Source organism: Gambusia affinis, linkage group LG01, assembly GCF_019740435.1.
Source record: "Gambusia affinis linkage group LG01, SWU_Gaff_1.0, whole genome shotgun sequence".
In the NCBI taxonomy this organism is placed as follows: Eukaryota; Metazoa; Chordata; class Actinopteri; order Cyprinodontiformes; family Poeciliidae; genus Gambusia; species Gambusia affinis.
The window spans coordinates 23,646,244-23,788,366 of record NC_057868.1 but is presented as its reverse complement, the minus strand read 5'-3'; the positions used below and the strand labels follow the sequence as shown (position 1 = coordinate 23,788,366).

The 142,123-nt window shown below is 39.0% G+C and overlaps 9 protein-coding genes and 2 long non-coding RNA genes across 14 annotated transcripts; 7 read left to right on the top strand and 4 right to left on the bottom strand.

Annotated features, from left to right (window-relative positions):
• Positions 1-7,845: 7,845 nt before the first annotated feature.
• LOC122837243 lies at positions 7,846-17,723 on the bottom strand. The gene is made up of 3 exons (XR_006371735.1): positions 17,433-17,723; positions 8,461-8,621; positions 7,846-8,231 (listed from the first exon to the last, which is right to left on the bottom strand). It is a non-coding gene; the product is annotated as an uncharacterized LOC122837243 (long non-coding RNA).
• Positions 17,724-28,304: 10,581 nt separating this feature from the next.
• Positions 28,305-33,612, top strand: adora1b (adenosine A1 receptor b). 2 transcript variants are annotated; one of them, XM_044127432.1, is made up of 2 exons: positions 28,305-29,131; positions 32,368-33,612. In XM_044127432.1, exons 1-2 carry the CDS (start codon positions 28,791-28,793, stop codon positions 33,182-33,184), a joined length of 1,158 nt encoding a protein of 385 aa, XP_043983367.1. In that variant the 5' UTR covers positions 28,305-28,790; the 3' UTR covers positions 33,185-33,612. The 2 variants fall into 2 exon arrangements, with proteins under 2 accessions (XP_043983367.1, XP_043983375.1); XM_044127440.1 differs by lacking the exon at positions 28,305-29,131 and adding an exon at positions 29,273-30,469.
• Positions 33,613-47,417: 13,805 nt separating this feature from the next.
• mmp9 (matrix metallopeptidase 9) lies at positions 47,418-51,859 on the top strand. Its single transcript, XM_044127421.1, has 13 exons — positions 47,418-47,738; positions 47,973-48,211; positions 48,613-48,761; positions 48,871-48,999; positions 49,092-49,265; positions 49,372-49,545; positions 49,636-49,809; positions 49,890-50,045; positions 50,136-50,352; positions 50,431-50,570; positions 50,659-50,809; positions 50,924-51,027; positions 51,131-51,859. The coding sequence occupies exons 1-13, from the start codon at positions 47,601-47,603 to the stop codon at positions 51,253-51,255; spliced, it is 2,070 nt and encodes a 689-aa protein (XP_043983356.1). The 5' UTR covers positions 47,418-47,600; the 3' UTR covers positions 51,256-51,859.
• Positions 51,860-56,717: 4,858 nt separating this feature from the next.
• LOC122837207 (zinc finger protein 335-like) lies at positions 56,718-71,902 on the top strand. 2 transcript variants are annotated; one of them, XM_044127396.1, is made up of 28 exons: positions 56,718-57,170; positions 59,151-59,344; positions 59,439-59,715; positions 59,812-59,889; positions 60,120-61,244; positions 61,344-61,523; positions 62,400-62,567; positions 62,649-62,907; positions 62,999-63,176; positions 63,290-63,402; positions 63,485-63,503; positions 64,387-64,503; positions 64,595-64,668; positions 65,967-66,127; positions 66,216-66,439; positions 66,540-66,639; positions 66,719-66,807; positions 67,506-67,762; positions 67,879-67,987; positions 68,064-68,255; positions 68,381-68,523; positions 68,618-68,757; positions 69,572-69,669; positions 69,798-69,875; positions 70,163-70,246; positions 70,330-70,371; positions 70,522-70,627; positions 71,283-71,902. In XM_044127396.1, the coding sequence occupies exons 2-28, from the start codon at positions 59,153-59,155 to the stop codon at positions 71,402-71,404; spliced, it is 4,725 nt and encodes a 1,574-aa protein (XP_043983331.1). In that variant the 5' UTR covers positions 56,718-57,170; positions 59,151-59,152; the 3' UTR covers positions 71,405-71,902. The 2 variants fall into 2 exon arrangements, with proteins under 2 accessions (XP_043983331.1, XP_043983322.1); XM_044127387.1 differs by having other exon boundaries at positions 69,798-69,884.
• A 915-nt stretch (positions 71,903-72,817) lies between these two features.
• On the top strand, positions 72,818-74,214 carry LOC122837215. The gene is made up of 6 exons (XM_044127409.1): positions 72,818-72,919; positions 72,998-73,309; positions 73,427-73,556; positions 73,637-73,755; positions 73,898-73,944; positions 74,056-74,214. Exons 1-6 carry the CDS (start codon positions 72,883-72,885, stop codon positions 74,212-74,214), a joined length of 804 nt encoding a protein of 267 aa, XP_043983344.1. The 5' UTR covers positions 72,818-72,882.
• A 1,278-nt stretch (positions 74,215-75,492) lies between these two features.
• prok1 (prokineticin 1) lies at positions 75,493-79,618 on the bottom strand. The gene is made up of 3 exons (XM_044127360.1): positions 79,401-79,618; positions 78,457-78,582; positions 75,493-77,726 (listed from the first exon to the last, which is right to left on the bottom strand). Exons 1-3 carry the CDS (start codon positions 79,473-79,475, stop codon positions 77,619-77,621), a joined length of 309 nt encoding a protein of 102 aa, XP_043983295.1. The 5' UTR covers positions 79,476-79,618; the 3' UTR covers positions 75,493-77,618.
• A 1,094-nt stretch (positions 79,619-80,712) lies between these two features.
• On the top strand, positions 80,713-84,819 carry lamtor5 (late endosomal/lysosomal adaptor, MAPK and MTOR activator 5). Its single transcript, XM_044127372.1, has 4 exons — positions 80,713-80,860; positions 80,941-81,002; positions 82,378-82,495; positions 84,438-84,819. The coding sequence occupies exons 1-4, from the start codon at positions 80,826-80,828 to the stop codon at positions 84,496-84,498; spliced, it is 276 nt and encodes a 91-aa protein (XP_043983307.1). The 5' UTR covers positions 80,713-80,825; the 3' UTR covers positions 84,499-84,819.
• A 741-nt stretch (positions 84,820-85,560) lies between these two features.
• On the top strand, positions 85,561-112,627 carry slc16a4 (solute carrier family 16 member 4). Of its 2 annotated transcripts, XM_044127348.1 has the most exons (11): positions 85,561-85,872; positions 86,123-86,201; positions 87,671-87,801; positions 97,265-97,394; positions 97,884-98,016; positions 98,171-98,314; positions 98,445-98,606; positions 98,688-99,338; positions 103,760-103,971; positions 105,555-105,648; positions 109,149-112,627. In XM_044127348.1, exons 4-11 carry the CDS (start codon positions 97,281-97,283, stop codon positions 109,349-109,351), a joined length of 1,713 nt encoding a protein of 570 aa, XP_043983283.1. In that variant the 5' UTR covers positions 85,561-85,872; positions 86,123-86,201; positions 87,671-87,801; positions 97,265-97,280; the 3' UTR covers positions 109,352-112,627. The 2 variants fall into 2 exon arrangements, with proteins under 2 accessions (XP_043983283.1, XP_043983287.1); XM_044127352.1 differs by lacking the exons at positions 85,561-85,872; positions 86,123-86,201 and adding an exon at positions 87,509-87,577.
• A 4,946-nt stretch (positions 112,628-117,573) lies between these two features.
• Positions 117,574-124,157, bottom strand: rbm15 (RNA binding motif protein 15). The gene has a single exon (XM_044127336.1). It carries the CDS (start codon positions 123,964-123,966, stop codon positions 121,432-121,434), a length of 2,535 nt encoding a protein of 844 aa, XP_043983271.1. The 5' UTR covers positions 123,967-124,157; the 3' UTR covers positions 117,574-121,431.
• Positions 124,158-126,395: 2,238 nt separating this feature from the next.
• On the top strand, positions 126,396-128,823 carry LOC122837167. The gene is made up of 3 exons (XR_006371715.1): positions 126,396-126,499; positions 127,725-127,818; positions 128,296-128,823. It is a non-coding gene; the product is annotated as an uncharacterized LOC122837167 (long non-coding RNA).
• Positions 128,824-129,515: 692 nt separating this feature from the next.
• On the bottom strand, positions 129,516-134,814 carry alx3 (ALX homeobox 3). The gene is made up of 4 exons (XM_044127314.1): positions 134,384-134,814; positions 131,254-131,528; positions 130,056-130,181; positions 129,516-129,912 (listed from the first exon to the last, which is right to left on the bottom strand). Exons 1-4 carry the CDS (start codon positions 134,769-134,771, stop codon positions 129,559-129,561), a joined length of 1,143 nt encoding a protein of 380 aa, XP_043983249.1. The 5' UTR covers positions 134,772-134,814; the 3' UTR covers positions 129,516-129,558.
• Between the last annotated feature and the right edge of the window lie 7,309 nt (positions 134,815-142,123).

The following is a 142,123-nucleotide window of genomic DNA, read 5'->3' as shown; positions in this document are numbered from 1 at the left end:
TCTAGGTTTGATTGTTTTGTATTTTCTTGTTCTATAAACGGTTTTTGGCTACTCTCAGTAAAAAGAATGGCACCTTGCTTTTTGTGCTCTTAACGTGGTGCGCTCTTAGCTGCGTATTAAAAGAGCAAGAGTAAAAATTGTCACTGGGTTTATGTAGACAATCACAATCAGTATTTGGAAAAAAATCTTTTGTTTTGAGTTAAGGGAGATCAATTTTGGTGTGGATTTTATTTCAGGTAGAGTGAGAAAAAGGTTGACAGTTTTCAACTCTGGAAATCAGTTCACTTTATAAAGATAAGTGATTATTTCTATCTGCTTTACAATCAATAAAGATTGAATTCTCGTGGTGAAATAAGGGGTTGTGTGCTGGGAACCGTCTGCACTCACTAGAAAATTCCCACCTTTTCTCTCTGCATGCTCACACCGCCGTTGTACAGGGTCCGACCTTTGTCTGCAATCATCTAAAAGCAAATTCAGTAACTATCAAATACAAGATCAGATCCACTCACTGTGATAGCGGTTTAAGTCTTAACTCCTCCTGTGGGATTAGTTAGAAAACAACCCACAAAAAACTAAGGAAAAGATTTTTCTCAGTCAAATGCGAGAAGGTTTTATAGCACTGCAGCCCCTTTGAACAATACTATTTATTAAAAAATACTTATTTTGTGATGATGTTGTTGTTTTTACAGCCCAGTTGCATCAGGGTCTTGACTCTGGTCTGTGTGGGCTTCTCGGTGTTTCCTTTCTCCTGGTGCTTTGAATTCCTCCAACTGCTCAATATCTGTTCTCTAAATTATTATTATTTCTTTAATCTCAACCTTCTAATAGGCTGATGACTTCCCCCCTTGAGTCTGTAAACGTTTTTAAAAAGCAAGTAATCTAGAAAACTAAACAAATGTTTTCCATTTTCCTTTCTATGCATAAACCAACAGCAGGTTTCCAAACTCTGAGAAGTTACTGAAGGAATATTTATTCTGACGCTCAGTTTGTTTTTCTATTATTAATTTCCCTCTCATCTTCTGAAAACAACATCTGTAAAACCGAAGCTAGTAAGAAAAAATCAGCATACATTTTGAAACAGCCAGATGTGAACAGATTACAAAACAAATGAGACAAACAGCTGAATGTCTCCAGAGTCTGAATAAAATAATTTATTTTGTCTTATCTCACCCCTGTTTAATAGCTAATAACTAATTTTTACCAGTTGCCCACTCAGTTCCACCTTCAGGCAGTGGAAACAGTGGTGAACTGTAAACATCTTGTGTCTGCTGAGGACAGAAAGAGTTCACTGAGTGGGTTTGAAGGTCATACATTGGAAAATCTTCATCTGATACAGAAGCGACGGAGGACATAAAATTAAGAGTGACCTCTCCAGCAAGGACAAACAAGCAAATCAAACTAACAATGTTGTTTTTAATATTTATTCTTAACGATGATGATGCAGCTCTATGGTAATTTTAGAGCTCTTGTTAGTGGTGCAGATGGGGTGGGTTGTGCTCATTTGGAGGCTAGTTTTGTCTTGACCAACATTTAATAGCTCTGACCTCAGCATTTATATTGTGTCTTTACAATGGCCAGCTAAAAAAAACATTATTCACAGACATGGAATAATTAAAGAGTTTTTACTTAACAGTTGAATGCTGCAGCTTTGTAAAATGGACACTCCTCTCAAAAGCAATACCGGGACAATAGTAGTAGTTTCTTTATTTCTGTTGAACACGGGTTTAAAATCAAATGATTTATATGAAATCAAGTACTGGAGTCCAGGTGTTTACACTTGATCTAATACACAACTCAGAAAGTTACTGATAAGACTGTAATTCATCACATTGTTCATTAAATACATGTGTATGGAGTTTTCCTGTGTGTTTCCACCATGGGTTTGGTTTCAACTTTGACTTTTTTCTGTTCACATTGGCCATGTTAATTCACCTTCCCATTGTAGTTTGACCAAAAATCTCCTTCTTCCATTTAATTTTGATTCAGTCATGCAAAAAGAAAAAAAAAAACAATTAAATATTTAGTTCTTTTAAGAGGAAATGTTCACATGTGGATGTAAGATGTTTCAAAGGTTTCTTGCAGGTACATCCTGTTTCAAATCACCCCACAGCATCTCAATGAGATCAAGATCTCAGCTTTAACTCAAAGACTTTCCATTTCCTCACCCTAAGCAAGCTCTTGTGCACAGGTGTCAAACTCCAGTCCTCATGGCCGTGTCCTGCAGCTTTTAGATGTGCCTCTGCTGCACCACCTGAACAGAATAATTAGGTCATTAGCAAGGCTCTGGAGAACTGATCTACACAAGGAGGAGGTAATTAAGCCATTTAATTCCAGTGTTTTGTAGCTGTGGCACATCTAAAAACTGCAGGACAGCGGCCTGCAGTTTGATACCCCTAATTTAGTGGAACATTTTGGGACATTGCCTTTCTGATTTCAGATCTGCTTCATCTTCTTCTTGAAAGATGTGCTGCATAGCAGTCCTTTTTAAAATTTAAAAGAGCCATTATCTCACAGTTCATTTGTTAATGTCATGACATCATTTCATTTATCCAAGTCCCTTCATTTTTTATGTTTGTAATAAAGCTGTAATTCTTGCAGAGATTTTCTTTTTACTGTTGCAGGACTGTTGCATAGTACTACACTTTGTTTTTGACTTATAGCTGCAGTGTCAGTCTGTCATTCAAATGAACTACAGGCATCATCATGACTCCACTGTGTGATAATTGCTGTTCTTGTTCGTGAGCGAGATGACTGCTGACATTCCCTCTGAAGTCTCAACGGAGAGTTTAAACAACAGAATGTATCTGGTGACACATTATTTGAAGGGATGTGCATAAGACTGACATAATACTGCCATAAATATAACATTATACCTGTTATGAACATGAAGGAGTCTTCATGACTGTCTATGACTGTTGTCATGAAGTGTCATTCGGTAAATAAAGACACCTTTAGAGCAAAGTTGACAATTTTAGTGGACTTTCAATGCAAGTTTTAGTGCACCTTTAGTATAAAACATCACAAAGACTCCGTCATATTCAGGTGTTATGTCATATTTATGACAGTGTCATGCCAGTCTTATGCAGCCCCTTCAAATTAAGTGTTACCATGTAGCTTAGCAGCAGCGCTTCGGGAGTAGAGTTGCTGCTTTTCCACATTAAGAGGAGCCACTTGACGACTCGGGGGTTCTGATTAGGAAGTCTTCATTATGTCTCCCCAGTGAGGTGCTACGGGGACGTCCCACCTGGAAGAGACCCAAGACATGTTGGATGGACTGTGTCTCTCGGCTGAACGCCCAGCCACTTGGTGCCAGGATCTGGTACCAAGTGGCTGTGAAGAGGGAAATCTGGGCATCTCTGCTTAGGCTTCTGGCCCCAGATGAGTGCAACATAACAGATGGATGTTGAATAAACAACTTTAAGATGCATGTAATCTTTGAATATTTGAAAATTTTAAAGGAGCAAGATAAGACGACAATCAAAATATAGGTTCAATAAAAAATAAAGTTGTCAAAATTATTAAATTCTTCAATAAAAAATTACTTCAAACATTTTACAGCCCTGGAGTTCATACGAGGCTCATTTAGACACCAGCTGATGACCTGAGATCAAATGTTTCCTCACTGGGAGTCTTTGTAGTGCAGCACTTACTCCTGTGGTACTGCACAGGAGTAAGTGCTGCACTCCAGGACCAGGATGTCTGGTCCTGGAGCTTCTTCAACAGAAACACTTGCCTGCTGAAAAGAGCCGTGTAAGATCAGCGGGAATAAATAACAGGAAAACAACGAGACCACAAGCCTACAGACACCAGAGAAAGCCTGTTTTACAAACTACAGGTGTCACATGAGCTATTAGCATTGCCTTTTTCAACATAATGGGCTGAGGAGCTGGAACAGGCCTGCTTCATTAAACACACAATGAAGGCCATCAATAGTATCTGATCAGGTGTGGATTGAGTTGCATTATTGATCCAGTCCTATATTAGCTGAACTTAGATACACTCTGATGATAGATTATGCAAACAGATTAGCTCTTTTAGCATTTGTGAACATCACAGTTAGATATAATTCTTCCCAGAAGCTGCAATAAATCAGGCTGTATATTCAGCTCCTCTTGTGTTGACCTTTAAGATTGACTGTCAGCCTGCAGGTCTTAAATGTTGGTGTTGCTCTTAAACAGTAAAATATTAATACCTTCAGAGGCACACAGGGCTAAATGTGTTAGCAAAATTCTGTTTGTTCTATTCTCCCGGGTCTGCAGAAAAGACCTGCTGTCGATTATAAAAATAGCTGCATTTTCAAACCAGGAGGTAGTGGAGCGATTGTTCTTGAGCTTTTAAAGTGCAGTTCCCCTAAAACACTTTGATTTCGCTCTGTCAAACATAAAACATTCGCTTGAGTGATGACAGTAAAAACAGAGCATACATGTCTCTAATTTGCCAGCAAAGAGTCAGCAAAAACAACTGCCTCCGAAGGGTTTTTCTTTAGAACGTTGCTGATGAAATCAGGCGAAACGAAGGAAGCAGAAATGTATTTTTAAAGCTAGAAACTTAGCAGTCAGCCTCATTCTACTGCTAGGTGCAACGGATGTCAGCTGCGTCAATTTCATTGTCTGCAGCATCCTTATTACCATTTTACGTTGAGGCAGAGAGTCCTTTGGCAAAGATCTGTACACCTAAGAACTTGGACTGAGTGAATTAATTTAAAACAGCATTCAGACTCTGGCTCGAGATATTTTTAGTAGCTTCACTTGTCGAGGCTGCAGGGAGTGAATGTCCAGAGCTCAGACAGAAAGAGGTAAAAGAAAAAAAATAATCTCTACTGGGATCTTTCCTGCTGAGCCGATAAGAGCCTTGAATGAAGAAGCAGGAGCGTGTGAATTATTTTATTTCATTTTTATTTTTTTTTACTTCACTCCAGCAAACCCCCCTTGGGTATTTAAAAAGCAGCTCCTACTAAAACCAGAGGGTATAAAGCCTAAAATCATTCAAATGCATCAACCCAATGCCCCTCTCCTCTAATAACTAAATTACCAGAATAGTTATTTTTTTCTTAATTGGCTCATTATTGCAGCTTGGTCTGCTGTGAAGCTGCACCTCTTTATTGTTATATATAATAAGTCTTTTGTTATGGTGCTTACAAAGACAAATTACTCCCATCCCAGAGACTGTTCCAGCAGGTTATACTCTTTATAAATCAGCAGCCGCTCTCGGTGTATCACATCCTGGTTTATCTTCACAGAAAAAGATAAGCCCACTAAGGTCTGTAGGAAGGGGAGGCTGGAGAGAAAACACAAGAGACATCAGCACTTTCACATCCTTAACCTCAGCTCTGGGTCAAAAAACTGATGGTGAGTACATTTAACAAGGAATCATGGAGGGAATTTGTTTATTTTTTCTTAAAGAAAAAAAGAGAAAGAGTTCCCTCTGATCGGATTTTGTAGTTTGTCAAATAGATGCAGAGCAGAAAGATATTCAGTTCTTTCAATTTCTTCAGAGACCTACTTCCTTATTCTTTTTACAGCTCTTTTTACTATTATTTTGTTTTTTTACAATGCTGAACAAAAATATTTAAACCACGCGAACATTTGTCAACCCCGAGACCAGACCATCACAAAGTCGCATAAAACTGAAACCAAAATGTAGGTCCTTCTTGCTTTGCAAATTACAGTAGCTTAGACTGGACAAACTCATTCCACAAAGTCTCATATGAAATAAGGTCTTTAATTATATCAGTGTAGCTGCGGCTGTGTGTTTTCATGCAGAAAGGTGAGCCTCTGCTGCAGTTGCAAGACTTTTGTATCCTTTAACGGCTTGTCATTCAAGATGATTTTATTTTGCACCACCACCCATCTACACACCTCTGAGACATTCACAGAACAGCCCGATTTGTATCAAAGGATTTTATTTAGATTACAAATATTTACTGAGAGTAAATACAAACGCAAGCCAAACATTTGAAGACCATGTCAGTCGTCAGCTCCTTTTGTTGATTTATCACCTTAGATTTTCGCTCTTTCAGGTTTCCAGTTGCACTGTGACACATATGAAACTTTAAGAGGGCATGAATACTTTATAAAGGCACTAATGATGTCTCATATTTTTAAGTGAGCAGCATCTGACCAGCTAGCAGGTCCAAGTGGGTCCTGTAGAGTATTCCCCTTTCCCCATGTTTATCTTCACACAGCTTGACTTATTAAAGGCAGCAAGTGCGATTAATATCACAAAAATGTGAGCCTGTGGGGACTCCTGATGTTGTAATGAATGGGGAATCCTTGGTATCTTTTAATGTTTTGGAAATCTTGGGAGACGAAGGAGAAAATTACAGCAGGAGTCTTAAAAAAAGGTTGTTGTTACATTTGTTTTTACTCAGTAATCTATTAATCATGCCATTTTTTTTTTATTTTTTTTTACCTTTTAACCATATCAATCACTAATGGAAGTGAGCTTGCATTCTGTTGTTTGCTCAACCTTGAACATCCTCTTTATTTTTGATGTGTCAGGTTCTTGAAAAGATGCTGACCTCCCAAACAATTTCAGCAATGAGAGACGTAATCCAATATTCAATATCCTCCCATCGTCGTGCCGGGCCGCCATGTTGACACTGGACTATTTTCAGACCAACATTAGTGCCAATTAATTATTCATATCATTTTTCATGCTTGGAGACATTAAACATGTATTGGATTTCTAGCAGGGAAAAGCAAAAAATACAGTTGCTACATTGTCTGTCCAATGTTCTTCCCTCTTTCTTTTTCTTTTTCTTTTTTTGCAGAAACCTGTCATATAAGAGCAAAGTTTTCTAGCCAGTTCTCAAACTGCCATTTGTCACATTCAACACAAATCTTTGCAGGTGTTAAGAGCTGCAGAAAGCAGCGACGGCATGCTGCCAGGCCCCATTTATCCCACTGTACTTCTGTGTCATTGTAAGTCCTTTTATCAGAGACAAGACCTTCAAAACAAGATACCCAGGTGACTCTGAGATGCTGATGGGTGAAGCCAGATAGAGAGCACGGTGACTTTGTAGAAATTAGAAATTATGTGTGTTTGAGTGTGTGTGTATTTAAGGAGAGGTAAAATGCAACCTGGATGTTCGATCAGTGCGCATTCCTCTGTAAGTACTGAGATTCTCAAGAAATAATTGATTGAGATTAATCAAATTTTACATTTATGACATTTATATGTCTAGCACTCTTCGAGAGGCTTTTACTTTTCAGTTCTGATCATATCTAACATCAACATCATTCAGAGGAAAAGGAAAGGAAGTAGACTTGCTGTCTCTCTGAACAGTAGATTTTTGTTTTATTATGTTTTTGTGTTTCTTTTGCTTAAAGAAATCACATAAAAATTCCCCTTAAACTTAATTTGGAGAAATACACACAACCTATTTGCTTTAAATTTGTGGCAGACGTACAGACCCAACGCTGTGAAGGAAATAATTTATCCATCAGATCTGAGCAGACATTGGCTTAACACTCATTCGTGCATATGATCATTTAATTTTGTTTAGCTCTTGACCATTATTTTTCGAAATAATTTATTTCCCTACAATGCATGCAAAAAACTCATTCTTAACTACAATTGAGAATGAAATTTAATGAAGATAAATGAAAACTGTAAGCTTTGACACATTTTTTCCATAGTTAGCTGAAGGCACACCATATTTCTTTCCTGAAGTAATGAATTTTCGTGGTTCTAAATATTATGTAGTAGTGCCACTCCTTAAGTCACCCACTTAAAGATTTCTCTGCGGTCTGACTGCACATTTACAAGATCGCAGGCTAGGAACTCATGAGGAAGGAGGAGGTCACAGCAAACATAAAGAAGCAGCCAAGAGGAAAACTCCCAGAGTTTATTGTGCTGATTGACAGTGAAACTTACAGAGTGACATTTGCCATCAGCAAGTCACATAAAAAATGTTGCCAAATGTAACTGTAATGAAAGGACACATGCTCCAACATGTCAGCATCATCACACGCGAGAAACACAGCAATTTAAAATAGAAATCCGCCAAGGAGGCAGCAAATGATTTCCACTATGGTCATTAAATCAACATTTTTATGATGACATATTGGAGCTGAGTTATCGGAACCGCGGTAAACTGAGCGTCCCTCTTGATTGCGTTCTGATGGAAATGCATCTTGGCCTCCTGCTGGGAGCGACTCTGGGATTTTACACCACGGCCCACTTCTAGAGGACGTTGCCCGAGTGCTGACATGACTGTGTGGGAGCACCTGGTGAAATCACAAGCATGCAGCAAAAATGCAAAGACTTGTCTTTAAATCGTTTGAGTGGGATGTGAGGATGTGTATGGGAAAAAAGTGCAGAATTTTTAAAAAAGAGAAAAAGAGTGAAAAGAAAATGATAGGATGAACAGATGTTTAAGAAAATCTTTGATCTGGACTGGTGATCAAAATAAACACCAAGGATGTTGTGCATTGGTCAGAAAAATAATATACTTACCATTATTATATCCTAAAATTAAAAGTCGGGAGCATTGTTCTGAATCCATGTGTGAGTCTGATTCACCTCAGTGAGTGTGAGGAGAGATGATGTGAAGGATGTGGTCAGGGTTGTTAAGCAACAGAGCTGAGACAGACTGCTCCTGTCCGAAATGAGTAGTGCTAAAAGAACACAGACAAAAAGAATAAAATGTACATTTCAAACACTTCTTTCCTCAGAAACCTAATTTTTCTATTTTTTCTCTTCATTTTTGTTTCCACCCACTAACATTTCCATTAGACAAACACTTTTTGTTATTCAGTTACTCTATAATTTAGCAGGTTTGTTCTGAGGAGTTGGTTTCTCTGCCCTTTTATCTGTTTCTCTAATGGAGGCTTGCAGTGCTCTTGATTCAGGGTTTCAACCAGACGTTCTCACATGACATCTGTTCAGTGATATTGAATCATATCACTTGGCAGGTTGACCATTTGGACAGTATGGTGGAACATACAAATTTAGATTTCTTATTTCTATTGGCCAATTAACAAAGTATTTCCTTAAGGACCTGAATGTGAAGCTAACAGGATAAAGGACTTTTCTACTCTGGTGAACAGACATTGATATATCATGGCTTTCCAAGCTGGAAGTTTTATTTTGTTTTTGCTTCTGAATGCAGCAGAAAACTACATGTATTTTTTTGCTTCTTATCTCTGCTTTCCGTCGTTGTTTTCCATCTTGTCTGACTGAGACAACCCAATGTTTTGTCACAGCTTCCTTGAAAAATGTGCGGTTTTATGCTGATTGCTATTTTGTCAGAGGAAATATGATTCACCACTGCACTTCAAAACCACAAAATCAGTTTTGTTAACATGGGACATCATTGAAATCTGATTATGTTTGGGCAGAATACGGGTGTGGGATTGTTAAGTGCTCAGATCTTCAGCTTTGTTCGTTGTTGTTCCTCAGTATCACAACAAAATATGTTTGCAATCCAGGGTTTGTAAAAATAAATTTAAGTAAAATCTGTCTTTTTCGCTACTTTTCAGTAGCAAAGGTTAAGATGCAAAAAATAACCCCTGTTAACATAACATATGGTTATGTTAAGCCCATCATAATTATTTGCTGGTCTCAACATTGTTATAGTAATGAAATTATTTACACACAAAGCAGATTAAAGCAATAATTGTTTAATCTCACCCAGTTTTTTGTTTTTTTTCTTGACTGGTTGTAACTTTCATGTTTTGGACTGGTGCAGATGGAGTCCAGAATTGAATTCATTAGATAATCTGTAGTGGAAAGTAAAGATTATGGTGATGGCAAGGAGGCCTTCCAAACTCAAAGACTTGAAGCTCATTGAAGCAGGTGAACGGTGAAGATGCCAGTGGAAAGATGCACAACACTTGTCAGCGATTATGAGAACCTTTTGGATGCTGTAATAAGACTTGGAAGTTAATTATAGAGAATCATGTAAATTATTTTTGACACATTGCTTTTTTATTAGAATTAACCTGTTGCCAGATGAAAATTTTCGAAGAGATTTTGTGTTTAAAATCTCATCTATTTTCAGAATAAAACCATCGAAAATACATTTTCTTTCACCCTAGTTGTCCCAGCTTTGAAAGAAAAGCTCTTCTTCACATTATCTACTACGCTGCTACAAACACACTTAGGAGAGCCCTTTTTTAATTCAATAAATACAGTTGTGATCCCAGTTTTGATCAAATTAAACTGGAATCACAGTTTAATTTGATCCAACAAACTGGCTGCTCAGTGGGTTAGAACTGGAGGTTCTGCACTGAGAGAAATCAGTATGCAGAGGAAGAAGATTCCTGGCGTCCTGCTCTTGGGTAAGGACCCGGACATCTCTCTAGATACTTTAAAGGAAATTAATGAAAGACCTTGGACTGCATTATTCATGTATATTAATGATGAGGTAACAAAAAGTACTTCTAAAACTAAATGACTTTGCAACTTGTTAACCCTTGAATAAATATGACATGAACAAAAAGCAATATAGACAGTTACATGAGGTTTAAATTATGCTCGCCCAGTCATATGGTTTAAAGTAGGTGAAGGAGGAGGATATTAACTCTGAAGCGGCTTGAGCAAATCAATAAATCTCAGCAAATACCTCTGCAACACTGGGATTATCTGGATCCCAGCATCAGGCTTTCTGTGTGGGAGTTTCTGCTTTCCTCCTAATCTGCGCCCTCATTTGTTGTGAAAACTCTGTGACACGAATCCAGCCGAGACTATCTCACTTTTCCTCAGAGGGTTTTGCCCAGCATGCTACGCCACAGAGAGTTTTATGAATGATAATAACAAAACGTATGAGGGCAATATATAACACAGTGTGCACTGGTTTTTATTGTTCCCATGAGACGACTGAGAAGAAATAATAGAGAGATGGCCTTTATTTTGGATGGCCGTCTGGCAGAATTATGGCTCCAGAATATATATAATAATAATAAAACAAGCGAAGACAAAGAAACAGAGAGAAGATTTGTGTCTTCAGGCGCGGACAGAAAAAAACTAAGTTCATTCTGTGAACAAAATGCATGAAAACTTCAGATCTTAAAAGCTCTGCTAATATTAGACCCTATTTTTAAATGTTTGAAACAAAAAGAAAGAGAAACAAAGAAACAAAGTATTGTCATGTGAAGCAGTGATTTCTTTAGCTATTCTTGTACAATCTACAGCATAGTCCTTCAAAATATAGACTTTTTGGGCTAAAGACAAGAAACCCTTCATTTATGCACAACTATTTTGGATGAATCATGAGGCCGAAACATATTGAATGAATTAACAATTGCATCAAATTTTTATTTCGAACAAATAACCACAGAATGCAAAAAAGATAAAAAGAAACAAGATCCCAGGGCCGCAGTAGATAACCCCTGTAAGGGACAAGGGTGTTAGAAAATGGATGGATGGATGGATGGAATGTGTGTCTTTCAGCGATTCAGCCATTACGTTTATAGTCTTCTAAGTAGAAGAATGATTTTAGGCTTTATGTAATTATGTTGCAGCCTCCTGTTGAGAAGATTTATGTCATGAACTGAAATTATTCTGCAGATTCATCAATAGATTACAGTACCTAGAGAAACACTGCTATTTAGAATAACTGTACTTGATTGAAAGGCATTTCAGTACTGACTAATTCAAAACAAATTGTTGTATTTGCCTTTCCATGACATGTAAACCACAATACGTCATAAGATTTATGGATTAAACACCGGGATTTACCCGAATTTATAGTTTAGTGCCTTTGCTCTAATATAATAGAACAAAGTGTTCTGTTTTTACTGCTGCTGCCAAGCAAAAAACTATAATGTTATTTTGAAAACAGCCATAAACGCTTTTGGGCTAACATTCATGCATTGGTGTGGATTTCATTAAGTAATTATGATAAAATAACTGTTGCCTGTGGTTAATTTAAGATCTTTGCCAATGCTACAAATAATTAAAAAAAAACAGAATAAACCTTACCACAACAAATCTTGCTTCTGCTTTTTCCTAGTTGTAGGCTGAGGCAAACATGTCCTAAATCCTTCACAGCTTGGAGCTCAGAATTTATTAGACAGGTATGTTTTTGTTTTTAAGAAGCTTAAAATAAACCTTGTTATTGCCTGTGGTTTTTTTTTTTTTATTTGCTGTGAGTACATAGAGGAACCACATTTCCCCCTCTTGTGGTGAATACAAATCAATCCATCACTCAGGCCAAAACGTATAATTAATGCTTGGGAACTTGGTCATTGAAAGGATAAGAGTAAGCCAGCAGAATCTTTTGCATGGAGAAAATACTCCAGCAGATTAAATTTCAGCACCGCAAGTGGTTTTCAGAGTAAATACTTTCCATACTGGGTACAAAGAAACTGAAAAGATGACATCCTCATGTATTTAGGGTCCTTTTCTCTGATACTCTTAAATAAAATCCAGCGGTTCTAATTATCTTCAAAAGTTACCCAAATACAAATTAAAGTCGATGTGTTTGCAAACAGCATTATGAAGTCCAAGGGGTAAGGAGAAGCTTGGGATTAACGTTGTGGAGAAGTTTAAAGTGATTAAACGATTAATGTATTTTGAAGGTCAATTTTATTTACAGAAATATTATAATTAATTTTATTTATGGCTTTGGGTGTGCGCGGTTTTTATTTCTGTTTTATTTGTTGCTTTTACTTGTTGGTTTGTTTTTATTTTGGGATGTTAATTCAAATCTATTCCATTTCCAGTGTTACAGGTTTTTTTTTTTTTTTTTATTTAAAATATTCATGTTTACAAAATTAATGTTTATTGCCATTATCAATACATTACTTGAAAATAATCTCAAACAACAATATTATTGTTTATAACCATTTGAGAAAAGATAACTTGTGAAGTTTTATTTGTTTTACAGTTGAAGAACTGTAAAACAGTTGTATTTCTATTTTGGGGAGAAAACAGAGATATTGCACAGATACTGTCACACTTTGTCCTGCAGCCTCCGCTCCTCTGATGCCAACTTCCTGTCTCCACCATCAGAACCAAGAACTGGACCTGGGGTGACAGAACCTCCTCCATAGCTGCTGCCTCTGGAAGAAACTCCTCCAACCATCAATGACTGTATAAAACTATTCACATTCAAATCACATCTCAAAAACTTTTAGAGCTGCTTTAATCTGTGATTAATGTCCTGTTTTATGCCTGTCCTGTGTTTTCTAGTTTCCAGTATTTTGCATTTAATCGCTTTTATTTTATAATTTTGTTTGATGTTCTGTAGTGTCTTCGAATCTTTATGAACGCACTACACAAATAAAATGATTTATTACTATCTTAAAGAAAAATACTTTGTTCTTTGAGAAAACGTTGCATTCCATGTATTGAAAAGTTAAAATACATGTTTTCACTTCACAATTATGATAATCTGTTTCAGTTCTTTACATAAAATCCAATTAAAATTCCATTATCTTTGTGGTTGTAACATTAAAATATAGGAGAAAGTGTGAATACTTCATAAGGCACCAAATAGTCTGTTTGCAGCCATTATGTGAAAAATTTCATAGCTTCAAACAAAGACTCAGTAGTTCTGTCATCCTCAAATTTAACACTTACATCTGTTTAATCACTTTCTGACAAGGTACTAAAGCCTCTGGTTGTAGCTGCAGCAGCGTGTGTGTTTGGTTGTGTCACACTGAATCAGCTCCATGAATAAATATGCAAATAGGAGAGGAGAGAGCCACTGGGTGTTTCACAGCCTCGTTACACCCCAACATTTGGACCTCTGAGTCTGTCAGCAGTTTGTCTGCTGCAGCTTTGGCAGCAATTCCTCTGAGGCCATTTCAGACAGTTGTTGTGGTGTCTGCGAGACTTCTTTCCATCTCTGTTGAGTCAGGGGTGGTTACTACATTAACTACCTAAACCGGGGGTTGTCAAGTGAAGAAAATTCCAGTGTAATTAGCTTAAGGGACTTTATTTTCCGGGAAAAATCAGAGCTAAAAGGGAGAAGCCATTTATTCTGCCTCACTTCATATTTACTCATGTGTTCTCCAGTGATTTTATCCCCTAACTTAGCCCTCATGTGACCTCTCCACTCTGGTTCCCTGTTAAAACATTGACAGTGTAAGAGTCTCTTTTAATAATCTTCATGTCTCTGCAAACAGGAGCTCCTTCCTCCTCCAGGAGCACCTCTTCATTTTTGAGTCACAAGCTTTAACTTCTCCATGGCTGTGCAAATTTACATAGCTCGCCTACGTGTAAAACATTTATGTTGCTTGCAATCAAGGGTCAGAGGCCTGGGTTAAAAGGATTTGAGGCAAATGAGGGGGAAACGCTCACTGGGTGGTTTTGGAAACCAGCCACCTCATTTCGCTTTGCACGCACCTGAAAACAACCCGGTTCAACCTGACTTCACTCCTGTGCTGAGAGCTTTGCATAAATGTCTGAGTTGCCTCCAGCATTATTGCTATCACCAAATCTTCCCTACCTGATGCAAGTTTCAAAATGCATTAGTTCCTGCACCAGTATGTGTGGCCATAGGAACAAACATAAATTACCGTCTGAGCGCAGGCAGGTGACGGAGGAAGCATGCATAAGAGGACAGGTAATGGGTTTTGCATCGAAACAAACACCTGAGAGGATTTTTCTGAGGCTGTTACATACTCCATTTGGGTCAACAGGTCACAAAATTATCCAACCGCCTTACAAGCAAAACACCCAACATCATGACACAATCTGTGTATCAATGCTAAAGTATTATGTGACACAACTTCCAATATGTGGGCTAAACCTTAGCCGAGTTTCTATAACACAACAAATGCTGATGGTAAGAAAAGGAATGTAAACGATGGAAAAATTGGTATGATGGTTGAGAGATGAGACTGATGGTTCATCGTCTTCCTGAATTGATGGATGCTACCTTGACATGGAAGTTTTATTTTATTTTTTTGATGGACGAATGGATGGATGGGAAGTGGATTCATGTCATAAATATCAGGGGAGTGGGTTGAATTGATCCATAAGTCAATAAACCCAAAAATGAGTGGATTGTGAGGTGAATTGAATCAATAATAAATGCTCAAATGGACAGGCGATACAAGAGAGAACGATTGTGATCAGTCAGGATTTCAAAAATATAATCAAAATAAACCAAAACTTAGACTTATGAGGAATGGGAACCAAGTTTTATGATTTGTTAACCGGCAGCCAGAGATATAATTACACATCTAGATCATATGGGGAGGTGACTGCCTCCCAGCAGTGGGACACATGGATGAATGCAGATGATTTATCTTACCTTAACTAAAAACCTCACATTTCTTAATGCAGATGGAAAAAATATTTGGCTGTAAGTTTTCTTTCTCATCTTCTACTTGAATTTTGTCTCTTTGAGGCCACAGAGACCCATTCACACTGCAGAGTAAAAAACAGGATGTAGCCACTTTTCACCAAAGTGAGACTAATTTAGCGTTTGCTGCTGTAATTACTGACTGTCTTTTTTATTTATTTTCTCCCATTTCTATGTTAACACACATCGATGTCCTAAGGGCATTGTACTTCTACATCTGCAGAATTGTTCTTAATAGAAAAAGGAAAAACAAGAGTCTGGAAAGTGTAAGGATTTCCCATTAATAAAATATTGCACCTGCTGTCAAGTCTTGCATGGCTGGAAAGGATTTGGGGTGACATGGGCCTACAGGGGCTTTAAAATTTATTTTTTGCTTTTCAGGGAGTGAATAGTGACCAACAATGTAATAAACATGGCAGGAAAAAAATTATTTCTCCGCAATAAAATAGTTACCACACTCCTCCTTCACCGTAGTTCATTTTCTGAACCCAGGGGGTTATTTGATGAAACTGTTTTCCCTAAAGTAAGCTGTGCTACCAAACTGAATATTGATTTGAAGATATAAGGATTTGTCTTTGCTGGAGGGAGTAAAAAAGGTTTCCCCTGCATTCTTCACACTAGGTGTTGAATGTTTCCATCCATACATCCATTTTCTGTTCGCCCTTGTCCCTGAGTGGGGTCTGGAGGGTTGCTGGTTGTTGAATGTTTCTTCAACACAAAAGCCCCTTACATGCACTCAATTAAATTCAGGGCATGGAAACAACGCTGCAGGGTGCCACACTGGCAGTGTACCTCCAGAGACAAGCACCCCGCCATCTTTCCACAGACACTGATCTTTTAATTGTTGCACAAAATTAAATCTCAACAGATTATTTGTTGTTATCTTTGTTTTATAGCAGAGATAGGCCTGTCATGAGAACAAATTTTGCTAGACAATAAATTGTCCCGATCATTATTGAGATAAACAATAATGTTATTGTTTTGGGAGTATTTGTAAGTAATTTACTGATAATGACATAATAAAGCGAGTTCACTCTCTCAAATGACCGATAAACATTCATTTTGAAACTAACACAGGAGCCGGAAGAAGGTCTTAATATCCAAAATACAAACAAACAATGACTGGAAACAATAAATAAAACAGAAACAAAAAAAACGCACACAGCTGAAGCCATAAATAAAATGGGATATCAGTAAATAAAATCATCTGAATGAAAATTATTATTGAGGTCATTTCAATTTACAATGTGATTGATTGATTAATCGTTTATTTTGACAGGCATAAGCAGTGATGCTAATTCTGATCCCCAAGCAAAGGGCCCTTCTTATTTTTGGTTATCAATATTCATCTGGTTTAAAAGATCTGGTTACAGACTGAAAGGATAATTTGGGAACTTTAATCAGGGGTGTTGGATCAGGTGCAAATCTGTCTCAAGCAGGACGTCTTTAACAATCAAACCCACCTCGGGTTTATAGAGGCTGTTCCTGCAAATGGTGAATCGCCGTTGCTAGGCAGCATATGACTGAACCAAAAGCTGCTGGTGTCTGTTATGTCTCAGGTGGCACCACGTTTCTGTTTATGATGCCACAGACACACTGACTCCATTGACCAGATCAACCTTTTTTGTCCCAGTCGTCAGCATCACTGCCTCTCTGGATGCTAAATCTTATTACAAGCTGACCTTGAGGGTCGTCCAATCAATGGATTTCTGGGCTGGATGTGTTAGGAATAAGCTGGCAAGCTGCTTTGAAAAATGTATTCGCCAAGAAAGAGTTGCCATAATTAAGGCACTAAGCGAAGGTCACAATGGGGTCTAAATCACGGGGTACTTTTTCATTATCTTGAAAGGAAGTTGCATGATGAGTGTGTGGCATCACCGAAGGTAAGTTTCAAAAATAAGAGAATGTTTTCTTTGCAGGAAAGTAAATGCCTGAACCAAGGCAACTACATGGTCTCTTCACTAAAACTCATCTATGCTGCCTGACATGGGCGAACCGGCAGTTTTGGAAATCAATGAAAACCAATAATAAGGTGTGTACTTTTGCTGCAAAGAGAGAATTAATGACAAAGCTTATAAGAATTAGAGAACGTTAGAAGAATCAATATGTTAGAAATATAGCAGTCCACTTAGAAAACACTAGCATGACTTTAGAAATTGATTATTCATACCTGATAGATGAGGATCAGCCCATAAACCCAGGACAGCTTGATTGAGTTTTGCTGCTTAGCTGAGTGAATCCATCCATCCATCCATCCATCCATTATCTGAACACCCTTCTTCCCTAATGGGGTGGGGAGGGTTTGCTGGTGCCTATCAGAGGCGGGGTTCACCCTGGACAGGTCGCCAGTCTGTCGCATAGCTGAGTGAATGACAGATCGAAATGAGCTTGTATTTTACATGCCAGCTGAGTGCTTCCAGATGGATCGTCCTCTTTAAATAAGTCTGACTACTGGTCCCAGGTCTTGCAACACCAGATAGTAGACAGGCTCCAAAATAACTGAGCAGACATCAAAGGAGGCAACGCCTGTGCATGACGTTTCCTCCCTCAGAGAGCAAAGACTCCATGTTTGACCCAGTTTTTATATTTTCTCATCTGGACCTGCTCTTCAAAAAAGGAGCACCACAGCAAAATGGACTGGCCACTTAAAAGAAGCACACAAAGCAGCTGGATGCAAACTAGGCTACATCAGACACTTTGATTCAGGCCCGATGACACCTCATAGGCAAATAAGCATTCATAGTTCTGCCATTATTCATTTAATTTGCTGTCTTTCTTTTCTTTTTCTTTCAACCCCATGCTCATCTCTCCATTGGTGGCACAAAGCTTGAACTGATGAATCCGTCCTTATTCTGTGTCTCATTATGTCCTCTCTGAGCTCCCCGCGTTGATTTTATATTCTGAGGTCACTGTGGCCGAGGAAAACAAGAACAGACGGCTGATTTCAAAGAGACGGGAATGATCTTTTGTGTTTTGCTATACTGTCCTCACTCTGACTCAGAGTGATTTAGTTGTATACAAAAGTTCACAATGCCATGGGAAGAATTATCATTCATGCTGTGGTTCCCTGATTCTCACCTTGTTTACTATTGAAATTTCACAGAACATCTAACAATAGTTTTTTAAAAAACAGCTGTTTTTCATATTTGCTTTAAGCTTTGAACATGCAATTGATGTTGATTCATGCTTCTTTCATAGTAACTCTGATATATTGTTCCAGTAACAAATATGATCTTCATCTCCTTCCCAGAAGCCACTGAATCAAAAAAAATAAAATTTAATAAATCATCAGTGTAACTGTTTGAACAGGCTGAAAGCTTCTTTGGTTTGTGACTAATTCAAAGCCAATACTTCAACTTTCACACAAACAAGACATGCAATTATGCATAATAGCTCAGCAGGAAATGTCCAGATAATGTTATCTGAAGGAGCAGCTGCAACGTTTCTCCACAATAAGCAGGACTAAAGAACAATTTTACCCTCCATGTACAGCGAGTATCAGAGAACTTCACTCCTGGCTGTATTTTCTTTCAGACAACTGGAGTGGTGAAAAGGTCTAAAGCCAAGCGTTTAGAGAGGCTTGGTATTTTCTGCACAGTAATCTTATTTGGAACCGGTGTTAGATGACAGAGGAATACTCTCCACTCAGGGTTGCATTAGGGAGCCATTGGTTTGGACTATTTTGCCGCAGCGATTGTTACTTTTAATGTGCAAGAAAATGACACACTATCATGTGTAAGGGAATGAAAACACTCTGGGAATAACCAGGTAAAAACACTCAAAGACATGAGACTCAAGACTGAAGTCTGAAGAGTCACTCAATTATTTTACTGACTTGGTTTTGGATGACTGTGGAAACTTTCAAAGCAGTCTGCAGGTGAGAGACAGGATGGAAAATGGATAGCTTAGTCGTACTTTGTGGAACAAAAATTATAATTTCAAATGAATATTTCTTTAGAAAAGACAATGCAATAGGATTAACAAAAAGGGGCCTAGTTTTGTTAATCATTAAAGACCCTGCTGCTGCCCAAATGTAAAAACAATTCACATGGACAAGATTTAGTCATTAGCACTTATTCAAAGCATTTTTGAATGCTTTGAATAAGAAGAAGTTCCCAATCCTTGATACAGTTTTCTAAAGTGAGTTTCAGAGTGTTTTTATCTTCACTGTGCTAAGTAACGTGCAGCTGTGTTTGTCAAGGTTCCATTTAATTACAACTTTAAATTAGCATTTTTCTTGTGCCATTTTTTAATTTATGAAGATTTATGGAGACTAAAGCACAACCTCTACACCTGTCATGTTCTCTTATCTTTCCCCTTTAGGAAACATCAGTCTTTTGTCACATGATGTCTGTCAGACTGCATCTCAAGTGAATAAATCTAATACAGCATTGCTGCTCTCACTGCTGTCCTGTATAGCTTTCCTTTCATTTTTGCTAATAGCCTTTTATTGCACATCACACCTGACACTTTTCTCCAACCTTTTCCTCCTGTTTGAACACGCTTCTTCATCTCTTTTCCACACTCTCCATCGCTCTGGACCGCTGACCCCAAGTATTTGAAGTCCTCTGTTTTCTTTACTTCTACTCCCCGTTGCATCACCGTTCATCTTTTGCTCACATGTATTCTGTCTTGTAGCCAGTAAACTAATATTCCTGAACATCTGGATGAATTTGTACAACTGAAAAAAAGAGGTTACTCTAATTACATCTTTATGCAGGCTGCCAGAAAGCCTTTCCAGATGATAAAGTGTCAGAAGAATAACTGGAGGAGTTGTTCTTTTAGATGGTCAGAAATGCTCAGCTTCTCTAGAAAAATGTGCTTCCCATTTGAGACATTTCCATAGCCTCTGAAGATATTGCGCTGAGGGAGAGCAGGGCACATCACTGCTTAAGATAGCTGGTCAGAGAGCAGTTTTTATGCCAACACCAAGGAGAAAATTTGTGCTTTGCTGCTTGTTTTCTCAGCTTCCTTTGTGCTCTTCCACCATGAAAAGATCCAACATGAGCTTTATATGTTGCACAGTGCTCAAGCTATGGAGCCGTTCTGAAATGTTTAATGTATTTTCTTAATTTGGTATTTTTGTTGCCTTGCTATTTACTTTCTGTTGCTCTGCAGGAGAGAGCGACTTCTTCTTATCACTTCTAAGTAGAGGCTTCATTCATAAAGCTTTCGTTTCCACTGTTTAGGAACCCTGTTAGCATTTCTTTTGCTTTGCTTTCAAATATTGCTTCTTGCTGAACACATCCCTCTGAAATATGCTGAGACAATATGCCTGTAAGGAATATCTTTTGCTCTTTCAGACTCCTTGTTAAACACTGAACAAAAGGAGACCTAGATTTTTGTATTCTTATTTTCATTTGCATCCCAATCCACTAAAGTAGCTTTCTTAAATTCTACAGTTTTAGTTTCAGGTTCAGATTTTATCTCTACCTGTTCTGTTTCCATAGAACAGGTATAAAGGCTCTTCTAAGAAGAGCCACAAATCTCCCAGTATTATCTTTGACCCGATTGAGGTGCAGATTGTGCTGCATGCATACTCTGAAACGACTTGTCAGGGCAGCGTGAACAGCTCGTCCCCAAAGCAGTGGCACTTTATTGCTGATTTGGGCCATCCTGTGGTAGAAAAGGCAGCATTATTTTAACAGCTATTCACAGGAAGTCTTGACGTGAATTCAGCAGGTGGCACGCAGCAGCTGCTGTGGGAAGCTTTTCTGCCGATGGAGTGCTTGCTGAGTGTCTTTGTGGTCTGTGATGAAGTCTGAGGCTTTCAGGTTTACTGCTCTCAGGGAGCTGGATGCATCCCCACTAATCCCCTTACACTCCACCCAGGCCTCATTGTAGGTGTCAAATTTGAGACAGGCATGTAAAGCTTTAAAATAGAACTGCAGTCTGAGGTATTGCATTTACTGCCTCACCATGTTCTTTTGTGGTTTTTATTTCCAAGTGTCTCATTATTTTTGATGCATTTTCTTACGAATTATAGAGGTCCTTGTTAAAATCCAACATATTCTGCAAATACCCAAATTCTCAAGGGAACATGTGGCAATTAGCTGTGTTGGCACCTAGCACCGTGCCAGATATAAATCTGTGAGAGCATCGTTTTTCTCTGTCTCCTCAAGAAGACTGAAACATTCAGCACCTTGGCCGTGCTTTTGCGGAGCATTACGTTTACTTCTTTTTCCTTTAGCCTGTGCATGAGACAGGCTGAAGTGATGTCAAGTGGCAGGGGAGGAGTGGCTGTCCTAAATGTTTGCCGTTGGGAAGAGGTGTCAGCTTAAAACAAAAGGGACGTGTCAGAGTTGTCAGAGTTTAGCATGTTATTAATTGTTGACAAAATAACTGTGCACTAGAGAAAGAAAAAACCAGCAATCACCTGGTGGGCAATAAATAAAACATGAAATTCAACTTAATTAGTACATATTTAAGCAAAATGGGGGAAGAAAACTTACAAATTACTGTGAATAAACATGAATTAGCTTAAGCCAACAAACATAGGCACAAAACAAAGTTCAAATTGAAAAATGTGGTCATATCAAAGTTTCCTATCATTTAAATTTCCAGATCTTTGGTAGTTTTTTCCAAAATCGCACTGCTTTCATCCTACTGATGGCTTCTTCCACTTACTGTTGTTGCGTCAGTTCTTTACAAATAAAATAAAAATAAACACTGAGAAATTGCTGGAAATCTCAATTGGATCTCTCAATAAAATATGTAAAAATACACCTAAATATCACCAAACATTTTAAAAAAACGCCAACAGTTGTTAAACTTGTAAAACTGCGGATAGGCTTTTCTAAATGTTTTTGCTGCCAGCACCTCAACAACACGCATCACTGCATGTCTTATCATGCACAAGCATGAACCTTATCAGCCAGAATAAAGGTTTCCATTCAGAGGTGGAAAAGTGGCTCCAGAATAGGAAAATAGCATAACATACCTACAAAACTGAGTGTTGACTCGTATAGTTTTTGTTTTCACTACAAAGGTTGTCTGTACTTGTTTATATGTTTTTCATTCTCAATATATTGTAATCACCCACTAAAATGGACCTGTGACGGGAATATAAATGTAAGTATAAACAAATCTATGGAAAACTGTGTTCTAACACTGGGATTTGCAAATCAAATGTTGGCTTTGGGAACTTTGGGTATTTCTCAGAAAATGTCACCATGTTCCAAAAACAAGGGACATTGGAAACTTTTCTCTGAAAATTGTAACAACCTGTGACGCTACTTTACTTTGACAAGTTTAAGATACATGTTGCAGAGATTTTAACAGGTGTTGAAGTAGAGTTTTCTACATCAGCTAGGGTTTTGATTCACAATTTGCTAACACATTAGAACGTTCTGCAAGATTCAAATGCTTTTCTCAGCCAACACAAAACACATCTTCCCTTGCATTGGTTGTCCTTTTGAACATATTTCATATCGGAAGATATTCCTCCTAATGTAAGTCTGATTAATTTTCAAATAAATAAGAATAAATTTAGTTTTTGGTCTTCCCTTGACTTTACTGCCAACGAATGGCAGATTTTCTCGTTTGATTCTTATGGAAAGATACACATTGTTGTGATCTTTAGCATAAAATGTTGTACAAAAAGAAGAAAGCTGAGATTTTGGAGAGAAGAAACATCGCTGTTGTTATGCTTCACAGTGGCAGTTTGGATTGTAATTTTCTTTTCATCTCCTCAGTTTTCTCTACTACTTGCAGCCCTGCAGGAGCAGCTTTTTGATCCCTTGCAGGCTGTCACACCTGTTCCTCGTCACACCCATCACCAAGCTGTGTCTTCCTTGGATTTTCTGTCTTACCTGATTCCATGTTTGCCAGCTGGATTATATTCAGATCAATCCCTATTTTCACTGAAAAGGTAACTGATTGTCTTTTATTATATGTCACACATCCAACTGTTGATCTGTTAGTCTGCTCTTAACTTTGTCTACAATAATATAGATTTTTTGTACATATCAGGGTTAATAATTATTTCTTGGATAGGAAAAAAGTACCGTGCGGAAAGTATTAAATAAATCCTCTTCACTCAACAAAATTGCTCCAGTCACTGAAAGCTGAGTTTAATGTGTTATGTTTATTTATCAGATGGTTTGCTGTTAAAGGAAACAATGCATGAGGTCAGATACTTTTGAAATTAATGAAAATTATTGTGTAGGAAAATTTGTGGCGTTTTGTATGTGTAAAGAGAGAAGGAATGAGAGAAAGAGAGAGAGAGAGAATATATTTACAATTCAAATCTTTGTATTAATGGGAACACATGAACTTTTTGCAACTTCAGTAAAGTAACGCAAAATAATTTTCTTGATTTCTGTCTGATACTACTATACAAGGAGTGATTAAAAAAACAAAAGAAAGAAAGAGCAAAGCACCATAGCACACGGCTAAAGATACCATAGTGTGAGGACATTAAGCACGAATCACTGATTCATAAAACAGTGGCCATCAAGACTGAAGTAGTGACAGAAAATCAAAGAGGTTTTAGTTCATAAAGTAAAGATGTATGTGGAAATGGGTCCACAAGCATGAGGAAGTCAGGAGAGCGCTAGTAAACCAGCACCCTACCCACGAGTTTAAAAACATGCTGTGGTAAGATGAGTCCAGCTGTAGTTCAACACAGTGAAGAACGACTGCTTGTTACAAAAAAATACAGTTCAGAAAACAAAAATGTCTACTGTGGTTCTCAGCATGTGTGCTAGAACATGTCATCTGAACAGATTGCTTCTTTGTACTTTTATTCTAGCTATAAAGAAGCTGTACAATAAATGTTATGAAAGTATTGTTATTCAACATGATTTATGCCAAACTGTACCAAATAAACAAGCTTCCAGTTGATTTTCTTGGCTTGTTCAGTCAAAACACTTAGAGGGAGAGTGACTTCACCGTTTCTGGGCTATCAGTAATCCTTGACATCAGCAGGGTGTTTGGAGAGATTCTCTCACCAAACATCCCTGTTTAGACCTACAGAAACCTTTTGTGTGACGACGGCTGCTTGTTGTTGATGTGTTTCATTTTCACTATCAGCTCGAGCTTGAAGTGGGCTGTTGTGGTAAATTTCTCTGACAGGTTGTGGGTCAGGAAGCTAACAGCCCTGAGAAAACTGAAACTATGATGGCCACATGTATGTTTTTTTTTATTTATTTATTTTTTGTTGGGTTTTTTTGCAAACAGGAAATCAATAGATAGCCTCTCCAGGACAGAGACTCAGCAGTCACAACACTGGCCACCTAATCTGAAATCTGGGTCACATGGATAATGTGGAGTTTAATACTGTAAATGCATTTTGCAGAATTCAGTAATATGCAATATCCCACGATTAACATTACAGTTTTAATGCTATTAATTTTTTTTTGCAAAGGGAAAGTCTCTGCCTTAGTGAATGTAAATTTTTATAGACTCAAGTTGTTCAAAATTACTTCCAGAAATGAAACTAATTGTATTACATTTGCATCTTCACTTTTCAGGAAACCTGCGTTTACATAAAAATGAAGAAATTAAAAGGGTAATTACTGTTATATGCCGCTCTTTTCCAGATGGTTTCAAATTAATCAGAAAATCCACCTCTTCCCACCGAGTGATTCAACTCTTCCTTAGAGTTACAGTTTTCTTTTTTTGGAATGATGATAACATTTTTGGTTTTACATAATAAAACTTATCCTCTGAGGAAAAGATTTTGATTAATGTGTTGCGATCCGAAGTTTTTATTCTGTCCGGTTGAGTAGTCCTCCGAGAAGACGTCAGCAGTTCATCACTGGGGCTTTTTAATGACCAAGTAATAATAGTTTTGAGCTTAGTTCAGCAGACAAGAGGCTGAGGAGAGAGACTCTGTCTTTCCTCATTAAATTGTGATCATGGTTCACTGCGTTGTTCTTCATCCAAGCCGATGAAATAGCCATATAAATTTTCTTGTACATCAAAACTAAAAGCTGTATTTGCTTTATAAAGCTCATCCAGTCTTCATCACTCACCACCTATTCACCCATAAAAAGCATAAGCCTCCCATTTCTACAGAATATCTGAGGTGTGCACCTGTTTGGCACCCAGCAAACGTGGCTTTTTGAACAGTTCAGCAGATAAGACTCAAAACATCACCAAAAGACACAAAACACTATTTTCAGAATTTAACAAGATTAATATTATTTGTTGTTTTTTGTGTGTGTGTATGTTAGCACTAATTTGGCAATATTTCAAGAAATTGTGACTGAACTGCGATGGACTGGCGACCTGTCCAGGATGTACCCTGCTTCTCACCTGTTGGCAGCTAGAGGTGGGCACCAGCACCCCTCCCGATCCCAGTGAGACAAGGCTGCAAGATGTTAGATGGATGAATGGATGGATGGATGTGACTCTGAAACAAATAAGACCTGTGTTTCTTTAAAAACTCCTGCACTTGAGCTCAGCAGAAGTGCAGTTCCACCAGGCATTTGCTAACTGTTGCTGGCTAGTCTGAAGGAGCTGAGATGGGGTGAGAAGTTCTTAAAGTCTTAAGCTCTGCATCGTGAACACTGCATCTTGAAGGAGGCGTTTGGTCCTCCCAGACGTTTTGGGCAGCTGAATGGTTGCCATGGGAGATTAGGGGATTTCTCAAGCATGCATGAAAGAATCATGGTAACATTCCCAGTATGTTTTTTGATGAGGAAATAATTATGTAAAGTTCAAAAAGGTTTACTTTACATGATACTGTAATAAAATGAACACTTAAGTTGTTAAACATGTGGAAGATCCATCAGACTTTAGCTCAAATGGAAGCTAATGGCAGAAATATCGAGGTATTTAAAAAAAACTTAAATGAAGCTACAGACAAAAAGGCTAAACTGATTTGTACATCTTTATTTTATTTTATCAGAAAAGTGTTGTGTCTGTTTGGCTGGGCTGGTAATTATTATTTTAACATGTATCTCAAAGTGATGTAGGAAATCTTGTCCGTGAATTTTTTCTTTTAAAGCTGGATTATTTTAATGCTGAAGAGGCTTGTGTAAAAACAGAGTGTGTTCTACAATCATATAATTGTCTCAAACAATTAAACTGCGGCGATACAGATTATCTGCAAGCACGGGGTGACATTGTTGTTCTAAGAATTCACAAATAAATTAAACAAACAATATATACATAGAAATTGATATAATGTATTTATGTAAAACAAATATGTTGTAATGGTGCCCAGGCAATTGCAAACAGGCGTTTGTACCTGGATCCAATTACATCTGTGATATCACTTTTATAGATCGCATTGTTTTGATTCTAGACTCAACAGAAAATGTTCACTGAACAGCAGAATCTGGTTCACACAGCTGAAGCATTCTGCACTTCACTGGTCATTCAGCCTCAAATGGCAAAATCTGACAAATGTTTACTGAAGCGTTTCTTTATGTTCACATTCTGTGGGCATTAAAGTAAGTCTCACTGAACCTCCTGTCACAGAGGTGCTGCAGAAATACATCCCAGGAAACCTGAAAAGTATTGTGTGAAGACTGTACAGTAAAGGCCAAAATTACTCAAAACTTACTTTCTGGCAGGTGTAGCTTTAAAATAACCTTGATTTGGACACTTGGGTGGTAACTTCAACTTGATGTGGAATTGTTTTAGTTTCAAAACCGATACTACTATCACAGATTTTTGTTCTTTTTTTATAGTTTGATAGAAACTTTTCTCATTTGTTGTTGCAATGAAATAAAAATCTTGAATTTAAGAATGCCAGGGGTATGAGTAATTTCAGGGTTAAATGTAAGTACATCAAGCCACTGCAGGGACGTCTGAAACACTTTATTTCAATTGTGCACTAATGTCCTCAGCGTGTGTTGACAGAATTCAGAAATAAACTATGTTTAGACGTCTGGAAACAAAGTTAGGCGAGCGTGCCCCGCTCCGGTTCACCGCACTATAACAACATTTGCTCAGACTGTTTTGTAACTTAAACTTAAAAAAACTTGGAAGGGGGGTGAACTTACAGTATCTGATGTTTACAGCATGTGCTCTACGATGATTGATTTTTCCATCCATGGCCTGGATCATGTTCATTATGATTTCCCAGGTGAGTAGGAGTTAGCGTGGGGCGGCCATATGGCTGCTACCTTCCCCTGTCTGTATTGGCTGACCTCTATAGCTAATTCAAGCTGACAATTTTCACAGCTCAAGTGTTTTCAGTTCTCCTGCCACAACCGCCTCTCTGTATAAATGTTTACCCCAATGTTGCCACGTCACGTCGTTTTCTACAATAATTAACTTACTGAGTGTAAATGCTGCCTTCCCGCTTCCATAAAACATCTGAGTGAGTAAAGTGCACCATCTGTGACACCTTTCAGTATGAATGATCATCCCTGCCTTTGCTCAAAGCTCCCGCCTCTCACTTTGATCCCTAAACAACAAGATAAGATACTGTGCCTATCTGATCGTACATAGGATCGGATCAAAGAGTTATCCTTATTTGTTGCATAAGTGTCTTAGAGTGATAAAGAAAAATATTTGGCCTTGACCTTAAAATAAGTTCAAAATTCATTGCATCTCAATGCAAAATATAGAAAGCCACAAGACCATTGCATATCTTTGTGTCACAAATGCAAATGAAATTGAGGTCTTGTCAAGACCAAAAGGACTCTAAACACTTCAAAATTGATCAGTGTGAACTTTCAGCCATCCTTTATATGTATTGTGAAACAACAACAGTTCTGTGGAAATTGTGCAGCACTTGCACTTGTCGAGGCAGAGAAATGTCCTCGGGGAGGACAGCGAGACTGCTTTTGGAAATATCCCACAGAAAGTTCCACAGAATTTCTTGAAAGATTAGATACAGAGCAAACCCTCTCTCCAAGTTCCCATTAATCCACTCCACTATTGGAAATAAACCGGTTGAACAGGCTCTGTTACACAAAAACATAGGGAAAAAATGAAACCATTTTCTAGAGCTTCACGTTTCACGGTCACTCCTAATAAAAAAAGAGAAAGAAAAACAGAGATATAAAGAAAGAGAGGGAGGAGAGAGAAAGAGAGAGAGAGAGAGAGAGAACGAAAGAAAAGGAGAGAGAGAGAGAGCGACAGAGAGATGGGGGACAGAGCACACTGCCGCCTGCACAGGAACTGAGTCTGTGCGCGCTTTCCTGCCAAAAATACGCAGGCAGCGGCGCTGTTAAAACGTGCTCTGTCAACCTGACAGACGTAGGCTGTCAAAACGTCCAGCGCCCTCTCGAAGAAACTGGAGCCAGTGGGAAGGATGCTGTGCTTACCAGAAGCAGGTGTATCCAGCCAAGTGGAGGGGAAGCAGGGAACGGAGCGGGAGCGACCCGCTGGAGCCGCTGGACAAAAGCACCTGCTTCAGAGGAACAGCCCGCAGTCTTTGCTGCTTCTTTCCTTTTTTTAATAGCTGGATTTTGTCTCTCGAGATGTACATCTGGCATCCAGAGTGGGGAATGAGGGCGCCATGAGACTGAAGGACTCACAACTTAATTTGGAAAACACATTAGAAGACAAGAGAAAAAAACAAAGATAGTGTGTACGTTTTTGTTGATCACAGATATCTGCTGAAATGTCCGGGACGGTCTCCTCGGCGCCGCTGCTCTACATAGGCATGGAGGTCCTGATAGCTGTCGCCTCCGTGATCGGGAATGTGATGGTGGTTTGGGCGGTGAAAATTAATAAGTCCCTGCGAGACACCACGTTTTGCTTCATCGTCTCCCTGGCGGTGGCGGATATTGCGGTGGGAGCGCTGGTCATCCCCCTGGCCATCACGATCAGCATCGGACTTAAGACTTACTTTTACAGCTGCCTGCTCGGGACGTGCACCATGCTGGTGCTGACGCAAAGTTCAATCCTGGCCCTGCTGGCCATCGCAATTGACCGCTATCTCAGGGTCAAGATCCCGACCAGGTAACGTAGGTCTTTCCTCTCAACGAGCACGGGAAGGACGGGAGGAGGTCGGGTCAAGGTTCAAGTCTGATTATTGTTTGCTCCATGTGGGAAGGGATGATGGTGGTCGTTTCTTCACACAGAGGTCAGAGCTACTACAGTTCTCTTCTTGGGAATCGATTTGCACGGGGATCGAGTTTCTCTTCAGACTGCCGTGTTTAGCTCCACATTTAGGTAGATTTGGCTCGCCAGAGGATTCATGAAAACAACAGGGGCATGCTGGTCACGCAGTAGCCTGTGATTTTCTGTTTGTCCTGTCTGAACAAGGCCTTACGGAAATACAGACCTGACACCACTGAACTCAGCAAGCATTACCCTCAACGGGCTTAAGTTGTTTTTTATATGATAAACCAACACAAAACCGCACATTAATGTGAACAGGAAGAAAAAGGAAAGCTGACTCATTATTTTACTAAAAATGATCTGAGAAATGGGTCATGCTTGGGTTCTAACTCCCTGATTGGTTTGATACTTTGCAAACCAATCTTTTGTTACAATGCATCTACAAGTCTACATATCTACACTGCTGTTGCATATCAAGTTGTTTTGTTTTTGGTTTTTTTGTTTTTTGGTGGGGATGCGGGGACTTTGGCCTATTCTTCCTTGCCAAAAAGTTTTGAAGTTTTGGTGCAGACAATTGAATCCATGTCTGGACTTTGACTGGGCCATTGTAACACATGGAGTACAATGCATCTCTGGCTTTGTGTTTGAGGCTGTTTATCCCGCTAGATGGATCCTTGAAAGCTGCTGCCTTTAAATTCATTCCTTCCGCAGCTGAATCCAATGAATGCTTCGCTACCAGGCCTCTGCAGAGCTGAATGACTGCTGATGAGAGAATTCAGGCATTTGATTCACGTGTGTTGGAAAAAGAAAGGTATCTAAAAGCTGCAGGATGGTTGGTCGTAAAGACTGGACTTTGCCACTCCTGTGCTGGAAGATTAGCCTCAGGTTTTTAAAACCACTTTTACGTTTTCCTGATTGCCCACTGTTAGCTTCTCATATCTCCCTAATAAACCTGGCCAGCTGCCATGATGCTGCCACAATTGTGTGGACAATATGACCAGCGTGAAGTGAAATATTACTCTTTTTTTTCTCAAATATTTTTTCCGATGTGGTCCAAAAACGTACAGTTTCACTTTATCTGACCACAGTTTTTTTTTCTTCCACAGGTTTGCTGTTTTTTCTACTTAGTTTTTGATAAACTGCAAAATGGAACTTCTTCTCCAGAGTTACCATTGGCCTCTTGGCTGCTTCTATGGTTAAAGTTTTCCTTTTCCAGCCAGACAATGTTAATTTCAGGTATTTACCAGAACAGAAACATGTTTTCTTCTGCAGAGCCATCCATCATCCCATCAACCCTTACTGGTTTCCCTGCTACAGAAAAGCATCTTGATGCTGCAGTCACTGTGTATGGTAGGGATAATGTGTTCAAGATGGACATTCATCTCTGCGTAGGTTTAGAGTTTCGCCAATTGCTTTATAGCCAAATTCTGCTTTAAACATCTTCACAGCTTTATCCTTGACCTGACTGCTGTGTTCCTTCATCTTTATGTCGCTGCTGTTTTCTAACAACACAGAACAGATTTACACTGACAAACACACATACTCTGATTATTGTATTTACCAGGTGACTTCCTTAAGAAATTGAAAACTGAACTTGAAATTGGATTTTATTCAAGTGTATCAGAATGAAAGGGCTATATACTTGTTGATGTGCAGTAAGGTATGTAATGTCACAAACTGTAGAAAAGTTCAAGGATGTGAATTTTTTTTTGTAAGGTCTGAATGCATGTGATTTTATTGGCTGAACTAGAGCAGTCCAGGATAATGACTAGGAGCTGATCTGACAGTACAGTATCAACTAAACGTTGTAATTTATTATTCCTTGTCCACAGATAATTGCTTGTAGCTTATTACGATATTCTTGGAAAACCTTTAACTGTTGGCATCTTATTGCTTTCAGCAATCCAATTGTGGATTGCTGAAATTGTGGTTTTTTAATTGTGGTTCAAGTGAAATAAATCAGCAATTTTCAGGGATGTTCAGCATCTTCCATACTTTCTAACAAAAGCAAAAACGCTAATTCACAGATATACCACAATTAATGGACATATGTCACAGTTTTCGCAACATTTCCTTTTTAGTTGTGGTGACGTTTGTAGCTTGTGACGGAAAAGCCAGTTTCCATTTCCAAACTCTAGAAATATGTTTTAAAAAAAGCTTGAAAGAAAAAAAAGTGAACTGGGCAGCCAAGCTTTCACCAATAACATACTAAAATCTTCAAACCATTTAAGTCTTTTGCTCCATCAGAATGATAAAACAAATGGTGCTTTTTGATGCTCTTTTCCTTCTCTAAGGAGCGAACAGACTGGTTCATGTGTCTCTGTACCGCTGCATCTCAACACATATGCCCCCTAATCAATACTAGACACAGCACATGGCACCAGTGACAGTCAGGCTAAAATGCAAGGTCCGGTTTAGCTCCAGGCTCCCTTTTTAGCAAAGGTCAGCTTGTGATGATGCAAACATTTTTCTATCATACTGCGTAAATATCAACCAATGGTAATCTGGACACAATCCAATTATTTCGCTGCATGCTTTCTAGCATCGAGGTGTATCAGATAAATGTTTACATGTTTGCCTTTAGGCTGCACCTGTATCATTTCTTTCTCTGTAGACAAGAGAGGAATAATAACATTTCAGAGACCCTGAATCTTTTACCTCCATCAGTCTCTCGTCATTAATCCTTTACGGTAGATTTTTTAGAAGATATAAATCTGAACCAGAAATGTGAACTCTGGTGGGCCAAATAACGCATCTGCAAAATTAAATTCCATAGTTAAGAATCATATGAAAAACAATATGGCTGCGGAGTATAAAGTGTGCTGATGGTACTTTCAGGGACGCGTGTCTAATTTGCACGGCAATGAGCTGCAACCCATCAGCTTAGAGTCTAAAGTATTCAACTCAAGGACAATGAAATAAAACTTAGTTTGGTTGTACATAAAAAATAAAAAAGATAGCAAAATAAAAAAGCATTTCAACAAATGTCAAATATGATGTTCAACCAACACAAGAAGATAATATTAGTTTGCTAAGTTAAACAAATATATACATCAGCTGTTACAGTATGTGAAAGAAAACATGCATGTTCCAACAGTGAAGACGTTTTGACGTGTTCCTGGTTTTTCCTGCAGGTACAAGCGGGTGGTGACGTCCTGGCGGGCGGGCATGGCTGTGGTGATATGCTGGACGTTGGCGTTCATCGTGGGACTGACGCCCATGTTAGGGTGGAACAATCTGAAGCGCCTGCAGGAGAACGGCACGATCGGCCCGGACCTCATCGTCACCTGCCAGTTTGAGACCGTCATCAGTATGAAGTACATGGTTTACTTCAACTTCTTCGGCTGCGTCCTGCCGCCTCTGCTGTTCATGCTGGTCATATACGTGGAGATTTTTTACATGATCCACAAGCAGCTGAACAACAAGAAAATCACCTCCAGCTTCTCAGACCCCAACAAGTACTATAACAAAGAGTTGAATCTTGCCAAATCTCTTGTTCTGGTGTTCGTTCTGTTCGCCATCAGCTGGCTCCCTCTTCATATCATCAACTGCATCACGTTCTTCTGTCCCCAGTGTGACAAGCCGATGGTTCTGCTCTACATTGCCATCCTGCTCACTCACGGCAACTCCGCTGTCAACCCAATCGTCTACGCTTTCCGCATCAAAAAGTTTCGCACTGCATTTCAGAAAATATGGCAGCAGTACTTCTGCTGCAAGGAGACGCTGGCGTTGGACTTCCAGCATAGTGACAGAAAAGACACGCCCAATCTGGAGCCAAAACCGGCTGCGTCGCTTCAGCCTACTCAATTGGGGGTCTTTAAATCGTATCCTTCAATGGAGGTGCAGCTGCAGCTCCAGCCGTCTCCGCTGGAACTGCAGGATGAGCAGAAGATTAAAACACCTCAGCATACTTACAAACTTCCCCCTTTTGTCGAGCAGAGTGTAGCCTGAGCGAAGGAGAGAAATGGATGGTTAAAGAAATAACCTCTTGTCCAAAAGCGGTGGCTCTCTCCTCATCTGAATGTAGTATGAAGAGAACAGATCACAGCAAGGCACCACAAAGCTCTTGCAATTAGTAACGTGGTTCTGTGGAAGATTGTTCGTCCTCAGGAAGAGCATACATGCACAAAACAGTGCCGGAAGCGTACTGAGAAGCCTGCAGTGTCTATTTATGTGCTTATCTTAGTAAGATACTGAACACATGAAGCTTTGACTGTTCTATTACTTATGATGAAGCAGTTTGTGTGAACATTAGAAAATGTGCAATGTAAATAATTGTGGTTTGTCAAGTATCAGCATCTCGCCTGAACATTTATACATCAGATAAAGCAGGGTAATCTTACTACTTTAATACTGTGTATGTTCCAACTGACTCTGGCTAAAAATATATATATATATATATATATATATATATATAAATATATATATATATATATACATATATATATATATATATATATATATATATATGAATGTTATCGTGTAAATATGAGACGGCATTCACTTGTGAATGCTCGACTAATCTTCAGGGTCTAAATCGCACAGTGACATGTGCAGGAAGCAGTGTTAAGGGACAGAATAATGTAATGAGAGTTAGTGTCTCTCCTCTGGAGCTCAGTCAGGCCTCAGGTGATCCAGCTGCAGTTTTCCATTGCAGACGAGACGGACGGGGACATAAATAAGCACACGGAGGCTTTAAAATTTTAAAAGCTACATGCAGGACACTTGTAGCAGCTCACAGGGGAAAAACACAAGAGGCTCTTAGATCTCAAGTTTGTTCAATCTCCATGTCAGTAAGCTGCGAGTGAAGATTTCTTTAGCTCCTTGTCATCGCCTCATCATGACAGTTTACCATCACCAACTGTGGCTTTCATGGCCTTGTTCAAATATTCAACCGAACACTGACTAAATTCTGAAATGTCAACCTGAAGATTGTGAGTTTAACCTGTAAGCTTATTATTTTGCATCTTGCCAAACTGAAGCTTCTTCAGATTCATAATTAAACTATGTTCAATGCCTCTTAAACACAGAATGTAAAGCTGTTTTTGTCTACCCATTATTATTCTTCAATAATTTTGCTTGAAGGGACAGCTTAGAGAGGTTCTGTTGAAATTTTATAACTATTTAGCATCTTACCTGGTGTTGCTAAAGCTCTTGACATCCTCATTTTGTTTAAATCCAGATTAGCTGCAACCTAACAGCCACTCCAAGGTGGCCAAAATGAACTTTTATCCCTTAAAAATAACTCCAGTTTAAAAAATGTTAAAACAGTTGATGGGATGAATCTTGAAACTGTTGCTACATTTGTTATTGGGTGGTTATTTACAGAAGACAGATTATTATTAGTCCTGCTAGTGATCTTTCACATCATTCTCAGTATGTAAAACATACTGAGAATGGAAAATAAAAAATCGCTACCAACAACAAAAAAAATCAAGCTAATGTAAAAATGACTAATACAGCATTCAATTAAATAACTAATGTTTTTCACTTTTTACATGTTTTTCATCAGCCAATTGATTCGACTACACCATCTTGAGAAATCATTTTCAATGTGTACATATACTGATCAGTTTGTGGGTAAATAACCACTTAACTAAAATGTCCCAAAAACACTATTTATGCAAACTACCATGACATTTTCAAAAGTGGAGTTGTTTTAAGAATATTTCTCTCTTTCAAGGTCAGGAATTGTATCCATTTGTTGTAAACACTTCTGTTTTAAGAAGGAGGACATTTTGATTGCTTCTCACCCTTTTGAGAAGAAAAGCATCAGTGCAGTCCTCGCAAATGAGTATTGATAACACAGTTTGAGCTTGGCTTTGTAGAAACCCTGGTTGTACACTAAAGCTGATTAGCAACAGGAAATATGATTTGATGGAAAGGTCGTGCAGACCAGGCTGTTTTCTATTCATTTACAGGGTAAATTATGTTAAACAGCAGCCTTGGAAGGCTGCAAATTGCTGTTGCTGGACACATTCATGAAAACACAAATTGTCTGGTTTTGCAGTTCATTACGCGCTCACAGGATCTACAGCATTATGAGGCATTTCAGCGACTGGTTCAGCTGTTTTCCTCAAAATTTAAACCTGGGCTAGAAAACAAGAAGCATTTTTAGAAAAACAACATTTCAATTCTCATTGAAAGTCTAAGAAAAGTACATTTATTAAGTAGCCTAGACTTTCTTCTACAAAATAACTACAGTCACATCTGCACACATTTCTACTTAAACAAAGGGCAGCTTCTGACCTCCCCAGAAAATAGAACAGAAAAAAATTAAATTGTCGATACTAATAGGGTTGTTAAAGAAAATGAGCGAAACCCAAGTAAAATGCATCATTTTAAATTATCAACATTTTCCATCACTAAAAACTACCCACAACTGCACAAGCACATTCAATATCAGCCACATCTGTGCTTCCCCTTATCTTTAGGAAGTGATAAAACATAAAAAAGTTGCTAAACATAAATTAACGCTCCTCTCACCTATTTTAAAAATGGAAAGTTAAGTTTATTAAGAGCATTTAGGACTCTGGGCAGAAGGCCATAGTAAGATGTTGAATTCAATAAATCATGCTCAATCATTCAGGCAGAGCCATTTTATTAGGGATCTGAAAGAAGCCATGTCTTAATTGTCCTAAAGGGCAGAAGCACATACATAAGCACATCCACAGAAACACAAATTTCTGTGGATTTTAAAAGCACACACTTTACTAATTGATTCTACTGATTTTAATACACCAGGGTTTTATTACGTATTATTATTTTAATACATGCTGCTGTAAAATGCCCCAAAACATTCAGTATATTCTGGCATAAATGTGCTTTCCTATCTGGCTTTTCAAAAACGTACTGTCGGTACAGTTTATGTTGCAGTAACTGAGAATGCTGTAAAATTTTAATTTACATGACAGACAATGCAGTTAGTTTGAATGTATGGGGTACATCTATTTAGTTCCTTTTCTTAAAAAAAACAAACAAAAAAAAACATGTTTCCTTTCAATCACGAGTCATCACTTGAGTTGCAGTCATCAACTCCAAGCCGCTAATATCCCACTTTACGCTGCATGTTGGTGCAGCAGATGGCTGTCAGGATCCTCATCAACACAGCATAATAATCCAAAGAGTTCCTGTTATGTAACGCTGGAGTGGCGGCTCATTTTCCCCCATCAAAGACTAAGTGAATTCCTCTGATCGGTGAAGATGTGAAGCTCCAGGTAGATCACATACTCGAAGTAAACAGTGTTCGCTCAGTGCTGTGTTTCTGCTGGATTTTCTTCTCACAAGCTGCCATCAGATTTGCTTCAGTCTCTTCACTCAGATATAACACAGGAATACCCACAGAGGAAGATGTGGCGCTTTTTTTAATGCAACATTTGCTAACAAAAATCGATATACAAATCTAATGCTTCACAAAGAGCGGAGAACAGATATTGCATTCTGAGGCTATTCTTATTCTGGTAACAAAATGAGTGATCGAATATCAAGTATGGAAGGATTCCTGAGAAGAACAACAGGAAGAGTGGGAATATTAGAACTGAGGTGACCTTTCCATGTCTGTGGGGTTAATGTGGATTTTACCTGCAGGAATTAGCCCTAATTCATTCATAACCCACTTTTAAACCAGCAGACATAATCAGACTCACAAGTTCATGTCAGTAAATTAAACAAATCATCAATCAAAAATAATTTCAACATTGTTGTTTAGATTGATACGACATTATGTGGTACCTGAGTCCAGTTTGAAATTTTCTTTTGTACAACTTTTGACACTATTCTAGTTCATGGGGATGAATCTTTAAAAACCAACTTGACTACACATGTAAGAAAAATGTTCAGAAAATGTGGACAGGTTAGTGATATGCCTTAATGTTACCAGAAAGAGCACCAGTGTCCTTCGCCATTCTCAACCTTCCCTTTGGTTGGCCAGCATGTGTGTTGATCAATATATTCCTCTGGTCAGTTTGTTTCTATCATGTTTCATGGGAATAACAACATGCACATAGTTTCAGGCCTCTAAAGACTTCCTGCGGCTTCGACGCTGCTGGAAGCTGAGGAGGAAATTCATGGCATAATATTTATGTCACAGTGGAGAGTTTTTCTTTTTTCTTTTGCATTAAAAATGGAGGAGCAGTGTGAGCTACCTGGGCTCTCATCATGCAGCCATAATGAATGAGCAAACATTGTGTGCTTGTGTGTTTCTGTTGGTGCTGCACAGCAGCAATCACAGCTCCTTGTAAGAGCTGCAAACAAATGCAGCTGAGACCAAAAGACGTTTCAACTGCACCTTACAGTTGATCCTGAAAAGCGCAGGATCGTCTGCCACATGAAGTTAATTGCTAACATTGTTCTCCATGACTTCAAACTGAAGCAATCAGTCATAAAAAATATAAAAAACAACAAAATAAACACGATGTAGAATCGGGTCACCAGTTCTGCATCTGTGTCAAACTTATCTGCAGAGTGAAGAAGAATCAGAGCAGGAAACTCAACGCCAAGTTGGCATTACAGCTAACAAGAGGCTGCAACCAAACTGATATCAAAAAATAAAAAACAGATCATCTGAATCAGCAGCAGATGGAAAATTTGCACTCAGTAACAGCTGAACTCAGCTAGTTAAACTGAAATGATGCCCATAATTTATCTGAATGTCTGCAGTAATGATAAAAAATGTTAACTGAACCTAATAGCTATCAGTGATTGCTCTTCACTTCCTTAATGTGCAACATGATATGATTCTATGCAAAATGCTTCAATAAAAAAGCACCACAATCAAACTAATTCAAAAAATGATGTCTGTGCGATCAGTAATTCAAATAAAGCCTTGCAAAAAGGAAACAAGCATTAATCTTTAAACTTCTCTAAATCGGGGCCTGTGGATTTATTACATATAATTAGATGCTGACGGATAGTTGTAAGTTAGATGGAATTGTCTTGTTATGTGAAGGATAAATAAATATGGTAGCACAATGATCATTTTGCAGATCAGACTAAGCTGGAAATATTTTTGGTTGCATAATTGTCTTCTTGAAGTGAAGGAGAGATTTTCCAGAGGCAGTGTGAGGCGTCCTCCGGCTCACTGATGCATCATCTGCCAAAACATGAATTCCCACGACCTCAGCTCCATTTTATAGCCACCTCGGTCTGTGCGGCTCCTGGGGGCAGAGGGCCACCTGCTGGTGGAGCTTGGTAACGCCAAAAGGTTTCATTACTGCTAAGTGGGGGAAGTCATTATTGAGCTGGCTCATTTCCAGTGCACAATCTTTTATTAAAAATATCTTTATGGGAGCTCCAAGATGAGCCTGGCTCTCATTCACAAACTAATTAACATCACGAGGGGATGTGCAGCGCAAGAATAATGAAGCTGAAAAAAAAGATAAAAAAAAAACAAAAAACGATTAATGATAATGACAAAGGTAGAAAAAGACAATCCTGTAGAGATATTCCAGCAACTTCTGGTCATCACGCTGTGCTGTGGGTCCTCAGAAGAGATGAATAGGAAACTACCCGACGTTCTGCAAAAACCCCACAGCTGGCTCTTGCTTTTTTCCTCTTAGTTATTATAATTCAAATAACAACAAATCTACAATAACAGACCATGTAAAAAAAAAATCTACTAAGAATATGATAGTTTTTGGAGTTGTTGTTTTTTTTGCGAAAACCACTAACTCCACAGTGATTTGCTGTAAATTGCTTTTTTCAGAAAACAAGCTGAATGTACTAATTAATTGTTAAAGCAACAAGAAATGTTTACAATGCAATATTTCTAAAATTCCTTTAAAACAAAATGTGCAGACACATCCACACAGTCTAGTGTTCTCATTTAAGTGATTTATTCCTCACAATGTCCAAAATCAGCCAGTTAAGCTGCATCTTGTAAGAATTTTGTGTGGCTCAAAACCAAAATTCATAAACGATCAAAAAAAAAAAAAACCCGCCAGGCCCAGCAGCAGGCGGTTGATCCAGACAGACACATTTTAACATTTTGAGGAAAAACTTTTACTAATGGGAGACAAAAAACGATGTAATATAAAACGTAACACACTATTAGCTCTTTAACTTCACAGTTAACAGGACCGGAAAATTCAGCAACTTTTACTTAAAAGCAGTCTTGCTCACACCCAATGATTAAAATTGGCTGCACAAAGCAAGTGTTTTCAAAGAAAGAGTGAATCACAAGCCGTTCTTAATCATTTTTGTAGACCAATAAAAACAGAAGTCAGACCCACAATATTTATGACATCAGATTCTTTGTTGTTGTTTTTTTATTGATAGCGGTTCATTACCGATCAATTGCAGGGTTTGGATATATATATATATATAAAAACAAAAATTCTGCTACTTTTTAATTTTATTTAAAAAAATAAATGTTTAGTTTATTTTCGAGCAATAAAAATCACAAGAAACTGCTTTAAACTGCTTTGGCGTATAGGTAAATATCAATGATCTCTAATCTTTGATGGGCTTTTCTGCTCTCAAATGAAATTCTGCTTAGAGCCTCATAGACTACTGGAAAAAGCAAATATTTTATCGAAAGCTCTCTGAACAGTGCCAGGAATATTCAAGAATTTGGATTCCTCAGGAATTCACGGAGGAAGTTGCACGATGTGATCTGGAGTATCATCAGTTTTCATCAGAAAAATCTGTTTGGTTGATCTTATTAGATCTCTGAGCAGGTGTTTGAAGTTTCCCTCTAGCTTGCTGAAAATCTTTTGGGCACAGTGCAAAAAAGGTTTTACCACATACCAAGATTAGAGCACTCACACTCCATCAGATATTATTGTGGTCAAAGTCGACTTAATTAAGTGCTCCATGTTTTGGAAAATGAAATGTTGTTCTTGCTCCGGTCGCGTTCTGGAAGTGGGGGGAGAGTTCTGCTCTCGTCTGCTTCCAGTGGTACTGACTCAGTCACTGGCAGATGTGCAACCACAGCAGTAACTCCGCATTTCGGGCTTCGTTACTGGAAGCCGACAACAGCATGAACAAGCAAGGCATGTTTGTCATGGCAAGAGATGCTGCTGCTTACACATAGGGTCGTGTGAGTTCAAACCACGACGGCTTGCACATCTTGCAACAAAAAGGCCCCCAGAGAGCAGCAAACGCACAGAAGGAGGAACAATCGCCTGCCTCAACAAGTCTGCACCAAAGCTGTGGCTGCAGAGGCAGCCGAACTGCTGAGCCTGACTCACTTCCAACCTGCTATCAGCTCTTCCTACTCTATCGAGGAGGGGAAATTCCCAAAGTTTTTCCCGTTTCTTTCCCCACACCGTGTATTTAAAAATGTGCTGAGGAGTGATGGATGAGAAATGACTTTTAAACTGGGGGGGAAGTGTGGGTTACAGCCCCTATTTTCTTGGCGGCAGATGCTGAAAACAACTTAAAAATATTATAAGGGCGTTAACAAGCAATAATAATATTCTGTGCAATCAGAGTGCCCATCGTGGGCCTGGCTTCCCTCCTTGTGGTTGTGCTTTGAATGGCATCCACCCATGATAACCGCAGCTTAAAACTGGCAGCAAATTGTTTTTAGTGATGGCAGAGCAAAAGCTTGCTCATCCATAATCCCCCGTCTGCCTCCACTTGTTCTGTGCTGGCAGCGAGCTCAGTCCGTTCTTATAAAAGCACGACAAGCACAACAGTCTCTTGTTTTCTGCTGTGGATGCTCACAAGCTCGTACAAATTGAAAAAAAAAAAAAAAAAAAAGTAGCTTAGAGTTACAGTTCCCTTGGGGTGGACTAGTGGTGTCGGTATTAAGGCGCCAACCATGAACCACAACAATGCGTTTCACATCCTGCCGGGTTACTCTTCCCTGAAAAGCTTCTTCTTCTGTAGCTTCACGCTTTATTTCTATCTCTACTCCGAAGCATTTCTGACACATTTACAGTCTCTGAATATTTTTGACCAGTAGCACAGGTACACATTGAAAACCGCAAACCCCAAATTACCCAACCAGGATCTGAGAATGTGATCATCAACATCATAATCAAGCAGTTGTTGCAGAAACTGTGCGGACGTACATTTAAAAACATTCCATCATATCCTGTCTCACTCATCAGTATGTGCCAATACTGTGGATTACCTAAGTAGAAACACAAGCAAAGGATGTGTTCTGCTGTTCATATGAGAGAAACATGTAAAAACAAAAAAGAAAAAAGGGCTTCATGACGCACACTGTCTAAAAGCCTTGATCAGTGGACGTGTGGAGTGGATTTTCCCAAAGGCTGTCTGAGGCTTGCAATCTATTTATGGAGCAAATTGAACTTTTAAAAGGATAGTTCAGTTTATAAGAAATAGTTTTGGTTTTTAGAAGTTATTCATCTTTCAGATCCTAAAGACAATAAAATAGAGGTTATTTTTAATGCTAATGAATCATTAGAGTATGGTAACTAGCAGAACAGACCGACTTAGTATATATCTTGATTTTTCAAACTTTCCTATCTCATTTGTGTTTAAAATTGTAGTTTATGTTGTTCATTCTCATATCCAGAACCAAAACATCTGACATAAGAAAGTTTAAAATAAACAAAGCAAGGGGACACAATATCTAAGAAGATGATGGATGATATCAAAACAAGAGAAAGTTTTGATGAGACGTTTTTGTATTTAAAACTCCAAACGTGGACATCAACACATAAAACAGTGGTTACCCAAAGAGAAAGAAGAGAACGTGAGTCCATATGGAAGAGATTTGCATGGAAATGTGTCCAGTGTAGAAAATTAAATCTGGAGAAGTGCTGTCTGAAAGTCGATAGCTTGAAGACCTAAGCGACCAACATCCTATGGCGGGGGGATTTGAAACTCTCTGTGGTGAGCCCTGTCTGCCTGTAATGAGCTATAATGATGAACAACACTGAAATTTAAAAGCAGCTTAATTCTGTCAGGATTCAGGGAGACGCAACTGTTGCTTCAGTTTTGACCAACATGGTGACTCTGATGCAAACATCACTTCCTTTACTCCATCCAACTCTGTCTCCAGAATGAATCCTTTCTTTCTCATGGTGAATCAAATTGCTTTTAGAGTAAACAGACTGAATGTTCATGTTACCGTTGCAGTTATTTTGCAGTTTATTTCCGTATAGGCCCAGAAACACATCAACATTTAACAGGAGGAAGCTCAATCAATCAATCAATCAGTCAGCTTTATTGTCAATTCCTCTTACATGTTCAGACATACAAGGGAATCGAAATGACGTTTCTCACTATCCCACAGTGATACAAGAAAGGGCGTTGCTAACATTGAGTAACAATAAAAAGGCACAGTCTAACTAAAATTATCCTAAGCAATTAATAAATAGTGATCAAACCTACAACCTTCTGATTGAAAGACAACTACTGACATGCAAACACACTCGCACTTAAACAATTTAGGTTTAACAGGGACGCGTTCACATTTTACAGGGAGGTAGAATCAAAACAATAACTTTATGATGACTGGTCTGTCAAACCAGTATTTGAATGACTGTCGCCACTGTCATACAGCCATAGTTATTCTTTTTATGTTTGTTTCATAAAGTTCTTGACAGCTGAGAAGGATTCCGACTTTAACACAATAAAATTATTGGGGAAAAGTAACAGTGCTTAATCGATTTTTATGTTCTACCAATAAACGCTAACAGATTCACTCAACAGATTTCTGTTTATTTCTTTGAAAAAATTTACTTATTTTCTGTAGATGGCATCATGTAGGACCATGTGGCACTTGGTGACACATCATCATCCATACATGGAAATGCATTTCCTTTCAAAGAATCAACCTGGCTTTGCTGCTTTTAGAATAAAATCCCACAAAAGAGTTTACCATAATATAGTAAGGCTTTATACCGGCAATAATTTAAAAGACAATGGATGTATGAATGGCATTTCAAGTTTCTTTTAATTCCAAATTTCATTCTGATCCAAGTTGAGATACGGCACAACTTCACTGTCCTTTGATTTTGTCTTTTATTCTAAGTAAATTAGGTCAGGTGAGCAAGTTTAGACCAGTAAGCCATAAATATTCCTAGAGGTGACTAATAGCCTGGATTTCGTAGATATATGAATGAAACAGAGGCGACTTTCCTGTTTGTTGCCTCAGTAAAACATGAGTCAAACCACAATCGCTTCTGTGCTTCCAATCAGGTGACTGAATGCAACACTGCAGATTTCTATCTTGTAATTATTTCTCTCTGCCTTCTTGTCCTCCCTTTTTCCACTCCCTACAGACAAAGTGACAACAAAATGCTTTCTGGTCTGTCCGCTGCTCGTTCAGATCAGTTTGTGCTAATATTCTCTGATTTGTTTTAACCTTTATACTGAAGGGACACTGACGTACCAACAACAAACATAATGTTCCATCAAATAAAATAAAAAATATGCATATAAATATATATCTGAGACAATGCTCTGAACATTGTTATTGCCATGATGACGCGAGAAGAAACAACAACAAAGGAATCAAAATGAAACTCAGACTCTCTTGAGAATATTAACATAAACAGTTTGACAGGGTTAGAAAAGCAAAACCTTTCCCAGAATAACTGCAGGGCACAGCAGAGTCAGCTTGGTAAAGTACCTGGAGTTTGGTGATGGGGCAATGTTTCCTCCACATCAGATGAGGTGACGGCCCTCTTTGTTGACAAGTCTCCGAGTCCCACCGCAAAGTCAACAAATCAAACAAGCCCGCCGTCGTAAAACGCAACACAGCTGAACAGGAAGTGGGCCGAAAACCACATCAGTGGCAGCAGACGTAAAGTGATTTTTTTCTTTTCTTTTGCATTTATAACAGCCTGCTAGAAACGTACCATAAGGAATATAAATTAATCTAAACCGAAGCATGTCACAGTTAGGGACAAAGTTAGACCAAGCTTGTTATGCAATGCTGAACTGTAAACACTAAATCTGGGCTGCCTGGAGGAAAGTGAGAGCATTTGTGAAATACTCTCCACACGTAAACTGGGCTTTGCATGTAAGCAACTCTTTAACTTAAACTGTAAACACTGAATCTGGGCTGCTGGAAAGAAAATGGGGGCAGTGTGCGAGGTGGTTTCTTGTGAAACATGCTCGGTTTTGAGATTCCACAGAAAAAAAGAGTTTTCTCTTTGAGCAAAAAGTGACCTTAAAATGTTGAGATCTAGAATATGTCTCAGATATGAGGCAGCGCTTCTGCATCTGTATTTCTTGGGTCTTTTTACAGCCTTAGAGACATACATGGAGAAGTCAGAAAGAATAACATTTTGGCATTTCATGTCTTTTACGCTAACAAAATTAACATAATTATAAAACTCCCACCCACATGAACAGTGACGGTCTTGCTGCTGCACTCTGATATTATCCAGCTCTCTAATGACGCAGTTTGACCTCATATGGGTCTACTGTGTGTGCCAACAGGCTGTGGCATGAAAAACTTGGGAAGATTGCCATACAAGAAAAGTTTATTCATGGGCAAGTGCCAGATTTCAATTTGAGAACCAAGTGGCAAAACCAAATGAAATGAAGCATTCGTAAAAGTCAGTGGAGCCGTGCTCATTAAATCTTTGACGCCAAGGGAAATTAGTGGCAGATGTTCTTAAAGGAGAGCTGCATATACTCTAAAGACGTATATACGAGCAGAAACAACCTTTAGGCTTTTGTCCAAAGTTCTAAAAAGAAAACAAATAAAATTATTATTTTTTTAATTATATTTGTGGCAAAGTAGGACAGTTGAAAAGTGAAAACGTTATTGTTCAATAACGAGGATGTGATGCAGCTTCAGTGCTGCTGGCAAACTTTCAGGTGAAAACCAATGTCTGCCACAGTAAAGTGTCTACAAGTATGATGTCAAGGAACAACATGTATCAATTTTTGCAGTTTTTTTTTTTTTTTTTACTTTTTGTGACATTCTTTTGCCTGTAATTAAAAAAAATGTAAGAAACCATTAAAGAGGGCAAGCACAATGCGGGTAAGAACACAATTAAATTTTCCCAAAGCACTGGCAACACATACAAACTCAGACATTGATTCATATAAACATCTATATGCCTTTTTGTCCAGTGAGGGGGAGGAAGTGAGAAGGAATGTGCTCTGAAAGCAGGAGCTTGAAAGCAGAGTCTGCCTGTCATTTGCCACAATAATGACTGACTTCTTGTGGCCAACACTGAAATCTAAAAAATAAATAAATAAATTCAGACACATACAGCATCAGGTAGATGTTCCCATTTCTGTCCCAGGACTAAGAAGCACTTTTACTCGCGCATCAGCTCTGCCATTTCACTAAACAACTGAGTCAGAAAATGTATAAAGCTGTTCATCCATTGTCTATGGATAGACATCCAAGCTATCCATCCATTGTTAGTGAAGTTGCATCAGCATGCTAGCTCATCCTCACAGCTCACTGGGGGTGGTGAGGCAGTGACCAACAAGCTAAAACCATAAGAAGCCAAAACAAACATTGTGAGATGAGGTTAGATTGCACTTCAAACCCACGAGAAGTATTTTGATTTGATCAGTTTTATTTTTTATTTACACTGGAAGCAATCATGACCACTGCTGCTGATCCTACCTGGTATTTCTTAATATATATTTCTTAAAAGAGGAACCGGGAGATATGACAACATTCATGAGTAATGTCTACTGTAACGCGGCAGAAGGATATGTGTCAAACCGAGTGAGCCACTGACCACTTCCTCCTCTATCTTAGGTGCTTCACTTCACACCTCCTTTTCCTCCTCAAAAGGTGAAAAACTTCCATAAAAGGCAAAACATCTGCGAGGCAGAGGCTGCTGCTTTGCAGATTGAATTGGGTCAATGAAGCTTAACAATAGGGTTTACTTTTTTGCATCGGATTATAGTTATTGATAATGGGATCTTTAGTCAAGAGGGGCTTGTATGGGACTTTCCTTCTCTGGTTTAAGACTTTGCAGATGTGTGCCAGCATGAAAAAGTGCAGAGCAGCAAACTAACAAAAAAAAAAGCATGTTTGCACAGCAAGACACGATGTCAGCAATTTTAAAAGATTTAAAAGAAAAATCCCTGATTCTCCACTCCGACCAACCATGTGGGATAACGAGTCATGGCATGCGATCTGAGGAACATGTACCACCATGCATCTTACATATCCTAAAACGTGAATGAAAAAAATTTTTTACCCACCGTAGCGATGCTCTTATCTTTCTCTGTCAAGTTTGTAGTTGAACACACAAGTGGTTTTTTTTAATAAGAAGAGAAATGTTATTGAAATAAATGGGAAGAAACATGCGTGAGAAGGACAGTTTGACTGAAATCACATCACCAAAATATGTGAGGTAATATATGCTATGAAATAACACGTGTGTGTTATTACTAATGATCTGGGTAATTTATGAGTGAAGTTAGTTGTGTTGCATCAGCAGAGATAGCAGACAGTTCCCAAAAATCAGACCAAACACACCGATGTAGGAAAACTGAGAGAAACTTTTAATAAGCATGTTTGATTCATTTGGTAAATGTTTTATTCCCTTTTTTATGTCTTACTTATTTTCTATTCAATGAATAGAAAAAACACAGTTTTCTTAGTCTGCTGTATCCTTGACCTAATTTTGCATTTCAGTTAGCATCCAGTTTCTAACAAGGAGGAAGCATAACTCTATATTTGTAAAAAGAAAAAAAAAATGTGGAAGAAGATATTTTTATATTGACAGTTTAAGCAGTGAAATAGCAGAAGTGTCTGGCTTGGTCTCATGATGATTTTTGCCTTTTCATAAACACACTCATAAACAGATGAGTAGTTTCCTTGAAATTAATGATGAAAACAAACCAGCTCCTTTATCTGCAATCGATGCTCTTCAATCTTTAATTAACAATTATGTAAACAATCTATGCAAGTAGATTTTATCATCTAATCAACAATAAATGGTTTACTTTGTTTTTTTACAGATTCATTTCAGTGTAAGAAGCAAAAGCTTAATAAGGAGCTTTTTCTTAGTAGTGCTATATAAAAAAGCAAAGTTTTTTTTGACGTTTTTTAAGAGACGAATAGTCACACTTTACATGGAAAAAGTTTTAAAAGAAAAAAAAACATCAACTTATTATCCACTCATTAGTTAGAAATGTTATGAAATAAATGTGGATGTTTTGGAAATTCCCCCAGCCTGTAAATATTTGCACGGAACTGATGTTACAGTAGGAGGGAACAAGGGTTTGATGACTAAGACTCTACTCTGTATAAATACAACATCTACAACCCCAACCAGCAGCACAGTTCAGACAGGCAACAGGGACCAACTTCCAAAACACAGAAGACGTCACTGAAGCGGAAACTTTGTCGATCTTCTGAGATTTCTGTCTTCTTTTGACTTTGGTTCACACTTAATTATTTGTCTTTGAAGTTAGTTTTTGCATTTTTGTTGCATTTTGTGCCGCAGCAGAGCTCATCATGAGGTGCTGTGCGTTAGTGGTGTGTTTACTTTTGGGAATAGGCGTGCAGAACGGATGGAGCCTTCCTGTCAAGTCGGTCTTTGTCACTTTCCCAGGGGACGTCGTCAAAAATGTGACGGATGTGGAGCTGGCAGAAGTGAGTAGCAGATGGTTTATCCTTCTTTTCACAGTCTGAGACTCCCAGAGCGGAGTTTTAATAAAGCTGTTCGGGGGAAACAAATTACCTGAACAGAGACTAATATCACAATGTCAATGGAAATATTTACTCTCTAAATGAAAGCTACAGCTGTCTTTTATGAAAGCAATTTATAAATGTCGCAAAAGACAAATTGAGAATGGGAGCTCTGATGTGCTTTGTCTTGTTTGACAGAGTTATCTGAAAAGGTTTGGTTACATGGAGACGGAGCAACGCAGTGGCTTCCAGTCCATGGTGTCCACAGCAAAGGCTCTGAAGAGGATGCAGAGACAGATGGGTCTGGAGGAGACTGGAGAACTGGACAAGCCGACACTGGAGGCCATGAAGCATCCTCGCTGTGGTGTTCCTGATGTGGCCAATTATAAAACCTTTGAAGGGGACCTCAAATGGGACCATAATGATGTTACATACAGGTGAGTGGAAGGAAGAAATACTATGTGTCATTACATTAACGATTACATAGTGAGATATTTTTTATTCTATCAAACATGCAGTGGCTATAAAAAGCTTTGCTTGTTAATAAAGCATTGATTTTCAAGGCAGGATTTCAGAAAACAACATTTTTGAAAAATAGCACTTTATACAAAAACCAAATAATAGATGTTCATGCATGGAAAGTTTAAATAATATTAACTTAAAATGCTTTAAAAACATGCAAGTAAAGAGAAAAGTAAAAACTGACACACTACCCAGTGCTTTGTGTGATTTCACCGGAGATATTTTTGCTATGGTAGATTATATCTTTAATAAAAACCATTCCACAGTTTCCATTGGACTGGATCAGCTAGTCATTTTGAGTTCACTGTGTCCTCAGGATCCTGAACTATTCTCCTGACATGGACAGCAAACTGATTGATGATGCCTTTGCAAGAGCCTTCAAGGTGTGGAGTGATGTCACTCCTCTGACATTTACCCGCCTTTTTCAAGGCACTGCAGACATCATGATCTCCTTTGGAAAAGCTGGTATGTGGTCTTTTTTTTACATTTTTAAGTCAAACCTTTGCACCCTAACAAATTAAGAAGCTGAATTCTAAAAATCAAACATTGATGAGCTGCTTCATGTTCTTTTTAGACCACGGGGATCCATACCCCTTTGACGGTAAGGATGGCCTTCTAGCTCACGCCTATCCTCCTGGTGAGGGCATGCAGGGGGATGCCCACTTTGACGATGACGAACACTGGACTCTGGGAAAAGGAGCAGGTAACTACACCTCAGAAATCACATGCTGCTGCCTTCCTCTGGTGTTCTTTGCACAGATTTCCTTTAACACACAATCCAATCTGTCTTCTCAGTGGTGAAGACTTACTATGGCAATGCAGATGGCGCCACGTGTCACTTCCCCTTCACTTTTGAGGGGAAATCGTACACCAGCTGCACCACTGAAGGCCGTACCGACAATCTGCCCTGGTGTGCAACCACAGCTGACTACAACAAAGACAAGAAATACGGCTTCTGCCCAAGTGAACGTAAGCATGACAAAAACAACAAGCCTGAAGTTACCCATTATGTTTATGAGCTTGTGAAGAAAAACTGGAACTCATCTAACTACTCTTTCTACTGTAATTCTCACAGTCTTGTACACATTTGACGGAAACGCGGATGGAGCCCCCTGTGTCTTTCCCTTCACCTTCCTGGGTAAGGAGTATGAGAGCTGTACCACCGAGGGCCGCAGCGACGGATACCGCTGGTGTGCCACCACTAGCAACTTTGACACAGACAAGACATATGGCTTCTGTCCCAACCGTGGTGGGTAACAGGAAACACAAGGCGTGAAAGTCTTGCCACAGTGGCTTGTTGCTTTGTTTAACCACAGTTATTTTGTCTCTGTTTGTCCAGACACTGCTGTAATTGGAGGAAACTCAGAGGGAGATCCCTGCCACTTTCCTTTTGTGTTTCTGGGTAAGGAATACCACTCATGTACAAGTGAGGGGAGAGGAGACGGGAAATTGTGGTGTGGCACCACTGACAGCTATGATGAAGACAAGAAATGGGGTTTCTGTCCTGACCAGGGTGAGCAACATGAATGCAAGATTTTGTTCTGCGTTTCTCATTTTATGCGATGGTAAAATTTCTAACCGGCTATCTTCCAGGTTATAGCCTGTTCCTGGTGGCTGCCCACGAGTTCGGACACGCCCTTGGTTTGGATCACTCCAACATTAGAGATGCTCTGATGTTCCCCATGTACAAATATATAGAGGATTTCTCCCTGCATGAGGACGACATTGAAGGCATTCAGTATCTCTATGGTGAGCTGACAACTCAGCACTCTTTTACGATGAATCTCGTCAAGCACATAAAAACTTTGCCTTAACCAAGAACATTCCCATATTTCACAGGAAGTAAAACAGGCCCTGATCCTACTCCCCCTCAACCTAATACTCCTACCACAACTCCTTACCCCGACGAGAGCGACGCCACAGAAGAACCTGAACCCACTGATTCATCTGTCATGACAACACCATCCACTGTGGATCCAACCAACGACCCCTGCAAGATGCTCAAGTTTGATACCATCACTGTGATTCAGGGACATCTGCATTTCTTCAAAGATGGGTGAGTAAATACCTAGTTCTACTTATTTTCTAGAAACATAACCTGAAGAGATGATCATCTTGCATTTCTGGTTAACAGGCAATTCTGGAAGGTACCAAGCAATAAAGACGGAGGTCGAAAGGGACCATTTTCCATTTCTCAGAGTTGGCCAGCTCTACCAGCTGTCATTGACTCTGCCTTTGAGGATGTTCAGACCAAAAAAATATACTTCTTTTCAGGTAAGGAGTGTTCTTTCAAGAGCTCATCACAGCACTGAAATGTTAGACAAAGAGTTTTAATCATATCATTATTGTTACATTTCAACAGGAAGCAGGTTCTGGGTGTACACAGAGAGCAGTGTGCTTGGTCCCCGCAGTATTGAGAAGCTTGGTTTGCCCCCAAGTGTGCAGAAGGTGGAGGGAGCTCTGCAGAGAGGGAAGAGCAAAGTGCTTCTTTTCAGTGGAGAGAATTTCTGGAGGTGAGTAGAAATTGCCCCCGTTTTTTAGACAAAATCTGTAATTTAATCCATCCTTAAACACGTTTTGTGTTAAAGGACCAACAGCAGATCTCACTCTGTCTTTCATCTCTACAGGTTTGATCTCAAGACCCAAAGAATTGACAAAGGATACCCCAAATATACCGATGCCATCTTTGGAGGTGTCCCTAATGATGCTCATGATGTGTTCCAGCACAAAGGTAAACATACCTTCTACCACTAAGCTCAGGAACCCAAATGCACAAACATCAACAAAACATGGCACACATTGTGGTTGTTGTGACATCAACGTTTCTCTTTCAGGCAACATTTACTTCTGCAGAGATCGTTTCTACTGGCGCATGAATTCTCGCCGGCAGGTGGACCGAGTCGGCTACGTGAAATACGATCTTCTGAAATGCCCAGATGCCTCAAGAAATCACTACTGAGATTTGCACAGATGGGCTGTGAGGCTGTAGCAACCAAATGTTTCTTTGTGCAGGTGTCTGGAAGAATGTGATGCAGTGTTTGCGCATCATGCCTTTTGTATGATGTATGTGCTTTATGCAATGTGAACGACTGGCCTCTTTTGAATTTGGCTGATTATTACTCATACAGCATTGGACTGAATACGAGTCAAAGGCCCAGAACAAGAAGGCAAACGACCATCGTTTGCACTCAGTCTGATATGCTGTGAACTGATTATCATAGTGGCCTATAATTTGAGACCCATACAAGTAACTTCAACACATGCTTTCTGGATAAAAATCCAAATTTGCAGATGAAATTTCATGTCTGACTGGTTCAGACCCTTGTCAGTATTCAAATATTATTTTTTTTTTTGGTATTTATAGCAACATCTAATATTATTATTTTATGTCATAAGCCTATTTGTTTTGTGTGGTTTTATGTGTTTTTCTGAAAATGGTTTCAAAGCCATAAACTTGCACTGGAAGACATTCTGTGTCTCCTTAATTGAAATTATTTATAAAACTAATAATTTTGTACAAATATTCCAGCTTTCAATGCAATAAAAATTCTGTGAGAACATTATTTCTTTGTCAGCGTCTTTATCATTTGCAAATACTTTTGGATTGATATGTTTCTTTATTTCTGATTTACACAACCAAGAAAAAACATTTCTTGGAATATAATTACTTTTCCAGTTTAAATCAGATAACCAGAGACATTTCTAAACTACTTGCTGATTGCCTGAACAATAAAAATCTCAGATTTGTGTTAAACTTTCATGAAGTTCTAAAGTTTTTATAATCTAAAATTACTACAAAATCCCAGATAATAATTTTGTAGATTTAAGATTCACAAACTGACAACCTACCTATCCATCATCAGGTAGGTTGATGGTAGGTTGTAGGGTGACATTGTGGAGAAGCACAGTGGACCTCAATGTCCCTGGTTGCCTGGAAGTGCCACATTCATCTGTTAAAACAATTGTTCCCAAATATAAACACCACAGGAATGTCCAGTCGTCACACTACTCAGGGGTGACCTTGTGTCGCAACCCCCTCAAAACAGCAAAGGTTATTTCTGGCACAAGAAATGACACAAGAAAAAGTATCCACTCAAAAGCTTGTGTCAGTAGAAACAAAAGTTAATTTACACCCTAAGCGAGCCGAGGTCACATGGCAGCTGGACCCACCGGTGGGTCCGTCGGGTTCTAGAGGTTAACCTCTAGAACCAAAACAAAAACAAAACAAAACACATGAGAAATTAAAAGAACCAACACAAGGAAGACCTAGATTTCAGGGTTTCCAAGGCCAAAACAATTAAAGCAAAACACCTCCTAACTATGAAATAAAATACCACTATAAATAAACAAAATTCTACCGAGGCTGCACTTTATTTGGCTATCCACAAAATAGAAGATGAAAATGGCAGAGAACCCCAACCAGCTTCTCCATAGTTACAATTATTCTCACAATAATATTCACAATAGGCTCTGCAAGCACATAGATAAGATCAATTCCCACTCAAAAGGGAGGTGACACATTGAGAGTGACCTTTTTATGAAGAGGTTGACGAGCCGCAACACGTCTCACCCAAGCCGATGTTAAAAAAGAGGAGAAAGCTGTCATGAAGAGAGTCCCCAGAGGTCAGGGACCGCAACATGTTCCAGTGCAAAATGAACATAAAAGGAATGATGGTGGCTGACGTTGGTAACAGAGCCCCATTATTCACTGTGAAACAAGTTTTCTTTTGACCTGGGATGAAAAATTATTCAGAAAAATGGAAAAGATTTCTCCAAAAGTGACAAAAAAGAAGCCAAAATGCAGTTTGTTTATGGATATCCTGAGGTTGATTATAAAATTCACATTGAAGTGTTACCCATCGTTGGTAAATTTAGAGAAAAAAGGGGGGAAAATGTTAAGCCTGCGTACATTGTCTTCACTGTGAAGTATGGTGGTGGCAGCATCATGTTGTGGAAATTGGTGGAGTTCAGAAAAACTCCACCATAAAAACATTGAAGGAAGACATTATTTAGAAAAACTTAGAAAGAAATTAGACAAAATTAAGATATTCAGTGAGAAGCAGATGGATGTCTATGAATATACACTGGTGATTTTAGAGGAGAATGGCAGACGAGTTACATTTGTAAACACACAACACACTGAATCTTGAAGTAGATTGGCTACAGCAAACTGTCACACCAAGCACTCTTGTCAAGTAGGAACAGGAAAGTGAGACAACAATTCACACAGACTCACCAAAATTGGACAGCGACAAATTGAAAATATGTTGCCTTGTCGAATGAGTCTCAATTTCAGCTGCATCACTCAGACAATAGACTCAGAATATTAAAATAGCATGAATCCATACTGACTTGTGTGGATTGTGTGAAAGGAAAAAGCTATATTTTCCACCCACAAACATACGTTTTGTCTGTTTCTTACTGGTTCAAATACTACGCTTTCCTGTGTCTTATTATAAGATTCTGTCCTTTCTAACTTAATTTGGGTGAATGTGTATTTGGCATTTTGCTTTTCCCTCTTTGTGGTGACATCAAAACTATGATTGATATTGAGCTGGCAGGGGAGAGTAAACAGATGGCTCATTTTGTCTTCATAGACACAGACTCCCAAAACAAGATTCAGTCCAGCTGCACAGGAAACTAATTACCTGTTACAGAAATGTCGCAATGTTAATGAATGTTTATTTTTTACATTTAGACCATGAGAGAATTTCACTTCAGATTATAAATGCCCCTCAAAGGCAAAGATGGAATGCTAATATTACAAAGAACCAAAACTGGCTTCATGAGCACTTGGTAATAACACACCAAGTTTGTATTTTGATACTGTTTATCATGTTTTCTTCTTGATTTAACTCTGAGTACTGCTGAGATGTGAACCTCCAAAGCCCTGAGAAGGCAGTGGAGGCATTTGATGACTGGAAGAAAGATGAGAGATTATGGTAATTAAATATTTTTTACCATGTAGGATTTTTGTTTCAGAGGTTTTTGTGGGATTGGATGAGAAAGTCTGCCTAGAAATGAAAAACTTGTGCAAATTTATCCTAATAAATTATCATCACAGTGTTTGTTTATTTATTTCATTCTAAAATGTTTGTCCCTTATAAGGTGGCATATTCCTGATATTTATTTGAGTTTAGTGTGAAAGATAATGGGTTGTGGCAAAAGAAAACATGAAAAAGTTTAAGAAAATCTAAATATTGCATAGGTCCATTAACCTTTTATTTCTATTGCAAAAGTATTGATTTAGTGCAAAATATTTCTATGTGCTGCACAATATATTTTCTCTGTTCTTGCTTGGAGCTCCTTCTGCAATTAAGGTATGTAAGGCAATACAATCTTTATTTTCAGGTTAAAAAAAACGGACAATTTTTAAGACGATAATAAACTGCTGGTTCCATACACCAGCCCTCTTTTTTGCCCAGGCAATATTTTTCTGAAGTTGTCTCTGTTTCAGGAGTGGTTAAGTTTCCACATTTTTCTACACTGGGGACTTCAACTCTTTGAATCAGTTAAAAATGGGGAACAATGACAACATAAACATCAACAACAGCTAATACACGGGTCAATGTTATGCTTTTATCTATTCTAAAGTTATGCCAAACTATAAGAATGTTAACAGTAACAATATGTTTTACTTTAGTCATGTTTATTATTTAGGTTGATCTTTGCATCTTGGCACTCCATAATTACAAAATTGTGACCCAAACTGGGGTCTCCACCCAGACTTTGGGTTCCACTGGCTTAACTCAAGTAACGTGCTAGTTGTTGCCCATTCCTGGATATGTCTGGTAGCTCTTGAAGCACTAACTCCACGCCTTGCGAGTCTTCTTCCATCCCACCCTTTTTCTTCCAATAAACTTCACATTATTATGCTTTGGGACAGCACGCTCTGTGCAGCCAGCTTCTTTAACAATGACTGAGTATGTCAAGGACGGCCGACTGGATAGACTGGATAGGTAATTTGCAAAGCTATGTGCATTGCAAATTACCTCACGCTATAAATGTTACAGTTCTTGGTATTATGTGTACTTAACAATTGTCCCCATTCAAATAAACAATAACCAAACAAAGCAGTCTGTACTCAAAATAAGTTTTTACCCGTCTTATACAACATTGTACTTTTTCAAGAAACTGACAAACGTTTGCCTTAATTAAATAAACCATCCATCTATCCATTTTCAAACACCCTTGTCCATAGAGTGATCGGGAGGGTTGCTGGTGTCCATCTCCAGCTGACGTTCCGGGCGAGAGGCGGGGCTCACCCTGGACAGGTCGCCAGTCTGTCCAGGTATTAAATAAACCAGTAAATAAATTTACTTAGCAATGATATTCTGATGTATTGAGAATCTTTAAACTTTTCTCCAGAAAATGATCTGTGATTGACAACATATTCAAGAGAAACTTCTAAGTTGCAAGTGACAGCGCTGAAATGACATCTGAAAAAATATATCTGTATATGGTAAGTCAATTTCTTTTTTTCCTACTTTTTCCTCCTTGTACTGCTTTGTTAGACAGATACTGCATTTAACAAAGATGTTCGTTTGTAGGGTAACTAACGAAAGCCTGTTCATCATCATCAAATGTGCGCACGTCTCCCCCTAGTGTTTAAACATCACAATTTCTGAGTCTTAATGAAAATGCAGCTTAATTACATCTGCCTGTGTATTTTCTTGATACAGACTGAGAAAATTTTAAATCAGGGTTTTTTTGAAGCAGGTGAAAAGTGCATAAGAAACCTGGAGCGACTGCTATTCATTCTTTACAGAATATAACAGAGTTCCACCCACCAATTATAGAAAAAGGTATAGTGAGGATTACGGTGTCAAATCAATAATAATAATAAAAAAGATCTCTTGATTTTCGAGACAGGAATGGAAGTTAGGGTTCGTAGTACTAAAACCATTTACCAGAAGACTTTTTAACATACTGGGTTTCCAGAAACGGTAACAAAATAATAGCTGTGTAAAACATTTTAAATTTTATTGTAGGAAGAAATAATAGAAGTGAATCTCGAAAAACTGCCAATAAAAAAAAAGCATACTTTAAATAAACATCAGAAGTATACAATCGTGTAGGTTACATGAAGTAACTTAAGAAAACTCCTGACTATATATATATTTTTTACTGCAAACCGACAGACCTTACAATTTTCTATATCAGGCTTCTTTAGAATGAAGTCTGAAATTCTCTGATCCCATTTTGATTCTGATCAGAGAAATGCACCAAAGAAATTTGATGAACATGTATTTGTATTTTATTTAATAAATTGTACAAGCCACGAGGCATTTTTAGAAATAAGAATTCAAATGCAAACGTGAAATTGCAATGAAGAACAGAAAATTGACAGAAGACGAGAAAATTTTTATTAGTCTGTTGAAAGGTTTCTTAGCATTAGGAAACACCACTAATTTACGGGTTTTATTAGATAGAAATTCGTTACGAAAAGCAATTTTAGAATACTTTTTTTACATCTGAATTTGTGTAAAAATGTTTAAAAAATGAATTAGAGAAAAACTAACATCGTACAGAAGGGCAGTTAAGCCTAATATTCCTCCGCACTTCTGTGTAATACGTCCTCCTCTAAAAACAATAGTCCACTAAATGATAAAGATATCAGATTATTACTGGGGTCTAATTCGGGACAACTACACGGTAAAAGTTGATGCTTGATTCTGATGGCTTTGTTAAATTTGCAAATCTCAAAAAGTGCTATTTGAAACAAAAACAATAAATAAGATCCGGTTGCAAAGACAGGAAGCGAGGAGAAACTCATGGCGCCCGACTAGAAAGAATCGACAATTATCGGTTGCTATGTTGTGATCTACTCGGTGCCTCTACGCGACAGGATACTCGTCTCCTCAAAAATACAAGGTAAGAAAAAAGAGCAACAATTCTGATGTCGGGAAAGGAAAATGTTTTCATTTTCTTCAGGGAGGGTATTTGGGCGGTCTGTCGCCGCTCAGGCCCTCGAGGTCCCCGGGCCAGTAGAGCTCACAGAATGCCTGAATGTAAAACACTTGAAGTGGTGTATAATGGCGACGCGCAGCAGGCAGGGTGAAGGGCAGCTAGGCCTGCTTAAAGCTGCTAACCTTCGCCGCTATCTGAGTCAAATTAGCTTTGTGCTGGGATAATGTTGTCGTTTTATGTTTGGGACGGCTTTATTTTTGACTAGCATCAGCCTTACAACATTAGAAAGAGGGCCTGTTTTTGTTGTGTCATATTAAAACGCATTCCAATAGTATCACTGATCCAACACAATGCTAACCCGTTAGCTTCTATGTTCACTTGTTAGCTTATGTCTCTGGATAAGCAAATGAACAGTAAGCAAGAAGACTTATTCTGAATCATGATCAATGCAAATCACGTTTATCTTCCCAAATGCATGTTCATTAAAAACACTGGAATCTATAAGGGCAAAGGTGCTAGGTATGACGTTTGATTAAGGAGAAACGCAGGTTTATTAGTCGACACTTTTAAGTACCAAAGTAATTACCCCAAAATATAAGATTGACGCTGAAAACAAAAAGAAGCCGCATCTGTCTTTCCCTTCCTTGTTAAAATAAATGTGCCGAAGGCAAACCTATTTATATCTCCTTTAATTGGGTCACTATTGAGTTTGTTATGCCCATTAAAAAAACTTAGGAAATCATATCTACAAACAAACAGCTTTCGGTGGAGGCAGAATGATAGTATTGGACTGTATTTCCCTCGCAGGAAACAAGAAGGCTTTAAATAATTGGAGTCAATCTCATTGAGAAGGATAAAGATGAAATGCTGCAACCAGAGGCAGTCCCGTATCCTATGCTTATTGCAAAGTAGGCTACCCAACTGGCAAAATTTTGAATTATTGCTATGCACAATCACAGTGATGCACACTAATATTTTTACTATATTATATTAATATTTTTACAATTGAGTCATCATATATTTTGTTGGTAATCAAAGTTAAGAAGTCAAGACATCAAAGTTACCATGAAGTAAGTCTATGTGACACTGTCGGAGATAAATTTATAACTTAAGCTTGGAGGAAATTATGTTGACATGGCCTGGCAAGGCAACACTCAAAATCATTTGTTGCTTTTAATAGATACACTTGAGACCAATACGATCTTAAAATGTATTATGACTGAGATCATGAAACAGAAAGACATGAGTCAATGTTTTCTTTACCATTTGTATTTGGTTTAAATGTCTTAAACTGATGAAATACTGAAATAAACACCAATCATTTTTGTTTTAAAAATCAGTAAAAAAAAAATCTATTAGGTCTAAAAAGATCTTTTAGGGGTATCTTACCCTCCACTATTTAACTGCCAGTTACGTTTTTATATTTGTGCAAGATCTTTTAACATTTAAGACTTAATTGCTTGATGGCAACTAAATACCACTTAGATGTGTGCACCTTGAAACTGTACACTTATCCATCCATCCATTTTCTGTTCACCTTTGTCCCTAATGGGGTCGGGAGAGTTGCTGGTGCCTATATCCAGCTAACGTTCCGGGTGAGAGGCGGGGTTCACCCTGGACAGGTCGCCAGTCTGTTGCAGGGCAACACAGAGACATACAGGACAAACAACCATTCACACACACACTCACACCTAGGGAGAATTTAGACAGACCAATTAACCTGACAGCCATGTTTTTGGAGGAAGCCAGAGAACCTGGAGAGAACCCACGCATGCACAGGAAGAACATGCAAACTCCATGCAGAAAGACCCTGGGCTGGGAATCGAACCCAGGACCTTCTTGCTGCAAGGCAACAGTCCCACCAACTGCGCCACATATATGAATGTTTTAAACATGTTTTATAGATGAAACTTTGACCAAATTTATTTTATTCTTCTTTTGTAGTTATGGATTCGGAGCAGAATGAGGTGGAAAGCAGCAGCGATGCAGGCCCATCGGGGATGGAGGAGCCGTCTGAAAGCGGCATGGGCATGGAATCATCAGAGGCGATGTCCGCGGACAGTAGTGATGCTGCTGCCTCCCACGCGCAGGCCCCAGAATCAGACTGTCATGTGGGACAGAGCTCAGAAGGACTTGTGGTGAGGTTTTCTGAATGTCCTCTTTTGGAAGACAACTTGAATTTAATTAAGCCATCGGAAGACAACATGCTGCTTCCTTCCACTTGTTTTCCAGGTGTTCATCCCAGAGACCAGCTCCAGCACAGATGTCAGAGTTTCTTCAGTTCATCTTCCAGACTCGTCTTCCGTGGCTCAGTCCACCAGCGTGTCTAGTGTCTCCACGGTGACCCAGTCAGTGCTGGTGTCTGAATCGGCTCAAGTTCTGGTCCACTCCAGTGCTGTGTCAGACGGAGCTATGATGGTTTCTGACTCCACTGCCTCTACCTCATCAGATCTGGGTTCTGCAATCGACAAGATTATAGAGTCCACCATCGGCCCTGATGTCATGAACGGTAATCCCAGTAATGCACACAAATGTGTAAAAGTTTGAGGAATTGTACTTATTTTTCATAGTACAGTGAGTGACGTCTGCAGTGTTTTTAATTAAGGTTGTATAGCTGTCACCAGCGCAGAAGATGGAGGTGCAGAAACTACTCAGTATCTCGTTTTACAAGGACCAGATGACGGTAAGTGTGTTTCATCCATTAACCCACTTTAAATGTTATCATCACTTTCATGAAATGTCTATTTTCAGAACAGGTATATTATCTTCACCATCATGTGTTGTTGTGCCACGTGAATGTAAAAGCATGAATTTCAGTAAAGCAATAAGATCATCCACACTTTTGTTTCTTTATGCACTCTACACAACTAAGTGAACGTTTTCAAATCCATCTCTGTTTCTTGCATGTTGCAGGGGCTCCTATGGTAGCCCACATGTCATCTTCAGCCATGTCCAACCGTGTGGCCATTGAGGCTCATGCTGAAGGCCCCACGTCCACCTGCCAGGATCAGGGAGACCTGCAGGGCGGCCTTGAACCGGACCAGCCCGATGATCATCCGGGACATTCCGGTTACAGAGAAGAGAGCAGCAGCCAGCCTGACCAGCCCCAGCATTCCCATCCTTCCCAGTATATGGACTGCAGCGCGGACGGCCCCGACCAGACCGAGGAGTCTTCATTGTCGTTTCTGGAGTGTTCGGGCGAGGAACCCGACCAGACTCGCTCCCAGACCGGCTTCCATGACTACAGCGGTAACAACAGTGACCAGGACCTTCCTGGATACGTGGAATGCAGTGGGGCCGACTCAAACCCCACCAGCAGAAGCCACTACGTGGTGGATTGCAGCTCCGGGTATCTCCAGCGTGTAGCAGATGATAGAGAGCAGCCGCATCATTCACGCAGCTACATCGACAGCAGCGCTGACCACCGGACCCAGACCAGTCGACAGTATGCTGGAAAGTCTGGAGGGGAATGCGTTGCGGCTGCAGACTCTGAGCAGCCTGGCTGTTCGCGATATCAGACAAGACATGATGACGACGACGATGATGAGCAGAACCAGGATCCAGATCAGCCACAGCACTCTCAGCAGCAGCCACAGCACTCCTGCTACACGGAGAACAGCAACGGCCCTGAGGCATCCCTCTATCACGACGACAGCTCCTCGTCAGACCACCCGCTTGCAGACACGGCGGGCACGGGCAGACTTCCTGAGGCGCTGGAATGCAACGAGAGTCAACCTGGTCTGTACATCAGCAGCAGTGGCACATATGCATCTAATCAAGAACCTGAACCGGCCCAACAGAGCTCCTTGTGCCTGGAGGAGCCTCGGGGCTCCCAGGACGAAGTGGGGTTCTCCAGAGACATGGACACGTCAGCTGCACCTCGGGGTTCAGGAGACCACCAGCCGAACCTGGCTGAGTTAGAGGAGATGATGGAGGTGGTGATTGTCCATCAATTCAAGTGCAAGATGTGTCCATACAAAAGTGTTTCCAAAGACACGCTCATTAACCACATGAGGGACAAACACTTTAAACCCGCTGGTAAGGATTCCGATGATGTCTATAAACGAGAAAGCTGAATGGATAGTTGCAATCATATTTTTTATTCATATTTACTGGTTTGTTTGTTTTTTTGTTAAGGTGAATTACCAATGAAAAGGAAACGTGGTCGACCTCCTAAAAGCGAGACGTTAGCTCGTCAAAAAGCAGAGCGAGAAGAGGCAGAAAGGAGGAAAGCGGAAGAGGTGAAGGATGCTGTGAAGCCACCAGAAGAAGAAGAGGACGATATTGTGGACGCTGGCGCCATCGACGATCCAGAAGGTGAGTGGTGGGAAACATTTTTTTTAAACACTCAAACAGATTTCCTCCCGCCATTGTTTAAGTTATAAAACCAACATCTACAGCACTATGCAAAAGTATTGCATTTTGACTTGTTGCAGTGACACAATTTGTTGCATTTTAATGGGATTTTAGGTATTATGTAACACAAAATAGCACATGATTGTGAAAAGGAAAGAAAAACATGATTTTCAAAGTCTTTCAAACTAATTCCTAGATGTTGTGGTGTGTGTTTGTATTTAGCTCAGTTGTTCCTCTGCTTGTTTGAGTTTATTCTCCTGCTGGAAGGTAAAGTAGCTCCTTCAGAGCTACCATAATGCTGCTGCTTTAATAAATGCTTTTCTTTACCAACCTGTGACTTTAGGGGTTTTGTATTTAAACTAAGATTATATTACACACAGGTGGACTTGGCTTAACTCAGTAAAGCCATCTTTATTTACCATTAAAAACAGAAAGCAAAAAACATTGCTGAACATAAAAAGCATTTGAAATAAAATACTTTTAAAATATCCACCCAGAAATAACAGTATCAGTAAAAGACAAACTTAGGAAAACAATAAACTCATAATCTGTAGTGGGCCAAAATTCAAGTTAAAAGAGTTATGTCTTAAGCACATATTTAAATGTATTACTAATTTAAAACCTACAGTTTTTAAATTTGTAAAGCATATTAAACGCAACATATCAAATTCATTTAACCTTACAATAATGTTACATTTTGTTTCTTGTCATGTAAAATCTCTATAAAATATATTAAAGTTTGTGATTATAATGTGACAAAGTACGAAAGATTTGAAGCACGAAGGCTAATTTTGCAGAGCATTACGACCTTAACGTTGCTCTTCTGTTTGTCTCCAGAGGACAGCGACTACAACCCAGTAGATCAGGAGATTAAAGGAAGACCTCCAGCTTTCCCGAAGAAACCACCCACTCCCATCTCCTCCTCCTCATCTCAAGGGCGTCCCCGGCGAAAGGTCGGTCGCCCGAGGAAGTACAACGTTTCTGGTGAAGGAAACAGCAGCAAAGGTGAAACGTTGCTTGCATAAACCAAAATCAAACTTTTAGCTTGCAGTCGATTCGTCCCCTAACCTCGGTTGTTTGTCGCAGAAGCGGAAAGCATCTCTAAGTGGTCCAGGCTCAGTGCGGATCCCTCTGCAGCTGAAGAGGCAAGCTCTTCTGGTTTGGGCCAAGGTCTGGGTAGAGAGATTAACGAGGACACAGCTGAGGCAGCGATCAGCCAATCTGACTCCGAGAACAAAGACCCTTCATCAAACTCTCAGCCAGAGGAGGAGTTCCTCCCTAGGAAACGGGGCCGACCTTCTAAACGCTTCCTTCGCAAGAAATATAGGAAGTATATGAATCGCAAGTAAGCTCCAAAGTATTTAAATGTTGCCATGAGTTGGCATGAAAAGATTTTATGATATATAAATGACTTATTCGACTTCAATGTGTTCTAGCCGGTACTATAAATCACTCAAACCTCTGCTGCGGCCCCACAACTGCTGGATCTGCGGTTCGCGCTTCCTCACCCAGGAGGATCTGCGCTTTCACATCGACTCTCATGAGGGCAATGACCCAGAGCTGTTTAAGTGCCTCCAGTGCAGCTACCGCTGCAAGCGCTGGTCTTCACTGAAGGTCAGTGGAAACAAAGCAACTCGCAGCTTTCAGGCTCCACATCACTTTGTTATTTGTAGGGTTTTTCTTTCTGAAATGTGTCACAAGAAGACTTTTTTTTTTCTTTTATGCAGGAGCACATGTTCAATCATGAAGGCACAAAGCCATTTAAATGTGAGGAGTGTGACTACTCAAGTGTTTACAAGAAAGATGTAATTCGACACTCTGCAGTTCACAGTAAAGAGAAGTGAGCAACTTATTTAACAAATACTTAAGATTTCCCCATTATTTCTGAAATTTCAACTAATAATATCTTCATGATCTTGCAGGAGAAGAAAAAAAGAGTTGGTGAGTAATATATAGCATCCTGTTTAGTAGCTTGTCTCAGATCTTAGGTTGAAATGAATGCAGGCCTTCTGTGTTAGATGTAAAGCCAAATGTTAGGGTTTTTAAAGTGCCACAAAGATCTTCCATAGAAGATTTCCTGACATCTTAGAAAGTATCTTACTAAGGCAATATATATTTTCCCTGATTCAGCATAATAGTTGTCGATTACTTAAAAAAAAAAAGGCTAAATGTTGAATTTCTTATACTACTGTCCAGTGAAAGAATAATGTACAAAACACTTTTCACAAAGTTCAGGCCTAAAGCTAAGGATTACGAGCATAATAAGACATGCATCATCAAAATGTCATTAAACGTAAAAGAAAAAAAAAAGTAAAACATACATCGTAAGATAAATTGAAAGAACTATTAAAAAAACTACCTGGCTAAATAGATCTTTAAATAAATTTAATGTTGTTGCTCATCAGTACATACTATAAAGCAGCCCTTCATGAAACTGATTAATAGATGGATGGAGAAATCTCAAATGAGAAAGAGTCTCTGTTCATTGCAATTAAAAATTGTCAAAAGCCACCAAGTCTCTTTAAAAACACAGAATTACAGTGTTTGGTGATAAATCATAATCTGTGAACCAACTAGGAACTTTAAGGCCATCAGATCCGTCCACCAAGTACAGCAACGTATTCTTAGAGTTTCTGCTGTGGACAGCACTTGAAGTGATAAAATAAGCAACAGAAATATCATTTAAGCCTTTCGACGCCCTGCAGGATATACCACCCTGGGCAGAAAGTCTCATCGCATATTTTCTGATTTGATGGGTGGATCTTTTCTTTCTGTAGCCCTGTGTTATCGCTCACCAGCATGTTTGTTGTTTTCATTCTCGCAGGTTCCCAAGGTGCTGGAGTTCCCGTGTCCGGTTTGTGACAAGGTGTACCCGATGCAAAAGAGACTCACCCAGCACATGAAAACTCACAGTTCTGAGAAGCCACACATGTGTGACAAGGTGTGGAGCCTTTTCCTGTCAAATTCTGGTTTTACCTCACAGTCTTCCGTGTATAAAGAGAATTTCTTGAACCTTTTTTGTTTTTTCGTAGTGTGGAAAATCCTTTAAGAAGAGGTACACATTCAAAATGCACTTATTGACCCACATCCAGAGTCTTGGAGACAAGTCAGTACCCAAAGCTTTCTGTTCTTGTTCATTCTTCGGCACCTTTTCACAAGCAATGTTGCAACGACTAAACATATTTATGTCAGTTATTCTTGAGATGAGGGACAAAACAGGTCCTATGGATAAAGCACAAAATCTGAATTAAATATATACAAAATATATGTTTTTTAAATATCTGACTAAACTAACCTGGGCCATGTGAGCACAATAATGTATGTTTTCCTGTTGTTTGCTGAATTTTTTTTTTTTTTAAACATTGTAGCAGGTGGATGATGTCTTTAAAATCCCTTATCTTGGAGCAGAACTCAATACATTATAACAGTTTAAAATAATTAAATTAATACTAAGGTGATATATTATGACAATTAAGTATAAGTATTCAAATAAATAATTCTAAAAGTATCAATAGATTTAATTAAAAATCATTTTTATATATTTTCCAGCTCAATTGAAATTTGTCCCAAGTTTTTGTCAACACTGTCAGGCGTAAAAAGAATGGAAAAAAAAAATCAGGCATTATTGGGGGCATCAGAACATCTGAGGACCCCATGACTTCTTCCTTTCTCTTCCTTTGCTAAGAGAGCCAGGCAGCTCTAGTTATTTTATGTTATTCTTTAGTTTTTTTTCTTCCGTTTTATTCCTAAGGTGCTCATCACAACCATGATGTGTCAACACCATAACTGACAATTTACAAAACTTTGATGACATTTTGTGAAATAAATCCTTAAATTTAGAAAACTGTAACGATTTCATGGACCTGATGAGCTACAATATGGCCTCCTTCAGAATAACATCATATAAATTGAGGTAGTTTGGCATTTTGTCAACTCCGTCAGAGTTTTTGACTGACAGTGTGACTCTTTCAGTGATAGTGTTGATAAACCTCACTTAAGTGTGCAGTTAATTAATTTTAATGTATTTTACATAAATGCCATTACTTCACATGTATCAAGTTTTTCTTTTTACTCAATAGTTTGTCAGTTCTGTGTCAACTCCGTCAGATGGACTTCATGTTGTTTTTTGTTTGAAATAATATTTCTTTTGTTTCTTGAGAAGCATTTGTCTGTAAAACTGAGTAAAAATATCACTAATAGGGTCATTAAAAAAATGATTTTATATTTATTTTTGTCAGATGGTGTTGACAGAATTGACAGGTCCATTAAAAATATAATTTTCCAAAACAAATGTTGCAGCTGGGAGCCTGCACCTTAGCATCTTTACATTTCTAAACCATTATTTGTCATATTTGTATAAATGATTATACATATTGTAAATTTACGTCTATGTACATTTTCAAGGTTCAAGTGCGAGTTTTGCGACTATTCCTGTGAAAACAAGAAGCTGCTGCTCAACCATCAACTCTCCCACACCAACGACAGGCCCTTCAGGTGTGACTACTGTAAATATTCCACGTGCAAGGAGGAGTTTCTGGTCTCACACATGGCCATCAAACACACAGGTTGGTGTTTGAGTGGAGATTTCATTGTGTCTCCACGTTTCATGTTCTTATACTGAGTCTGTACTCATGGTGTTGCGTCTCTCTGCAGGGGAGAAGCCTTTCTCTTGTGATATGTGTCACTTCACCACCAAGCACAGGAAGAACCTGCGTCTCCATGTGCAATGTCGCCACCCAGAGGCCTTTGAGGAGTGGTCTCTGGCTCACCCTGAGGAGCCTGTCAGAAGACGGAGGAAACCCTTCTTCACCCTGCAGCAGATAGAGGAGCTCAAACAACAACATGACGACAACAATCCGACATTACAGAACACCATAGTGAGTCCATTTAAACTGTTTTATTAAACAGCACACATCGCTTTGCTGTTGGTTATATTTTGCTTTATTTTATTTAATTTTTTTCATCATCATTCTTTAGATTACTGTGGATCCTGAAACACTACAGGCTATGCAGGGGATAGAAAATGCTTCAGTGACCCAGGATGCATTGGGAAATACAACTATAATCTATGAACATGGTCAGTTAATTATTTAGCAAGACATTTCTTCGATATTTTTTTAACATGTTAACAAACTTTTTCTAAATCTGTTCCTTAGCTGAGTCTAGTGGTCTGTCTGCTCAAAATGCCCTGGATTTGTTGCTGAACATGAGCAACGCTCGGGAAATTGTTGGAAACTCTTTACAGGTTTGTTAAAAATAGTCTTTTTAAGATATATTTATAGCAATTCTTACGGACGCTGTGCATGCCTTTTTAGAACTTTACAAATTTTGTCAACATTTTTCTTTAAACAATGGTTTTCTACCTACCTTTCTTTCAGTAAGACCAAAATTCCTGTGTCAAGACATTTTTTTCAGTGGGAACAGTTTTACACAACTGAGCTGTGAATCTCTTTTGGTTCTTAACAGCTCCTATCCAGTCAGTGGTGATGTTTTGGTAGGCGACTAGTTGTTCTGTACCCAGAAACTTGACATCATAAAGCGAACGGTTTGTAAGCCGTTCGCTTGCAAACTTGGAACTCGCTTGGAAGTTGTTTGCCTTAAACCTCTCCACAACTCTGTCCCTGAGCTGTGGACTCTGTCCCTTAGTCCTCATGATGAAGTTTGTTCTCTAACAAACTTCTGGCATCTTCACAGAACAACCATAAACTCTCTAAGTAAATACAAGCTGAAATCCAATGCACCCTTTACCTTTATCATTCTTATTTGCATTTTTTTTTATCAAATCCCTTTTTCTGTCCACTTACTTTATGTTGGTTAATCACATAAGATACGTTAAAATTTGTGGCTGTAATGTGACAAAATGTGAAAGGGTGAATGGGTTAGTCATAGTTTTACAAAAATTTCTTAATATTTAGGGTACATTTAACTCTTCATGCTTCACAGGTGGCAGTGCTGAAATCAGAAGGAAGTGAGGGGGAAGGCGGAGCAGTCGGTGCCCTGACCGTTGCACCTGGCCAGGGTCAAAAGATCATGACCTTCCATGTGTCTGAGAATGGTGAGGCAGTGCTGCAGGAGGCCTACGAGGCAGCTGCCTCTGAAGCTGGGGAGCTCACCCACATTGCCATAGAAAGCTACGAGGATGGAGGCGAGTTCAGGGTTGTAGAAGAGCCTGCTGGAGAAGTGCACAGCCCTGCATACAGGTGTCTAAAGACTGAGTGGAACACAGAGGAAAATATATGTTTTTGGGTTTTTTTAAGTTTGCATTTTTCTGATAAGTGTTTTTAGGTTTTAATCCTACTAAAATGCTGTGTTTCAGTGTTGATGAGAGCAGTCAGTGTTTAGACGTCTCTGCATCAGAGAACCTGAAAAATGACAAGTACTATCTAACTTCAACCCTGGCTGATGGTGTATTGCAGCAAGTAGAGGTAATGACCGGTATTTTTATTTGTGTATAAACGTCGTTTCTAGTTTCTCACATCCGTGCTTCGTCTCCCCTGTCAGCTGAGCAGCGAAGCTCCAGCCTCGCCTACAGCGACGAGCTCTCCCAACACCAAGAGATTTTGCTGCCGCATCTGCATGGAGTCGTTCAACGGTCGCTCCGACATGGAGAACCACAAGAGGGCGCACTTGGATCCCAACACTTTTAAATGTCCTGACTGTGATTTCACCTCGACCTCATGGCCTGAAGTGAAGGCAAGTCTCTCAGCAGCAGCTTCATAAATTCATTGCATATTTAATATAATTTTAATTGTTAATTTAAGCACCATTTAGCATCAAAGAGGGAAAAAATATTTGTCTCTTCTACACAACGTCCTTAGTCTCACATGGGGATGCACTCCTACCTGCGCCCGCATAAGTGTCCAAGTTGCAGCTTTGCCTCAAAGAATAAGAAAGACTTGCGTCGTCACATGATGACCCACACCAACGAGAAGCCGTTCGCTTGCAAATATTGTGGACAAAGGTAGGAAGCGAACATTTATTTTTTAAATAAGATTTGAAGTGCCGAGCAGCTGTACATGTGACTGGTTCTTTGTTTTGTTTTGTTTTTCTTTAAGGTTTAACCGTAATGGTCATCTGAAGTTCCACATGGAGCGTCTCCACAGTCAGGATCATCCCACTCGCAAAAGCCGCAGCAACGCGTCTCAGCAAACAATCATTGTGAACAGTGACGAAGAGGCCTTAGCCACCCTGCAGTGTAAGCCACACTCGCAAAAAACAACACAAAAAAAAACGTGGGTGACCTTTTCTTTGAAGGGGTGTGCATAAGACTCGCTTAATACTGTCATAAATATACATTACACCTTTTATGAACATGAAGGAGTCTTCATGAATGTCTATGAATGTTGTCATGAAGTGTCATTCTGTATATAAAGACACTTTAGTGCAAAGTTGACACTTTTAATGGAAGTTTTAGTACAAGTTCGCATTGAAAGAGTTATTATTTACTGAATAATGCAAAGTTGACAATTTTAATAAACTTTTCTTGCAGCTTTGCAATAAAAAGTGTCATTATTTACCAAATGACACTTCATGACAACAGTCTTAATCATGAAAACTCCTTCATGTTCATAACAGATGTTTTGTCATGTTTATGACAGTCTTATGCACACCCCTTCAAATAAAGTGTTACCATAACTTGTATATTATATTGCACTGGTGTTGGTCAGTGCAATAAATATGTCATCTGGTCAAGATGAGGTTCTGCCAACAGTAAAACTCTCTTAAGGTAGAGAAATCCCAGACAGTGAACCGAAGGGAGATGAGAACTGTGTAGGAAAGCAACGGCTATCTGTGAGCCATTGGTGGAGAGGATTTAGGAAGTTTTCATTGGGTCAAAGTGGCGTACTGGCATTTTCCTTCCCAATGTCACATAATTTAAAAGGAACTAAAAAGCCAAGAAGCATTGTTAAAATCAAGAACTAATTGACCAGCATAATTGACTGTCTTTTTTTTGCTGTGATTTGATATAAAACGTAGTACTATAATCTGTTTATTTGTTTTTGCAACAGCCTTGCAGGCTCATCAGACAACAATCACTCCAGAGCGGCTGCAGGCGCTCGGTCAGGATCACATCATTGTGTCTCAAGAGCAGCAGCTATCCGACCAGGTAACATCATCAGCAGTTCTAGTGTTAACGTTACAAAAATGACCATTTGCTTCTTTGAAAATTAAGTGAATGACTTTTGCTTGTTGTTAGAATATATAAAAACATCCGATTCTATGTGCCTTCGTCAGGAGGAAGGGCCGTACATCCAGCAGATAACCACCATTGATGGTCAGACTGTTCAGCACCTGATGACTGGAGAGAACCAGGTGACAGAAGTAGGAGACACTTTGCTGATTCATTGGGCTAATTTATTTGGAGTCGTATGACAAACTATGGGAAAAAGTCTTTATAAGTAACCAAAGATATGTATTTTGTTTGAAAATGTTCTTTATGTAGTTCCTAAAATCACATGACAAAGTTTTGAGAACAGTTTTCTTGATTTGATGTCTGGTCGTTTTAATAAGAAACTAAACGTCGCCTGCTCACGTATAAATCATTATTACATTTATAAAGCCTAAGCTGCAGTATTTGTGTTTTTTTTTTTCTTTTTCAGGTTCAGTACATCATCTCACAGGATGGAGTTGAGCACTTAATTCCTCAGGAGTATGTTGTAGTTTCTGATGGTAACCAAATTCAGGTGAGTAATATTCAGTTTCGCTCAGTTAGCCACTTTTCCCAATGAAAGCCTTCAATGTCTGAAGCTGTTTTTCTGCTGGGCAGATGTCTGATGGACACATTATCCAATATGAGCAGGAACAGCCGGTAAGGCAGACTTGATTTATTTTAAATTTAATGTCGGTAAATTAAACTGATTAAAGGGAGGTGGTTGATGCTGGATAATCTGCAGTGAGACGTTTTTTTGTTTGTTTTTGTTTTTTTGTTGTTTTATTTTTGCTATATATGTTTGTGCAGATTGCTGTAAGTCATGATGGGCAGATCCAGTACGTACCTGTCAGCTCTCAAGCTCAGGTGGTGAACACGGAGGACCTGGAAGCTGCAGCACATTCTGCTGTCACAGGTCAGCTTTGTGAAAAAACTTTTAAAGACTGCATTGATTTATATACATGTCTCACATTTAAAAATAATAATAAAAAGATTCTGATCATAGTCACAGCAGCTCAAGACTTTCCTAAGATCTCCATGTGAATGATGGTAAATATAGAAAACCTAACAGCAATGTGAAGGCTTTCAGGAACCTCTGACGCAATTTAAGTACTGAGGACGCTGTATTTTCTATTGCACTTATCCTGATATTCCGTCACGTTGGTACCGCTGCATATATTACATAATGTTTCCTCAGATTGTGCTGAATTTTGATATAAATATGGGAGGTTTGTGGACCTTCACTTTCAGCTTAAATTTTACTCAGGAGAAGAAAATGCCATTTATATTTGTAAGGCTTATTTTCTTTAGAGTCTTGCTCACTGCTCAATATGCAAATGCTACTTTCAAATGAAGTCTAAAAAAATCATGCACACAAAATCTGACTGTTTTGTTTTTATTTATTTATTGTTGCTTTTAGTTGGACAAAATTACTTTAAAATATTCAATACATTCTGAGCTTCTGTCACGTTTCTCTCCCTCCTTCCTCAACAACCTCAAGTGGGATGCCAGCTTATTAATAATAATAATAACAATAATAACAATGATAAACATAACTTTTCTTCTTGCAGCTGTAGCAGATGCAGCCGTGGGGCAGACCCAAACACTTTACACTGAGGCTACACCGGAGCAGCTGGAGCAGCTGCAGCAGCAGGGCATCCCCTATGATGTCATTACCTTCACCAACGAGTAGAGAGACGTACATGCCAGCTCAGAAAACCGCGACCTCAACTCTTATATGCATCCATGCATTCACAAGGCTGCGAACCGAAGCCTCGTCTGCGAAAGATTAACAGCTTGTGGAAAATAAATGCACATTTTCAGACTTGTTGCTTCTAAATTATTAATAGGGGCTGCACGTTTCAGAGTACATTTGAACAAGGTTTGTTTGTTTTGTGAGTTTAAGAACTGTGTTTGTGTGCCTGAGCTGCTTCAACTCGCAAGACAATGTTATCTTACATGTTTTAGAAAATTTTCTTTTGTTCTTTTTTTTTTTTTTCGTTTTGTAAGTGAAATGAAGGACAAAAGGGAGTGTTTATTTTATATTCTCATTAAGTTAATTGTTTAGTATTTTACAACTGAGTTATGGAATATTTATGTAAATACGTTTTTCATTAGTCTTTTGCTTTATTATGTATGATGTGTTTTGAGTTGGTTAGACATGTATCATAAGTTTAAAGCTAACACCAAATAAAACGCTTTGTGTATACATGTCTAGAGCTTTTTGGATGTGTCTACAAAACAGTTTTTTGTTGTTGCTGTTGGGAAATCGTGGAAGCAGCAGAGATGCAGGACCTTGCTATTTAGAGGACGTGAAATATTTCTGGTTTGCAATACTAGAATTATTTTAAAAAATTCAACATGTTGAAAAAAAAAAAACGTGTTTAAAGAAACTCGTGTAATGATATGCAGTCGTGTAAGACATAAAGAAAATATCACACGAGGTGCTGATCAACCAATCAGAAGCAAAGTCTTCGTCTGAGCCAGAAGTCCATGATGGTCCGACTGGGTCCAACTTTTTTTGTTGTTGACATTTTCTCCTTTCCTCTATTCTTTTTTCTCTTTGTGTTTATTTGTTCATTGTATTTCACATTTGATTGAAAGCATTTCCTATTTAATTGCAGCACATTTGGCCTAGAATGATATTTTGCTGGCCATTAGAAGAAACGCGGAAGTGGAAAAACTGCATATGAGAACTAGAAAAGTGAATGTTACCCTAATGCTAAACGCCAAATGTATGTTCTGGAAGAACATTTGCTGTTTTAGGGGATGTTTTTGCTTTTTTCATAATTCCATTCAAATTTTCACATATGAGTCATTACAGCAAGAGACTGCAAAAAAATATGCTTATCTTTATGTAAAATGTTTGACACATTTGGGTGAAAAGGACACAAGCTACGAGTGATGCTTCAATCAGAAAATCATTTCTGCTGCTTTCAAACAAAAAACAGAAGCTTAAGTTAAAGTTGCAAAAGTCTTTTGTTTAAAAAAAAGAAAAAATCTGCATTACTTGAGAGCGTGCTGGAAATCTTCTCAGAAGCTCTCCAGTCATATGTTTCAGTTTTTTCTGCTGATGAAAATATAACTTCCCTTTTCTTTCCTGTGAGGAGCTGCCTATAATTGTCTTACAAGAGGGAAAAAACTCTTTACAGGCACTGAGACTCAGTGAAGATGAAGATTCTCTTTATGTTGTTCTGCCTTTTGCAAGGTACGGCAAAGCAACAGTTTGGGATTTTCTCCTAATTAGATTTTACTGAAACATGAAAATTGACTTCTTGTTTTCCAGAGAACTGCCTCCTGAAAGCACAGCCGAGGACTGAGGAGGTTCAGCACATTGTGCTGAGACTCGTGTTTCCTCCGTTTTACAACGGCTACAACAAGTCCTGCTGTAAACTGTATCCTGGCCAATGCTACAAAGTGCTGGACAGTGCAGGGTACACCTGTGATTCACTGAGGGGAAGAGTCACCACAACGGAGGAAGACGGATGGATCGAGTTCAGGATATCAAACGTGCAGGTCGGAGATGCGGGTTATTACAGATGTGCTGTTCTGGGAACCCAGTACCAAATTTATTCTGACTACTATGTGGAGGTGATTGGTAAGTAAGCCTACATGGAAAATATTTATCCTGTAATATAATTTCTTGATGTGCAAAGGAAACCTTTTCCTTTAGGTCTTGCTCTAAACTCAGATGTCTGAACTGATGATTTTCCAGAAACCTCTGATCACTACAGCAAGACACAGTTTCCACTGACAACCACAGCAATCAGGGTCCCAAGCAGCTTCACAACTCTCCTGGCCTCTACTGTTCTGGTCCCAGTACAGGACTTCAGAGACAGTGACGGGTCTGCAGCCTTTTCTTTGTGTTGCTGTTGTTTGTGATTTGCAAGGTATGACTGAATTTCATACCCCGTCTCTCTTTCAGAGCCTCCTGGAATTTTCGCATGCTGCTCTTTGTCACTGTGTCCATCGCAGCCATGATCTCTGTTGTATCTGTTGTTGTTGCTGTTTGCTGTAAAGTCAAAGCAAAACGCAAAAAGTCAAGTAAGCATTTTCCTGAAACTCATTACACGTCTCCAATGTGACTGTCTGCCAGTCTGTCTGGTTTTTTTTTTTTTTTTTTTTTTTTTTTATATAGAGGGGTCAGTCAGTGTAATGACGTGTCGTTTTTATTTCTGTTTTGTAGACGTACATGGAGAAGCTCTGTGTGAGTCACAGAAACGAGACGCCCCGGTAGGTGCAGAACCAGCTGTGACTTTGACTCACTGCCCGGCTTACAAGGAGATATTGTTGTTTTGAACTTCCTCTACTCCACAATCGCTGAATACACTTCGTCTCTTTCAGGAAATTAGTGGAATCGTCTATGTAACAGTGGACTTTAAGCCTCGTCAGAAACCTGAGGGGGTGTATGCAAACCTGGAACAGCAGACAACCGGAGAAAGCATCTCTCAAGCGGACAATGCTGGGAAAGTGGAGTACTCCACATTGGCAGTCCAGCTGTGATCCGAACCGTCTGAGGGTATTTATACCCACAAACCAGGGGACCCAAAGTCCAGTCCTCTAGAGCTGCAGTCCTGCAGCTTTTATGTGCATCTGCTCCAACACACCAGAATCAAATGATTGGCTCGTTATCAGGTCTCTGCAGAGCTGAATAAAACTTGATGTGGGCATTCAGCTGTCTGATTCTCTGAAAGTGGTAGGATGGTCGGTGTGCAGGACTGGACTTTACCTTGAATACCTTGAAAAGTTTCATATTTTTTCACAAACTTCTATGTGTTTTATTAGGATTGTGATAGACCAACAGAAAGCAGTGTATAATTGTGAAGTGGAAGGTAAACAATAACAATTTTTTAAGACATTTTTTAAATTCACAATCTGAGTCCTGGTTTACATTGATATTCCACCTCCCCAACTTAACACTTTTCACAGCCAGCTTTTGCTGCAGTTATCTCTGCAAATCTTGGGGTACCTCTTTGTTTATTTGATTTTTAGTTAAGATTGCAGTAAGTAACCATTCATTTTCATTTTGCAGTCATGGTCTACGTTGTGCTGGTGTATCAAATAAAATCCCAATGAAGTGTCTTGAAATTTACAGTTTACAGTGTCTTGAAATTTACAATTTATAGACGAAATGTGAAAAAGTACAAGTGGTAAAATTAAAGCATTTTAGAGGCAAATGGCAGCTTATTCTAGTTCCAGTTATTAAACAGAAAAGAAAGGTTCTTCTGTGAGTTTCCAATTGAACTGCAGCATTTGATTTCTAAACTTTCCCTTTAAAAGGTTTGCTTATGTTGACGCATTTGCGTGTAAATCTACAGCACAACATTAAAGTATTGAACTTTTTTGTTACTAAGACAATTAAAAAACTGTTTCCTGTGACTTTCCAGCTCTGTTTGTGTTCACTTGCTGTGGTGTCAGCAGCCTTACCAGATCAGGCTGACATGTTATCTAATTTTGTATCAATGTTTGGTTTTATCTGCGTCTACTACATTACATCAGCGGCAGCCTACCCCTCTACTAATCTGAGAGCCAATCAATATCAACCTCTTGGCCAGAGTTATTTAAGACAAAAGCTGTTGGGGTTTCTTTTAATGTCTCAAGAGGAAGGTCAAAATACCAAAAATATGAGGAACACACTAAAACGATTTCCATGTCTTTGGCCTTTTAACACAGAAACAAAACCTTTTTTCTGTTGAAGAGAAGAAATGGATCAACAGCCAACATGTCAAACTCACATCGGCACAATGTTTTATTGTGTATCAAGGTAGCACAAATTATCACCAAACTTTAGACCAACAGGTCCAATCTTACAGTCAGATTCAGACCAGATTCCATAAAGTTCAACACAGTAAAATTCAGTTAATCCTATGATGCCACTTGGAAAAAAGGCATCAAAGCCAAGCTGACTGCATTGACCTCGTAGAAATTTCTCTTCCTGAGCAACAATGTCTCAACAAGGGAGAGGAATCCTTAGGAGGGAGAAAACTTCAAGAGAGGCAGACTCAGTTCCCTTGAGGACTGTGGTGACAGTAAAAAGACAGAAAAATTATCATAGAATCACTGGATTAGGATTACTTTGCGTGGGAGAGTTAATCCAAGAAGTCATTGAAGAGTGGAAGCCAGGAATACTTTTTAATGGAAACTATAAATAAAAATTCAGCAAAGTTGATAGCTCCATCAATGATTTAGCCGTTGACCAAGGCCAAAGAGGTGCACAAAGGAAAAGACCACGACGAAGCAAAAGCTGTTTGCAAAAGTTTATTGATATTTTACAGTAAAAGCCCAAATCTTTTTCTTTTAAATGTTTTCTAGTTTACTAGAAACTAGTAAACTAGAAAACATTTAAAAGAAAAAGAATACGTTTAAAAGAACAGAACATCAGCTGAGGCATCTGCTCTTGCTTTGTCATGTTGTCCAATTCAAACAGTCAGTGGTAAAAGACGATCCCAGCTGTCGTCAGGCTGCATGTGAGCCGTGTGGGGGAGGGGAGGCTCTGTCTGCCTAATTTCAACTTCTTGGCTCAGCAGAAAAATGTTGCCCACCTGCACTCTGTCAGTCAAAGTTCAACAGACCACAGGCTCACGCCAGCTGGAAGTGTAAATACACTTTGCATTTTATCCCAGGGGGGTTTGATGGCCTAAATCTTCCTCCTGGCTAGATATTCAGCTATGCTGTCAGCACCTTAGTGGATGGAGAGAGCTGTTCTCCATCTTTACATGTGGTGAGTTCAATCTGTTGTGGTTCTCTGTAGGTGGATGGTGTTCACTGTGTATTTTACGACAATCGTAGCTCCTCAGTGTTAGTTGGGTACAGTAATCTTTTCTCCTGTAAGGATGATTTCTCCTCCAGTCGTTTCTCCTTCAAGTCCCTAGTTCCAATATTTGCTTTCATCTTGGCATCAGAAAACTCAATATTTGAAATCTATTGTACAATTCAACAACTATGAAGAAGAAACCTTAGCTGTCAGTTGTGTGCCAGTTTAATTGTATAACAAAGGATAACTTTTAGATTCTTGGTAAGTTATTTTCTAAATTCCATTCCTTAAAGGGACAGTACATATTATGTGTTTCCCAGCCACATAGTAACACAATCAAATTAACTATTTACTTTTAGTAAAATAAAAATGCTAGATATATCAAGTGTGACTTGAAAGACATTTGACTTTGTAATTTAATGCCTTGAAACTGGGTCTCTGTCTCTTTAAGAAACTCCTACTCTTGTCATCACAACATTGCGCCTCCGTTTTCCGCTTAACAATTTATTTATTTTTTTTTTACCAGCGTTTCACTGAGAAGTAGCTCATATAGTGAGCTAAGGAAATGTGCAGTGGCACCAGGTCTTTGCTAACAGCTGCTGGCTAGTCTGAAGGAGACATGGGTGAGTCAGTGGGGTAGGGGTGGCAGATGCTGCGAAGATTGAAAACTGTAACCGCAAGGAGGAGCTGCACTTCAAAGGCGGTGCTCAGTCCCACCAAGAGTTTTGCACAGCTGAATGGTTGCCAAGGGAGATTAAGGGACTTCACAAACATGCATTAAAGATTCAATGCAACACTCAGGTATCTTATTGATGAGTGAATAATGTCATAGAATAATACAAAGCTCAAAAAGATAAATTTTACATAGTACTTCCCCTTCAAAAACTAGACATGGTAAACTTTAAGCTTCAGATTTTCTCATGGAAACACTCAACAAGCATTAAGCAAACTTGAATATGGTATAGATTACCTTTCAAAAGTAGGAAGAAATTGCATAATTTTCTCTGTTGTTTAGTGAAGAGTCTGAGCATCTGTACTCAGACATGCTCATCACTGCATCAATCATCAAATCAGTACTGATGATTTTAGTGGAATTTTATTGTGATTATCTTTTGATTCCTTTCTAAGATAACAGAATGTGTTATTTTGTTATTTACTTTTTTAGATCTTCAATACATTTGAACAGGTCGAAAGAAAACTTGCACGTCAGGTTTGGGAGACAGGGACAGGTGTGCTCTTGCCTTATCCCACTGGACGGCACCTGAAAGTGGGGAAAAAGAGAAAAATTGAAAGGAGGAGATGGACTAATCTGACATTTTAATTTTTTATCAGTTGACATGTGGAGATGCTTCGAATCGTCTTTTACTGAACCGCAGAGGTGGATTCAGTCCTTGCTGAGCAAACTGTTCACTTGTCTAGATTATCAGAGATAGATGACTCTAATCGCCTCATTCGGTGTGGACAAGATCAATTGCCTCTGCAGTTATCAGCAGCTTTTTCAACGCTCCGGCCATCACTGCCAACACTTGACATCTAAATTATCTAAACAATCTAAACCTCTCACTGCAAGTGTGGGATGCATGTGTGACAGGTTCGGTGTGAGAGGCTGATGCTGGAAGACATCTGAAACAATAAAGTATTCACGCATCTTGAATTTTTGTTTCGTGACAATGCTGCCACCACAAATAATTACATCTTTAGATGAAATTTTAAAAAATAATCATCATCTTGAAGTGGTGCAAGACCTTAGTTTTTCAAGACAAAATAAAAATCCAAAATACTTGAACAACCTTTTGTTGTCATTACAGCTACAAGTCTGACAGGATAAGCATGCTTAACAGCTGCATACATGCAGGGATGAAATCCCACACTAGCAGACTTTTGCTTTACTTCCACCTGGACTAGTCTTTGTTGGTCTGTTATGTAACATCCCAGTGAAACACACTGAACTTTATATTTGCTGTAGTTGTGGTTGCTGTATTTGGATCCACCTTGAAGCTGAGCGGGCGGCATTCATCCCCTTCCACTCCTAGTGAGATGCACATCCTCTGATTGCTCTTCCACAGACTAACGGCACAGCATTCGAGATGACCACACTGATCATCTTTTTCACAGGTCTGCAGGACAAGCAGAGGGACAAAGAGGCAGCAATTCAAACAGCAACTTAGTCTAAAAAGCTTTCTTATTGAAACATTAACAGTAGATGAAAGAACAAATGCAAAGTGATTATAAATTCATTTCATTATTGTAATGGAAGCACGCTACAATAACTTCAAATACTGTGATATTTTTATTTCAATTATGTGTCATCTTCATAGTTGAATTATAAATGACATGCTTGGGAAATTGAGATGATTTCCTTTTGGATTTTTTTCAAAAGACTCGAGCAGAGGAGGATGTGATCTGCTGTCAGTCATGTGTAATTCAATTAAACATAATTATCCAGAAACGCAAACTGTTCAATTAGGCTTTAACACCTGGTACAAAGTTCTTTATATTTATATCACAGAGAAATCAATGTAGTGCATTAATTATTTCTTTTTTTTTTTATAAGTTTCAAACAAAAGACACATAACTGGTGGGACGCTTCATGTTATCAGCTACTTACATTTTAAATGTCAAACAACAAATGCATCAGTAACTATGTATAATTACTGACGAGGTTTCTATTGGCAGCAGTTACATTCCTTAAAAGTAGCTTATTTTCAACCTGGTAAAAACAAACTGTTTTAAAATTAAGCTATTTCAATATCACCAAAGAATAAAAGTAAAACTATTACAGAGACACTTTGCTACTGAAAATTTCTTTGACAGAACCAAAAAAAACACACAAAAAACTATTGCAAATATGTAATAACATCTCATTTATATTTGTATTCAAAGTCCAAAAAGGTTTTGTCACTAACTAACAACAGCCTCCTGGTTTCCCACTCACCGAAGGGGCCACAGCTCCTCTGGACAACCTCATAGTCACCAGCAGGAAGGACAGAAAAACGGTGCGACTGTCCATGTCAGCAACAGGGATTCTCTGAAATGTTGACAGTGAGTCTGCAGCGCTTTACACTGGCAGGTTCAGACCCTTCAGGCAGTAATGAAGGGTTGCAGAAGTCCTCAGAAACAGAGAGGATGCTCGCTCCACCCCACCCAACACCCAACTCACTACATCTGACATTTCCCCACACCCTCCCTTTGTCGTCTCCGTCATCTGGAAGATGAAGGTTCTCCTCACTCCTCCTGTGCTTGTAGATTTCTGCCTCCTGCATGAGATGGCTAACGCTCAAATAAACTCCAAACATCATCGCTGCAAATTTAAGAAAATGTATACAGATTACATAAAGGTCAGAGTATTTTCTCAGACTAAAAAACAGACAAAACAAGTTAGGATTGAAAGAGAGCAACAATGGACTGGACAAAGGACGAAACAAAGGACTGAATGTCACATGAACATATTTTCAAACTAGTATCTAAAAATGTAGCAAGTATATGTGTTCAGTCCTTGTGAGTAGATACTTTACAGAGGAACTGTTGCAAGTCTTTTAGGCCTCCATCTACAGACCATGAGTTTGGATTGTAATAGTGTAATAAATAATGTTCAGTAACTGAGAACATCTGTTTTCTCATTTCATGGGAGAGGTGAAACAGTTTGTGCTCTCAGCTGAAACAGTTTGTATCTGTTTTTGATCATTTTAACTTGCTCGTATGCGCACGGCCATCTCTTCACCTCCATGAGTAAGGAAATCAGCTAAAGCTGGTTTAGTCACATATAATCATAAACAAAAGTATAGAAAACATTTAACTTAGCAGTCATTAAATACACAGAAGCGTCTCTGTTTCCTTGCTTCTCTTGGCCCCATCCTTAAGATAACCTAAGATGAAGACTTGTGCTGTGAACCGAAGACTGTTTCTCTGATTTTCACTCATTTAATGGTCAACTTTATCTCCTGATACAAGTCTCATCATTGGGGGTAAATCATGTTATGTCCTGTGAAATTAAAGTTAATTGGTAATTTTATTTATTTATTTATTTATTAACCTAAGAGTGATGACAGTTCAAAATGACTAAATATAAATAAATAAATAAATAAATAAATAAATAAATAAATAAATAAATAAATAAATAAATAAATAAATAAATAATAGAATTTCTATTTTATTTTATTTCTTTGTTTTTCTTAATTTTTTTTTTCAACTTCTTGTATCTTCACGCAATCGCGCTTCGAACCTTTTGGTCCTTATAAGGACTCGTAGCGCAAGTGGCAGTCAGCTGACTCTATCCGGAAACGTTTCACGAAGAGGACAACAACAAAAAGAGGTTTTCATCCAGGAAACTGACTTTTCAGTCATCTACGGAAGTTTATCGATGGAGTCTACGCTTGAACAACATCTTGATGATACGTGAGTTTCGGTAACTTCGTTTGTATTTCACAGTTTTTGAGAACGATGTTGACTTTTCTCTTTGTGTTTTTGTGTTTTAGCATGAAGAATCCAGCTGTGGTCGGAGTCCTCTGCACAGACCAGCAGGGACACAGTCTGGGCTGTAAGAGTCTGTTCACGGTTTATTTTTAATGCAGTTTATGGAATAATTGAAAGCTTTATGTGGGATTAATAAATCCCTTCTGGATTTATTAATAAGTCACTGAATTTTTGTGGTCATAAGTGATAAACTCACAAGTTGGAAAGTTTTAAATCCAAAACGTTTTTTGGTACTAAATTTATAGTTATGGTATTACGAATGGATTATGTGAGTAAGGACCAAGTGTTGATTATTGTACCTGATTTGTATAAGTGCCTTTATGTTATGAATCAGTATTCTAAACATAAGCAGGAATTTCATTCATTTCTAGAACTATTAAAAACTGTCAACTGAGAACTTGAAGTAGCAACGACCTTCAGAGGTCTGGTCTATTTATAGTTTGTGTCTTTATTGATCAGGGCTGTTTTAGAGACCAAAAGAGAATCATTATTAAGTGCATCATCAAAACTTTAAAGATTATGCAATTATTTTACAATAACGGTTTTGTTGCTGCAATTATAGCATGAAACTCTCAGTCGGATTCAGCTGGTTAGTCTCTTTTTCTATGGTTGTGGTTTAACTTTAACATTTAAAATCTTCAAATTAGATTTGTTTTAGCTTTTTTGATAACTAATTGATATGTTGCTGCACCAAACTTGGACTGCAGGGAGAAAGAAGGAGTACATTTGGTATTGTTTGTCCAAGATGGTGGAGTGGTGCATGTCTGTTAGACAGAGGACTTGCAGGTGATTCATCACCATTGTTCTAGTCGGCCTGCCACTTTTTCCCAAAGAGCAATGACACTTTTTTCTGTAAATGTAAGTAAAGCATACATAAATAATGTAGAATTTTTCTCACTGTGGCATTTGGGTTGTTTGCAAACATCTCTGAACTAATCTAAACAACATTAGTATATGCTTAATAAACCACTGATATATCCTTTTCCTTTTTCAGGGTTTGGCACCAACACATCACAATTAAAACAGAAAAACTTTTATTAAAATACATTCAGCGGGCACTAAGGTGGCATCTGCAATCCTAGAGAATCAAGCATCAAATACGTTTTCATCAAGATAATAAAAATTGATTTACAGCACTGGAAAATTCAGAAATGTGATAGTAAACAATGGTGTAATCCTATTAGCATTTCTTTTTTTCCATTTAAAATTGTCTCCAACTTCCTGACAGCCGATTTGATCATTGGAATATCGGACGATTTTGATTTACACGTGATTAGTGCATCTGTAGTCAGAAGTTGTGCATCCGTTTCTTGCTGATAATTACAAATGAAAAAGAGCTAAGACGGAGAAAAGCTAACTTTACTGAGACTAAATACTCAGCAATGCTCATGAGCTTCACCAACGTTTCTTTATTCAACTAGTCCTGTTTTTATTTCCAGGTCGTGGGTCGTTGTCCGACGAACACGGTGGTGTTGTTTCGGTTTTGGCCAAACAAGCTGCAGCTCTCCCCAAAGACCCGACAGACTCCCCGACCGTCTGCCTGGAGTCTGACTCGGGGTGAGCACGGACACTGTTTCGGCTTGATTTATATTTTCTGTACATTTTATGTCTAGAATCTGTCTTGGGGAAGCCTGTGTTGGCTTTGGTTAATGCTTGAGGAGATCAATAAGTCAAGAAGAAGCTGCTAAAAGAAAGTTTCCTGGTTTGTGAGGGGTGAGAGTCCATCCAGTTATTTTGGAGCGGCTGTTTGTTCGTCTCTTGTTGTATTGTATTTTAGTGCCTCTGCTGCCACCTACTGGTGGATGTAAAGCTAATGTTTCTGAATGAAACGGTGGAAAGTACTTCATGTCCTCAAAACCTTACAGCCATGTGCATTTTTACTTTAACTTTACCCAACATCTGTGTGTAACTGGGGTGACGGTGTGAAATGTTTTATTTAAAAGTAAATCAAACATTTATTTTTAAAATCAAAATAAATTTGATTTATATCAAGTGTAGCACCCCACTGCTCTGTCCGCTAGTAACTGGGACAAGAACTTAAACTCACTTTTGTGGCTATTTGTAGAAATGTTTGAGTTTCTTCATGAGAGTTACCATTTTGAGTAATTCTTACTCATGAGAGTGACACTCCTTTTATGTAATATAAATAACTCCAGACAACCAGCTACCTGAACAGTTTCTTTTAATAGGAACTTTGAAAAATAAAACCTTAGCTCCTCAAATCCCCAAAATAATCAAAAAACTTAAATATGTGTCATTAATGTTTCTGAACAAAATAAAGTTGCAATAAGGCACTTTTTCTTTCAATACCTTATGTTCTACTCACTTCCCTTGTGTGTTTTTAAAGTTGTGTTATTTTAACCAGAATTCAGTTTTTGTTACCAATAGAACTCCATACATTTACCAAACATTTACAGTTCTAAAACACAATATCACACATGGGCCCATACTCACACACACACTCTGTCCGCACCGGGTTTAAGCCAGCAGGCCTGATGAAGCTACGCCACGACAATCCTCTTCTCTCCGCTTAAACAACAAACCAAATCAAACCTGCTCGCTCAGCCGACGCTCTCTCACAAGGATGCTTCATGAGTCCAATTTCTTCAGAACTCCGCCACCCGAGTTGCAGGATTACCTCCGTGAGCAGATATCCCACACACCGTGTGCAGGATTTGTTCAAAACACCTCAAAAAAACTCTGCAAACTTTAGCAGCGATCTCCATTGGCTTCTTTCTTTTTTTCTTTTCCCATAATCCCATTGTTCCGTTTTTTTTTTTCTCTCTGTTGAGTTCACTTGTCCCTCGTTAACCTAAGCTACTTTCATAGATAGGATACTCAATACAGTCTTTACACAAATTAGATTCTTAATCAAACAACAATACACTCATGTAAATACACACGTCATCTACAGAAAAGTTTTGGCTTTCTGTTTTTTCTTATCATTTCTCATGTTACTACAGTAACATCTTCCCTTATGTATATAATCACTCAGATTAAAAATATATAAAAACAATCATACACATTGCTCACTTATCCCTTTTTTCTTTCTTGCATAAAACCAACCTTGTAAATATTTTGTAAATATTAAAGGCCTTAAGTGCATGGTTTTTAACCAGGGGCTACACAAGGTTTATTCTTTTCTTTGAATAGGAGAATTTATACAATCTAGATCAATATTTCTTTTTGTGGTTTTGTAGAAATGTTTGAGTTTCTTCATGAGAGTGAAAATGTTTTAATTTATTCTAAAGTAATCTTTTAACTTTATTTGTAAGTACAGTTTCACTGCAGTACATTTGAAGCTTGACATTTGTGAATTTTTATTGCAGTGCAAACATTTTAGCACCCAAATCAGAAAAACATCAACATGTTTTAAATATGTGTTTTATTTACTGCAAGTCATATAGTTGCAATATTATTGCATATCACATATTTTCCAAATATTGTACAGACCTTATCAGCATGTGTTTTTGCCACTGTCTCTTTGATTGTTTTGTAGGAACATTTTGGTGCGGAGTCACGGAAGCATCACAATAGCAGTCCACAAGATCGCATCCTGAAGACAGCAGGACTCCTTAGCAGTTTTATTGTAATGAAATGAACAGAGACTAAATTTATGTAGTACAAATCTGAGAAATGGTAAACTGTAGCTTCTGCATTAATTTGCTATGTTTTCGAATCTGCATTTTTGGACCTGGACAGTTGTGCTTGTTATGTTGATGCTATTGTTATTGGTATCATGTAACAGAGCAGCTTGTTTGTTACATACAAGTTTCTGTAAACTACCTGGCTTTGTCTTGTTTCTTTTTGTTTTGTTTTGCTTTTTTTGCGTGTTAAAATTCAACATAAACAACTCTAAATAAACTTTGATTTGACTTTCAGCTGTCCTCTTGCAGTATGTTTTCCTCATGCTGAACTGGTTTGCCAGATGGTAATTATCAACTGACACCACCTCTATTTGCACAATTCAACAAAAGCGAGCGGCACAAACATTTTACAAAGCTGGGCAGAGAATATTTTGGGACCTGCAGCGTTTTGCAAAAACGAATTTACGGTTTGCTCACAAGTTTCAGTGGGTTTTAGTTGGGATTTATTCGATAGGCAAACACAAAATGGCACATAATTGAGAAGGAGGAAACAAATGCTACATGACTTACAAAATAAAATTGTGAAAAGTATAAATATATTTTTGTTGAAACATATTTCAATTACAGGTGCAAGTCTCTTGAATTGTGTCTCTGCCAGCTTTGCAGAGAGACTGACATAGACGTTCAGTGTTTGGAAATATTGTTTTGAAACCTTTGAACATGTCAATAAGTTTATCCCTGACCTGTCTGCAGTGTTCCTTCTGCATTCTGCTGTTTCTCCGGGCAGTAGGATTTTATTTAGAGTATTTCGGGGTTTAATTAAAATACACTAAAAGTTTGTGGTGTTGATTTGGGGGAAAAATTGGAGGAGAGTCTAAAGTGAATGAATACTTTTGCGAGACGTCTTTTGGTGTCGCACCTGAGCGAACTCTGTGTTGGTACGCAGGGTTTTGATACGCATAGTTGCCCCCACCCAGAAACAAGGGGGGGCTCACTGCGACGTCCCAATCACGTGGCTGTCCCATCGGCGAGGGCTCCTCTCCCCACCTCCCCCTTCCTCCCTCTCTCTGCTCCTCTGCACGACCAGCGATGCTGAGGCTGCGGTGAGAGATGAGGAGTTGCTGCTCCGGCGCGTAGAGGCGAAAGTTATGGCACGGCCATCCTCCTCCTCCTCGCAGCAGAGCAGAGCGTCCCGCAGCAGTTTGTGCCACCGTCCCGCACCGGGAGCGCGCATTGCATCTCCAGACACGCGAGAAATCCCCCTCACGCAGCCCGTCAAATCAATCTAAGTGGGGGGAAAAATAGGTCTGAGGCGAGTCGGCGGCGACAGGAGAGGGAAATTTACAGGTATGTGTTGCTCCTTATTATAGGAACATTATAACATTATCCAGAGGTCTTTTAACTGACAGCAACATTTTAGTCATGCTTTTACTGCCCCGACCTGTCATCCTCTGTGACCCTCCAGTTATTTATGTGCTCAAAACTTTTCACCCACATTGAAGTCTGTGCTGAGTTTTGGCTCTTGTTACAGAATGACATTGCGATTTTTTAAAATTTATTTAAAGTGTCTCTCTGTGTTTTTTTCTTCCTTTTTTAGTTTATTCTTTCAGAAGTGAGTAAGGGGCGCAATGTAAGAGACCTTCCTAGTGAAGATAACCGACCCGCAGCTGCGCACGGTAAGACCTCTCTCTCCCTCTCTCTCTCTCTCTCTCTCTCTCTCTCTCTCTCTCTCTCTCTCTCTCTCTCTCTCTCTCTCTCTGCCCCACAATAATGCGGTTTTGTGTTTTCCTCCTAAGAGACTAAGCCTGCAGCTTACAGCTAAACACCTTTTATTCACTACACAATTTGATCCATAGGTTTTCGGAGTCTCAGCTCCAAACTGCAGCAGTTGTCAAAGTCGCAGCCGAAGGACTAAAAGCAGAGAAAATGGCTACATTACAAGTCTTTGAGAGACAACAAATCGTTAATTTAAAAAAAAGGGGGAAAAAAAGAAGAAGTAAGATCAAGAAACAGTTAAGGCATTAAGTAATCTGCTCAAAAGTAGGTTACTGGCAGGTTTGAATATGCCCCGATCCTCTACTATGAGTTAATAATTCTGATTTGTGGGCTGGATGGCCACTTTTGTATATAAATATGCACTGGATCTGGAGAGTTATGCTGCTTCAGCTCTAGTCATAAGTCTGTAAGTAAACATTTTCAGACTGCAAGTTCAGTTGGAGATCTTTGGATTCATTTGACAGCAGCAATGCCACAGGAGGAGATTACCAAAGCCAATCTCCCGTAGATACATTATATAATTGATTTTCCTTTGATAATGACATGCATGGATACTTCTCTCTAATGTAATCCAGTAATATAAACTGAGTGTTTTTGCAGCGTTAGAGTAACATGTGCAACTGTTGTGGACAGGGTCCTGTTTCTTGACCTACTTTCTTGAACACGTTACTCTGTCAGAAAATAAGTAGAGCAACTGGAACGTATGTATAATTGAACTGAAATTACTTTTATTCCAAAGCACCTTGAGAAGACGTGTTATGCATATAAATAAATTGAATTGGATTGAATTGGAGAAGCTGTTTCCACTGCCGTAGCTCTAAGCCCTTCAGAACCTCCTATTTAAGGAATGACGCCTTTTCAAAATTCGAGTTATGCCGTCGGGTTTGCAGCTCCTTGCTTGAGGACATGCCGGTTCAGAAGCAGCTATCGGCAAAAATGTTATCAATCTGATTGCTGACTTTTCTTCTCAGTCCCTGAGTGCTTTCTTTTCTTTCTTTCTTTTTGCCTGCATAGATCTTTCACATTGAGATAATGAGAAATGTAAATTAGCAAGACAAAAACATTTGAAAGCATTCAACCCATTGAACCTGGTGAGTTGGGTTGTAATGGTTGAAGGAGGGACCAAACATGTTTATTCCAACTTCTCTTTGCTTGTGTGGTGGCTTTTATATTGCGGGTGTGGTGATGTTTGCACTTGGAACACTTGCAAAGCATGGAGGAGGCTTGTCTGAACAAGGGAAGAGTGTTTCTTATAAAACGTTTAATGTCCGTGAAGGTAATTAAATTAATTCTTGATGCCCTTTTCTCTTCCGGACTGAAGAGAGATTTTTCCTCATTTCCTCTCGTTGTTGCATAATTTTTCTTGCAGGTTTGAAGCTGAACTGGTTGCATCCGTAGTTCCAAGTGCTCTTCGCCAATCCTTAGGATGAGGTTATAGGACTTTTGAGTCCTTAATTCACCAGCGGTGCCTTCAGGGACGGCTCCAAGGCAGCATTACAGGTATTCCCAAAAACAAGCTAAATGCTATTCAGAGTATTGTTTGAGATAGAAAGAGAAGTAGAATTGCTGAAAAGCAAGCTACGGTGGTTTGAGGTGTCAATTTTGATGTGATCATTCATTTATCTCATGTTTCCCTTTGGAGCGTTGATTGTACTGTGTGATCAGTGAGTATCGGGTATTTCCAGTTCAAGCTGATGGGATGAGAGCGATCAACCGTAATGATTAAAGCTACAACACTGAACCTTGATACTGCTGTGATATGGCTGAGCAGGAAGGAAGACTTGTTGGTCCAGTCCCTCCTGTACAGAGTGAAGATAAAAGATCCCCCTAAAAGATAGGCGATTAATTAATTCAACTTTTTTGGATTTATTTATTCATTTGTCTGACTCTTAGGTTTTTCCCAAATACACAGCAAAACTCGTTTTCGAATGGAGGGTAACCCAAACACCGCAACCATTTTATGGAAAGTGAGGACTTTCTTTTAAAGTCAAATATGTGAAATGAGTTTGAACAATTTTGATACAAAAAGTGTTCAGAAGTCCTGACAAAATTATGCCAGAACTTTTTTGGTGGCTACCAAGAAATGTGAAATTTCCCCAAATATTGGTGAGGTTTGTAAAAATATGCCACCCTGTAGAAAAATGTTTCAATTAAAAGATCATAAGTTCAAATTTATTAGGATTTTTATTGTGAAGATGAGTAGGGCCACCCCTGTCTGAATCTCACAGGATATGCTGTTATAATTGTAACTTCAAAAATCAGTCTGAGGGATTTTTCTCTCCTAGTGACAATTCAGTTTACCCTCAGTTGTTGATAGTTGGCTATATTATATTTGGTTGTGTGACAAATGCACTCATTGTTCATAAAACAAATAAGAGTTTGTCTTGACTTGGATTGTACCTTCGTTTTTGTTGCGTTAGTGAACGTCATTTCCCACAAGAATAACACTTTCTGCTTTAAAACTTTACAAAGGACAGGGGCTTTTAAAAGTTTCAATTCATGTTGAAATGTATGTTTTTGCATAATTATGATTCCCAATGCTAAAAAAAAAACCAGATTTCCTCTGTTTGTTGCTTATATTTAAATGTTTCCGATTATCAACCCAAATTTAAATCTTTATGCCTTCATTTAAAAAGGAAGAAAACTATGTAATCTGTCTCTCCTACTGAATGTAAAAGAAATGTTTCCCTCTACTGGTTGTGGCTGTATTAGAGGCAGTAGCAGTCAGGTATATCAAACATACATAATTTATAATAACTGCAATTCATCTTTGAAATAACAGTGGAGGCATTTTGGCCCACTCCTCATCGTAGAGTTGTTTTATTTACCCATTATGCACGTTTTTAGCTTTAAAGGCCTGTTGAGGTGAATGGATCTCTCTCATTTAAGCCAGTTTCACCCAGTCTCTATCTTATTGCTGAAACATCACCATTGATTTAATCTTAGACAGGCTTTGGTTGTAGTTTCAGGTTCTTCTGTGACCTCCTCCACTAGGTCACCAAAGCCCCTTCTCTCGCCATTGTGAAGTTTCTGTAGCCAGTTAATGTCTGGTTCTGTTCAAGTCAAGTTGGGTGTGTCTCCATTGGAAGTTTGTTCCTCACTATGTGGATGTGAATATGGACAGGAATGTGAGGCCGTGAGCGGACTGTGAGCATGCAGGAGCTGTGGATATCACTGTTGTCTTGCAGAAAGAAGACCTCAGGTTTAAATCTCCATCTGGGTTCGTTCTGCTTGGGTGCATGTTCTCCCTATGCATGAGTGGGTTCTCTCCGGGTACTCTGGAAAAACATGACCGTTAGGTGAACTGTTCCCCCCTAAGTTGTCCTTAGGTGTGAATGTGAGTGCATGGTTGTTTGTCATGTGTGTCTCTATATTGCCCTGCGATGGACTGGTGACCTGTCCCGCCTCTCACCCAATCACCGCTGGAGATACAATCCATACCTCTCCACCCCCTGCTCCACCTCCATGACCCTATAAAGTTAAATGGGTTTATACACTGGAAAGATAAATATGAAATAATCACCTCAGACATGGTTAAGTTTATTCTGGTTAACTCATTCTGACATAGTAACTTGTTTGATGTTAAACATTAAGTGTGACAAAAACTAGAAGAAATAGTTGAGGTGGTAAATATGTTTTTTTACAGCATTATAAGTTCAGATTTCTACTACACGAGACTTAAAGAAAATCCAACTGAGTGTCAAAAGCACACGACCCCACAGCTCAAAGTGTTTAGCTTTTACGACTTGTGCAGCAGTAACTATAACTAAAGGTAAAATATTGATCCGTCCTGCACATCAGCTTGGAGGAACTTTAGCCTCTGAGCAGCTTCAGGTCTAGGATGTGAAACTGTTCACTTCTGATCGTTACAAACACCAAATCCTCAACTCGGAGTAAGGACTTTTATTTGATCTTTTACAAAAATGAGCTAAATATAAAATAAATCTGTGTTTTGTCATGACAGTTTAAGTGTGTCGAATTGTGTCGACAGTTTTGGTCTTATTCACTGTATGCTTGTCTTTTCTACATCTAAGTGTCAAAAACAAGAAAATAAACTATTAAATATAATGTTAACATTCAGTGAATATTTAACCCCTTCAGTTCCTCTGAGTGTCTCTGTCACTGCAGTGGAGCACAACATTTTTTTTTTTTGTCAGACTGTGAAATCAGTCTAGCACTCAGGACTTTTTATGTTGATGTTGAAACTTTGACTTTCAGCTTTGTGGCTCCATAACTCCTGTTGGGCTACAGCCAAAACCTTTGGCCATACCACCTGTATCTTCTCTTGATTAGTGAGATGTCTGCAGTCTGTAGATGGTGATAAACTAAATCAATTTCTCTAGCCTGCAGGTGACATAAACTATGTCAATGTTTGCAGTCAGCAGTCACCAACAAACATTTTTAGAGCACAACTACCATGGGAAGAGAAAGCACACCCTCTGTTGTGCTTTTCTACTTATGATCAAGTGTTTAGCAGAGTCTGAAATTACTTCAATCTCTTCTTGTTTGCAAGCTAATCAACAACTCGAAGCCTTCACCTCGATGTGGCAAAGTTCCAACAAAGTAAGGAGGAAAGAAGATCTCTAGCTGAGTTTAAATGTGACAGTGTTGTTGGTGTCAACCAGGCCAAATTAATTCATTCAACAAATTAAGATTAGTTGCACCAAAATATTTAAGAATAAAACTCAATTTCCATCCATCCATCCATCCATCCATCCATCCATCCATCCATCCATCCATCCATCCATCCATCCATCCATCTATCCATCTATCTATCCATCTATCCATCTATCCATCTATCCATCTATCCATCTATCCATCTATCCATCTATCCATCTATCCATCTATCCATCTATCTATCTATCTATCTATCTATCTATCTATCTATCTATCTATCTATCTATCTATCTATCTATCATACTAAATTTGCACTATGCTAACTAAAACTTCTTTTAGAATTAAATTACATCAATCGATATGTGTTCAAACAACCAGTTCACAATGCTAAGCAGACGTGAAGATAATTCATTATTTGTAAATAAGGTTTTATTAAAGGATTTTCTGAACTAGAAATCAGGAAAACCACAGACTCTGGACCTCCTCTGCTAGCAGCTGGAGGAGCGTCGACACGGTAGCTCTTACTGAGGTTCCTCCACTCAGCTCCAGGGATGAAGTAAAGACACGGCTGCAGACTTGTTTTACTGGCCAGAATATAAACACTGGGTACACAAACAGTAATCTGATGTTACTTAGGACCCTGGGTTACTTGGAACAATCTATGTCTACACACCCTACTAGAGTTTAATACTCCATATTTCATCATCAGGAGAGAGTTTCCTTTCCTGAAGCTCTTCCTCTTCCTCCCCCTGGAACTTAAAGTGGGCTAATACAGTTCATTCTAGGATTAACAGGTTTTAAACCAGTCTCTTTGTTCCCTGTAGTTCTGGCTGGAGGCAGAACAAACTGCGTAGTTGATGTTGGAGGTCAGAGGGAAATGAACAGACTGCTTTTAAATGAAAGAAAGGCCTCAGTTGCTCAAATTACCAGTCGCTGTAACCAAGATTAGCTGAGAATATAATCTGAACTCACAACACGTCACACCTTGAAGCAGATAGGCTGTGGTAGGAGAAAACCACACAGAGTAGTGCTGTTGTCGGGTGAGAACTGGAAACTGAGGCTACATTTCAATTAGGCTCACCAAAACTGGACACTGACAAATTGACTGTTGCACGAGTTGCTCAACAGGTTGTTGCTAGGTAACTAAAGAGTGAGTGAGTTAGTTGAGTGACGCCTTTACTCTGCCTACATCCCCCAGAATGCTTTGCAATTCTGGATCGGAGTTAAGTGAAATTATTGAATATGCTATTGGACGTATATTGGTTATGTGTTTATTGCTGTATATATTTTTATTGATTTATTGTCTAGCCCTACTTCCTCCTGGACACGGCTGCTTTTAATTTTTTAATTTCAATCGTAGAGGGACTATGTTTTCCCTCTACAACCCTTTAGTTCACTGTCACACCTCGTTGACAAGCTCACGGACTTTGTTCCCTTTTCGTCTCATTCTCCTTTAGAGGTCTTAATGTGGAGCTGGACTCGACAGTCTGCCAGCATCACAGTCCAAAGATGATCCAACATGCGTGTGCTGATGCAAATGTGCTGGTTTAGCAATAAGCATTATAGTCATCAGCTATTGTGGATTCCAGATGTGCAAAATCTCATAATAAACCAAGTTTGTTCTGGTCAGAGAGGCACATGGAGCCCTTCAGAGAAAAATAAGCCTGAGGTTGTGATGGCTTGTTGTAAAAATAGACTAGCCAGTATCGGCCTGCTGTACCTACTGAATAAGGCAAAGTGACATAAGATGAAATATTAACTATAAGCTTTTGGAAAATCTACTAATGGATGAATTTTGAGGACGAAGCATCATGTAAAGAAATCAACAGAGTTATGCAACGAGTGATGCCTTAAAAAAACTGACTGTACACATATTTTATAGATAACTTCATCATCTATAATTGTCTTGTGCAAGGATTTTGGATGACTGGATCATTTTCAATGGGTAATATTTTTTTCTGCTTGAATGAGCTGCCCTACATTCACCCCTGAAGAAATGTGTGCATGCATAAAAGCTGAGCAGACTAATCATAAATTCTACATGTGTGACAGCAAAGTTGTGTAATAGTTTGTGGTGCAATGAAGAAACCCTAAAGGGCACAGGACACTGCTGGCTTATGAAGCTAATACATCAACGAGTCATGAAAAAAACATTTCATCCATTCATCCATTGTTTATATCCACATGTCTGCGCCGCATCGCGGGGAGGCTGGTCTTTGACGGAGAGGCAGGTCACCAGGTCATCACAAAGACATACAGGACAAACTGCCATGACCTAGACTTTTATATCTGATAGACGAATGTTTCCTTATGGTGTTCATAATGAATGAAGGTTTGAGGAAAATCCAGTGATGGTCCACCTCTCATCTACCAAGAGAGGGATTGATTTAAAGAGTTTCATAAGACACAAAAATCTTGGGCCTGAAAAGTTTTTTCTTGGTTTTGGTTTGTGAAGCAACAGAGAAACGGGGCATCAAAGTTGACCTTGCATTGTGTCCCAATTTCAAATTGGCAAGTAAGCTTGAAATTCCGGGGCTGGCATTATTGCATAACCACGAATCCCCACGATATACCAAGAGGTGGCTTGCAAAATAGTTTATATGTGCAAATAGATTTTCTGCAAACTGGAAGTACTAAATACACAAATTTGGAGGAAAGCTTAAGCCAACTCTATTGTTGTTTCAAAGTACGGTTTTATTCTTAGTCTATAAAAAAAACAAGAATATGCAATCAAACAATTCCCCCATGTGTGCCCATTTACAGAAAAAAAACTTCAAAACGTCTTTCTGTAGATGATAAAGTCAACAATATGCAACTATTGATTTAACTAAATTAATACTAATAGAGATTTGTAACTGTTGCTTCTTTTAACTTACACGGCACTTCTTTCAGTTTTGTTCCAGTTTAGTCTGTGAGTATTTCACTGTGGTTGTAATGTTTTGCTCTGTTTTATTCTGTTTCTTCCATTTTACTGTTATTCTCAATAAGAATAACATAAAGATTAATTAGTGTTCAAAGGGGCAGCGTTATGTATCTGCACAATTAAGTAATTACTTTTAGTTAGAAAAATGCTGTTTCAAAAATAACTTAAAAGAAATTTGACTTTGCAATTTTACTTCTTGAAATTGGGCCTCTGTCTATTTAAGAAGCTCTTTCTCTTTCTGACACTCCACTTTCTTACGTCATCACAACAATGTTTCTCATTATGCTGTTTACAACCATTCCTAGGAGTGATAGGTGGTAGAAGTTCAGCGGATATTTGCTAATTGCTGTGGCTGCTAGTCTAGTGGAGCAGAAACAATTTCCACAGAAACAATTCTCTGTGGTCGTTTTTTGTGTTTGGCATCCGTCCACCTATCCAGCTTGATCAAGGGTTCCTCCAGCTGCCATTGGCTGAGAGGCGAAGTACGCCCTGTGTGGTTAACATTGATTAATTATTATGCAAAACATGGTTTCTGTTGTTTTCATCAGGCTTGTTAAAGATCTCTCTAAGTCCCGGGAGAAGGATTCTGGGAAAGAATATTCACAGAAATTATCAAAGCAGTCCAAGGTCAACCATGGACTGTTGGTAGTCAGACTACAGTACAGCTAGAAACACAGCTTGTGTCTGTGCATCCTCTGCAGAAACATGTAAGATGTAAGAAGACAACTTTTGCTTAGTCATGGATACTCTCAAGAATACAATGACTGTTCAATCCGAAAATAGGAATATCTATTTCTTGCTGATGCAGTTTCATAGCAAAATGTGCACATTTAAGAGCTAATGGCTTTTGCAAAGCTTTATGCAGCGTTTCATCCATCCTGATCTTATAAATGACAGTGCTTTTATTATATTCACATCTTATTTGAGCCAAGCGTTTTCTTCTGTCATATAGAAATAAGGTAACCAGGACCAAAGTTTGGATCATTGTTTTGCTCTAAGGCTTTAAACCACAAACTTTCAATCTTTCATTACAGGGGCATCATCCAACAACTGAGCACATATTTTGAACCAAACATATACTCTTAACAGATTAATTATTTAGCCCAGATGTTTATTATCTTGCCAAAATACATCCTCCAAGCTATAGAATGTTCTTTAAATATCTTTGCATTGCACAACATTTTGAACTAAATGTTTAAATGAAATAAAATACCTTTTCAAGGAGCGTGCTGTGGTGGCGTAGGGGATAGCGCGACCCACATTTGAAGGCCGTTGCGGGTTCGATTCCCGGACCTGACTGACATTTGCCACATGTCTTCTCCCTTTCCTGTTGGCCTACTGTCATATAAGGGACACCAGAGCCCACAAAAGACCCCTTGTAGGGGGAAAAAAATAAAATAATAACTTTTCAATAATAGTCTTATTTATTGAAAAGGTTAGTATGTATTTTAGAAATTGATATGCAAAGTTTATAGAAAATGGTGGGAAAGTAGTAGTGATTAGAAAAGAAAGGAAAGAGTCAGGAAATTGTGGATTAGTTTCATTCAGTGTCGCATGTGAATATTCAGCAACAGCATTGCAGTTCAATGTTTTCCACAAGACATATAACCTTAGTTTTAATTCATATCATCTCCATCGACGATAAAGGTGTAAAATAAATACAAAAACAAATAAAATCCTAAAAATGTGAAGGGATTAAGAGTCCCACAATGTTTTTATTATTATTATTATTAATATAATTTTTTGTTTTACTGCATTATTGTTTCTCTGTGGGCGAAATTAATGCAACAAGGAGTTCTGCGTCTGTCAGCATCTGTGAAGAATGGGACAGATAAGAACATGGCATTTGAGAAAAGAGGATGTGTGTGGATCTTTCCAAGTTAGAAAATGACCTCAAGAATAGCTGCTGATTGAAAAACTTGCTCCTATCTATAGTCAGAGGAGTAATCCAATTCTTTAAAGCAAGTGTAAGTGTGATAGATGAGGCTGGACAAAGTTTATCCTGCCACCACTGACAGCAAGGAGGAGAGTCATAGAGAGAGAAGAATCTCCAAAGTTAACTTTTGGAGAACTGCAGCCAAATGAAGGGTGTTTGTGGTCACAAAGTGTCCATGAACTGAACCACTGAAAAATGCTAATAAAGCAACGTTTCTACTGGACTTTCTGACTTGGCCTGCAGGACACGAAAAAACAACACAATACTGATGCCTAACCTCTTTTACTGATTTGCTTTTTAGAACGTTTGATGTGAAAGAGTGAAGAAATTCTGTTACAGAGACAATTCTTTGTTGATTGGGACAAATTTTCTGGTATATTTAGGTCAATCATTACATTGTCTTCCTTAACCCAAAAAAAAACAACAGAAAGTTAAAATATCATCAGCTCCATGCCGCTCATGCAGTCAGTCAGCCTCGCAGTATGCATAATTAAATATTTGCTGCTGCTGAGACACAGACTCATATAATATGGAAGCTGCTCAGACTTCCAGACAGGCGAAGGGGAAAAGTCACCAGCCTGGCTTGCACTGTGACTGTCAGGATTTATACATTAGTAGCTGGGGTTTTTTTTTGCAACTTTTGTTTTTAAATTGGATAGAATTTGGAAAACGTCACTGGAGATTTTAAAAACTGAAAAACATTCAACACTCTGCTGATTATTTTGTTTATATGCATTCTTTGTTCAAAAAAGGGTTTGATTGCTATTTTTTGTGCACCTTTTTAAAATCTTTGCTTGATTAAGTTATAAAAGCTTAAAACAAACACAAATGATCAAGAACATAAAAAATAACTTTTCTGTGTCATTTTGATTTTGCTATCCTTTTTTGTGACTCACATGTTAAAAACATGTGAGTCACACAAAAGCTGTGATAGAACATTTAGAAGCCTTATATGAGCTGTGATGTGTCACAGGGTGGACAATATACTTTGCCAGAGCAAGTTGAGTGAATTTGTTGTTATAAAATAACTATTATTAGTGTGATACAAAATGTCTGTAAAATCACTTTGAATACAAACATTGTGTTGCAAAACAAATTATTCCTGCTGCTCACATTTTTGAAATATGACGGCTCAATAATCTTATTATTAATTAATAGTTAATATGTAGTAAATTGGTGATGGGTGAAGAAATCTGGGCTGTAAGTGTTTTTTCTGTGTAGCAGCACAATGCCGATGTAAAATACTGCGGCTTTATAATTCCTTTAAAATTGATTTGATGTTTTTTTTGTGGGCCGATACATCAAGGATCTATTGTAATTTACATTTAAATTATTTAACATATATATAGACATACTTTTGATATTTACGCAGAATAAACTTGAGTGACCATGCGGTGGTCAATATTAAGAAAAAAATATTGTGTACATACCTTTAAAATGCTGCATAATAATCATATCCATTTGTTTATTTTTCTGTTTGCTTCCAGTGAAACAAAGGCCACCATGAATCTGTTCGGCAGAGACGCCATGACCACAAAGAAGAAGGAGAAAGAAATTCAGTATGAGGATCCTCCAGATGGAGGCTGGGGCTGGATGGTGGTGCTCCATTGTTTCCTGGTATGATGAGCTGACCCAGTTTCTTTTGTCTGAATTTTTGTTTTATATTTTATGTCACAATTCATCACTAAAATTCCAAATGCTTCTAAAATGTCTGTGATTACTTTAAGACCTCTAATGTTTCCATCTAAACCAAATGAATAGCTCATCCTGAATATCTGACAACATTGTATTTGTTTGTTTTTTTGTTTTTTTCACCTCACATTGTCTATTGCGATGCTAAACCTGATGCTACTTGTTCTTCTTGTATTGGCTCTATTTTTTGTATATTTAGTTCTTAATGCCATATGAAACATCTTCTGTATAAAATCTTTTTCTATATAAATAAAGCAAGTACCTTTCTTTTTGACGTGGATTGTCTTAAGGAGGTTGCGCTAGAATCTACCTCCGTTTTAATTACAGCTGTCTTATAGAGGAACTATGTGCTTAATAAAAGCAAGTATTCATTTTAATACATTTCTATATGTTGGTATTTGTATGTACTTACAGGTAAATGTTCTTGTGATGGGCACCCTGAAAAGCTTTGGGATCTTCTTTGTGGCATTCCAAGATGAGTTTGGAGGTTCGGCAGAGAGCATCAGCTGGATAGGTTCCATCATGTCTAGTTTACGTCTGTCTGGAGGTGGGAGTGACAACAATATTTGTCTGTTAACTTATTTCCTCTGATTAATAACACAGATCTTTCTATGTACATGTTCATACACACGCAAATATGTATTTAATAACTGAAAGTGATTAAATTTGCCCAAAGAACCATCTAAAATCTTGTGCTGCAGCACCCTTTGCCTCGGTGGCCTGTGCCAAGCTGGGACCGCGGGCGACCTCAATCGCTGGGGCAGTGCTAGTTAGTGGAGGCTTCATCATAAGCATCTTTGCCAACAGTGTAATATACCTATACATCAGCATGGGAGTGATAGTCGGTGAGTTCAAGTGAAAATAAATGGTGTTGTCGCTCAGTGTCGGTGGCTACTTCATTTTACTTTTCAGACATCAGGTTTCTCACAATGAGACAGAGATTAATGCCGCTAATGTATTTTTTTCTCCTGTCAGGAATGGGCTTTGCACTACTATACCAGTCATTTTCAGTAATCACAGCGCTGTACTTCAGAAAACGGCTGGCGACCGCGTACGCGATTGGTCGATCTGGAATGGGTTTGACCTTTGCCCTGGCCCCGTTCACCCAGCTGCTTTTGGACCAGTATGCTTGGCAAGGTAGGATAGGAAGGAAAACTTTTTGGATGAGCTCTTGTGTGTCATGAATCTTATGCCGCGGGTTGTGTTTGTCATCTGTAGGTGCAATGCTGATTCTCGGCGGCCTCATGCTGAACCTGGTGGCTTCTGGGATGCTTTTGAGACCCATTAATGTGAAGCCACCTGTAACAAACTCTACAACTTTGCCTATCCAAAAGAGCCCTGCTATTTCCCTTAAGAGCTCTGCAGAGAAGGAATATCCTAAAAGCTGCTTGAGCAGCTCTTCTCCTCTATCCAATGGTGTCTCCAAATCTGATTCTCTCCAGTCCTCTCCTACACCTCACAGGGACACTGAAAACTTAAAAGAACAATCCAGTCATGGACAAGAGAGCCATTTATTGAACCCTGAATTGACTCGACTGGTCCTCAATAACATAAATGGTCATGAGCCCCAACATGACTTAGGTCAGTGTAAGCCTGCAAGTCCAGACAGCCCAGCGGAGATGAATGGTACCATGAATGGCTCCACCACTGTTGCAGTTCCCCTACACACCGGAGTGCCGGCTGCAGTGGCCGTCGTTAAACCCAAATTGTTGGACTTCACCTTGCTGAAGGATCCATTCTTTTGCATCTACACTTGGTCCTTGGTGTTCAGTCAACTGGCCTACTTCATCCCGTACTTCCACCTGTCTGCCAGGGCCAGGAACCTGGGGATCGATGCCATGGATGCTTCTTTCATCATCTCTGTAGCAGGTGAGGCTAACATTAGTCAATTGACTTAATAGGCATTCACTTTTCACTTCTGAAAATCATAACAAAAGTTTTGTTATTTGTAGAAGAGAACTTATTTACCTTAATGTTTTTGAATGCAACTTTCAGCGTACATGAATCTTCATAGGAATTGTACCAAACGAATATTTTCATCACTTTCAAATACCATTTCCTGTTTAATTTGGTACTGTTGTAAAAGCTTGTAAAAGAAAGGGACTTAATAACCTGTGAGTTCAGAGAAAATTCTAGAGTTTCTTTTACACAGATAAAGACGGCTTTTTCATTGACTTTTGTTAACGAGTCCGACATCAGAAAATCACTGAGCAACAATGATTTTGCATGACTGCAAATAGAAAACAACTGCTGCTAGAGAGAACCTTGCTCAGATTGTTAAATAGCATGTGGACAAGGACTGCTGGGACAGTATTCGATCATGTTTGGTGAATGACAAGACCACAGATCATTTTAGTTTAAAGAGGGGGGTATTAAAGAAATCCTTGAATCTCCCATGGCAACTCTTTGGGGTGCCTAAACGCTTGCTCCCACAAAGTTAGTCCTTGGCGCAGCAGCCACCAGCTGAGCTTCCACCTCACAGAGCATCTGTCGTCCCACCACCCACCCACGCACAGCTCCTGCTGACTAGCAGCAGCAGCAATTATCAAACAACACGGGGAACTATGTGTCATATTTACTTCTCAGCACAGCTCTCCTAAGAACGGTTGTAAACAGTATAATGGAAAGCACTGTTGGGATAACATGCTGATAACGTGTTGGAAAGAGTAGTAGCTTCTTAAAGAGACAAAGGCCAATTTCAAGGCATTGAATTGTGAAGCCAAATTTTGTACGTCATGTACATATACAACACTGAAGGTAACATAGTTACTTGATCGTGCTACAAAATGGCACTATGAGGCTGGAAAATGCATAATAGTGCCCCTTTGGGTAAGAAGTATAGATGCAGAGTAAATGTAAATCCCTGAATAAGAACCGTATGTTTGAAACATTCAAGCTTGTTTTGCTTCATAGAGGCCAGAAGGCCCTCAGTGATGGAGAGATTTATTTTTAAGTTAACTTAGTTAACTTAAGTGAACATATCAGGAGTTTTGTCCCTAATTTAAAACTAAGTAGAGGGTGGGTGGTTCAGCAATATCAGAATCAAACATCTTCCTCCACCAAAGAACAGCACTGAGATTAGATCTTTGGAATTAGTTTATATAGAGTCATGAACTTGAGCCAACAGATGATGTAGGAACCAGAAACAAGAGGTTCCTTTAAAAAACCCACCAATACATATAAATTGGCTCATTCATGCCAAATAAAAGAACAGATCAGCTTTTATTGGAAACATCTTTTTGCATTTAAACTGTGAACGTAATTTTACTCAACAGGTAAATAATAAAAAAAAGTATAACATTATGTGTTGAGTTTAGTTGTATTCTTCTTTAGGGATACTAACTCGGGACACTTGTACTTTTTACAGAAGTTTAAATGTCTAAAATCTGTCTGCTGCCCTTATAAGTGAATGTTTATTTGATCAGGTAACTGGTAAGTCTTTAACGCACAATAAAATACATAACCAGGTTTTATAGATCATTAATGCTTTCAGAAAACCTGGAGCCACAGATCTGACAGGATCCGCTTCTGACAGGTTTCAGCCTGCATGTCTTTGTATTTTGCAGATCTCGTGTTTTTCTTTTTGCAGGGACTGTGAAGCAGGCGGCACATCTCTTTTTTTCCAGTCTGGGTCTTCTAAGTGATGCAAAAGAAGTGCTCAGTCAACTTTTAGGCATTAATTATTTGTGAGCTACTCAGACTCTGCAGTCTTATGTAATGAATGCGCTTACATAAAAGCTGAACTTTGGTCCACTGGCCAGGACGGATGGGTTTAGCAGTATACAACTGACGAGGCCCCTCCATATGAGCAGAAAATGGTATTAACATTTGTCCACCAACCACATGGACATCTAATTCCGTTAGTGCTTTGTCAGGCACTGTGAATAATTGAAATGCCTGAATGTTGCTCATTTAAGCACTTATGTTTTATAATGTAATCACTGATAGTTGTCTGCAAGCTTTCAGATACAGTATTAACTGAGCCGAGGTCCCTTTCAGAGAAGCAGTTCAGTAAAGCTCTTATTTTAGTGCTCTTTTTAAGAGATCCACGTTTTGTTATCAGTCAAATCTTAGACCACAAACTGATTAAGAGTTGGGAGAGGAGGGAGCCATCTAAATGTACATAATTACATTTTGTTTCATAGTAAGTTGAGAAAACTTTGAGGAAACTGAAGAAAAAACTGTAGCATATCTTTATCAGTTATGGTTGTGAAAAAGTATAAGCCAGCAGAAAAAGGAAACATTTATGAATAGCTATAAATATCAAAATACTGCACAGCATTTAGGGATTAAGGTGAGGATTGGGGTTATGCAGCTCTGTTGTAGAAAATTCCTCAAGAAATACTAAAATTAGCTAAGAAGGGTTGTAAACCTTTCTACAATACATTTGTGAAAAGATTTGTGCTCTTTGAAGTTTTTTTTTTTTTTTCACGTTTCAGCCACAAGTTGAACATAATTGAAAACAGAACATAGCTGAGCTTCATTTTTCTGCTGCAGACGAAATTTTGCTTTCAGTGGTTGACCACATTTTTTAGCAGGTGTTCAGTTGTGCCACTGAAACATGGATCAAACAATTTCTCAAAGAGTTTGGCCACTGAGGCCTTCACAAAACCACTGGATTTATACTGATTTTAAATTATACACTGGTGAGCTCTATTTGTTTACAAGACAACTACTGGTGTAAATTTGTTGCACTGGTTACACTATTTATTGGTACCAGGGTCTAAATATAAACACATGCCACACTGTGTGACCTTTTATTAGTAGTGGAGAGAAAACAGTTTTTTTGTCTTCTACTTCCAAGTTATGTGGTACTTTTCATTGATCGATATCATAAAACGCCATAAGGATTCTGGTTGAAATCAAAAAGGCTTGAGGGGTGTGAAGACTTTTCCAGTGATTGAGTTTTCTTCAGTGCTCCTTGGGTTTACACTGCTAAGCTTTGTTCCAGCGCTCAGCAGGACAGATGGATTCTTTTTACTCTAGCTCTTGCTCCGTAATAAAAGAGGAAAAAGAAGACCGGGTGCCACGCACACCACAAAGCTGCAAACCCCCAGAACTCGCTGTTCTTCTTATTCTAGCTCAGCGCTGTCATCGACTTGGCCAAGGGAAAGAGAGGCCGCTGTCATCTGGGTCAGTGTGCTCGTCACCCCTTCGAAACTGGAGCCGACTGGAGTCGCTAGGCAACGACTAACAGAGTAAAGTTGTTGGCGTGGTTACAAGAGGAGGTCCCGGTTTTGTTTGAGTCCGGTTCTGAAGTGGGAGACACTTTGCTGAGGGGTATTGATGAGAGGCTGTGCTTACAGAAAAAAAAAAAAGAGAAGCAAGTAAAGCCAGCAGTGGTTTCAGAGTAGCTGGGAAAACTAACATGCCTTTTACAACCCTTTGATTTAGTCTTTTGACAAAATGTCACAGTTTAAAGAAACTTGATTGGCATTTCTTCTTGCCTTTTAGTATTTAATAATACCAAGGCCTGGAAGTTGTTTGTCAGGGTCAGGCAGTTAATCCAGCATAGCACCAACCCTAACAATTTCTTTACTTGCTGATACAGTGAAGGGTAACGGACAAAGCCAACGTCCCCAATGCACTTGGCTTGAGGTGCTGCTACTTGGCGAGGCCTAATTTAAACAGCTTTGTGATGAGTTTGAACAGGAACAGCTGCAGGGCTAAACCAACCTGCTGAGGCTAAAACACACAAACAAAGACATATCTCGTCAGTATCCAAGCAGTGGACGCACCAGGACATTTCTTGGATCACAATAGGAGGACACATAAACATTGCACAGCTGCCTCATGTCGTCTTCTTTAACCCCGATGGAGACAGAGGGTTTTGGATCCTGCTAGGAAACTTTGAGTTTCCTAGACTCAAAGTCTAGGAAACTGAAGACATCAAAAGATCCAGTGCACTGACACCACTGAGATTCCACAAAGGGTATCAGGAGTTACTCTAATATGCAGAGGACCAGCTTGTTTCATTGATCAGAGGCTCAGCACTGCTTGCTTGTAGCTATTCCTGCAACGGTCAATATACCACTGCAGATTCCGCATTGCCGATCACATTCCAGTTGACCTCAGCAGAGAAAAGTCCATAATCTGCCTCGTCATCGTACTCAGGCACAGTCAACAATCAGTCAAATCAGATGGTGTGAATAATTGTTATTGCAGTTTATTTCTATATGTGTGTCTTTTTTTTTTTTTTTGCATTCTTTGATCAATGAAGCTTTCCACACCCACTTAGATTAAATTGAACTTTTATTCACACAAGTTTCTCATCTTTGCCTCTGTTCCAGGTATCACAGAGACTATCGCCCAATTGGCCTCAGGTTGGGTGACAGACAGGAACCTGTTTCATAAATATCATTTCCACAAAGCCTACCTGATCCTCTGTGGCTTGGTCAACATGCTCTCCCCTCTGGCCACCTCCTACATGCTGCTGATGGTGTATGCGGTCTTCTTTGCAATATTCTGCGGGGGTTACATGGCTCTGTTGCTGCCTGTCTTGGTAAGGAAAACCAAGGATTTGTTCCTATTTAAACCAATATATATATATATATATATATATATATATATATATATATATATATATATATATATATATATATACCAGGTGTTCAGTATATATATATAATCCTGAGATGAAGATTTTAAGTGTTAAGCTTGGGCTTGTCTTGGTCTCGAGGTCTGGGAGATGAGTCTCATAAACAGTCTCTATTGTTTTTAATCAGTAGTGAAAGTAATCCAGTAACTGTAAATAATTAGATTTTTTAAATTATTATCTTCTTGATTGTGAACCTTTAATCTTTTGCACTCCTGTCTCATTATATCTGCTACCTTCATAGTATCAGTGTTGCCCATCCATTGAGTTCACATCAAGTGAACTCAATGTGGATTGTTTGTATTGCATGATGCTCATTACATAATTGGATAACGGCTGGAGAAATCATTGGAAATGTTTCTGCAACTGTCATTGTGGACAGTCTAACTAAATGAGTCATTGGTTATTCTGTAGATTTGATTACATCGTTCCAATAAGCTGAAAACAGATTGTTGGGTATTTGCATGTCACTGAATCAGCTTTACAAGCTGAGACATGACATATGTCTGACATATGACAGCCTAAATTACTAGGACTCTTACCTGTATTTGTTCAGCAGTAGACCTTTTTTTTATCCTCCCATAAGTTTTTCTTTGCTCAAAATATAAAACTCTTGTTCAGAGACAACCTGTTAAGAAATTGACTGAGTAAGTGGACAGAGGAAGCTGAAGAAACCCTATAGGGTTGTTTTGGTGGTGACCAACGATATAAACAGCTGTATGGAAAGCACAATCTACATCAGATCAGTAAGATGCTTCCTAATAACCAACCCTGGTTCACCAGTGAACTAAAGGAACTGCTAAACAAGGAAAAAGAGTCTATAGGGAGGGAGATATGGAGCTGCTGAGTGTTGTTGACTCTAAGCTGTGATCTGTTAGTTGAAAAATAAAACCATGTAACGATAAAAGGATTAACATTCATCTGATGCAATTTCTTAATGAACAGGTGAGGCTATTGTTGGGTATTAAAGGCAGAACTAAAATCTATAAGGCATAGGCCTTTGGATTCTGAAGGTTTTTAAGAGTTAGGGGAGCAATGCCATTAATGGCTTCATCGATGCCATTAATGGCTTCATCAATTTTTTATTAAAGGGTAGTGTGAGGTTAGACCTCCCTTTGAATTCTGAAGTGCCTTAATTCTTTGTGTCATAGCTTTGTCCTTGGACGTTGGTCCATATTTATGTAACACTGTTGCACAGTTTCTGGACTTTTGTCAGCTGCGCATCCACAATGTCCAGTTCTACCCAATTCTACCAGATCCTTAAGGTGCTGTGTTGGATTGAGATCTGGCGATGGTGGATGCCATTAGACTACAGTCAACTCCGATGTTATTAATTTATATGAAATGTCAGTTTCACAACACTCAGACACTATGGGAATGTGAAAATTAAAGTTTTTTAAACTATCCAAGTAGCATGTAAGCACAAGTTGAAGGAGCTTTAGCTCAAATTTAATTATGTCAAGTGACGTGTGTGCTTTTCTGTTTTGCAGGTTGATCTTGTTGGGTCGGAGAAACTCAATAACTCCATGGGTTTCTCCATGTTCTTTGTTGGCTTGGGTTGCCTCACTGGGCCTCCACTGGCAGGTGAGAAGACCACTTCTTGTAAATTCATCAAGAGTTATGCATGTGCTGATCCACTTTTTCCAAATGTACACAAACACATTTGTGAGTTCTGCATGTGCACTGGATGGCTGCCATGGCTTTACATTTCTGAAGTAATTCGTTACACAGAGGGCCATAGAGATGTTTGTGCATGTTTCAGAGTTTCGTAAGAGCTAACGGCAGAAAGTATGTTTGTGTGTGTGGATGGTGAAAGGGTCGGGAGGCATGAAGGCATAAGTGTGATGCTTGACAGGTTGATAGGCCTCATATTTTTTCTGTGCCCTGAATTCCTTGCCGCCTCTCAAAGTGTGTATATGTATGTCTGCGTGAATGCAGACACTATGGAGTCCAGAAAAAAACCTCAAGCAGACAGGAGTAAAAAATGTACAGTAAAAGTTCATCTCTCTACATACTAGAAATGTCCAATTGGCTTCGTAGAAAAACACACAGTAGGTTACAGGGCCAAACCCCCCAGAATAACAGCGCCGTTCTTATAGGGGGCTCTAGTCACTTTATTTAACTGATGGCATCTCTCCTTTTGTAGTCTTAGAGAGCTGTTTCTAATCTGGGATCAGGTTTTTGTTACAGTATTTTAGTTACATCAGGTCAGAGTCCATTCAAACCATGTCTTCTCCAGGTCAGCTGAAAAAGATAACAGTAATGCAGGTCATCTGTCTGACATCTGATCTGCTGATACCTTCTGTAAATGGCCAAAAAAAAAAAGAAAAGAAAAACATAAGAGATATGTCTGCTCATGAGAAAAAAAACCTCATAGTCTCACTTCTTGTTTTCATGCTTCGAGGAAAATACACCCCCACCGCCCTTTGCCCTAATTGGTAACACTTGGCACCAGTTAAAGTCAGGGGGCCCTTTCACATACTGACTTGTCAATGGTGTTCTGCAAATCTCCCAATGAAGCTTGCATCAGTTGAAACATGATGAATGGCCCCTTTAGGGTGGTACAGAAATATCTTGAGGATCTGTTTACCATCCTCTCTATTTGAGTGAGAAACGTTATTTAAAAAAAAAAGACTTGCTTTTCTATTGGCTGCAGGGTGTAGCAAGTGCTGTCAGACAAGTTTTAATTTAATCTCATCCAACTTTTGATCTTTCAGTCAAGTGCTAAGATTCTTTGACAAATGAGGTTTGTTGAATGTTTGAACCAGTCACAATGCTGCACTGGTTTCTGCAGGGAACGTGATTTATTTTCTCTGTTCAAGCAAGAAGGCAGAGTCATTAAATAAGTGAAAGAACATAACTCTGCAGACTCTGGGACCGTGATTTCCGTAACAAAGGAGAAATGTTCTTTCACTTGAATTTAGGACTTTGGGCCATGACACAACAATCCGGTCATTTTTCTCCTTAGTCCAGGTACAACGTTTCTGACGTTGCTGGTTTACAAAATAGAAGGAATGTGACGGTTGTAGCGTCCTGGAAACGTCCAACACAGAGGTTATGGCAGGACCAATTCCATTCACAGTCAGCACCTTGTAAATCACCCTGAAACTCTTGAATGGGGCTTGCTACACAATCCTCTTAAGACTGTTATTCCTGGTTGCCTCTGCTTGTGACCCTCCACTCAACTTTCCATCAGCATACGTTGATACAACTCTCTTTAAAAAGCAGCTTTTGTAGATGAACCTTTCTGTCTTACTGTCCCTGTGGAGGTAGTCAGTGACTGTCTACTAGACAGTGGTAAGCAGTCATTCTTTACGATTGTGATGATAAGATTTCATTGTCAAATACTTTTTATGAACCTTATGAAGAATTTATATGTCATGAAAACTAAATTTTTGTTTTTTATTGGCTGTAAGCCAAAAATTGGAGAATTTGAGAAAAAATAAACAATTCATTAATAAAATATTTAAATATTATATACAGTACAGACCAAAGATTTGGACACACAGTTGTGTCCAAATCTTTGGTCTGAACTGTGGCTGACTGGAAATGGAGAAAAGAGATGGACACGTTAGAACTTTTTAATAATAGCACAGTATTTTGAGTTCTTTATGATGCATCTTTGACACTCTTGAGAAATAAATTGCTTCAGTTCCTTTTCTTTTCCCAGATATCACAGGTATATTCAAAGCTGCCAATTTTAGAAACATGGTTGTACTTTGTCACTTGATTTTTTTTTTTTTTTACTTCAGAAATCTTAATTCGGATTAGTACGTGATGTAACATGTCGAAGAATAAGCAGGTCTTGCTTGTTGCTGTACTTAGTGAAAAAAACCCCATCCAACTTTAAAAGTCATAAATCTAAATTCAGCGGAGTCGACTTTTCGTGACTTGAAACTTCGAATGAATTCAGTTGAAATGAAGTATTAGCCACCAGACTCCTTCTTGGAGATGAGAGATAATGTCAGTCTGGGTAATCAATGAATACAATTGTTCTAAAAAAAAATATACCTCACATAAAAGTATTCTGGGCACCACATTGTTTACACTGTCATGAAGCCCATAATATAAATAGCAGCTGCAGGAAAAAAAAAAAATAGATTGGACTGTTTTATTCTGCAACCTGTAGAATTTGAATACGTCAAGAGATTACCAAAACCTTATAGAGCAAATTGTTTCCCAACGTCAGAAAACTAGGTGTGGGGTGAAGGTCTGCGTCTGCCATTAGGACAATGACCCAAAGCACACATTTGACTGATCAGAGACATTCTACCCTTGTAGTGACCTGGAACATTTAGAAAAGGTTTTCAGGCATGATGAATTTGCATTAAAATGGGTCTCTGGCAATGTTAAGCTAGTTTAAGAGTCGACAGACTTTATCAGATAAGTGGGAGAAATTACCTTTGGCCAGAAGATATTCTAAAAACATGTGTAGCTGCCTGTTTTAACAGTTTAAACACCAAATAGTCAATGATGTCCATCTTAATGCACAGAGGAACTTATCTTAGCACTACTACTACCATCCACGGCCTTCTTCATCTCCGCTCTTGGGTGATACAGCCAATCAATGGCAAGGAATACACGTAATTCTGTTCCTGGATCAGCCGGTTTGCAAACACCAGCCGATAGCATGTCAAGTAGCATTGTGCTTATGTATTTCAGCCTCAAAAGCTGCATATTCTTCCCCAAATATTTTCAATAAAAAATTCATGGTGAACTTTCCAGATTATTTGTTACGTTTCATTATCTGTGAATAATGAAATGTGAATAGGTGGAGGTCCACTGTGCTACTACCAGTCAGACTAAAAGTCTGTGAAATTAAAAGGTAACTTTAAACATAAATCCACCAGGGGTATGGCAATTAATTGTTAGTAAATAGTTTTTAAAAAATTTCCAATAAAGTGAGAAAATTACAAAATACCTCAAATATTCCTTCTAACTTCCACAAAAGGTTTTAGTTCGAGTCATTTTAAAAAGTGGGAAGTCGTTCTGACTGTTGCTGACTGGAAGAAAGATACTGGTGAATCAAAACTACTCTGTTATAGTCTTCGCAGACTAAAATCATGTTGTTTCTGTTTTCATAGGGTTTCTGTATGACTACACACAGACGTACGACTGTTCTTTCTACCTGGCGGGCCTCTGCTACCTACTCTCATCCCTCTCCTTGTTCATGGAGCCGCTCGCTCAGCGCTGGAAAGCCAAGAAGAAACTTTCTCAAAGCCAGAGCGCAGAAAGCAGCTGTAAGATTAACGGCTGCTTCACCCCTGACCAGAATGGTGCTGTGTAATAATGAAACCTGGAAGTTGGACTAACGTGGCCCACGTAGCCTGGACCCTCCCACCTAACGCTGGGACCTGGACCATAACTGTCAACAAAAAGAGCAAAACCAGCATTACAGTAACACAAGAACATGCAACGCTCTGGATATGTGATTGTGCACACCTGATAAAGAAAAAAGCCAAAATCCTTGTGTTCTGCAAAAACAGTTTTAATATCAGAAGCACAAACATCCCAACTGAAGGTAATCGAGCACACAAAGGAGCGACGTATCCTACCACCCAATGCAACAACTAAACTGAACAATGCAGAGCGAGGAACCAAGCTCCCAATCCTGTCTTTTGTCTCTGTGATATTATCAATCGAAGCACATATCCATGCGTTGGATTTGATGTCTTGAGTAGCATTTATCTGTATGTGTAAAACGTTTTCTCACTGATATGCACTTTGGCCATGTTGTGACTATGCTGCATGATTTCAAACTGCCAGGGAGCCAAAATACTCAGCAACCCCCCCCCCGCCGCTGTAACCTGCTGCTGTGTCCCAGTGAGTTATGTCGTGTATGAAGCCAAAAAAAAAAAGCACATTGGAAGATACAATCCGTGAGATTATTGTAGGCATGTGCTAACGTTTAACTTTAAGCACAGTTCATGAGTATGTACGTGTAAGCTAACGTTCATCCAGGCTAACAGAAGACATCTTGTCGTTTTAACATTTCCTGTTTCTTTTCAGTCAGTTTGAACCCATTCATCCCAGCTTCTTCCCCTCCACTGGATCAATATTTAGGAAGGCGGTATATGTGTTTCATAACTTTCAAACAGTGGGGTAGCCGGACGGTCGACTCTTTTGCACAACTCTCACTTTATGCTTTCGTATAACCTCCCACGAACTCTTCACGTCTATCGCCCCACAGCTGCTCATAGACTCACTTTCATCTCCTAAATTTAAACTGGCACAAAGTCTGTCTCAGCATATTAAGGTCAGCAAGACCTCACACCTAAACTGGCTTTGATCCCCTAGTAGTTACTAACCTAGTTTAATAGACAGTTGTGCAAGAAATACAGCTGTCACTGCTTATGCAATACTTAGAACGCATTCACACTGCAGTCAGAATCTAATTCCCTGTAATCATTCACCGTTTTCACTGCCAGCCCCTGTAAATGATAATTCTGACCTTTGAGTCTTTTTGCACATAAGCTATGTTAACTACTTCAGCGCAGTCATTTCAACTGATTTCATCATCTCTGCATCTGTCATTGTTCACAGTAATATATTTCATTAAAAACAAAACTGTCCTATACATTTTTATAAAAAGTTGTACTCTACAGTGCCTTGCAAAGTTATTAGTAGTGCTTGAACTTTTTCTCTTTTTTTGTCACATAGGAACCACAAATGTCAATTTGTTTTATAGGAATTTGATGTGACAAAATTGCGCAAAGGAGGCCATGAGTGTGAAGTGGACGAATACAGAGACGCAACATGTTTTTTTGTTTTGTTTTGTTTTGACAAACAGAAATATGAGAAGTGTGCCTTGAATTTGAAATCAGAGCCTCTGGAAAAGTTGAAGCTAGATTTTGAAGTCTTGGGTGTGTCTCTACCAACTTTGCAAATAAACAGAGACAGAAGTTTTTGCACATTCTACTTTTCAAAATGACTCGCGCTCAATCAGATTGAATGGAGACCACATCTGAGCATCAATTTTCAAGTCTTGCCACAAATAAATTTTTTTTATTTAGATCTTAGCCATCCTAACACCTGTAGGCGCTTTAATCTAAAGCATTTCACTGTTTATGGTGGTAGCTCCTGCTGGTAGGTGAATCTCAGCTCCTAGATTTTTACCTCCATCCATCTCCTCTTCAACTCTAACCAGCCTCCATGTCCTCTAAGAAGAAAAGGAATCCCCACAGTATGACGCTGCCATTGCTGTGTTTAACAGCAGGCAGAAATTTTTGTTTTTCTGTCTCAAACATCGTTTTGCTTGTAGTCCAAAACGTTGTGGAGCTCCAAGAGCGCTTTGCCATCCACAGTGGCAGATAATAAGTGAATAGGTAATAGCTAAGGTTGACAAGGAGCTGAACAGTTTTGTTCAATTTGAAAGCAATAAAAATACTTATTTTAGCAGGATTTCAGCAATAACACCAATAGTACAAAAAAATTGTCATTGTTCATTTTTTTTCCATTGAAGCTGCATTCTTTTTTAGCTTTTTTTCATGAATATGTTCAGTTCAGGGAAAAACTTTAAAAACTGTAAAACTCTGATATTCTTTTTGTTCCAAAATCATAAGATAGAAATAAATTCACAGTTCTTTCACCAAAACACGAGCCAGGTTTTTACTGTAAGCTTAAAATTTGAGCTGGCATGGAGGTTTTGCAGCTCTAGATCATTTAGTTTTATGAGAAGTGAGAACAAAAAGGTCTTTTTGGATTGTAAAGGTTCTTGGTAGCTTTGCTCTACCCAGGGATGCTCACTACTGCTCTCAATCAAACCTCAGAGAACAGCTGCGTTTATCAAGGCTTGCTAGGTGACTTTTGAAGGGAATTAATAGCATTGGCTGTTATTTAGGGGCATCAAATTAAAAGGGGATGAAAACATATGCAATGAAAGCTTATAATAATTTTACATACAAAGAAAGTTTGAAAACTACATATTAATTTTCTTCCACTTCACAATTATGCACCACTTGGTGTTCTCTGTCACATAAAATCCCATTGAAACTCACTGACGGTGCGGTTGTGGCATGACCAAATGTAAATACTTCCAGCTGGTGAGAACAATTTTTCAAAGCCCCGTTTAAAGTTTCAGTGCCTGCAAGAGCCCGCAAAATAGAGAATGTTTCATTTAGAAAACTTTGCTCACAAAGCCTCAGCTGTCGCCTTTTAAATGCTACAACAATCGACTACCTTTTTTGTTTTGTTGGCTACAAACTAAAAACCAATTTTTTTTACTTTTTACCGATGCACACCTGGCTGATCTATGCAACTACACACTCGTTTGTTTTCCTTTGAATCAAGGTGCACACGTTTATTTGCTCCAAATCCACCTGCTCTTCGGAGAAGACGTGGTTATGTTTTTCTGCAAATTGTGGTCACAGTTGAATTTAGAGGTGGTGGAGCTAAATTAGTTTTCTACTCAGCTGTCTGTGATTATTTGATACTTTGTCAGCTTTGTCTATAACTCTGTGACCAACTGTTTATGCGATGTTGCCCATTTAGTCTAACATGGATATTTTTTTTTCAGACTGTTGGCCAAACTTTGTGGTGCAAACTTACAGTGTCATTGCGTTTAAACGTGAGGCTGTCGGTTCTTGAATCTTTATATTTTATATAAAAAATAAAGATTCAAGAACCGACAGCCTCACGTTTAAACACAATGACACTGTGTTTAAATGTGTCATTTAAACATATATATATATATATATATATATATATATATATATATATTAGAGTTTTTGTGTGTTTTCAGTGGGTTCTTTTGTTTGTTTTTTTCACCATTTGCCTTACAGGGTAATGTGTCTTTTACTAACTTTCCTGTGATGTCAGCCAAAGATCACATTAGAAAACCTACTTACAACTTGAAACTTAGAACTGGGTGGAAAATAAAATGCTGTGGACTGACTATCATTTAAACTGGTCTCCTCACTCTGAATTCAAAATCAGCTGGTGTGTTTTCCCATGCTGCCCTCTTGTGGACTAAGAAGGCTCCTGCTCCAAGAATGTTATCTCAATTAGCACCAAATTATTCCCCCTCAACTCGCTTTCACAATACCGAGCAAGGCTCTTTGTATTGTTTCCATGACGAGTCATGCACTAAAGCTCTTGGCTCACGAGTTGCATTCACTCACAGCCGCTATGTTTTTGAGATTTGGGGCCACTAAGGTTTTAGTACCACTGAAGGAAAAAGAAAAGCTTCTAAAAAATATTTGATGCTTTAAAAGTATGTATATGGTACTCGGTCTTAGACCTCTGGTCCTAAAGTGGCATTTACCTAGACAACATACAAGTGTGTGTGTTTTTGTTTGTTTGTTTTTTACCTTTTTTTGTTTCTTTGTCAGTGGATGTATCACTCTGTTAGTTTGACGCTCTGGTTCCTGGATTTGTCTGGCAAATAAGCTTACCCAATCATAGATATTCTGCTCCAAGATTTAGATTTCATTTTTAAAACTTGTATCGGTGCCCAACTCAGATGTAATAAAAATTATTTCTGACTTGACCTGTTATTGTGTGATTTACACAACTCGGACGTCAGGCAGGGAAAACAATCACAAGTCATACAGCAAATTGACCATACAGTACTTTATTGAGAGAAAAAAATGGACAAATAACTTATTTCAATGTGTTTATGTTCAGGTCTTTTTACAGTGATTTTCTGAAAATTCCATTTAAAAATATCCAATATTACTGTTTCATTTTGTTAGTTTTAATATTAATCAGCAAACAGATGAAACTAAATACATAAGAATACAAACAAAAAAGATTAAGAAGATTTTTTGTATATATATATATATATATATATATATATATATATATATATACATATATATATGAAAGTAAAATTAATCAATTAATCATAATACGCAGATATTTTCAATGTCTATTGCTGGTAAATCTGGTGATGATCACTTAGAACTAATTAAAACTCAAATGTATGTTTCCTGCAATATTAGAATATTATATAAGGCCAATAAAAATTATTTTGTGACTTCAATCCTAGACTCCTTAATTAGCCTTGTTTTACAATCCTCTCTGTTATCCACGATGCTTGTGCATATTTTTCTACCACACTTTTACCTTCCATTCAACTTTCCTTTTTGTACTGGCATGCAGCCGTCTATCGGCATCTTTAGAACCGACCTTTGATGACTTGCCCTTTTAGTGGAAGGTGTTAATGACAAATCAAGACAACGGTCTTACCTATGACTGTCAAGGCCATCAAATAAATATAATTATGGACTTTATTCAATGTTTTGATTTTCTGAGAAAATACATTTTAGCTTTTCAATCTCTCTGTGTAGTGACTATATAATGTAAGAGTTTATCTTTATAAATGGACCTGAAACAGAAAAATAAATTTGCATTTTGTTACCTGTGTAAAGGTCGCTCACAGTGAATGTTTCCAGGAGGTCGGCCCGGTGTCTTGGAAGCAGAACTGCAGTCCCATCGATGTCTGTTGAGAAAGCAAAAATGCTTTAATTAGAAAAGGTTAGGTAAGATAAAATCAGCAAGAAGTTTCATGGATGATATCACTGCCTGCAACTGGGACTAACATAACATGATTCACTGTTCTGCCTTGTGTCATGAATGTGCATCAGATGTGTTTACATCTGAACATATATTGCACAATGCCTTTCCTCCATTGGTAATTGTATTGCCAAATGAGCCACGTTTTTACAGTTCATACAATCTGTGTATTGATAGAAAAGCCTTCCTAATCAATTTAAATAGCTGATGTTTACTAATTGGTGGTTAAACGGGGTTTCCTCGTGTTTTAGTAAGTTATATTTAAGTCTTTTTAAAGCCATTTTAAGTCCAAATCATTTCAATACAAGAACGACTTTAGTTAATTAAAATTACTGAAGTTACAACATTTACCTCTATTAGCAAATTGAATCTTATCTTATCAGTTTTTGACTGTGGCCTCTTTGCCCAGTTGTTATACTTCCTATTTAATTCTCAGTTTTTTTAATCTAAATTTCATTAAAACATTATTTGGAGCTAGTAGTGGACGACATAACAAGATTACCTAAATAGACAACAAGTTAGTTTCAGGAAAGTAAAAAAGTGAATGGAAGAAGAAATATATAAACAAATTCACAAATTAAATTAACTCCTTTAGCTTTCAGTTTCCATTAAACCGGTCCTACTATTTATTTTTAATGGCACGTCAGAGACAGTGTGGAAGTGATCTTAGTTTTCTCTGGCCATTTAACATAAAGTAGAATGCAGCACTGCCCCTCCACTGTCTGTTGCTGCACACTGCCAGCCAGCTGGCTGAAAGAACAGCTAAGTGTAAGACAAACTATGAGAGGCATATTTGTGAGCAGCTGGGTGGAGGCTACCTATCTGCGCCTCCTCAGCCAGCTAGAATGACCTAGCAGGACTCCCAGTGCTATTCTGTAAAGGACACCAAAAAGACCCAATATTTAGTTTGATAACCAATTAAAGAAGTACTACACTTTGATTTATCATGCATTCCCATATTATTTCCACTTACAATCAACAGTAGTAAATATTATAGTATATTTGAACATTAAATGTAGCTGTAATAATTATTCAATAGATTAGCAGCAGGTATGGTTTTTGCTTTTTGCTTAAAAATGAGACTATGTGACCATTATTGTTGTAAAGCTTAGTGTAAAAATTGTGTTTCCATGGTATTCTTACTCAAGGTTATCATACAGAGAATAACTGACCTACGCATAAGACAAAAATATGTGTTGAACCAGGGAAAGAACTAAAACATGGAGGCCAGCAGCCCTCAAGGACCGACTTTGGACACTGAATTTGTGATCTGATGTTACCGCTTATATCCATCAACCGTCAAAGGTCAAAATCACAAACAGGATCAATAAGTGTCATCTAATCACCAATTCTGTTGGTATGTCTCAACTTATTCAATATTTTTAATCACACTAATGTATAGCATCGAAAAAAGTAAACTGATAACCTAAATGAAATGTAGTCAAGTTAAATAATCCAATAATCAGATTTTTTGTGAATGAAGCATTATGGCAATGATATTGCACCATACCTAAGTACGTACCAAAACTTAATACAGCTTTCCTCACCACTGACTTATTGTTTATTCGCTGGGCAATGAATGGAAAATGCCTTTCAAATTTAGAATGAATACACGCTTGTTTGTTGGTTATTTATTTACACTACAAAAAACAAAACTTTATCAAGTATTTTGGTCTAGTTTCTAGTGCAAATATTTTATTACACTTGAAATACGACAAAAGTAACTTACAAGTAAGTTTCTAGCAAGATATGGAAGCTTTTTTAAGTTAATGTTCGCTTATTATGATGAAAAGATAATTGTTCCTCTGGGAGATTAACTTAATCTTGCTGAAAAGTTGCATGCAAGTTAATTTTCCTTCATTTCAAGGGTAATAAGATATTTGTACTAGAACCTAGACAAAAATACTTTTAATAAGAGTTTGTGTTTTTGAAGTGTATGTATTTATTTTTTGCCAGTTTGTTGTATTTAGTTGGACTTGGAAGATAAAAGGCAGTTGTAGTTTGATCTCTAAAAAACTACTTCAGAGAATACATCTCAATAAGATAAACAGAGTTTTATTTCATTATATAATTTAGAATATAAGAAATTACAAACTCTGCTAATAATAAATACCCTGAACAGCAGGCATATGTCCTGTGCCACCGCATCCTCTTCCTCTTGTATGTAGAACCTGGATTGGTTATATTTGACCTAAAATGATGAGAAATAGTTGTCTTGCTAACGTCAGCATATAAACATCTGTTCCTGCTTCTAATGTTTATTAATGCCCATGTCTCATAGAGACTTAACACTACTTTTTATACATTGTGTCTACAGAAACAACTAAGTTTGCAGTATTTGGTATATAAAAAACAAACTTAAAGCAGAATTAGCCGAATTAAAATCTCATCTAATTTAGGTCATGCATCAAGCTTCCTGCTTTCAGTTTTTAAAAAAAATTTAAATCAGTTGCAAAAAGAAAAAAGTGGCTATAAAATTATGATTAAAATATGATTATTTGATTTGCTATGTAAAAAAAAAAAAAGGACATTTAAAATATATTTTCTTCTCCACAGGCAGCATTTAACTTACTTTTATGGCCACTTGCTCTTTTTACAACTTAGCACATTTTTTGTTGTTGTTTTCTTGAAAGCAAGAAGCTCAAGAACCACCTAAGGCGCATTTGTGTGAGGCTTAAACAAGAAACCAGCATCTCTTCCAAAAAGCAATTCCTCATCTTCATCTCGTCTAATTTAATTTCCTTCTTTGGGAATGTTTCAGATTTGAAGGCTCTGATCTCCCAGTTATTTATTTTTTTTTTTTTTTGCTGAGCTGCAGATCAATTGAAGAGGAAAGAAGTGGCTAACTTGAATATTTTCAGATCAAAACAGAAACTTTTATGATGTTTCTTAAGAATGTGGTGTTACACTGCAATACTCACCCCCTGCTGCCTATAAGCCACCGACACAGCCATGGCAGGCAGCCCTTGCTCTTACTCACCATGCTGCTGTTTCTGTGCAGCAGCCGCTCAGTGATACCTGCTCTGTCCTGGCTGCCAGCTAACAGACCCGGAGGAGGAGAGGAAAGGCAGGCGCTCCGTGGTCCTCATGGTGGCAATGTTTCTCAAGGGGAAGTGGGTCGTCCTCGGCACAGAATCACTGAACATGTTTTTGTTTTGTTTTGTTACCCTAATTCAGCTAAAATAGATGGTAGCTGAGTTTGGACTTAAGCTTTTGACATGGAGTGGTCCCGGAACTTCAGTGAACGGTATCCTCTGGTCCTTCCAGTGAAGGCGTGCGTACTTCATCCCCGGTGCTGCGGCTGACCTCAGATGATTTAGTGGTACCGGTTCAACACGGCTCCTCGGGGGAGGAGAGGCCAGCGGCAGCATTCCTAGCTGAACATTTGAGCCAATCGTCTTTCCCGACGATCGGGAAAATCTGAGTAAAACCGGGCAAAGTGCGATAAAGACGAATCAGACCCAAATCTCCCCAGGGAGACCAAGTGATCTGTCGATGCTCTGCGAATTTCAGAGTTGTCACAATCTCAATTCTCCTGCCTTCTGTTCAGAAACAGAACCGAATGCACGGGAAAACTTTCACAGTGATGCCGAAGCTGCTTCTGCAGGCCGGGTTCAAACAAGAGCAGGCGGCGGCTCCTCCATCCGTCCTGTCGGGTGTTTTTGCGTGTCTATAGGAACAGTTGCGGGAGTAAGTTACAACCAGAACCGGCCTCGTTTAAACAAACAGCGATCCTCTGGGGGTTGGGGAACACGGGTCTCTCCTCTCTGGAGCTAAACGACTTGCGAATCGTCTCACGAGCAGAAAACAACATTTTCAAGTGAGCAAAACTCCTCGGAAACACAACCGGGCACCGCAGCTCGTTCTCGTCAATTCACTTCCATCGAAGAAACACTTCCCCTTCACATGAACAATTTATTGACAATCGGTCACATCAGGCGCCCAAATGCACTCGCAGTTACGTGAACAGCTTCGCATGGGCATTACGGATTTTCCTTTTCCCCCATGACATCAAAGGGTACATTGCTCATTTTTTCCCCACTTAAAAACAGAAGTCATCACAGGTGCGGGATGGACTTACACAACTTAAAAAGCTTCCTCGTCAGCGAGGACTCACACATATAACGGTGCCTATTTTTTCTCCACAGAGGTTTTTGCAGCTCTGCGTCTTCCAGAGTCCGAAGTTTCAGTGGGTGTGATGTCCGAGTGTACAAGCAAACATGAATGCTTTCATTACACACACACAAAAATAAAATAAAATAAAACAAAATCTGAAAATTATTATTCCGAGTAAGTCACTACTGCATGACTAAATACAAAAATGTCTAAACAATACTGTGGTAAGAAGATCTAAGAAAAAAAAACCCCGTAATGGCAGGCATGAGTTATTGTAACTGTATATTTCTAAAATTAAACTCCACATTAACTGTTAAACCACTGATAAAACCAAGTAGCTGTACTGATAGCAGGTTTATTAGTTTGTACCATCCACTTAATGGGTTAATTATTACTATGAAAAGGGGAGGATCGGTTCAGGGAAATAAATAAAACAGGGCGTCAACTATAAACACAAAAAATGTAACTTTTTTGTCTTTTTGTCCACAAGTACTTCAGTTTTTATATATATATTGCAATGCTAGATCCTCTCCGAGCAAAACAAGGATGCACAAACGGATAACACATTAAGAACACAAGAAAAGTTCAGTATTTCTCTGTTAGTAGCAGGTGTGGGCTGGTTTCTATGCTATCCAAAAATAGAAATGCATTCAACTACTATCTGAACCATGGGGGAAAAAAACCACTTAAATTCAGAGATATTGTAGAAATTTGGTGATCCTATTGATGAATCTTAAAGGAATAGTTCAACATTTTTGAAGTGGGGCTCCTTTACCAGTAACAGTTTGCAATCTGACATCACAGTCCGATTTTTTTTTTTTTTAAATCCTAAGCATTATGAAAGGCTAGCACAGTCAAAAAGACTCAATGTTTTAGCTGATTTTAGCCATTTAAAATAACTCAAACTGAATCCCATTTTAACAAAAAATAGGTAAAATAAAATGGAGTAAAACACAAATTTTTTATACCTTTTGAGTGCTTCTAAATGGAAGTGTTAACGTTTTTAGAGGTGTAGCCCTGATTCAAATCTGACCTCTTATCGATGCAGAGGCCTGCTAATCACCCACTCACTTAAGTCTGGTGTGCAGCATCAGGGGAACCCCTAAAACATGCAGGACAGTGGGCCCTCAGGGTTTTAATTACTGCAGAGCTATTTTATTTTTTTCTAGCCATTTGTAACAAAATACAAATTAAAAAAATCTTTTGTTTTTCAAAACATACTTGTATGTTTTATTATCTTCTGAGAGACGCGCGTCTCATTTGTGATCAGAAACTTCTAGGTTGAATGAAAATAATAATTTGGAGCTCAGCATTAAATGTCCCAACAACCTGTTATCGATCCAGCTGGATGCCAGCCGGGCAGAGAGGCATCAAAGATGGCAAATTTCATCCTGATGGACCAATAGAGCCAACAGCTTCCTTCAGCCAGCAGTGGCACAGACAAAATTTGACTGAGAAAAGAAGGGAAAACGGATCTTATCAAAGCCCCTTTGTGAAAGTTTAGACGGTTTTAAACCTGCTGATATAATTCAGCTCACAATTATGAACATTTTAAGTTTGGGTCATTTTGGACGGCTAAGTCAGCTAAAACAGCGAGACCATCTGACTTGTCAGACTTTCACAGATTTAGGGAACATTTTCACTTTTCTACAAACTTAAAGCAACGTGGCCTCTTTCTTTTGTAAATAAAAACCTCACTTCAAAACAAATTTTAAGCATATCCCTTTAAAACAGATCCACTAAGGTTCAAACAATGACCTTGAAGAAAATGCATGAATGAGACTCCATAGAGTGAAATGTTTGACCTGTATTAAGAAATGCTTTAACTGCTGACCTTCACATTGTCCTCCACCTTTTATCCAGACAAAACACTTTATTCGACTTTAAAACAACCCTGCACAACACTTCTTCAGTAAATCACACTCCAAGACATATCGAACGACTTCAGCAGGAGCAACATAAATATTTAAGGTAGTATGTTTAACAGGAATGTGATCAACTGGAGGAGAGCTGTGCGATTTGTTTTAAACATTGACATTACCAATTGATTTTCCCTTTTCTTTCTCTCTTGAAATTGTGGGGAGAAAAAAAATTATGCTCAGCTTCTTTTCAACACTTGAAAAGCTAAATTTAAAAATGCAACATTCTACTAGGTCATGCCTTGTTCACACAACCAGGGAGGAAAGCTGTTGTAATAACACCACCAGTGCAGACCGATGACGTCAAGGATAGCAGCCAGGAGAGAAACGTGACGTTTTTAGGACATTCTAAAATATATTGTTTTAAATCGGTGGATTAACTGTAATGGTGGTGTTATCGTATAAAATCATTCAATGCCCAACATTTATTTTGCTTATAACTGGATAAGTAACCATGTCAACCCATAAATGAACCAAACAATAAAATGACCTAAAGGCTCATGTAACTGGATTTGAACTGACTGAATTTCTATATTTAACTCCAGAAGGCTGAGAGTACAGCAGGTTTGTGATTGTGTTCGGGTTCAAACACCCACTGAAATGTACTTTAAAAAAAAAAAAAAAAAAAAAGACCTTTTAGTTGTATAGAAGGGCACCATTTGTCCGTTTAGTGGGTTATATGGCAACATTCAAACACTGGAGAAGCACACTACTGTACCCCAGGATGCAGAACACACAGCATGCAATAATTACTGACATACAGCAGATTTTTTTTTTTTCTTCTAATCGCCACTTCATTGTAGTGTACGGTCACTTTTTATGATGCGCCACGAACCACGATCATGACCAGATAGTCCTCTTTGCTTTTTGCCAGAGCTTTGGCAGACGAATCCAAGAACTGCTGGGAGAAATCACAGGGGGGGAAAGCATGAAGGACCCCTGCGTTGTCTTTATCCCGGCTGCCCCCCACGGGCAGGCTGATGACTCCGGCAGCTTGTTTTTGGTTGAGGTAGGACACCAGGTTGCGGAGCGGCCGCTGGGTCGAGGCCGCGGAGTCCGAGAGCGACTCCTCCGTGGCTCCGGGAACGGCCAGCAGGACGGCGTAGCCGCAGGGACCTGCCACCTTGATGCGGCGGGACACTTCGTCGAGCTTGGGCTGGTCCAGGCGGAGACGCTGCGTGATCTTCAGCTCGCTCACCTGCCTCCCCGTCGCGCTGTCCATCAGCAGGTCGCTGGCCACACTGTGGTCGCCCTCCAGCAGGTGCATGTTGGCTGGGAAGTTGCTGTTTTTCAGGAGCAGCATGCCTTGCCAAGCTAGACCGAGTTTGGCGCCGTCCAGCTTGGTCGGCTGACCTCCTTTGGAGCTGCTTTCAGAGCGTTCCCTCTTGGCCGGCCCTTTGCCACCGTCAACTGCTTTACGCTTGCGTTCTCCAGCTGCTGCCCCCACACCACCTGAAAGTCCTTTATCAGACAGAACCTGGCTCTTGAGCCGGCGTTCTGTCCCAACCCGCTCCAGGCTGCTTTGGCGTTCTCTCACTGGAGAGGCTCTCTCACCTCGCATGGGGCGCTCTGAATCACTGAAGCGCCCCCCCTCTCTGCTGCTGCCGCCAGGACTCCCCTCTGGGGAGGCTCGTCTTCGTCTTATTGTCCTCTCAGTGCTGTCCGGAGAGAGGTCCAGATGGCGTCCCTCCTCCACTGCACGCCGCTTGCGTACAGGTTCTCGTCCCTGCAGCTCTCGTTCCAGAGACCAAGGCTCCCTTGTTCGCCGCTCCAAATGTTCCAGAGGCTCAAACGGCGAGGCCCGCACCCGTTCCCGAATGGCGGGGTTGGGCCAGTCGGCTCCAGGGAAGAGCTCTCTGTCCCTGAAATGAAGTGGTGGAGGAGTCCTGTCTCTGACCCGAAGAGGTTCGGGCGTGGCACGGTGAACAAATGACTCCGCCACCATGTCAAACGGCGCTATGGGGAGAGGCTGCAGGAACTGCTGCGGGTAGCGATGCTCGGAGTCTGCAAAGTCCACCCTGAGCCGTCTCTCTGGTCCTCCCAAGGGAAAACCCCTCATGTGTGTCCAAGCTGCTTGTGCAGCATCTAAACTTTCATACTGAATGTAAGCCCAAGTGTCCCCTTTTCTATAGGCAATGGTCCTTATTGTTCCAAAGCGATCAAACTCTCTGGCCAGAGCAGTTACAGGCACCCAGGGTCCAAGTCCCCCCACCCACAAGCGAGTGGTGGGCATGGGTTTGCCATAACCTATCTTTATGGGGTTGCAACCCACTATTTTGCCAGACATACTAAGCTTGGCACGGTGAGCCATGTCAAGGTTCTCAAATTTCAGAAATCCATAGGTGCTGGTTAGTCCTCTGGTGGGTCTCTTTATGTCCACCTCCGTGATGACCCCAAACCTGTCAAAAGCCCTCCTCAGGTCCGCCTCCGTAACATTTATGTCCAGATTTCCCAGAAACAACGTCCTGTTGGCTCTTTGGTCGTCTTCTGGAGATATAAAATCCTCTTCTCTGAACGCTGTCCGCTCTGCAATGAAAGCGGGACGCGCCCTGGCTTCAAACAGAGCAAACTCTCGTTCCCGCCCCAGATCCCTGGGCAGGGGCGGCGGCGGGGGCGGGGGCAGCTGTCCCAGAGCCAGCTGCTGCAGCCTGTAGTCTCTGTATCCAAGCCCAGTGGGCGACAGGGGTCTCTGTAGATGTCTGTGACTCTGAGCCGCCACGTACAAGTCCCTCTCGACCGGGGATCGGCTCCGTCTCCGGTTAACGTAGACCGCCTCGATCTTCAGCGGCCGGTCGTAGAGCACCAGCCGGCCCCTGGCGTGCTTAGCGGCTCGGGCGTCCTCCGGCTTTCTGAAATTCACAAACGCTATCCGTCCGTCGCTGCTGCGGCTCATCTTGACGCTCACGTCGCCGAACTTTTTGAATTCGTGAAACAGTCCGTCCTCTATGTCCTCGTCGCTCAGCTGGGAGCCGAGGTCGCTGATTTTCAGTGTTTTGTACTCACTCTCCGTGCTGGGCGGCTGGATCCGCTGCTCCGCTCGCGAAGAGACGCCCCTCGGCGAGGCTAAGTCCAGCGTCAGGCTCAGGCTGTGGTTTTTACCCGCAGCGGACTGACAGCTGTGGTTATTTCCAGTCCGGCCGTGACCGTCGAAATCTCTTTCTCTTTTCTCACCGAGTAGACTTCGTCTCGTAGAGCCGCCGTCGCCTTTTGTCGAGGTGTTCCCATTATTACTCCCGCTGGAAACGGACAGAGCCCCCATTTTCTTGCTGGTCGGATGACATCCTCCCCTGTCTCGAATATCTTCCAAGGCCCGGGACCGTTTTTTAATCGGCGACCGTTCTTTGCCTTTCATTTCAGTCCGGGCGGAGTCGACCCTTCCGGTTCGTGGCCTTATCTTAGCACTTCTGCACTGCAGGTGCAGAAATGAGCTGAAACGATAAACGGATTTAATCAGTGACCCTGCGGCAAAACAACAACAGTCGCCATTTTGTTAAGATTAGCCTAAAATCCCGCCCCTTCGTTCTGATTGGCTGAAAAGTGGGCAGAAACCTTTAAAATGCCTGTCAGTCATTGACGAAGCCCTTATAAATAAAGCAGTGTCTACCGTAGCTGTATTTAGAAAACAATTAAAGATGGTTACTGTTACAGAAGATTGTAAAAAACAAACTCCAGTCTATAATTTAGCTCTTCTTTCACTTTAATTGCAATATCATAATGTGTCTGTGATACGGTTCACAATCAACGACATTTTGGGCCCTCCCAATAAATTTTGAAAAGTTAATTTATTTCAGTAGTTAAATTCTGTAAGTAAAAGCAATTAAGTCAGTGTTTCTCAATCCCACCAGCATGCTTTAGGCGTTTCCCTTTGGCCACACACCTGATTTGAATAAGTGCTTAAATCAGGTGTGCGGCTGAAGGGATTAACAGGTTTCTGCAGGACTTGATGTCTGCAGAGGAGGTCAGACAGTCATTTGCTTTGGAACAGAGACGCATCTAAAATATGCAGGGCAGTGGTTCCCCAAGGACAGGAATGGAGACACATCTGTGCTAAGTAGATTCATTTCAGACAAGAGCGAAGTCAGCCCAAAGTATTTTACAGTTTTCACCTAAAACAATTTCTTTCAACCTCTATTAATTTTCTGAATTGTGCAATTTAGCTGACTAGCAATTTAAGAAACTGGTTTTTAGCTACTTGTTTACTCTAAACATGCATCAAATGCACAATTTTCAAATAATAAAGGTTTGGACTGTGGTAACTCATTCAAAACGTTGCGTACACATAGCCTATGTCTACAAAAGATAATTTGACTTCTGACTTTACAGTTATCCAGTTGCAGTCAATGAAACTCTCCACAATGATACTGAATTTCATTGTAGTACTGAATCCTCATTGCTTGCATTCATTATTGTTTGAACTAGGGGAACCTAAATATATAAAATTAAAATATAGAAAATATGCTCAGTAAGTGTTTAAAAGGAGCCTTTTTTCTGTTTATGCAGTAAATAATATAAAGTGATTCCTGCAGTTGTCAAACAAAATATTCTGTCATATAGTCAGTTTAGTTTTTTGTTGGAATAACTGTTGACTGTGAAAGATGATGGTTAAAAGTATACAATGTGGAATATAATGAAACAGAAAAATCCTCCTTCGAGCCTGATGAAACCTTCTTTGTTTTTTTGTATTAGTCCTGCAGCCCATTGCTGCACTTTGTGATGCAGATGTTAAGACTTTGACAAAATTGTAGAATTTATAGGCACATTTCATTGATGGATCATGGAGTTCTTCTCGACTTGATACCACATGGTGGCAGCATTTAAGCAATATTTTTGAAGACTTCTATTGTTTTTATCAAAAAAATCAATAAACCTAAAGACCACCACAGTCCTTATTCATAGACAAAACCTTTTGCTATGAATATTTCTGCTGCATAAATTTTAGTTTAACAGGATTATTCAAGACATATGTGACCACATCTAATTTACATCTGAAATAACTAAGTTAAAAAATGTGATCAAAGCCTATTTTCAGCAGTCTTCATAATGAATGGCACCCTTTGTAGAGTAAAAAGTCTTTAAAGAATTGCTTTTTTTTATCACAGTAGCTTAAATTGTCACTCAATATTTAATGTCATATTAATTTGCAATGCAGCTGCTGATGCTTTAATCAGCCTCTTTTCACCAATAAAACGAGAATTCACCTACACATTTTCACAAGGTGTAATAGAGGCATTTTAACAATTTTTAGTCTTTTCACAATTTCTCCACATCATCCAGCCATCGGTTCTCCAATATTCTCTCTTGTCTTCAGATCAACCAGCAGATTTTTAAATTGGTTGCATATTTTGAATCCTTATCCTGTCGAATCAGCCAATATTTACGCATTTTCACTTGTTTTGTCGTAGCCTTTCAATTTTTGTTTAAAGTGTTATTTTATACTGAAGAATTATTGATGCTCAAACGAGGCTTTTTGGATGACATGTTGCATCACTGATCTCTCATCATACCTAATGGCCATGAGGTGCTTTTTCACATGTTCTCTATTTGTTTCATGTCAGATCTAGTTGGAGTTTCTGTTGCAGTAAAGCTTGAGGTTAATCACATCTGACTAAAGTCCACAGTTCCAATTAATATCCCAGTAGAGTTTATCAAACCCGACATGTTTATCTTTGCTACGGTAGAACACAAAAAGCTTTTTATTCTTGGCATTGTCATTCCCAAGCAAAAATTTTGTACGTAAATAGTGTGTAAGTGTTGTTATGGTAACCTGGGGACCAGAAGATGCCACGCTTTGCTGTAGTTCTCCAACATGAAGCTTGGTGGATTGTTTTTTACTTTGAGTAAACTTGCATCTTTGTGCCAGGAGCTATAAGGGCAAGTTTAGGGGAGTAAGTATTTTAGAAAAAAAAAAGTAATATGTAAAAACAAATTAAACTAGATAATACTATATTTTAATGAGAATTTTAAAGGTTTCAGAAACTGTGTGCATTTTTACTCTGATCAGCTGGATAAAACCAAGAGCAACCAAATACTTTCAAAAGTCAGACTTAATCTCAGAATGAAGCTAAATGTGATATATTTGTAACTCTGAGATACCAGATACCAACTACTAATCTGGCTCTCCACAAATCTGATATTTATGAAATTGTGACAAGAAGAAATTATTGAAAGAAAGCTGAGGACACAAGACTAAAATTAAACTTGTGTATTGAAAACTAACACGGCACACCACTCTGAAAACATTCCTCCTTGGTGATAGCAGCATCATGCTGTGGGGTCGCATTTCTTGAACAGAGATGTTAAAGATGAGCAAATTAATCAGATACTGAATGGAGATAAATAAATTGAAATATTAGGAAAAATGTTGCCGGAGTCAACTAAAGACTTGAGACTGGGACGAAGGTTCAACTTCCAGCAGCACAATGACCCTAAAGCTACCACAAAATGGTCCAGATCAAAACCTGTGTTAAAATGGTCTAGTCAAAGCACACACTCAAATCCTCTTGAGAATCTGAGACTAATGTTCAATCTGACTGAGCTTTAGCTGTTATTCAAATAAGAATGAGCAAAACTTTCAGTGTCTAGATGTGGAAACATTAATGCACAATGCTGGTCGAGTTCTCAATAAAAATAGGAAAATAGAGAACATCACTCCAGTTCTAAAGTTCTTTCACCGGTTCCCTCTATCTCAGATAATAGACTTTAAAATACTTCAGTAGGTTTTAAAATTACTGAATGACTTAAGAGTAAATTGTTATAGCAACCCTCCAGACCTATCAGGTCTTCTGGTTGTCGTCTCCTCTGCTTTCCCAGAACCAGAACCAAACACAGAAAAGCAGAATTCAGTTTATGTTCTCGTCTAATCTGGAACAAACTTCCTTTAAATCAAAGTTGAAACCCTATTTTTTTTAGAGTTGTTTTTGACTAATATTAACGGTAACATCATTAATTTTTCTCTGTATTCCAACGTTTCATCAATTTCCTTTAACTTTCCACTCCAGTGTTAAGTTTGTTTGTTTGATGCTTTGTTGTTGTCATGTGAAGCATTTTTAATTGTCTTGTTGCTGAAATGTGGTATGCAAATAAACTTGCCTTGTCTCCTTACCTTTGCAGTAAAATATGATTCTTCAGTGTTGACTCAGAAGGATGAATTCACGTCACGTTTAAAGGATTACTCTGTAAAAGACAGCCGTGTGTCCTTTTCACAGTTAAGTGTTACTTTGTGTTTGTCTGTCATATCAAATACCAATAACACCCAAGGAAGTTTGTGGTTGTTGTATGACAAAATGTGAAAAAGTTGAAAGAGCATGAAAATATTATTGTAAGAATTTCAACTGAAAGAGTAGAGCTCATCTTTCATCCTGCCTTGTAGCTTTTATTCATTATATTTAAGTCCTTTTTGACTAATCCAAAAGACCATCAAGACAATTTTATTAATAAGAGGTTAAGCTTAATATATAAATCCATTCCACAAAGAAATTTGATTGTAATTTTATATTTGCTGTATTTCAACGAGTTGCATAGTGACTATTTTCCTAAACTCTAGGTATTTAAAATAAACCGAAGATACTCAAATTATGACTTTTCATTTTTCTATTGAGCTTGAAATATAAAATATTCCTGTTGCTCAAGAATATATGTAATTTTAAAAATATAATCATTCTCCATTTCTTCATCTCCCTAGAAGACGGCCACCTCTGTGGTCCCTTCTCGTCTTATCTTCTCCACTCATCCTGGGACGCAGTCGCAGAGTGCCATGTCACATGCGCTAGCAGTCGTCTCCCACGGCCTGGCTGGAATTCGAGGCTGTGGGTGTGGAAAGTGTTTCTGACGGTTTTGTGCATTCTTCAATTGGAACCACATGTTACAGAGCCTGAACGAGACCTGGCACAGGGAGCGAGGGAATATCAGATAATCTGCCCTGAGCGTTCTAGTCGCAGTGAGGCAGGCAAAGAATAAATCCAGTATTCCTCTTAGCCATCTCCGTTCCTGGGAGGACTTTAGTCCACCAGTGAAATATATATATTTTTTTCCTATCCACAGCTCAGCTTGTGCTCTCAGTCCTCAAATAGACTGACATGTTTGCCCATTACACAAATATGTTGGTATTTAGCAATTTAAGCCAGATGGGATGCTACGATGCAATGCTATGTTTACTTAGCAGTAAAGTGAAATGTTTAGGACAGAGAACAAAAAAGAAGATACTGTAATGCAAAATATGTCACATGAGACGGCCTGTTTTTCCTCTGAAAGATGACGAAAAAAACAAAGAAGCAGGTGGTTTGGTTGCAGGAGAAACGTGCCAAATTAAACTTTCTCCATGAAACTATAACTCAGATTGCCACAATAATTCGTTGTGTTAAAAACAAGACAAATAGCTGTGCCAGTGCATGAGCAGCCGTGAGTGAAGATTCATTACCAATACTGACATGTAGTCACTGGGTTTCGTTTTGCTCTAATAAACTAAGTCACAGTGTGCATCAGAGCAATAACGTCCCACAGAGCAGAAATCTTCATGTTTATGGGAAATGCGCCTGTAAAGTATTTCTGTCTCACGACCACATTTCTCCCAAACAAAGGACCCGAGTCGAGGCTGAACTGATTCCAGCTGATTCCGTTTTTGTCTCATCTTAAGCCAAAAATTGCATCCTGCCAGACAGCACATGTACATGGAGGGCTTTATTTCTGATCATCACTGGTTAATATGATACTTACAGCTTTTTTACATGCTTAAATAACTTCTTCTTCTTCTTCTTTTATTCCATTACTGTAACAAGAAACTGGAACTGGTGACAAAACAGGTGTCGGTGTTTCCAAATATCCAAATATCCATCACTTTTCCAGTGGTGTTCTGTGAAAACGCCACGAGTGAAACATGCAGGCGGTGTGTGTTTCTGCGGCTGTGTGTGCTTTGGCTCAGTCAGTGTGTTAAGAGGATCACTGGTGGTCATGTGGGCCAGGAGATGATACTGCCCGGCTCTTTGGCTTTCATTCGCAGCGCCACCAAACCCGTTGGTTTGTAGTCGCCCTCCGGCCCCTCGATGGCGGGCGGGCCAAGGCCTCCCGGGAAGCTGTGCAGGGAGTATAGGCCGTTGATGCCGTGGTGGTGAGGCGCATGGTGGTGGTGGTGGTGCGGGTGGCTGGGGGAGGCAGGCATGCTCATGAAGCCCTGCAAGTTGCTGTGGGGGTGAGGATATGGACCCATGCAGGACGATGGGATGGAGTCGGCTCCTAGGACGCAGGCCGCACCTGAACTGCCCCCTGCAGCTGAAGCAGTGGTTGGCCACAGGTTGCCCTGCATCTGGATGATGACAGATTTAGGATGGGAAACTTGATGGAAAGAAAAAATGTAAATCCTTCATATGGAGTAAAGTGCTCTGAAAGCATGATTGGAAACAAGTCAGATTTCTTGTGGAATAACTTGTCGGATTTGGAGTGACCCACCTGATATGCATCGTGACGAGGGAGAAGAGAAATATCGTAAGAAGCTGCAAAATGGTTGCGGACATCCTGGATTTTCCCGTAGCGTTCCCGTTTCCTCCATTTGGCTCGACGGTTTTGGAACCACACCTTTGAATCAAAGAGAAAAACAATAAATAAAGTGCCTTGCAGAAATATCCATACTGGCTGAGCGTGTTGTAAAGTTACAACCACAAACTTAACTGGATTTTATGTGGATTTCATGAGACAAACCAACACAATGGTGTGTTAAATTGGGAAGTGTACTTTTGTTTTATTTAAAAAGTTCAAATGAAAAACTAAGCTTTCCATGTTTTGCTCAAAATTCCACATTGGAATTACATCTGGACACATCTTTCCTGTCCAAGGTGAAGAGGCTACCCCCATGTGTCATTATTGATTTGTGATCTACAGCATTCATTTCCTAGGAGACAAAACATTTCTAATTTTACATTTAACTTTATTTATCTTCCACTGAACTCTAACAAGCTTCCCTTTATGCACCAAAAAAAAAAGCTTTCCAACAGCATGATGGTGCCTCCACCATGTTTCACAATATGGACTCTGTTGGTGTTGGTTTTCTGCCACACATTGCTCTTTGCATATGGGCCAAAAAGTACATTTCTAATTTAATCCGATCAAAGTTTCTTCATCCACATGTTTGGTGTGTCTACATTTCTTGTGGCAAAATGCAAATCAATTTTACTTTTCAGCAACAACTTCTTCTTACTAGACACACAAATTGTTGCTCAATCTGCAGATTTTCCCAGCTGAGCTCTGAATCTTTGCAGTTCCTCCAGAGGTACCATGGACCTTGAGGATGAATCAATGATGAATGCAGGCTGGTCAGTTTAGGTGGACAGTCATGTTGTTGATCAAAAATTTACAAACTGGCATTTGTTTGCACTGAATTTCATTAGAGAATAAATCTGGCTAAACGAATACCTGCTACGCTTTTAAAAATATTATTTACCAAAAAAGAATGAAGCCATGCAAAAAAAACAAAAAAAACACATTAAAGTTTATGACTGTAGCCTGTCAAAATGTGAAAAATATTTAAGGCACTTCTGAAGGCACTGACTGAAATATTAAAAGAAGTTAGTCAAAACCAGCCAGTCTTCAGGATGCATAATTTAATTCCTATTAAGTTCTTAACACAAGGTTTAAGATGTGATGCACACACCTGAACCCGGGCCTCGGTGAGCTCCGTCCTCAGAGCCAGCTGCTCTCGGGCGTACACATCGGGGTAGTGTGTCTTCTGAAACACTTTCTCCAGCTCCTCCAGCTGAAAGGTGCTGAAGGTGGTCCGGTTGCGCCGCTTCTTGCTTTTCCCTGATAAGTCTATGGAGTCGGCGATGGAGTCGCCCTGCAGGCCGCCGCTCTGCTCCTTCAGCTTCCCGCAGCAGTCTGGGCCCATCCCAGGATAGACCATGGCTTTTAGAGAGCCTTTCTCTCTGACTGAGGAGCACACAGAGAAAAAGCTGAGTCACCAAAGTTCTCTTTCAGGATTGAACGAGGTTTGTGTCCTTTAATAAAGCTTTTGAAAGATTTTGACTCAAGTTGGACTGTAGCTCAATGTTTAAGTGTTTAATTTGGCCTTCAGTCAACTCCTTGCCTTCCTGAACATTTTGAAGCCAAGATCAATCTTAAAAAATTGAAAGATTATTTTAACCAAATTGAAGTTTATTTTACAGACATGCGGAGCAGAAAGTTTATCGGTGACCTTGATGGACCTTTACACCTCAAGTCAGCAAGCTCAATGTTAAATATGACGGATGAAAACAACAGGAAGTTAAACAGCATTTTGTGTTGTCACTAAATGCTTGTAAGGCTGCTCTTAATGATTTTGAGATGTAATAATTTGTCTTTTAATTGAGAAATGTGTTCACTCTTTTATTCACAATGGCCTTAAACTGTTTCTGTTTTGTTGTGAACGTTTTGTAAACTCTGTGAGTCTGAGAATATTTTTTAACTTATATGATCCACTGAATGCAACAAATTTCAATCTCCTCCGAAATATTTTTTTTTTAAAGCTGCTTCACCTTGATCTGGTTTTAGCATTCAAGTTGCCATGGGAACTTAGAAGTTCTTAAGTACATCAGTCTTATAAACTCTTTAAAAAGTTGACACCAACAAGTCAAAAATCATTTAGAACAGCCTCTTCATGTGGTTTAAATGAGAGCTGGTGATGTTTGCTTGTTTCTCACTTTGGTTTACGAATTCAAACAGCCAAAATAATCAGTCTGAAACTCCCGAGGAAAACTAGAAACACAAGCAACGCTAATTCTGATTTAATTTGATCAGAGCAGACAAACTATATTTAGGTGGTAAACAGGCAGCTGACTTGGATTCAATTAAAGAGCAACATCGCAGTTGTAGGAGAGAGCACTGAAAAGGACATGTGAATGTTACAGGACAAACAGAAGCATAACTTTGCTTTACATACACATATAATTATTCCTGTTTAAGAAGTTTTGGATTACTGAAGTGTTTTTTCCCTCCTCGTTGGGTCATGTAAGAAATGTGAAGGCTTAATTTTGCTTCCTGTTGTCAGAGCAAGAACAGGGCAGCTCCCCTCCTGCAGTGTTTGGACGTTGTTGTCTGTTTTCATTATGTTTAGCCCATCAGTCCAGAAATGAACTACTCCATCTATTTGCAACCACCCACTCACTGGGGGCATGCTGACTCCCTACTTTGCTTTTCTCCTAATATAACGTAAGGCCTAACGCAAAATGCTCCGGACTGCAACATTAATTTCCTCATGTCCATTAGATCCAACCTTACACCACGAACTGAAAATGTTCTCAGACGCAAACATGGGCCGCAGGGCATTGAGCAGCTTTTAGCCTGTCAAGAACTCACATCCGCTTGGCCTCCATGGGTGAAACCGAAGATCCATATCATATGCAGCGTACAACGCAGAGGGAGTATCTCCAAAAGCAAAAGCAAGGCGTATCGAGCCGTTAGCAGGAGGACGTGATGGGATCCATCAGGTCCGAAGAAGTCAACCTCTCCGAATCCATTTACTGTGGAGCTGATCAGAATTTCTGGGCATAGTTCCTGCAACTTTTAAAGTAACTGAAGGAATTTTTTATGTTTAAAATAAATCTTGTATGAAGACCCTGAGGCAAAATCAATTGATTTTACAAAAAAAAAAATTTAATTTTGATTATTAAGTGTAACTGTATTACATTTAAATGTGTTAATGTGGAATAAGATCAAAAAGTATATTTCTCATCAAAACACTAAGTATAAATTCTAAAATAAATAAAATTACTTGGGTAGCTTTTATTTTAGTGTGTGTTAAAAAGAAAAAAGAAATACAGTTGCCTACAACAATCTAGACGGGCAAATGCAAAAATAAAAAAATGTAATAAGTTGTAAACTAGAATAACTGCTGTCCTAAAATAAAATAAAAAATAAAATGCCATTAAAGTAAATAAATAATTTTATAGTAAATGAAAACAAATCTTTTTAAATATCCTACTGTTTTTGATTGAGGTGACTTGGAGAGGCTGAGCCACAGCAGCAGTTACACCGGAGACAATCTAAGCAAGTCCAAACAGAAGCATATATAACAATAGTTTAGTAACAATTTATTTCTGCGAACAAAGTAAGAACGTTTCCTGAGAGGTCACAGACATTTGGGAGGACACCAGTCTCCTAAACCAAACGAGATTTAACAGGATTTAGTCTCTCGGCGCACTGATCATCACCTGAAATATTATAGAAATCTCTGTTTTTATCTTGAGAATAAGAACAACCTTTGTTGTATTATTCCGAATCCAGATTTTACAAAGTTTTCATCAACAAAAATTCCCTGTACTGCTTTGGAAAACTCACCGGAACTAATAAACGAAGCGAAATGAAACAATTACATAAGCTTCGATTTTACAAAAAAAAAACATTTAACGAGCCATTTCGGTGCAGCTGAGCACAATTCTGTTTTTTTGTTTGTTTGTTAGTTTGTTTTTGTTCGTTTTTTAAAAACAGGAAAATTGTGAAAAAGACGCTGATGAATGGGAAACGGTGAATTACTGAACCATAAACCTGAATGTTGATTCATTTACGCTCATGAATCAAACAACATCAAACAAAATCATTAGTTGCAAGAGAGACAGAAACACAGCTTTTAATTACAAATTCGATCCAATATTTGTAAATGTTTTCCACTCGCCATCCTCTCCACATTCAACTACATTTCGGTGCGATGCTTAAACGCGTCCTGAGAAAATTTTGTAAAATAAGTCTGCAATCGTGCAATTACCTCCCTCACTTTATAATTACTACACTTATATTTGCTTTTAACTCACCGTGTGAGCTGCTTTCATAAAACGCCGCTTTGTCGCTTATCAGCGCTTTGTGGTCCGGGTTTAAACTGTCCAGAAACTTGCCATGTTTGGGAGGAGACGCGGCCGCAGAGCTGTGCGTAAAGTCCGCAGCATCTCCAAACCTGCCCATGGAGGCGGCAGCGTACAGATCCCCTCGCAGGCCGAGACGGTGAGGAAGCGACGCCACAGCAGGATGGGGAGCGGGATGATTGGAGGGTTTCTGCAGCTCGTCGCAGGGGAGAAAGGAGCCGGAGCCGGAACCACTGCCTCCGCCTCCGCCTCCGCCGCCACCGCGCTCGAGTCCCGGAGAGTTGGCCGGTGTCCTCCCGCCGCTCTGGGCGGAGAAAGGCAAACAGCTCTCCGTCTCCATGGTTCTCGTCCAGTAGGCAGTTGAGACAACAGCGACTGGGCGCTGGCGGCCTGGGCACAGTGAGGGATTTTCACCTTTTTTTTCTCTCTCTCTCTCTCTTCTGTGCTCAAGTCAAGTGGGTGGGATTAAACAAATCAGAAACAAAGACCCGTGAAACGTCCACTGAAGGGTTGATGTGTGAGATAGGTTTGTGTGTGTGTGTTGAGTGTGTGTTGGTGTCCGGTAGTCTGATATAATCCGCCAAAAATGTAATCACGGGCGGTTTCTGTCCACCTAATTAACCATTTCAATGATATCATACATGCTATTTTTGCGCTATCGTCAGATCAAACGGGTCACACTGCAGCCACGGCCATTTGTTTTCCTTCAGTTCATCTACTTTTCCCTTCTCTTTCTAATTTCTTCAACTCCATGTTTGCACAAAGAGCAAGGTGTTTGTTTATCCGATTTTTCCTGTCAAGATGAAATGTTGTAGGTGGCTGAAAAATTATTCAGCTCATGTTCATGTTGTAGAAATCCGCGCCGGGGCCTTCGTCGGAGAAACACCGAAGATTCAGATTAAAACACAAATAAAGTTTAATTCGGCCAGGCATCTCTTAAAATATACAAGACACCGTTAAAGGAGTAGCAGTTTATCTAGATAATTTATTTGTTTTATTAGCGATTCATTCAAATATGCCATCGGTTTTTTAAATACATTTCTTTGTTGTCGTTACAGCAATCAAATCCTTCTTATTACCGCTGAACACATTTTTGGTTGTACCACTTTTGGACGATTTATTGCTGATTAAGATTTGGTCGGTTTACTTTAAGGTCTTTAATTTTTTTCTAATATGTGATGAAAGAAAAAAAAGATAAAATAAAAAAAAACAATTTATGTAATTGGGGAAAAAAACACAAAATTGTTTCTCTAGTAGGCGATGAGTTGTAAAAAGAAAAACTAAATCCCCTGTTAAAGTCTTAATTATCTGAACGACAAAATTATGATGCGTCTTTTCTTAAGGAATTGTCTGTCAAATAATAATTAAATACTTATATTAGAGTCAAGCCTATTAATAATAATAATAATAAATATTATTATAGTAATAGTAATAATAATAATAATAATAATAATAATAATAATAATTATTATTATTATTATTATTATTATTATTATTATTATTATTATTATTATTATTATTATCGTTATTATAGCTATATGAAATAAATCATTTATCTTAAAAAAGACACATACAAAAAAGATACATACAAGATATTCCAATATTAAAATTTTCAAGAGGTACTAGAACATTTAAAAATGTCATAATAAACACTTAATGAAAAGATGGGTGTATTTAAACTGATGTAACCTTTTTTATGATGATGTTTAAAAATAAAGTTTTATGATGTAACCCACTATAATGAAAAAAAACCAACACACCTGGTTGAAGCTACTGTTGTTAAGATAAGACAGAGTAAGTGAAAAATAACATATTTCAGGAGTAGCTACAGTTCTTTAAAGTAATTCTCATTCAAACACTTAAACTCGTGATCTGTCATAATGAGTCTGAACACAGACTGAAATAGCAAAACATTAATATGAGGATCATATTAATTCCAGCCTGAAGTGAAATTTTAAGTTTGCTTAGTCCGCTGTTTCTGTTTGTTTCTTATGCGAGTGCAGAAAGTTAAAGTTTCCTAAACAAAAGAAACAAAAGCGTAATTTGTTCAAGGCCATGGCAGAAGATGTGTTATTCTTCCTCCCCATCCAGATCCAACGTGAACACACTGAGACTCAGCATTAGAAGAAAGCGCTTTTGATTCGGACGAGTTATCTCAGATCTAGACGGACCTCATCCAAACACGCTGCACTCACAGGCTTCAGACGCAGCGCCGTCAGTTTTAGGGGGGCATCTCAAAGTCTCTCTGGATACCCGAGGCCGCGCGCTGCTCAGATGATGGACAAGTGGATAAACATGAGGTCCATTTGCTTGGAGAGGCAAGTTCTCCCCTCCACCCCCCACCCCATTCAAATGCATGAGGTAAAACTGCTCAACAACAAATACATTCTTAGATTTTTCTGGTCCTGATAAAAGTTTCCAGTTTTTGGTTGATGGAATTTAAATTTGATGGAATTTGCTTTCAAAGCTTCACATTTTCCTTATTGCGAGGAACTTCTAGAGGCGGGTAGAACTTTAAACATGCATGAGTAAAGTTTTCTCTCCCCTTCTGCCGCCTGAGGCAGTATAAGCTCTCTTAAACCGTAAACTCAACCGGGTGCTTCGTAAAAAGAAAAAGACAAAAGCCCCAGAAGACGAGCTGTTACCTGAGCTGCAGCAGGCGACTTGCTTTCTACTAACATCGCATCGATTAGCAATAAATGCGCAGTTGGATGGGTCGATCTCTTGCGAAAGATTCCAGTCAGATTTGTGCACGTTGTGGATTAATTAACTACAATATAGAACAACTATTACTACATACAAAAGCCCAAGGCTAAAAATTTCAGTTTAGATTAACTGATAAAATAAAGCGGGCCCTTTGTGTGATCTCCGCCTGTGATGTGTGCAGGTGACAGGTTTAGTCAGGAAAACGCCAGATAAACAGTGTCAACACTGTGTCACTCTCGCGCTTCCGGTGCCCCTAAACCCATGTTCATCCAGCTTGTCCTGGGTATGACCCTGCACAGGAAATCAGTTCAGCCTGTTCAGAGTCCCAGTTCCCCTTCCTCCTCCTCCTCCTCCTCCTCCTCCTCCTCCTCCTCCTCCAGCAGCAGCGGTTCTGGGCACAGACACCATGGAGAAAGGTGACCCTGCACTCTCACTGCTCCACATGCAGCCCTCAGGCTAAAGAGGAGCTTCCTCCAAGACAGGGCACCTGGCACCCTCCATCAGTGCAGGTCAGAATTTTACAGACTCTCAAACATTTGGTTGCCACATCCGAGAATAATCCATGATCCACTGGTTCACGACAGAGAGGTGAACCAGTTTCACTTTCTAGTTTTAAACTCGACTGAAAGGCTCTCCAACTTTTATAGTTTCTAAAGGAAACTTTTTGGGTTTGATGAAAGGATGGCTAGTGTGTTTTTAAAGGAGTCCTGGTGAGAATTTTGAAGCCCCAGTTGGCAAGCATGTGGTGGTGGGAGCATCATGCTGAGGGTCTGTTTCATTAACAGTGGCACAGGAACTTCACACAACTGGAGTGGATTAATGAACGAACAGGAATTATTCCAAATTCTTTAAGTTTGCTTCTAATCTCGAGATAGATGGTGGAACCGTTGGACGATTTGACGAAACAATGACCACAAAGCTCGTTTAGGAAGGGATGAAGGAAGCTAACGTTATGATTCAGCAATTATCCTCGCTTCAACTCCATTGAACATTTATGGACTATGCTGCATAAAGGCTGCCTTCATGCCAATTTATTGCTAAAGGTTAAAGTGTTTCTCACAATTCCCAAAGAGACATTATACTAAATAGTGCGAGTGTGTGTATGGCCTCTTGAATGACTGTCACAAATTTACATGAATCTTTTTCCGATCTGAATCTGCAGTCAAGATGGTGTATTAATGCCATCAGTGCAAATACTCAGACCTTTATTAGTGGTATTTAGCCGTTGTACGTCTGGATTATGACAGCAGATGGATTTTCTCCAATCAGGCCAGATAAAGTCGATAAACTGTCCAAAATTAAAGTTGGCTATGCATTAAAAAAATATAAACTAGGGTTGTTGATTTATTCTACCACTGATATATTAAAACAAGAAACATCTGACAAATACTTAGGAGGTTTTTTTTATCATGTCAAGTATCTTTAAGATGGGAAGAGAATATATGTGTCTATGTCTGCTCTTAACTCTGTACGGATTTAGAAGAAAGTTTTACAAAAACTCATATTTGCACATTAAGCCTTGTTTTTAAAGTTCATTGAAGTTGTTTTTAGGATTATGACACTGAAGAGAGCAAAATCAAATAACAAAATAATAATTTGTGACTGATTCCCGTCACGAGAGTTTGGAAACATCTGACCAGAACTGTTTCTGCTTTTCAAAAAGACGAGGATGAGCCGGAAACCTTAACGAAAGGAAGAAGGATTTGAGTCGCCGAATGAAGTGGAAGGATCTAACCTTTTATGGTGAGAATTGGGGAGATCTCAAAACAATCGGCTGGAGGAAGAAGTTATAAAGTCTGCTCCGCCAGATGAATACCAGCACAGGACAGGCTGCTCAAACAAGGAACCGCTCTGAACTTCTTCGTCTGGCTGTCACCGCCTGGGGCCTTTCCCCTCACATACAGGGTGGCGATTCAACCTGAGGTTTGTATTAGAATAGGAGAAGGATAGCTAATTTAATTACTGGGCCATGAATGCACAGAGATGATCCCATATGTAGAGGCAGCGCTCCTTTCAGAGGCCTCCCTCACATCCTCCTGTGCATGGCCAGAAGCTGCAGATTCAGCTGAGGCCGTGATTGACAGCTGCCGACCTCGGGGTCGGACGGCCGGGCGAGGTGCATTCTGGGAAGCTTGCTGCGGCCTGCTGGAAGTGAGATGGGAAGTGGGGTGGCTGTCCTCTGTCTGACCTCCTGTGAGGCGTCACTACACAGCCCAGAGAGTGTTGGGATCCCCAGCCACAGCACACAGAGGGACAGGCTGGCCACAGTCTCCTAATGAGCAGACAAAGACTTTTCCTCAGAATGTCCTTGAATAAAGATATTTATTCAACCGAGTTTTGGAAAATAGAAGTTTGTCCTTTCTTCTACCACGGAAGAGTCAAAACATGCCTTCGGATGAGCCCACCAGAGAGGGTTTTTTACACTCAAAGACCCTAATGTTTGACGCTGCAATGACAGCATCTGCAGTATTTCTTATTGCACATGTGAAAGCTTTTTGTCTGTGGTCCGTCCATCATTCGCTCTCTGTTAGTTAGCCGCCTCTCTCACTGTTTTTTGACAGCTGGAATCAAGATAAAAGAGAAACAAGGACAAATATTTAAAGTGATAATCCAGTAATAATTATCCAGAACGAGTAGAAACAAGAACAACAGGGTAAGAGTTCAGGCGTTGCCCTTTTCTGACTTACTTTTTAGTAGAAAAAATACTACGGGGTGTCAGACTAAAGCCCTGACACCCCGGCTGCCCATTAGAGGACAATTCAACCAGTTTTATATTGCTTAAAGAGCATCGGATGAGCTCGGCACAGTAGCTCAGACATAGACGTAGGCCCACCACTTTAAGCGATCTCCAGCCTGTCGTGATAAATGCCTCCCTGTTCCGACGAACCTAATGAGGGACAGACCCATTTGGCCTCACTCCTTTCTCACAATCTGCAGGAATCTGTAAACACGTACCTCAGCAGAACCATCTGGATGCTGCAGATTTAAGCCCAGCTCCACCGGACACACGGCCGAGCTATGAATAAATAAACCTGATATCTAAACATGTGTTTAAAACAGGCATCCAAACACCCCCACACACACACACCTCCCATCGCCCCCAAAATGTGGAAAGTATGTCCAGATGGGGACTGCATGCCAGAGAATTGCAGGAGTTTTATTTATTTATTATTATCATTATTATTATTATTATTATTATTATTATTATTATTATTATTATTATTATTATTATTATTATTATTATTATTATTATTATTATTATTATTATTATTATTATTATTATTATTATGTGCTATGGAAAAACAAGATATTTAAAGAAAGAAATAAACTTTATGCAAATAGCAGCTTTCACAGATACAGTTCTTAACAGCTGACTTATTTAATTAATAAATCAATAGAATATTTATCTTCTCTTAAAAGGACAGTATTATGTATATGTGATGCATAATACACAGTGACATTTTATAGCACAATCCAGTAACTGTTAACTGGAGTTGTAATAAAAATGCTGTAGTTTTCTAACAAATATAGTTTGTCAAATATATATATATATTTATATGTTAAAAGAAAGATAAACTGACGTTGGAATCTAACAGCTTGATATTCGCCTCTGTCTCTTTAAGGAGCTCTTGCTGCTTCTAACACGTCATCACAACAATGTTTCTCCATTAAGCCTTTACTTTAACAACTGAGAAGAGGCTGGTAGGCTGGTCTTTGCTAATTGCTGCTGCTAGTCTGGAGGAGCTGAGCGGGGGAGTCTCTGGTGATGGCAGCTCTGAGCTTTGTGGAATAGGAGCACCTGGTGAGATAAAATGTTTAGCACTACAGGAGATTAAAGGATTTCTCAAATATGCATCAAAGCATCGCTCCATCTGAAAGCATTATTAACATAATATAAAGCTAAAAAAAAACTCCATTTAGCATAATACTACCTCTTTAAAAAAGAATGTTTGTTCATGTTGTAAACCACCTAAACACCGAGTATCAACAAATTTTTACAGGTATGTAATATATGTGCTTTTTAAATCTCCCACAAAACTTTGAGTTTGATGCTTCAAAGGCAGGAAGCTGCTGCAGTGACAGACCATCATGGTTTCATTTTTTCAACCCTGCAGCGTCAGAAGGTGTCACCATTGCTACTGCGGCTGCACAGTGAGTGAATGAATGAATTTGTTATTATGGGACATTTAGAGACAGATGTAGGCCAATGGTGCCGACATTTTATTTGATATGAAAATATTGAGGCAGCTATGAATCAGTATTTATTTGTGGTTTTGCTCTAAAAATGCTACAGCTCTTGTGTCCCCTGTGGGTAATTTATGAATTGAGTTCAAAATCGAGCAGCTGTCAGCAATTTATAACGCGCTACTGAGAACAGATCAACAAAATACACTTAATTTAATTAGCTTTGCATGCCATCATTCAATAAAATTCAGCCAGAGTTGTTCTAGTTATGATTTAAAGACAATAAATTCTTTTGACGGGAGAAAAATGATTTTTAAACGTTTCATAGAATTTTGTAAATTATTTTGTTGAAAGTCTTAAACATCGTTCACGTATTTTATTTACTTAAGCAAAGGAAAATAATTTTAATGTGGAAATGTTGCATATTGTGGGCCCATATTATACAAATGCAAATGTTGGTATTATATCTAGTTGGACTAGCAGCTGTCAGAGTTTACTGTGATAATAATTGGAGCAATTATTTTTCATCGCCTGGCAGAAGTACAGTTACCTCTTGAACAGGTGGAAGGAAAACGATGCCTGGTTCTTAAACCTTTTCACAAATAAAATCTCAAATGTGTGGCTTAAGACCTGGAATCTGTCTTTTTTACTGCAAGTCCAAACTGCATAGTCATACTAAATGAACTGCAACATGCATCCCGACGAGGCTCATTTCTCATTAAAGAACCTTTTGAAAATAAAATCAGGTATAAACATGATGACTATAATTAATATTCTATATGAGTATATAACATTATACAT

Bases quoted from the DNA above. Each gene is read 5' to 3' on its own strand.
- adora1b (XM_044127432.1), top strand. From the start codon at position 28,791: ATGTCCGGGACGGTCTCCTCGGCGCCGCTGCTCTACATAGGCATGGAG. The intron at 29,132-32,367 runs GTAACGTAGGTC...TTTTTCCTGCAG, and splicing joins AGGGTCAAGATCCCGACCAG to GTACAAGCGGGTGGTGACGT.
- LOC122837207 (XM_044127387.1), top strand. From the start codon at position 59,153: ATGGATTCGGAGCAGAATGAGGTGGAAAGCAGCAGCGATGCAGGCCCA. The intron at 68,256-68,380 runs GCAAGTCTCTCA...CAACGTCCTTAG, and splicing joins CCTCATGGCCTGAAGTGAAG to TCTCACATGGGGATGCACTC. The intron at 70,247-70,329 runs GTGAGTAATATT...TCTGCTGGGCAG, and splicing joins CTGATGGTAACCAAATTCAG to ATGTCTGATGGACACATTAT.
- slc16a4 (XM_044127348.1), top strand. From the start codon at position 97,281: ATGAATCTGTTCGGCAGAGACGCCATGACCACAAAGAAGAAGGAGAAA. The intron at 98,607-98,687 runs GTAGGATAGGAA...TGTCATCTGTAG, and splicing joins GGACCAGTATGCTTGGCAAG to GTGCAATGCTGATTCTCGGC. The intron at 105,649-109,148 runs GTGAGAAGACCA...CTGTTTTCATAG, and splicing joins CACTGGGCCTCCACTGGCAG to GGTTTCTGTATGACTACACA.
- rbm15 (XM_044127336.1), bottom strand. From the start codon at position 123,966: ATGAAAGGCAAAGAACGGTCGCCGATTAAAAAACGGTCCCGGGCCTTG.
- LOC122837215 (XM_044127409.1), top strand. From the start codon at position 72,883: ATGAAGATTCTCTTTATGTTGTTCTGCCTTTTGCAAG. The intron at 72,920-72,997 runs GTACGGCAAAGC...CTTGTTTTCCAG, and splicing joins GTTGTTCTGCCTTTTGCAAG to AGAACTGCCTCCTGAAAGCA. The intron at 73,756-73,897 runs GTAAGCATTTTC...TCTGTTTTGTAG, and splicing joins AGCAAAACGCAAAAAGTCAA to ACGTACATGGAGAAGCTCTG.
- mmp9 (XM_044127421.1), top strand. From the start codon at position 47,601: ATGAGGTGCTGTGCGTTAGTGGTGTGTTTACTTTTGGGAATAGGCGTG. The intron at 48,212-48,612 runs GTGAGTGGAAGG...CTGTGTCCTCAG, and splicing joins CATAATGATGTTACATACAG to GATCCTGAACTATTCTCCTG. The intron at 51,028-51,130 runs GTAAACATACCT...TTTCTCTTTCAG, and splicing joins TGATGTGTTCCAGCACAAAG to GCAACATTTACTTCTGCAGA.
- lamtor5 (XM_044127372.1), top strand. From the start codon at position 80,826: ATGGAGTCTACGCTTGAACAACATCTTGATGATAC. The intron at 81,003-82,377 runs GTAAGAGTCTGT...TTTTATTTCCAG, and splicing joins GCAGGGACACAGTCTGGGCT to GTCGTGGGTCGTTGTCCGAC. The intron at 82,496-84,437 runs GTGAGCACGGAC...ATTGTTTTGTAG, and splicing joins TGCCTGGAGTCTGACTCGGG to GAACATTTTGGTGCGGAGTC.
- prok1 (XM_044127360.1), bottom strand. From the start codon at position 79,475: ATGGACAGTCGCACCGTTTTTCTGTCCTTCCTGCTGGTGACTATGAGG. The intron at 78,583-79,400 runs GTGAGTGGGAAA...CTTGTCCTGCAG, and splicing joins GAGGAGCTGTGGCCCCTTCG to ACCTGTGAAAAAGATGATCA. The intron at 77,727-78,456 runs GTGGATCCAAAT...CCCCACTTTCAG, and splicing joins GCCGCCCGCTCAGCTTCAAG to GTGCCGTCCAGTGGGATAAG.
- alx3 (XM_044127314.1), bottom strand. From the start codon at position 134,771: ATGGAGACGGAGAGCTGTTTGCCTTTCTCCGCCCAGAGCGGCGGGAGG. The intron at 131,529-134,383 runs GTGAGTTAAAAG...TGTGCTCCTCAG, and splicing joins TTATGAAAGCAGCTCACACG to TCAGAGAGAAAGGCTCTCTA. The intron at 130,182-131,253 runs GTGTGTGCATCA...TTTGATTCAAAG, and splicing joins TCACCGAGGCCCGGGTTCAG to GTGTGGTTCCAAAACCGTCG.